Here is a 137,895-nt window from a genome sequence, read left to right on the forward strand (position 1 = left end):
CAAAATCTCCCTGGAAAGAAATTCTAGGCTGTATATACAGCTTATAAAAAAAAGAATTGTTAAAAATTATTTGATTTTATTTTTCTTTTGTAAAAGAAATGCAATAAAGCCCAAATGAAAAGCAGAAGGAGGGAGAATATAAAAAAGGAAGGCAGGACTGCAAGGGGTGCATCCACCCACAGAGACTGTGGAACTGATCTAGTGGGAGCTCACCAAGGCCATCTGGATTGGGTCTGAACGAGCATGTGATCAGACCGGACTCTCTGAATGTGGCTGACAATGAGAGCTGACTGAGAAGCCAATGATAATGACACTGGATTTTGATTCTACTGCATGGACTGGCTTTTTGGGATCCTATTCTGTTTGGATGCACACCTTCCTAGAATGGAAGGGGTGGTCTTGGACTTCCCACAAGGCAGGGCACCCTAACTTTTCTTAGGACTGGAGAGCAAGGGGAAGAGGGAATGGGAGGGAAATGGGTGAATGAGAGGAGGTGGAAGTTTTAAATTAATTAATTATAAAAAATGAAATGCAATAATTCTTGTGAGACCTGTTTCATATGGGTTTTACATGTTTAGTCTATTACAGGGTTTTGAGATTGGGTTTTCTTTTTCTGGGTAACTGGATTGAGGTATTGGTCATTAAAACTTAGCAACTAAAAGGAGATATTTACTGACCTTTTCCATCACCATCACCCGAATGTCTACCTTATCAAATATTCTCTCACTCTTAATTTCTCTTTCTGGCGTGTGTGTATTTGTGTCACTCTGTCTCTGTCTGTCTTTGTCTCTGTTTTCATCTCTCTCTGTGTGTATGAATGTGCCTTGATAGTATTTCTCTCAATTTATGTTTGAGTGTGGATGTGAATTCTCTCTCTCTCTCTCTCTCTCTCTCTCTCTCTCTCTCTCTCTCTCTGTGTGTGTGTGTGTGTGTGTGTGTGTGTGTGTGTGTCTCCCTCCCTCTCTCTCTGTTTCTCTTTCTGTCTCTTTCTCTCTTTCTATCTCTGTATGCTAGAAAGGAGCATAAAATTACATCAAGGGTGTTCAAAAGGCGCATATAAATCATACTATTAAATATCTAGATAAAAATATCTTTAATACATGTAAATAAGTATATGAATATGTTTAAATAAAGATTTCCTATCTAACTGATAAGGATTCTCTGAAAAGCCACAGGCAAAATAAGAAAAAACTCTAAGCCTGCCATGAGAAGCACTCTGTTGAGTTGTTGGTTAGGATTAGACAAAAGACTCCTGTCAGAGGCGGAATGCAAGTCCCTATATCTGAAAACACCATGCCCTTTGAAAATAGGGAGAGCCCAGAGACCTCTGTAGGAACTCCCTTGAAAACCTCCTCCTTCAGGGCTAGTTCTCAGTGTAAAGAAGTTGCTATGCAAGGTGCCAATAGAGAAATGGGATGAGAAATTCTGAGAGCAGGAAATGTAGTCTCCCTTAAGAAATAACATAACTATTTAAAGAAGGGACTGGAAATAGAACACATGGGAATGAGGTAGGTATAATGCGGCAAAATAATACTGAGGATATATGCGGGGGTGGAAGATGGGAAGGAGAAACAATAAAATCTAAGCATAAAAGAAAAAAGTCCAAGCAAACCAATTATACAATTATCTACTTTAAAAAAAATAATAAGTCAGACACAGACTGACTCGGGATCAAGATCTTGGTTTTGCATACTATTCTATGATCTATCTCAAGGCCCACTTTGTTCCAACTTACACATTTTTCATCAAAGTCTAATGAAAATAGAAGGATTTTTATGTCTATTCACATACTGATATATGAACTGTAATTTAAACGTGTATGGTAAAACACTGGATGATATGAGAAGTCCTTAGTGATAATATGAAACACCAAATATCACACAATAAATTAATAAATGAGAATAAAAATATGATGTCAGTCATACAGAAGAAATGTATGGCTCGATTGAATTACCCAGAAGAGACTATTTGCTGAAAAAGATTTCAACTAGCTTAACCCTCTATATGCAAAATATTTTGTTTTAGTAATGCTACATTACATGAGTGTTTATATATATATATACATACATATATATGTATATAATATTGAGCTCTACATTTTTCTATGCTCCCCTCCCTACCTCTTTCTTCCCCTTCAACCCTCTCCCAAGGTCCCCATCCTCCCAATTTACTCATGAGATCTTGTCTTTTACAACTTCCCATGTAGATTAGCTCTATGTAAGTCTCTCTTAGGGTCCTCATTGTTCTCTAGGTTCTCTGGGATTGTGATTTGTAGGCTGGTTTTCTTTGCTTTATGTTTAAAAACCACTTATGGGTGAGTACATGTGAATTGTCTTTCTGTATTTGGGTTACCTCACTCAAAAGCATGTTTTCTAGTTCCATCCATTTGGCTGCAAAATTCAAAATGTCATTATTTTTTTCTGTTGTGTAGTACTCCATGTGTAAATGTACTACATTTTCCTTATCTTTTCTTCGGTCAAGGGGTATTTATGTTGTTTCCAGGTTCTGGCTATGACAAACAATGCTGCTATGAACATAGTTGAGCACATGTCTTTATGGCATGATTGAGCATTCTTTTGATATATACCCAAAAGTGGTATTAATGGGTCGTGAGGAAGGTTGTTTCCTAATTTTCTGAGAAATCGCCACACTAACATCCAAAGGGCCTGTATCAGCTTGCATTTCCACCAGCAATGCAGGAGTTTTCCCTTCATCCCACAACCTCTCCAGCATAAGTTGTCATCAGTGTTTTTGATCTTGGCCATTCTTACAGGTGTAAGATGGAATCTCAGAGTTGTTTTGATTTGCATTTCTCTGATGACTAAGGATGTTGAACATATCCACACTGATCACCTCATGAAAGAACCCATTTTCAATTAGGACTCTCAGGTATCAGGGCTTAGAGGCTTAACAGAGTCATCTGGGAGACACAAGTCAAGACTCACTTTTAATCTTTCTCAAGGTAGAGAAACTGCAGGCCTCTTGTAACAGTCAGTAAATATCATTGTTGTTTTCAGAAATTACTTCTTCATACACAGCAGATGTATAATGGAAGAGTGTGACAATGCTTACATTAGAGGCTAGCTTCTATATTCTACTTTGCCACTTACAGTTTGGTCTGTAATAAGTAGAATGGAACCTGTGTGAAATTATGATTAAGATCTTAGAAAATTGTATGAATGTGAAATTTTTCAGACTTTTAATTTATAATTATGGCACTTTCTACTCTTCACATTAACTTCATTTAAAGTATTCTGAATGAATATTTCATACATGATGGGTGGAGTATATAAGCTCTTACTTTTTATTTATGGAAAATGGAAGGTGTGTTTTCAATACACTACATTCAAAGAAAAGCACAAATAGTGGCTGCATATTTTTCTTGATGTAGCAGATATCAGGATTTTACATTGAATGAATTCTTTAGCATCAAAAAATACTATAACAATGTACTTCAGAGATAGAAAAATAAAAAGAAAACTTAATCTCATCATTGATTGAGCCATTTGTTTGGAATTCATGAATTCAGGCTATCAGTTTTCCTAGATTGAGAGAGAAAGAAGACATTACAGAGTATAGGGAGACATGAAGAAATAGCGGTATTCAGACATGTAAGATTTGTTGAAAAAAGCATTTTAGATTCCTCCAGGACACTGACAAGTTAGATTGGCATAGGCAATTATCAGTTTTAAAGAGCAGGGTGTCCCACTGATGTTCACTGAGTCATGTCTGGTTGTGTTATTTTTCAGGATGTTTTTCCACTCATCTCCCTTGGCATCTTCCCTTGCAAAGTATTTGCATCATTCTGAGCTACTGGCCCATGTAGCTTTTGTGGTAGAGAGCTCTGGGCAAGTTTATTTACGAGGAGTCATCCCTGGGGTCTTGTGTCTGTCATCTTAGATGAAATCCTTGACGACTGTGGTTTAAGAAGGTCCCAAATGTATTTTGAAGATTGTTTTATTTATCATTAATGCAGAGCCTCAGATGGGAAGTCTCAGGAAAGAAAGCTGTCCAAAATTCTCCATGGAATGTAGCTGAAGGTTGTCCCAATATATGTGATTACACTGATGACTTTAGTCACAAGCAATATTACAAATTCTTGTGTTTACAAACAAATGAGCTCTATATGAAGCTGCTGAGTACATTGGAATTCATGACCTCCCATGCTTACAGTGTGGTAGACGTTTCTATTTTATGATGTTCTCTTGGAATTTTCTTTTCTGGCTACTGCAGACTCTTGTTCCTTTTTACTCCTTTGATTCTTTTCAGTGCAATTCAAAAGTACAAAGTCATTTATATCATGATGGAAATGTGGTGATTGCTGCACTTGTTCCACTTTTTAATTATGCTCACAAGAAATCATTTGATTTTACAGGTGACCAAGTTACTGTCATTCAGTAAGTGCTTTTAAAATTTATTTTTTAAATTATTATTTCATTGTCCTCAAGTAAGTTTTGATTCACATTAATTTAATTTTATTTCCTTCCTGGCATTCCCTCTTTTGTACTCACAGCCTGTTTTTCAGGTGTGTATTCCTGTTCCCCTTTTTCTTCTCTCAAAGTAAAAAGTTTGCTTTAATTCCTGTTATTTTATGCATTTGATAGTCTGAATCTATATGTTCCTCTACAGTGCCTTTAGCTGGCCAGGGATGGTACATTTTTGTGGTTTTCTCTACAGATGTAATATCCTACAATTCAACACATTGTTTTGGGCAGTTTTCATTGTGTAGTTCTCATTTGAGAAGAAATGATGTCAGTGATTGTAATGGCTAGAGAATCCTTATATGATGTTGGTTAAGTGACAGGAATTCTCTGTGCTACCTATTGCTGATTAGGAAGTTCAAATGTGACAATTTGGAGTTGCAACCTCTTCTTTTAAAGATGACTTCAAAATCATTTGCAATTTTTATCTATAATTTTGGTGAGTAATTTTTTAGATTCTTCCAATTTTGCACAATTGGTCCATTTTATTCCTGTGTTTACAACTGGTGCAGATGTGTTCATGGGGATACATAGATGTTGATGGTGACCTCTAAGAGTATGTCTTAGGTATTTTCATTCCTTTAAGATTAGAGGAGAGTGGCAGTCTAGTTAGTAGAAGTTCTTGGATGCCACTGAAGAGAAAGCCTACATAGTATTCATGTTAAGGCAGTAAGATACATTTTATTCCATGCAAACTTTTCCATAACTGTAAGATCCATGGGATCTGAAATGGAGGAAGATGTCTTATACTCAATTTTAAACAATGCACTGGAAAATGGAAATGCAGAAGCAAGGTTCAGGTAGAGAGTCAGCAAATAGACAATAAGAAGTGAAGATCAATTTAGGTTCTTGTGATATGATTGTGTTTTACTGAAACCTGGATAAAGTGCTAAGTCCTCAGCACAGGGAATGTAGAGTAGGAAAAATGATCAGAGAGGAAAATTTAATAGATATAAGTATGCTTTGACAACATAATCTGAAATAGACACAGCAAATATGGTGACGGAAATTCATTTACAAGAGAGTATCTATGTGAGTATATGTGGGAAGTGGGCTTATTTTGTGTTTTCCCACTTACATTTTCATCACATTTTGTTTGGATGCACATATGCAAGTTCTTTCTTATAATCATAAGAAAAATTACATGAAATATGTGGCCAGGAATAATTTTTTGTGCCTTAATCTCTTATTTTATTTTACTTTCATGAGGTCATAATTTAAATAATGATAAGTAAGCACTTTATATATACATACACATACACATATTGTTTTATGTATATACAGACACATATATCTAAATGTTTAATACATGTATGTAAATATTTATTTTACAGTATATACAGACATACACACATGCACACACACATACTTAAAGGAAAATATATCCTTTTCATATTAATGCTGATTTAAGCCTGAGCAGCATTGTATTTAGTTTCCTGGTCAGGTACATTTTAAAGTCATAAGTCATTTTGTAAAAGGACAATAATATCCTAAGGCATTACAAACAGACAGTCTCCTCATTTTTCACATTTACTTAAAGGTAGGGTTGACATGACAAGTCAATGTGTCATTTTAGCAATATAATTATGAGTATATCTATTTTATTCAGAACATGAAACATATGCAAGTTTCCCCACTGCCTCCTGATCCATCTTGTGACTAACTATTATAGGTCTGTGGATTGTAGCATGGTTATCATTTGTGGCTAATATTCATGTTTGTTGTTCTAGGTTCATGTTACCTCACTCAGGATTATCTTTTCTAGTTCCATCCATTTGCCAGGAAATTTCATGATGTTTTTGTTTTTAACAGCTGAGTTGCTCAGTTGTGTTAATGTAACTCATTTTTTTTTGTATCCATTCTTCAGTTGAAGGGTATCTAGGTTATTCCTAGCTCATGGTTACTAAAAACAATGCTTCTATGTACACACTTGAACAAGTCTCCTTGTGGTATGGTGGAGTGTCCTTTGGGTTTATTTCAAGGAGTAGTACAGCTTGGTCTTGGAGTAGATCTATTTCTAATTTTGTGAGAAACAACCATGATGATTTCTAAAATGGTTGTACAAGTTTGCACTTCACCATCAGTGGAAGAGTTTTCCGAACCTTGTTCTACATCTTTACCAGCATGAGCTGTTACTCAAGTCTTTTATCTTAGCCATTCTGAGAAGTGTCATTTGGAATACTAGTGTTGTTTTGATCTGTATTTCCCTGGTCACTCAGAATGTGAACAGTTTGTAAGTGATTCTCAGTCATTTGAGATTCTTCTGTTGAGAATTTTCTTTTTATGTCTGTACCCCATTTTTTAATTGGGTTATTTGAGTTTTTATATCTAGTTTTCTAGTTTTATATATTTGTATATAAGCCCTCTGTTGGATGTAGAATTGGTAATGATACATCCTCATTCTGTGGACTGCTGTTTTGTCCTTCTGACAGTGTCCTTTGCATTTCAGAAGGTTTTCAGTTTCATGGAGAATATATTTCTTGATAATTTGGATTTTATAATATTTCTAATTCGGTACTTTCTCTTGAGAAAGTTTCATGTTAAAGGATATTAACATGAATGTTAAAGGATATCATTTGCTTTGTGGTTATTCTAAAATTTTTTATAATGTTATATTCATTTCAAATATTTTTATATTTCCTTTTAGTGAAAATAAAAATATAAATTCCAAACTAGAATGTATACCCACAGTCTAATTATAGTTATAAGCGTGTAAATTCTTATACCCATTTTCCTTTATTAATAATATGAATTCAGTGTGATTTGATTTTCTCAAAAATATCAATGATTTAAATACCCATTAATTTTTCCAGTATTTCCTATTCTCATTTTAACCTAATTTTTAACATTTCTATCTTCTTTGGTTTTCAATTGAAATACTGTGAATCAGGAAACATTTAGAAATTCATAGAGTACATCCCTGTTCTTCATCTCTTCCTAGTGATTTAGCTTGTGTCTTGAAACACCATCACTCTACTCAAAATACTGGAAACAATCAATGCTTAATTTTTTAACATTTACATTTACCTGATTATCAATGATTTTGAAATCCTTTAAAAGTAGCTGCTGGATGTATGTGTTTTTCTTTTGTTCATGGTCTGTTAATGTCATTATCCCATTAGTTGGTTGGAGGCTTTATTTCCTTGATTTACAACTTCTTTCTTTTAAACATTATTCATTTATTAGGTTTAAAAAAAATAGCAACCGAAATTCCCACTCTCTTCTCTCTTCTCATTTCCTCCACATACCCTCCCACCCCAGCTCCCTCTAATCCTAAGAGAGGGTAGGGCACTTAGCTTGGTGGAAGGTCCAAGGCCCTCCCTACTACATCTAGGCTGAGCAAGGTATACATCCAAAGAGAATAGGATCCCAAAAGGCTAGTAAATGAAGTAGAGATAAATCCCAGTACCACTGCCAGTGGCCCCTCAGTCTGCCCCAGCCATACAACTGTCAACCACTTTTAGAGAAACTAGTTTGTTCCTATGCTTGTTCCTTTCTGGTCCAGCTGGAGTTGGTGAGCTCCCACTAGCTCAGGTAAACTGTTTCAGTGGATGAACCCTTCATGGTCTTGACCTCTTTGCTCATATTCTCATTCATTCTACTCTTCAACTGGACCTTAGGAGCTCAGTCCAGTGCTCCAGTGTTGGACTCTGTCTCTGTTTCCATCTGTTGTTGGACGAAGGTTCTTCAGTTAATCAATTCCTTTTGACATTGGTGCAACATCTAGGAAACAACTGGAAAGTGTTTTCTTCCATATATGGTGCTCTGATGATAGTTTCCTTTGCTTTATGGAATACATTTTCATTTTTCCTAGTTGCATATTCATTTTGTGTAATTTCATCTTTTTATACCTGAGGATAGTGTGTGTGGCATGGGCATTCTCTTCAGTATGTTCTTGCCTACACCAATGTCTTGACAATTATTATGTGTGCATTCTATCACTTTCAGTATTTCATTTTTAAATTAAGGTCTGTGATTCCTTTTGAATTGATTCCTATAAAATGTGGAAGATTATAGTTTAATTTCACTCCACCACATGTTGATACCCAGCCTAACAGCAGCAATTTTTATGTAAGGCTGTGTGTCCTCAACTGCTTATTTTGTTTCCTACATAACAAAAACAGTTGACTCTTCCTGTAGTGTTTAAAGAAAAACACAATTATATAGAAGTACCAGTTTATCACAGTATGATTATCATTAAGAAGTCTAACTTTCAAATCAAGTATTTGAAAGGCTGATAGTGAAGAGACATCCTTATTTTCTGCAGTTGGGCATGAAAATGTCTACAGATGTTAAGGAAAATATTTAGAGTTTCTTCAAACTTTTAAAATAGAAATAAAATGACTTATGAATCAGTTATTCCATTTCAGGCTCCTTTTCCAGAAGACTACATCTTGTTATGGAGATTTTCTACCACAGTGTATAAGGTTCTTACAATTATTTTGTTCTTATAATGTTTTGTAATTTTAAATAATTTTTAAATTTACTTTTTCATTATACATTTATATTTATTTCAATGTATTTAAATAATTAGATTATCTTTCTACAGAATATTAGTCATTTCTTCACGATGAGAACATTCTATTTTCTTTATTAGTTCTTCAAATGTGTGTATGTGTGTATGTATGTGTTTGATTTGTGTATAATATTGTGTAGCATGAATACATATAGTTCTTGAAAACAGCTTTCAAATTCTATGAATATTATTTTTTCTTTTTACATATGTTATTTATTTTTATTCTACACATGAAAATCTATTTTCTGTCTTTTGCCAGTGTAGTTATTATTTGTGCACTACTACTTAATCGATTCTTTTTCCTTTTACTTTACACATTTGCATGGATACTCCTGTGAGTATCGGTTGTAGAAGTTCAAGGTAAATCCATGGTTTAAATATTTCAAAGCCACATATTTTGAAATATATTCTGGAATCTAAAGAAGTAGGTTCTAATGCCAGTGAAGGAATGGGCTTGTTAGTGGGCAAAGAGCAAAAACTTTCTTCTCCCATGTCTTTCTATAGGCATCCATCAGAGTTAAATGCACATTAAACGTGTGTCTCTGTGCCTCAAGATCTAGATTAAGGAAGTGTCTACAATATCTAGATTAAAGAATGTTTCCCTACCTCTAAGATACAAGTGATATGTAATGAGGTAGATATCTAAAAATAGCCATTGCAAGGTCACCCCTTGCCAAACTAACACAAAATCATATCTCCTTTTGTTATCATTAATTTCCAAATGAAAACACCATGAAAAGGTTTAAAGAATAAATGTACTATCTATTGTGAGAATCTTCTTTCAATGGCGATCTTCAAGTAATGTCTATCCTTTCTCTTTAGTACTCAAGGACACAAAGTTTCATTCTCATAAGTTTTGATCATAGGGAAACCATGAATTCATGAGACTTATTTATAGAAAATAAATAAGGTCTTTCTGATGAGAGTGTGGTGATACAGAGCTAGTGAGTATGTATGAGGATGATTTGTCCCTACCTAAATAGATATCCCATCCCACCTTTTAAAATGTTGTCAAGTTATCTTCTCATTAATACTTAAGATGTCCTGCTGTTGTCATTTTGGTCTGCCAGAGTTGGAGGTAAAAGCTGGCTGCTGTTTAACTTTACAGATAGTTCAAAATCTCTGTGTTGGGTCTTCAAACACATACTACTTCATTTATTTTTAATGAGGCTTTCTTCTGAAAGTATCCTTATAATCATTAAAATATTTCTATATGTATATGCATTTATATATGTGTATATACATATATATCACATTTAAAGCACAGATATAACATATTTGTATATGAATGTATGATAATATTGCAATATGAGTAACATATCTTGGTTTAGGAACAATAATATCTTAAATGTAATTGGTAACCTTAATGGATACAAAACACAGTGTAGAATACAGTTAGGATAAGTACCATTTTGATCAGAATGTTGTGATTCCTTATATCTTCAACTTAAATGTGGACATTAAATTTGTATGTAAAACCTGAAGTTAATTTACCACAGAAGTATTCTGGAGCATAGTAATTTTTATTTTTTCACACACATTGATTAAATACATATTTGTTTTTAATATTAGTTTTAATTTGGGTATTGCTAAAATAAAATGAACTAGGGCCAAGTTTACAGAAGTATTTCCTTATATTTATTGTGCTTTTAAGTACATGATGCAAAAAACAAATCATAACTCTATATGGACAGTTTCTACCTAAATAACACAAAAGAAAAATTCTACTAAAACAATTAGGTCTTATTAAGATTAAATTTTTACAATTTTCATAGTAAAAGGAAAAGTTAATATAGGGTTCTTCAATAAATATATTATTAGTTTGTGCAGAAACAAAAGCAGACACTCAGAACAAATGAGTATGGGGGCAACGAATATTTTTCTCACTTAAGAGGAAAATTGGTTTGGACTTATCGGTCAGAACTAGCAGTGAGACCCAATAGAGCCTGGCACAGTAGGGCTTTCCTGGCTACAACTTGTTTAACACTTGTCAGGTCATCCTTTAAGACTCTGTTGGGATTTGTGAGTTTTAATTGGGGTCGGTTAGGAGGCCAGTAATTATGTCAGGCAAAATGTATTAATGTTAAAGCAAAAGAAAACAAAACAAAGCACTAAAATTTACAAAATAAAATTTTAGAGGTGTGAAAATTTTTTCCATGAACCAATATAAAATGGGTGTTGGGAAACTTTGGATTCAATGAAACCAAGAACTTCAATGGTGGTCACCATTTTTGATGTAGGAGAGTCTTCTATCTATCTGTTGCTTTCATTGGTTAATTAATAAAGAAAACTGCCTGGCCTGATAGGTCAGAACATAGGTAGGTGGGGAATACAGAACTGAATTCTGGGAGGAAGAAAGCAGAGGCAGAGAGCTGCCCGCCATGAAGCTGCCAGGTCAGACATGTTGAATATTTCCCGGTAAGCCACGACCTCGTGGTGAGATACAGATTATTAGAAATGGGTTGAATCAATATGTGAGAGTTAGCCAATAAGAGGCTGGAGGTAATGGGCCAGGCAATGTTTGAATTAATACAGTTTCCGTGTAATTATTTTGGGTAAAGCTAGCTGGGTGGGTGGCCGGATTCTACACATTTTGGCTTACTCCATGTGGTGACATTAACCAAGATGGTGCTGTATTCACATGACATGCTTTTTTATTAATGATACCATTAGCAAAGTTGGTAGCCAAGTCATATGGTTGCCTCCATCTTGATGAGGATCCTCAAGTTATGTGTGCAATGAATAAAGGTGATATTTTCTGTTCAAGGTGAACTCAGCTGCAGGGTAAAATAATCACATATACTATCAGGGCATTCAAGGTTCTTGTGTAATCCACTTCACTTTGGGATGTAAAAACATAGTGAAGGCAAAGAGAAAGAGGCAGGAAGATTAGAGAAAATATAAAATCTGAGCACACAAAAGCCCTAGAGGATTCAAGTCGTAACTGTAAACTGATAAACCATAGGAAGCTCACTCTGTCATTCTGCCACTCATCGTCTGGGTCTCAAAACAGAAAGTGAGATGGCAATCAGAGAGAGGCAGGGTTGTTCACAGAGATGTGGGTAGGTGGGGTAACCTCAAATACCTCCCATGTTGAGATCCAAATGTTGCTTTGGGGTTAATACACAGGCAGACATCCTCATAAGCATCATTGGTCCTTAATTAGAACAACTGAAAGGCTATAGTCTCTCCATCTATGTACAGACAGAGTGAACATGGTGTGGGGGCCTTTGGGTTTATATAGTACAGAACAAGGGGGCCCTTAAGGCTGCAAGATTCCATCTGTAGGTTATTTTACTAAAGTTTCAAAGAATTTGGGAGTTTTGCATGTGTTTCTACTTACCAGAAGAATCCACAGGTGATATCAGTTCAAGTCAACTTTCTTGTCCAGAAAATTTAGATCCATTTGGTTCTTTTTGGTAATTAAATAACCAGTAATTATGACAGGAAAAAAAATGTATTAATGTTAAAGCAAAAGAAAACAAAACAAAACAAAACACTAAAATTTACAAAATAAAATTGTAAAATATCACTATATACACCATCATTCAAATTATAAACATCATGAAGACAAAATTATTGTTTGTAGATATAAAGCATAGAATGTATAAGAACCATTGAATCATACTGTTAGATTGTATACTTTGAGTTTCTTTCATAAATATTGATAATCCCTCTATGCAGGTTCAAGGCAAGGAACTACCAGTTTTCTTTGGCCTTCATATTTGCCATTGAGGAGATCAACAGAAACACTCACATTCTACCCAACACATCTCTAGGATTTGATCTGTATAATGTCTTTAGCAAGCAATGGAATATTCTGAAGGAAACTTTTCATTGCCTCACAGGAATGGGAAAAAGCATTCCCAATTACACATGTAGAAGGCACAACAAGGCTGCTGCTTTACTTACAGGAACATCATGGGCAACATCTGCACATATTGGGAGACTGCTGAATCTCTACAAATATCCACAGGTGAGGGCATGTCTGTGTGAGAAGGAGAGACCTGTCTTAAGCTGCAGACATTTCAGGTGTTTTCAACTGTGAACCACTGAGGCTGTGCCATTCATCTGCCATAGAGAATAATGAGACATTTGGTTATATAGCCTCATATACTGTGCTTGAGACAAACAAGAAGAGGTTAGAGCCTATAGTGGAGGGTTAGGAAATGCTGTGTCTTGTTTTAAAAATTTTGCTTTAAGTGTCATCAGAAAAAAAGATGAGAGTTTTAAACACCACGAACAGAAGTTAATCTCTACCAATACAATGTGCCTACTTAGGTTTCAGTTCATGCTCCATATCAATGCTTTCACTTTTATTTCCTCTCAAATTTCCTTCAGCTTGCTTTTGGGCCATTTGACACTATCCTAACTGACAAAGGCGAATTCTCTTCTCTCTACCAGACAGCACCCAAGGACACATCCTTGTCACATGGCATTGTCATTTTGATGGTTCATTTCAGCTGGACCTGGGTGGGACTGGTTCTCATAGATGACCACAAGGGGGCTGAGATTCTCTCAGACTTGAGAGGAGAGAAGGACAGGAACAGAGTGTGTGTAGCATTTGTAGAAATGATTCCAGACAACTTGGTTTCCTTTGACCACAAAACTTATTTGCAGATACTAAAATCATCTGCAAATGTGGTTATTATTTATGGTGAAACTGAATCTTTACATGGTATAATCATAAATATAGCAAATCATTTATCAAACTGGAAAGTCTGGGTCATGACATCACAATGGGATTCAACAGCTGTTTCCAAATCTTTCATATTTGATCCATTCCATGGGAGTCTCATTTTTTCACACTACTGTGCTGAGATACCTGAGTTTAGGAAGTTTATCCAAACATACAACCCTTCCAAATACCCAGAAGACTATTTTCTTGCTGTGTTGTGGAACACACACTTCAATTGCTCTTTTTCTGGACCTGATTGTAAAATTTTGGGTAACTGTCTATCTAATGTTTCCTTGGAAATGTTGCCTAGAAATATTTGGGAAGTGGACATGACTGAAGAGAGTTACAATGTATATAATTCTGTATATGCTGTGGCACACAGTCTCCATGAGATATCTCTCAAACAAGTACAAAGTGACCCCCATGAAAATGGGGAGGAAAATACCTACCCTTGGGAGGTAATTTCTCTACTTGTATATTTTATTAATAACTCTGTGACATACTGATGTTTTATAAAATCACTCAGTACATGATTGTATACTGTGGCAGATTTTGCCAAAATATACCTGGGAAACTGTATGTAATTAGTTATCTTGAAGTCATTGTAGACACATCTGTTATTGTTCATGATGAATGGGGGGCAACAAAAGGTTTAATTGTATACATTTCATTATCTACCTTGTGTTACAATTGATCTCAGAATCTTCTCATAATAATATCTCATTTGAAACTCAATTATCTATAAGCATATTTCAGAACAGAAATAAGAGAACTAGATCCTAACTGGTCTAGTTGCTTCTAGATCCTTATAGTTCAAATTCTGAAGCTATGTTTATGTTACCTAAATGACCATTTCATCACATTTGTAAATATAAAAACACAATTTACAAACCAAAGATTTGAGATCTCTTAAGTATTTGGATATAGCTAGCACTTCACAATTGTGAACATTTTCTGGAATCAACATTCATTGATTAAATCTTTTGTTAGTGTTTTGGTATTGTATGTGTGTGTCAGTTCATTCTTTTGAAGATAGATGGCTGTACAGAAACATTATAATATGTTAATTTTTGTTCTTCATCCATTAAACTGTCACTAGCTTTGTATAGCTTGGAACTAATGTCAGGGATGTAGGACAATGAGACCCATTACTTCACTGGGTTCTGTTGAACTTCTGGGAATAAATTTGCCATCATATTTTGCATCTTTTTTAGCTTCACCCTTTTCTCAAGGATATCCATTTCAGAAATGGTGCTGGAAACCTTGTGGTTTTGAATTCACAAAGGAAATTAGATGCAGAATATGATATTCTCAACTTTTGGAATTTTCCAGAGAGTCTCAGGCAAAAGATGAAAGTTGGAACATTTTCTCCAAAAGCTCCACAGGGACAAGAGCTACTTTTGTCTGACCATATGATTCAGTGGGCTATAGGATTTACAGAGGTGGGTTAGATCTATCTCGTTGTTTTGATCTCTATGTCAATAAACATTTACTTACAGATGTAATGATTGTTGGTTGCTTACTCGGTGCCCATCTATATGCACAAAACTGCTGTCATATGAGGAATTTTGCTGCCTTATGCTGGGATTATTTGTTGCTCCATATTTTTATTCCTATGGGCACTTATTTCCAGGTATAAATACAGTGTCTATTTATTAAGATTTCATCCCTGTCCTGAAACTACCTGACAAAAGCATTAATTTGACTCCCAGATTATTAAATATTGGTGAATGGTCATTATGCTTTCAGGCACCTAGATATACACAGAAGCCTGGAGGGCATAGAAATATGGGTTAATTACATGTCTTGGGACTGAAAGAGAAAGCAATTTGTTAAATGCCCCCAAAACTAAAAGGCAGACCTAACTTAAGAACACAGAGTTTGCTAGTATCATACTTGGTGTGAGCAGTCCATAATGACTTAGGCAATCATGTTGGTAAGAGCCTGAGAAAGAGAGTCATGTTGTATCTTAGTCAGGAAGTAGATAGCAATGAACACTGTTGTTCTCATTTTTGTTTATTTACTTATTTTATTTTTTTCTTATTTTAAAACTCTACACTCCTGAGTATTCTCTCTTCCTTATTTAAATATCAGCTTCCTCAGTCTGTGTGCAGTGAGAGCTGTGTTCCAGGATTCAGAAAATCCCCCCAAGAGGGCAAGGCTACCTGTTGCTATGACTGCACTCGTTGTCCAGAAAACGAGATTTCCAATGAGACAGGTATGTGTCAGACTCCCTGGAGAATTTCCACCATTTTCTCAATGTTCTGTGATGTCTAAGCAGATGGAAAAGCTCTGTGAAGGAACAATAGAGATAAATCCTGTGATGCTTTCAGGTAGAAGTGAAAGTTCTTTTGTTCATTTTATCATCATTTTAAATGATGTTCTGGCTACTGAATCTCATACTGGATTCATGTTTTTAATCCCCTGCATTCTATAGACCATTCTATAGACATTGTTCCTTCCATAGAACCACTTAGCATCGCAGAGTAGTCTGTTTTATTTCTCCATGACATGTGCACTGCATACACACACACACACACACACACACACACACACACACACACACACTATAAATTACAGACTTTTCTTGTATCTCAAAGCATATTTACTTCAGAATTACCCTACATTTAAGGTTTGGATCTTTGTGGCCCTTAGTTGCATAATTTGAATCATCAGCAGTGATGAGAAAGATTATCATGAGAAAGATTAATCATGAACATATTTTAAAATGTTTTGTTTTAGATTTTTTTCATTTTTGTTTTCTTTGTGAGCATTTTGCCTGCCTGCATGTATGTGTATCCTTTACTTGCTTGGTGCACATCAAATTAGAAAAGGGCATCAGATCTCCTGGATGTGGTGTCACAGATAGCATTGACCACCATATGGATGCTTGCAACAGAACCCAAGTCTGCCTTAAGAGTAACAGGCATGCTGTTCATATATGATGAAAAGTGTTTGAAATGGCTTATCACCACTTCTACTAATGATAGTGTTGTGACTATGCCGTGCATAGGTGCATACCTTGTTCTTTTTTTAAGATTTATTTAATTATTATGTATACATGGTTCTGCCAGCATGTATGACTGCAGGTCCGAAGAGAGCAGTAGATGGTTGTGAGCCACTATGTGGTTGCTGGGAATTGAACTCAGGATTTCTGGAAGAGCAGTCAGTGCTCTTACCCACTGAGCCATCATCTCTCCAGCCTCATACACCATGTTTTTAAAACAACTCAGGACACCGAATTTGATGGATTCTCTTTTTCAGGCAAAGGTAGATATAGTAGAGATCCTTATGTCAAAATATATCTAAGGAGGAGGGGCTCTGATCCTGTGGAGGGGGGCTTAAATTCCTCCATCTCAGCCGGGGTGGGCACCGCGGGCCAGGGCAGGCGGTGAGTGCAAAGGGACGGGAGTCCCTTTGTTCTGATAGCCGGCCTGCAGCAAGATAAGACCGCAGGCAGGGAATCTTCTGACCAGCGAGGGGCTCTGATCCTGTGGAGGGGTAAGTGTGCTGATCACCATACTAGTCCGCTTAGGTACACACAATATTCCCGCCATCCTTATCTCCCTGGCTACTCCAAAGGGGCAGCTTCCCCCAGCTAATCCCTCTCTCCTGCTAAGCCATCCCAGCTTTAGGGCTCGAACCCCTCCCCTCCTCTCTCCCTTTTTCGGGGCTTAAATTCCTCCATCTCAGCCGGGGTGGGCACTGCGGTTCGGGACAGGTGGTGAGTGCAAAGGGAAGGAAGTCCCTTTGTTCTAATAGTCTGCCTGCAGCAAGCTAAGGCTGCAGGCAAAGTGATTCCTGGATAGCAAGGGGCACTAATCCAGTAGAAGAAGACCCAGCGGAGGGAAGAGCCATTGGAGAGCATCTGAAGGAAGAGATGGGCAGGCGCCAAAGTAAGAATTCCTCCAACAATCTGAAAAACAACATGAAAACACCAGATCCCAGCGATCTTACGACAGAAGGACTTGAACGCCCTATTCCGGAAGAAGTGGAAAACAGTGTCATTATGAAAGCAATAGAGTCTCTTAAACAGGTTATGGATAACTCTCTTAAAGAATTAGAAGAGAAATTTACCAAAAAGATGGAAGAAATGAGTAAAGAAATGGAAGACAAATATAACAAAAAGTTTGAAGAAATGAGTAAATTCGTAAATGATACCCTGGGAAACCAAGAAAAAGCAATCAAACAGGTAATGGAATCAGTTCAAGAATTGAAAACTGAAATGGAGGCAGTGAAGAAAACACAAACCGAGGGCCGGCTGGATATGGAAAATCTAGGTAAACGAACGGAGACTACAGAATCAAGCTTAACCAGTAGAATACAAGAGATAGAAGAACGAATCTCAGATTATGAAGACACCATAGAGAAAATAAACGCCCTGAACAAAGAAAACAGCAAATCCAACAAATTCTCATCACAAAACATTCAGGAAATATGGGACATAATAAAAAAAACCAAATCTAAGAATAATAGGAGTAGAAGAAGGAGAAGAATTGCAGATCAAAGGTCCAGAAGATATATTCAACAAAATTATAGAAGAAAACTTTCCCATGCTAAAGAGAGATATTCCTATGAAGGTGCAAGAAACATACAGAACACCGAATAGACTGGATCAGAAAAAAACATCCCCTCGCCATATAATAATCAAAACACAAAGCAGTCAGATTAAAGAAAGGATATTAAGAGCTGCAAAGGAAAAAGGTCAAGTAACCTATAAAGGTAAACCTATCAGACTTACACCAGACTTCTCTATAGAAACCATGAAAGCCAGAAGGTCCTGGATAGAGGTACTGCAGAAATTAAGGGACCATGGATGCAAGCCCAGACTACTTTACCCAGCCAAGCTTTTGTTCACTATCAACGGAGAAAACAAAATATTCCAGGATAAAAACAAATTTAAACAATACGTAACTACTAATCCAGCCTTACAGAGAATACTAGAAGGAAAATTACATCCCAAGGAATCCAACATTGCCAACACTGACTACAATAATTCAGACATCTAGCGACCCTTCACTAGCACAATTCAAAGAAGGAAAACACATACACTCTATTACCCCCCAAAAAAATGACTGGAGTCAACAACCAATGGTCATTAATATCTCTTAATATCAATGGACTCAATTCACCTATAAAGAGGCACAGACTTAGAGATTGGATACGAAAACAGGATCCAACATTCTGCTGTTTACAAGAAACACACCTCAACCACAAAGACAGACACCTACTCAGAGTAAAGCATTGGGAAAAGGTTTTCCAAGCAAATGGACCTAAGAAACAAGCAGGTGTGGCCATTCTAATATCTAACAAAATCGACTTCAAACTAAAATCAATCAGAAGAGATGGAGATGGACATTTCATACTCATAACAGGAACAACTCATCAGGAAGAAGTCTCAATCCTGAATATCTATGCCCCTAATGTAAAGGCACCCACATATATAAAAGAAACTCTTCTAGAACTCAAGGCAGTCATCAAACCTAATAGTCATCACACGCTAATAGTAGGAGACTTCAACACTCCTCTCTCACCAATGGACAGGTCAATCAGACAGAAACCAAACAGAGAGTTAAGAGATTTATTGGAGGTATTGAATCAAATGGACTTAACAGACATCTATAGAACACTCCACCCAAATAGGAAAGAATATACCTTCTTCTCTGCAGCTCATGGTACCTTCTCGAAAACTGACCACATACTGGGTAACAAAGCAAACTTCCACAGATACAAAAAAAATTAGTAACCACCTGTGTCTTGTCGGATCACCATGGAATAAAGTTAGAATTCAACAACAATTCTAACCCCAGAAAGCCTACAAACTCATGGAAGATGAACAGCCAACTACTGAATCACCCCTGGGTCAAGGAAGAAATAAAGAAAGAAATTAAAGTCTTCCTTGAATTTAATGAAAATAAAGACACAACATACTCAAACCTATGGGACACAATGAAAGTAGTGCTAAGAGGAAAGTTCATAGCACTAAGTGCCCAATTAAAGAAAACAGAGAAAGCACACATTGGTGACTTAACAGGACAGCTGAAGGCTCTGGAAAAAAAGAAGCAAAATCACCCAGGAGTAGAAGACTGGAAATAATCAACTGAAGGCTGAAATCAACAAAATAGAAACACAGAAAACAGTCCAAAGAATCAATGAAACAAAAAGCTGGTTCTTGGAGAAAATCAACAAGATTGACAAACCCCTATCCAAACTAATCAAACGGCAGAGAGAGAACACGCAAATTAATAAGATCATAAATGAAAAGGGGACATAACCACAGACACAGAGGAAATTCAGAGAATCATTAGATCTTACCACAAAAGCCTATATGCCATAAAGTTGAAAATGTACAAGAAAGGGACTTGTTTTTAGGTAAGTACCATTTACCAAAGTTAAATCAAGACCAGGTGAAAAATCTAAATAGACCTGTTAGTAGCAAAGAAAGAGAAGCTGTTATCAAAAACCTCCCTACCAAAAAAAGCCCAGGACCAGATGGTTTCAATGCAGAATTCTACCAGAACTTCCAAGAAGAGCTAATACCTATACTCCTTAGTGTATTTCACAATATAGAAACATAACAGTCATTGCCAAACTCTTTTTATGAAGCTACAGTCACCATGATACCAAACCACACAAAGACACAACCAAGAAAGAGAATTACAGGCTAGTCTCACTCATGAACATCGACGCAAAAATTCTCAACAAAATACTGGCAAATCGAATCCAAGAATACATTAGAAATATTATCCATTATGATCAAGTAGGCTTCATCCCAGAGATGCAGGGCTGGTTCAACATACTCAAATCTATCAATGTAATCCATCATATAAATAAACTGAAAGAAAAAAACCATATGATCATTTCATTAGATTCCTAAAAAGCATTTGACAAAATTCAACACCCCTTTATGATAAAGGTGTTGGAGAGATTGGGGATACAAGGATCATACCTAAATATAATAAAAGCTATTTACAGCAAGCCTACAGCTAACATCAAATTGAATGGAGGGAAACTCAAAGCCATTCCGCTAAACTCAGGAACACGACAAGGCTGTCCACTCTCTCCATACCTCTTCAATATAGTGCTTGAAGTTCTAGCAATAGCAATAAGACAACATAAGGAGATCAAGGGGATTCGAATTGGAAAGGATGAAATTATTTGCTGACGATATGATAGCGTACATAAGCGACCCCAAAAACTCTACCAAAGAACTCCTACAGCTGATAGACACCTTTAGTAATGTGGCAGGATACAAGATCAACTCCAAAAAATCGGTAGCCCTCCTATACACAAAGGATAAAGTAGCAGGGAGGAAAATCAGAGAAACTTCACCTTTCACGATAGCCACAAATAGCATAAAATATCTTGGGATAACTCTAACCAAGGAAGTGAAAGACCTATTTGACAAGAACTTTAAGTCTTTGAAGAAAGGAATTGAGGAGGATACCAGAAAATGGAAAGACCTCCCTTGCTCTTGGTTTGGGAGAATCAACATAGTAAAAATGGCAATTCTACCAAAAGCAATCTATAGATTCAAAGCAATCCCCATCAAAATCCCATCAAAATTCTTCACAGACCTTGAGAGGACAATAATCAACTTTATATGGAAAAACAAAAAACCCAGGATAGCCAAAACAATCTTATATAATAAAGGAACTTCTGGAGGCATTACCATCCCTGACTTCAAACTCTATTACAGAGCTACAGTATTGAAAACAGCTTGGTATTGGCATAAGAACAGAGAAGTCGACTTATGGAATCGAAGAGAAGACCCAGATATTAACCCACAAACCTATGAACACCTGATTTTCGACAAGGGAGCTAAAGGTATACAATGGAAGGATAGCATCTTTAACAAATGGTGCTGGCATAACTGGATGTCAACCTGGAGAAGAATGAAAGTAGATCCATATCTATCACCATGCACAAAAATCAAGTCCAAATGGATTAAAGACTTCAATATTAATCTGACCACTTTGAACCAGATAGAAGAGAAAGTGGGAAGTAGTTTACAAGACTTAGTCACAGGAGACCACTTTCTAGGTAGAATCCCTGTAGCACAGACAATAAGAGAATCGGTGAATAAATGGGACCTCCTGAAACTGAGAAGCTACTGTAAAGCAAAGGACACTGTCAGGAAGACAAAAAAGGCTACCTTCTGACTGGGAGATCTTCACCAACCCCTCATCAGACAAAGGTCTGATCTCCAAAATATACAAAGAACTCAAGAAACTAGACACTAAAACTCTAATTAACCCAATTAAAAAATGGGGTGCTGATCTGAACAGAGAATTCTCAACAGAAGAACTTCGAATGGCCAAAAGACACTTAAGGTCATGCTCAACCTCCTTAGCGATCAGGGAAATACAAATCAAAACCACTTTGAGATACCATCTTACACCTGTCAGAATAGCTAAACTCAAAGACACCAATGATAGCCTATGCTGGAAAGGATGTGGAATGAGGGGAACACTCATCCATTGTTGGTGGGAATGCAAACTTGTGCAGCCACTGTGGAAATCAGTGTGGCGGTTTCTCAGGAAACTGGGAGTCAACCTCCCTCAAGACCCAGCAATTCCACTCTTGGGAATATACCCAAGAGATGCCCTATCATACCACAAAAGCATTTGTTCAACTATGTTCATAGCAGCACTATTTGTAATAGCCAGAACCTGGAAACAACCTAGGTGCTGCTCAATAGAAAATGGTTAAAAAAGGTGTGGAACATATACACATTAGAGTTTTACTCAGCGGTAAAAAACAATGACATCTTGAATTTTGCATGCCAATGGATGGAAATAGAAAATGCTTTACTGAGTGAGGTAACCCAGACCCAAAAAGAGGAATATGGTATGTACTCACTCATAAGTGGATTCTAGCCATAATTAAAGGTCTTTGAGCCTATAAATCGTGATCCTAGAGAAGCTAAATAAGAAGGTGAACCTGAAGAAAATCATATAGTTATCCTCCTGGATATTGGAAGTAGACAAGATTGCCAGGCAAACTTGGGTGCACGGGGGGGGGGGGGGTGGAAGTAAGGGGAGATGGTTAGAGAGAAGGGAGTAGGGGAGGATGGGGGATAGGTTGGGGGAATGGGATGGGGGGGAGGAAGGATGGATATGCAATCAGGGAAGTATATATCTCAACTAAGGGAGTCATTTTAGGGTTTTCAAGAGACTTGATTCTAGAGGGGTTCACAGGTCCAAGGAGAGGTCCCCAGATTGTTCCCTGGGCAGCAAAGGAGAGGGTGCCTGAAGTGGCCTTCTCCCATACCATACTGATGAATATTTTGCATATCACCATAGAACCTTCATCTGGCAATGGATGGAGATAGAGACAGAGACCCACATTGGAACACTGGACTTAACTCCCTAGGTCCAAATGAGAAACAGAAGGAGGGAGAACGTGAGCAAGGAAGTCAGGATCAGAGGGAACCTTCATCCGACGATGGATGGAGATTGAGACAGAGACCCACATTGGAGCACTCTACTGAGCTCCCAAGGTCCAAATGAGGAGCAGAAGGAAGGAGAACATGAACAAGTAAGTCAGGACCGCGAGGGGTGTGTTCACCTTCTGATACAAGGGGACTGATCTAATGAGAGTTCACCAAGGCCAGCTGGACTGGGACTGAACGAGCATGTGATCAAACCGGATTCTCTGAATGTAGCTGACATGGGGTCTGTCTGAGAAGCCATTGATAATGGCACTGGAACTTATTTCGTCTGCATGGACTGGCTTTTTGGGATCCTGGTCTGTTTGGATGCTCACATTCCTAGACCTGGAGGGAGGGGGGAGGAACTTGAACTGACTGCTCTTAGGACTGGAGACGGAGGAGGAGAGGGCGTGGGGGGCAGTGGAAGGGTATTGGGAGGAGGGGAGGAAGTGGAAATTTTTATAAATAAATAAATAAAAGAAAAGAAAAGAAAAGAAAAAAGAAAATGTGGTACATTTACAAAATGGAAAGCAGAAAAAAATAACATCTTGAATTTTGCAGGCAAATGGATGGAGCTAGAAAACATCATTTTGAGTTAGGTAACTCAGACACAGAAAGACAATTATCACATGTACTCACTCATAGGTGGTTTTTAAACATAAAGCAAAGAAAATTAGTCTACCAACCACAATCCCAGAGAATTTAGACAACAATAAAGACACTAAGAGAGACATACGTAGATCTAATCTACATGAGAAGTAGATTGGCCATATCCAACAGCACATATTTGTCCATCTACATGCGAGTCTTGAGAAAGCATATCCATATTTTGAAATTTTTGCTTTTCTTCAGAACAGAGAGAATGGCATGTACTGAGAAGTTCTTGACTATTAGGCACTCCTAGGGCATAAGGAGGGAAAGCCTGTGTAGAAATGGACCTCAGCATAGTCCAGATTCTCTCCCTTTGGGTAACATTTCTCTTCCTGGCATCTAACAATAGATGCCAATGGAGACAAAGAAACGCACAAGTGGCATCCAATGACATCATTCACTTGATAGAGGACTTGAGTTCAATCCAATCAGGGCACACTGACAGGATGTAAGAAGAGACAATAACATGTGATGTGAGTGTTTGCCTTGATGTGACCATGCCACAAATATCTAGCAGGTGCTGTATTGTAGATCAGTGTACAATCATAATATAACTTTCCTCTATTTTGATAGATACCAGACATTAAAAAGTAGTAGTTTACATTGTACTATCACTTTTGGACTCAGAGTGCCTAAAACTTGTATATCTTGACTTTCACAGCAACAAGCTTATACCTATAAGTCTTTAGCAACAAGGGTTTATAAGTGGTTCTCTTATACAGTGGTTCTCAACCTTCCTAATGCTATGACCCTTTCATATAGCTCATCATGCTGAAGTGACCCCAACCATAAAATTATTTTCATTGCTACTTAATGACAGTAATTTTGCTATTGTTATGAACTGTAATGTAAATAACTGTATTTCTACTGATCTTAGATGATCCCTGTGAAATGGTTGTTTGACATCCCCCCCAAAGGGGTTGCAACCCACAGGTTGAGAACTGATGGCTTGTCATTTAGTGTTTCACAATTACTTGGACCCAGGACTCTGAGCTCCATCAACTTGACCTGATGTCAGCACTCAGGATTACAGATTGGAACTTTGGGAGACAGTACCCTTAACTCTTTGACAGTCTACATAGTTCCTTTTCATCTGGGATTACTAGGTCGTGGTGGATATCTAGATATCCTCCTACAGCTAAGGCTTTCCTCTGTACTACTATATCAGCACACACTTAACCTGTGCCTTTAAATTTTTTTGGATGTTTACAGCATATCTCCTACTCCACATCTTCTCAGTCTTAGCAGACTGCCATTTCTGCTTCTAGATACTTTCTGAAATGTTTGAACCATAGTCTAGCTACTGAATTTCCTACTCTTTGTGTGATCATCTCAAACATTTCCCCAAAGGATGTCAACCACAGGGGTTAATATAGCCGTCTGGATAAGGTTTCAGTGGGTGCTAATGATATGTATAATGTAAGTGTTCTAAGAGCTAGTTCCTGCACTGACAAGAAAATGAGAAGAACGTTGTTTATAGGCCTCGATGCCTCTGCCTCTGGCTATTATGGTTCAGAGAAGTAGTTCTTCTCTCACCACATTTAAACATAAGGAGCCTAAGAGCATCAATAGAGACGTTCTTGTACAGTGAAAGAAAGCAGGGTCATCTAGAGAATATTTTCAGCTGAAATGAAGAAACATTTCCCAGGTTGTCACAAAGTATAGAGAGAGGCCAAAGAATCATCTCCCAAGCAAAGTCACACTTCTTTTTTAAGGTATCTAAACACACACATACCTATTTACATTTATAGATATACCTGTGTGTATTGCGTATTGTTTTAGTTAAATATAAGATAATATTTCTTGATGCTTTATTAAACAACTTTGGTACTGTCCCTCCTCCCTCCTTCTGTGTTTACTGCCCTTCCCCAGTCTGTTAGAGACCCTTCCCCACTTTTGTATTTTCTCTTTCATGTCAATAGTATTCTGCTATTCATCTCTCGAGTTCTCCATGCTTCCTTTCCACTTTCCTAGTTTCTGTAGTTATTACGTACTTACACCTTAAGGTTTGGAGCTAGGAACAACAGATGAAAGAACAAGCAGTGCATTTCTTCCTGGCTCTGGGTTGCCTCGCTACCACTCCTAGGTCCTTCCATTTACCTACACATTTCATGATTTCATTTTTCTTTGCAACTGAATATCTTATTCCGACATCCGCAGATAAGTGCAGCTATCGCTATCAAAGAAGCTTCTCTCTGCAGCAAATGGAGACCAGCAGAGAAAACCACAACTGGATATACTGCAAAGATTAATGGATTGTGGAGACAAAGCCCAGCTTCAATGGATCCATCTGCAGCACGGTTCCAGCATCTATGGCTCAGTGAACACTGGGGTTAAGTGGGTGGGTATAGTGTAAGAATCAGAATACTCGGAAGTCTGTCATGAGACTGCCTCTCTTACGGATAGCTGCGTAAGTGATGCCCAGCACTTATAACTAACTGGTGTCCCACAATTCTGGGCAGGAGCCAGGTGTTTCTGGTTTGTTTCATTTTGGTTTTATTCTTTAGGAACCCTTCACCCAGCTACCAAATAAATACATAGAGACTTATGCTGATGTAGGAATGCCCTGCCCCATCTTGTCTTGTTTCTAGCCAGCTTTTCTAACTTACCCCTTTTCTCTTTAACTATGTTTTGCCTCTGGAATTTTTATCTTTCTTCATTCTATGTATCTTTCTTTCCTTCTTAATCTGAGGCTGGTTGTATGACTGTGTTGCCCACTCCTGGCATCCTCTCCTTTTCTTGTTCCTCTTTCTTGCCTTGTTCACCCTTTCTTATCTCAAGCCTAGATTTCGCCTCCTATTTATTCTCTCTGCCTGCTAGCTCCACCTATCCTTTCTCCAGGCTAGATATTGGCTGTTCAGTCTTTTTTTTTTTTTTGAAGGGGAAAAGAAATTGTTTGCTATTGAAGAAAAATTACAGGAGGCACATGTGGATAGGGTGAATTCAAATCTTAATTACATTTTAGTCATATTGCCTTCCAGAATGTCCCCTACAGGAATTTGTTTTTCCATTCAAAAATTTACACTTTCTCCCCTCCTCCCAATCCCCTTCTGCTCCCCTACTCACCCTCCTCTCTCCCCCTTCCTGCTTGAGAGAGGGCAGGGAATCCTGCCCTGTGGGAAGTCCAAGGCCCTACCCCTCTACATCCAGGCCTAGGAAGCTGTGCATCCATATAGACTAGGGTCCCCAAAAGCCAGAACATGCCATAAAAACAAATCCTAGTGCCTTTATCAATGGCTTCTCAGTCATTCCCCATTGTCAGCCACAATCAGAGAGTCTGGTTTGATCACATGCTCGTTCAGTCCCAGTCCAGCTGGATTTGGTGAGCTCCCATTAGAACAGGCACACAGCCTTAGTTGGTGGACCAACCCCTCGCTGTCCTGACTTTCTTGCTCGTCTTCTCCCTCCTTCTGCCCTTCAACTGGACCTTGGGAGCTCAGTTCGTTGCTCTGATAGGGTCTTTGTCTCTATCTCCATCGGTTGCTGGATGAAGAGTCTATGGTGATATTCGAGATAATCATCAGTGTGATAGTGGAGCAAGGACAGTTCAGGCACCCTCTCCTCTGCTGACCAAGGACCTAGCTGGGGACATCCCTATGGACACCTGGGACCCCCTCTAGAGCCAAGTCTCTTGCCAACACTAAAATGGCTCGCTTAATGTAGATATCGTCTTCCCTGCTCCAATATCCACCCTTCCTCCATCTCCACCCTCCTTCTCCCCAAAGCTCTCGCCAGTCTTTCCCTTCTTTCTCCCCCTTTCCCCTTCCCCCAACCTCAGCCCCACCTTTACCCCCACCCCCATGCTCCCAACTTTTGCCCGGCAATCTTATTTGCTTTCAATTTCCAGGCGAATCTATATATGTTTTTCTCTGGGTTCACCTTGTTATTTGGCTTCTCTAGGCTTGTGAACTATAGGCTTAATATCCTTGGTTTATGACTAGAGTCCACTAATGATGAGTACATACCATATTCATCTTTTTAGGTCTGGGTTATCTCACTCAAGATAGTGTTTTCTATTTACATCCATTTGCATGCAAAATTCAAGATGTCATTGTTTTTTAACACTGAGTAGTACTCTAATGTGTATACATTCCACACTTTCTTTATCCATTTTTCCATTGAGGGGCATCTAGGTTGTTTCCAGGTCTGGCTATTACAAATAGTGCAGCTATGAACATAGTTGAACAAATGTTTTTGTAGTACGATTGGGCATGTCTTGGGTATATTCTCAAGAGTGGTATTGCTGGATCCTGAGGTAGGCTGATTCCCAATTTCCCAAGAAACCGCCACACTGATTTCCAAAGTGGTTGCACAAGTTTGCATTCCTACCAGCAATGGATGAGTGTTCTCCTTACTCCACATCCTCTCCAGCATAGGCTATCATTGGTGGTTTTTTTTTATTTTAGCCATTCTGACAGGTGTAAGATGGTATCTCAAAGTTGTTTTGATTTGTATTTCCCTGATCGCTAAGGAAGTTGAACATGACCTTAAGTGTCTTTTGGCCATTTGAACTTCTTCTGTTGAGAATTCTCTGTTCAATTCAGTACCCCGATTTTGAATTGGGTTAATTAGAATTTTAAAGTCTAGTTCCTTGAGCTCTTTATATATTTTGGAGATCAGACCTTTGTCTGATGCGGGGTTGGTGAAGATCTTCTCCCATTCGGTAAGATGCCTTTTCTTTGCTAGACCAATCAGGTGTTTTAGGCAGGCAAAGTGAAATAAATGCAACACATCTTTTCAAGAGGTCAAGACCATGATGGGGACACCCACTGAAACAGCTTATCTGAGCTAATGGGAGCTGACCAACTCTGGCTAGACAGGGAAGGAACCAGAATAGGACCAAGCTAGACCATCTGAAAGTGAGTGATAGTTGTATGGCTGCAGCAGACTGCGGGGCCACTGGCAGTGGCACCAGGATTTGTTCCTGCTGCTGCTTGTACTGGCTTTTTCAAACCCATTCTCCTTGAATGGATACCTTGCTCAGCCTGGATATAGTGGGGAGGGTCTTGGTCTGTTCTCAGAGTAATGTGTCTTGCCCTCTTTAGGGAGTGGATGATGGGTGGGATGGGGAAAAGGTAGAGAGAATGGGAGGAGGGGAGGGAGTTGGAACTGGAACTGGAATGTAAAATGAAAAGAAATAGTTTGCTTTCTTTAAAAAAAATAAAGTGAGGAAAAAAATTAAAAAATGAAGCATAAACAAAAGTAACACACCTTTACACAGTTAAAAGTAATAATCCACAGCAGAAACAAATCTAACACATTCTTGCCTAACTAAAATAATATTCTAAAACAGTCATAAGTGCTCTTTCAGGAGGTTTTGTAGGATTAAGGATTTTGCAATTGACTACTCTTCATTCTGCTCATTATATTTAAAATGAGAGAGACAGAAAAGAGAGAGAGAAAGAGGGAGGGAGGGAGGGAGGGAGGGAGGGAGGGAGGAAGGAAGGAAGAACTACATAAATGTATAAATGTGCTGGTTTAGAAGAGAATGCCCCCATGTTTGAAAACGACTGGGTACTGTTTTGTGGAGGAAGTATATCACTGGAGGTGGGCTTTGGATCCCTCCAAAGTCATTAGCTTTTGGGAGCCATGCAGCCTAGTTTCGGGCCAGCATATGAGTGCTTCCCAATGGGTCTCCAGATGAGGTAAAAGCCCATGGGGACAGTCTCACTCAGCAAAGACTAGAGGACTTTGAGACAGCGAAGAATAGTGCTGGGACTGCATGGCCTGCATGCTCGCTCTCTCTCTCTCTCTCTCTCTCTCTCTCTCTCTCTCTCTCTCTCATGATAGTATTGATTCTGGTGATTTCAGTGTTTTCATTGTCATTTTGTCAATCATGCATGGAATAGAAGTGATCATTCCTAAAAGCCCCATGTTTTTTTCTCAAATATTTTCCCCTCAAATCCTTTGGAAGTTGATACTTCTCAAGTTTCTTCTCTGGAGATGCCAGCTGTCACTTCTGACCCCAGGAGCTGTTAATTCAGTGCTGACATAATCAGAAGCAGATCACCCCCATTTCTGTAAATATGTTTTGATTGATATTGTTATCATTGAAAATATATGCCTATGTTTAATAATCTTTTAGTTCTGTAAAGACAGGATATAACTGACTCTATATTTGGCCAAGATAGCAAAATGATGTGTTGCTTTTGGTTTAAGTATGGTTTGATGTGGGAAGGAGAGATGGCTCAGAGGTTGAGAGCACTGACCGCTCTTCCAGAGAACCTGAGTTCAATTCCCAGCAACCACATGGTGGCTCACAATCATCTGTAAAGAGATCTGATATCCTCTTCTGGTGTGCAGGCATACATACAGATAGAGCGATTGTATACCTTTAAAAAAAAAGATGCTTTGATGTAAAATTTGGGAAAAACATATTTGACACTTTTGTTTTTGCTGGTGGTTAACACTAGAAGATAAAAAGACCTTGTTACTATAGAAAACATACTTGTTTTGATTTATAAATAAAATAGCTGGAGCTATTTGAGGCTGGCCACTCGTGTGAAACTCATCTTTGGTCAGACACTTCATTTCTTCATGCTGAACCCCCTTCCCTGTCTCAGGACCTGAACCCTGTCAGTGGCAGGATTGCAGCAACTGGATTCAGTTTTTAAGTATGCATAATATTGGAATATTGTTTTATGCTGTTAAAAGACTGGCTCTAGAGTTGAATATGGCTTCTCCCCACTTCTTGATTCAAGCATGTTTGTTCAAAATTTTCTGTCCTATGTTAGAAAAGTCACCTAATTTTGTTACTCTCTGCCAGAAGAATACTTTCTGCCTAGCTGAAAGTCCTGTCTCCAGTTAAAATGTATGATTGAACTATACAACAAAGATTTCTGGGGTATGGGCAGAAACCAACCTCCAAGGACTGGCCCAAAACCAAGTTCCTATAATTGTTCAACTAACCAGTTTAGCTACCTTTGTCCAGATTAAATGATTCTTGTTTAATAAAATATTAAAGCTGAACTTCCATGTACTTATATACAAAAATGCACCTTGTGCTGGCAGTGAAACATGGTAATATGAGTCACGTAGACAGCACTGGTTTTAAAGACATAAAAGAGTCATGGAGAACCACTGAAGCCTGGCACTATATGAAAGGACTGAAGTTCCTAAAAGATCCCAGGAGAAGCTAATAAAAAAAATGCAGCCCTGTTGCAAGAAGGGACCCTATCAATTTTAGAGACGCCAAGGCCAAATTATTGTCAATAATAATAGCAGCCACAATGAGATGAAGCCAGCTGAAGCTGAGGGGACAGGCTATATATGCTGCCAAAGGAAGAGTCAAAGAAGTCACCTGGGCCCCTTAGAGGAACCCAAAGGATCATGAATAAATTCTAGATTTTGAATTGTTTATACTGTTAAAGTTTGGTCTTGCCTTGTCCAGATTATGATTGTTCCCTCTTTCTTCTCTCTTGAGAGATACAACAGGTCCCCCAGATCTCACCAAGCCTCCAAACCTTAGCACAACTGTCTCCATGATGGACATACCATTCAGGCTGCAAAGCTCAACACATAAGACACCACCATCAGACAAAACTAAAATAAGCTACACCACAGCTATGAGTATCAAACTCCCATCTGATAGTACAGCAAGACAGTGAACTACGAAGTATAACAAAGAACATATAAAACGTCTCTCCTTACCTAAAGTCTATTCAGACTAACAAAAACTGACTTAAAAATATATGTCTAACCTCTGTGTCTTTTCTAATTTTATTAAGCTTTAGCTAATTTGGTAAACTGAGTCATACAAGAAACTGTGATATTCTATAATGATAAACTTTGGAAAATAGTTTCCAGTCTCTATATGAACTGTATTTATAGTTTAAATTTTATTTGCATGCTAAAAGAACTTCAATTCAAAACTGTAATTTTTTGGCTAAACTTAAAAAGGGTAAAATGAAAATTCTTATCTTGTAATAGCCACTAATGTTATAAATTGTTAAAGATGATTAAAACATGCAAGTTAATTGTCACCTTATAACTGACCAAATTCTTTAATATGTTCAGAAGATATTAGTATAGTATGTAATATGTTCAGTAGACATAAGTACAATTTTACTTATTCACAGGAATAAATTTTAGCCTTTAATATATTTTCAAGGTTAAGCCTAAAACAAGTAACTAAAAACAAAGTTTATTTAAAATCAGATATACTTACTAGATAATGGTCCTCAAAAGTTTTCAGATATATGCTAAATATGGCATTTAAAATGTTTAATGGGAAAAGTTTCCCATGATATAAATGCTAGCTTCTGCCTCAGACCCTAAGGTCTCTGAAGAATATGATATGACACAGACAACTCCACTTGGATTGTGGCAACACTAACTACCAGGCAAAGAGCTGCCCCATTCCTTGCCTTCTGCTGCTAAGACCCTGCCAAGGGACACTGTTGGGTTGACTGTCCTACTTTGCCTTGTCAAGGTTAGTCAGTTTATCCAAGTTCCTCCTCCAAAGGAAAATCTCTTAAACCTTTTGGATCAGATAGCTGAATGCCTATGATGTCCTCCACAGCAACTTAAGATATAATGCTGTCCTATATCACAGTCAAAGATCTATGCCCTCTTTTCCCCAACTAAGCCATCAAGGCCAGAGGAACGCAGGGTAATCAGGCAGTTAATGGTCTCTGTCATTATAATTGATATAGAGGTCATTTGGTTTATACTTCTGTTATAATTTATCCTTTTTACATCTCTGATGGTGGTGATGGTTAACTGTAGCTTTATCTGTTAAGCGGCAGCTGCCTAGTCAATGTATTTCATATATGGGAATCAAACCTTGCTCTTCTAGAGATATTATGGTGTGGAAGAATTGTCTGTATTCTGTCAGTCATGTTTTAAATAAATGCTGATTGGCCAGGCAGAAAGTATAGGCAGGTCAACCAGACAGGAAGTAGAGGTGGGGCGATGAGAACAGGAGAATTCTGGGAAGGAGGAAGCCCATGCTCCCCAGTCCTGCCCAGATCACCGAAGAAGCAGGATGTGACCTGCCCCCACTGAAAAAGGTACCGAGCCATGTGGCTAACATAGATAAGAATAATGGGTTAATATAAGTTATAAGAGCTAATCTGAAGCCTGAGCTAATGGGTCAATCAGTTTATAACTTATGGAGACCTCTGTGTGATTTTCTTTAGGGGCTCACCAGCTGTGGAAATTGGGCAGGACATAAACCCCAACAACAAGCCCAGCTCTCATGTTATACTATTAAGTCTCCTGATGAGAGTGAAAAACTCACAAATTAACCTTGCTAACAGGTTTCATATTAAAGAATAAACAGGTTTCAAATTTAACTTTTTTCTATTCCTTTATTGTAAAGAACTTTTTTTGCAATGATGCTCTCAATAATCACTAACTCATATCTAATGCTAAATGACTGGCTAAAATTAAGGTGTGTGTGTGTGTGTGTGTGTGTGTATACCATATATAATATATAAATATATATACCATATATAATATATATTATATAAATTTTATGAATATAAAGCTAATTTAAGGAACATAAATGCAAGTTATAAACATAAAAATTTCAAAGTTTCAAAATTTTAACATTGATCAATAGGAGTTCTGATAAGCTGGCAAAACAATGACTACTATTATCAGTCATAAGCTCATGATTTTAAAATTCCTATGGTTATCATCTAAACTTAAAGGTGTTTCTTATCATGCTAAAAGCATCTCTGTCCAATCAATATATATCCAGCCCTCTGGACAGAGAAATGAACATTCAGGCTTTTTAATCCAAATCCATAGATTTTGCTGACTCAATGATATGAATTTACTCCAGCTGTTATACAGACGTGGGCTTCAGTACAGATTATACACAATAATGCTAATTTATCTAAAATGTTTGTCCTTTTTTGTAAACTTAAGGATTCATAAAAGCTTCAGAGTCACGTGAATCCACCTATCACATGTCAAATGGACCCCAGATAAATACTCCTGTCATGGCAATCAACAACCTAAGTATCCTTAACTATTGCCTATTCCTGGGGGGAATTTCCAAATAAAAGACTTTCCTTCAAGTTCCTTAACTTTAACTTCTGTTCCTAGTCTTTATCTGTACCAGCAGAGTTCCACCTGGCTGACAGATACCAACCAGAAATCAGCTTCAGACTATAAACTGTTCCAAAGTCAATCTACACCACACCAAACCAAAGAGCCCTGGGCTTGCTGGAAGCTGGTGTGAAACAGCCCAGTTGACATAATTGCTGTCTTTTCAGCAGGGTCAATGAACCAGCTGCATCTAATGAATATCCCATTGCCTGAATCCCCTCCTAGCCTCCCAGCCTTTAACTAACATTCCAGCCTTTCTGGGCCCTGATAACATCCTAATTTGGGCTGAAAAGGAATATGTTGCCCCTAGTCTTCAACAAAGGCTAGAAAGGAAACTCCCTGGCAATGGGGAAGAAATAGCTACATAAATACCTATTAGTATACCAAGCTCCCTGTCAAAAAAAAAAAAAAAAAAGTTAAAACTAAATAGATCAAGACCTATCAATAGGAAGATTTGTTAGCTATAGCAGTTTTACAATATGAAAGGATACTCGACCTGCTCTATAGAGAACAAAGAACAATCTTAAAGCTACAGGAGGAAACAATGGGTACCAGTCCCTGTTCACTTGGGCCCCCTGGGACTACTCTTGCTTCAGCTGCAGGCTCCTAACACTCCTCATAATGCTACTCACAATCAGGGCCTTCTATCTTCCAAAGTGTTACAAATTCTAACTCCTGACAAAAGTGCTAAGATACTTGTCCTCTGTTGGCACTATCAGCCCATACAATAGCTAGAAATGACTGTTCCCTAGCAGGGATTTGAAAGGGACATATAAGACAATGGGGGAATGATGTAGCAGCTTAACTTGGTGTTAAGATTAGAAGCCACCTTATCAAATGCTCAAAATAAGTTAATTCCTGTTTTCCATAAAACTTAAGTTAGACTGTGCCTTGACCACATTTCTGGAATTTGACATGTTCAACACCTTATACCCTGACCTTCACTCTGATAAGATGCTCTACCAAATAGTCTTAAGATGTTCTGCCATTCCTACTTAACTAAAAATCCCCTGGAAACCTCCTAACCTTGCAATTTGGGGACTATAAAAATTTTCTGTTTGGGCCTGTTCTCTTACCCCTACTTTGGGTGATAGCCCTGATAGAAAATAAATCTTGCTTAACTTGTGTAACAAATATTCTGTACTTAGGCTGAGTGCCCTCAATTCAGATTTCTAAAACAAAAATATATAATATAGAACATACTTATATTTAAGGTGTGTTCAAACCTGTTCACTAATTTGAGCATTAGCAATAAATTTTCATTTATATCAACCACAAGTGCTGCACGTTGGAGGTCAATTTATGCTTACTGGGAATAATCATCCTGCTTGTACACAAACTGAACATGATTTGATATAATATTTTTAGATACTTTATTATTTCCAATTAACACCCAAGTTATATGAGCAGAATTTTTTTACATTGAAGGATTTTAATACAATCTAATGAGGGCATGTTTCATTTCAACTCCTTCATTATCTTCTTCAGCTTCCTTGACTTCTGCTTGTCTGTGATGATCAAGGTATAGTTATCTACTGCTATGAACTCTGAACTTCACATTACCCTCATTTTTCTTGATCTTGACAGATTTAGCATCCTCATCACTGAGCTGTGAAATCAAATCTTTCATTTGCTCAAATTTTTTGTAACACGGTGATGGTCCATTTAGACTTACAGACACCAGCCAAAAGTTTTCAGTCTTAATTTTTTAAAACCTTAAAATTTTATGCTGGGCAGAGCAGCACATACATGTAATCGAAGCACTTATAAGAGAGGAAGAGAAGGACTTTAATATCAACCAGGGTGTTTGTAGCAAGATCTTCTGTCCAAATTGAAAAGTTTGGGAGATTTTCCAAAAATGATCAAACAAATGTCATTTGCTGAACTGGATGAACTACCTCCAGAACTGCTTTTATTTTACAAAACTTAATTAGTATAAAATACAGGCCTAGAGATAGCTCAGAGGGAGGATAAAGACACTTGCTGCCAAGTCTAACAACCTGAGTTTTATACTAAGGACCTACCAGGTAGGAAGAAACTGACTCTGGAGAGCTTGTCCTCTGCCCTTGACAGATGTGATATGGAACGCATACACAAGTACATATAACAAAGCCTTTAAGGTTATAACAAGCAATCTATATGAAACACAGCTAACATTTATAGTGGTCAAGCACTCTGACACTGAGCAACATCCACAGCCCTCATAACTGTTTAAATTCAAGTGGACTCACTTTTTTGAGTGAAGTGATGTCCAATACCATTATTTCCACAAAATTCCACGCGTTTCTACAAAACTCCTATAGCATATTTGATTCAAATGTAAGTAAGGTATGGCAACATTTCCCCTGTGTTCTTGTTCTTTGTCACATACAGGGTTTATGACACCATTATCTCAAACTCTTGTATTTTTAATCATCTGGTGGTTGTTTTTTTAAGGTCTCATGTAACAGAGGCTGGGTTTAAAATAGCTCTGTAGCCAAGGTTAGACTATAATTCCTGATCCTCCTTCCTCAATCTCCCAAGTATTGAGATTATAAGCATGCACCAACACACCCAGCAATGAATTCCAAATTCTATTCAGAGTTGGGGGCAATTCTTCACCATCATTGGTTTCACATCAAGTTCTGATAGTATGTTAGGAAAACCTTAAGTAGAAAACTTGGCCCTATTTTCTTTTAAGTCATGGTATCATACTCTGATGCCAGAGTACAAGTGACCCCCTACCATTAACATATCTTATGTTGGGTTAAAAGCAATCACTAATGTACCAGCTAAATTACTTGCCACAGTCAACTGTAAGTTCAATTAAAAAAAAAAAGCATAAATCAAGGTTTTTCCTTCACTGTTTATTCATAAGGTTTAATCTCTCATGTGGGTACTCCTCTATGTACAGTAAGATCTGTCATGTGCATAAATGTTTCCCAATGTTCTTTACATTCACAGGTCCCCTTACCTGTAAGAAGTGTTAGATGTTTAAGTAAAGTTTGTTTTATGGTGCAAAGCTTTCTTGCATTCTTCATATTCATAGTACATTGTCTGATGCTGCAAAGTGTTACTCAGCAAAGATTTGTTGCATTGTTTGCATTCACAGGCTTTCTCCATGGTATGAATCTTCTGATGCCTTCTAAGGTTTGACTTGTCATAGAAAGATTTCCTACATTCCTTACATTCATAGGGTTTCTCACCTGTATGAGTCCTCTGATGTACAGTGAGGTGTGAAGTGCAGTAAAAAGCTTTCTCACATAACTGACATTCATAGGGTTTGTCACCTGTGTGAGTTCTCTGGTGTCGAGTCAGGCCTGACTTCCGGTAGAATGTCTTCATACACTGTTTGCATTCATAAGGTTTCTCACCAGTATGAGTTCTCCAATGATGACTAAAACTCGACTTACAGATAAACGACTTCCTGCACACTGTACATTCATACGGTTTCTCACCTGTGTGAGTCCTCTGATGTACAGTTAAGTAGGACTTGGTGGAGAAGGCTTTCCCACATTCTGCACATTCATAGGGCTTCTCACCTGTATGAATTCTCTGATGTAGAGTGAGTTGGGGCTTTTGGCAGAAAGCTTTCCCACATTCCTTACATTCATACGGCTTCTCACCTGTATGAATTCTCTGATGGTCAGTGAGCTCTGACTTACGATAGAAAGCTTTCCTGCATTCTAGACAAATATATGGTCTCTCACCTGTATGAACTCTCTGATGCTGAGTGAGGTGTGACTTTTGGCAGAAAGCTTTCCTACATTCATTACATTCATAGGGCTTCTCACCAGTGTGAGTACTATGATGTCTGTTGAAGCTAGTTTTCCAATGAAAGCATTTTCCACATATTTTACATTCATAGGACTTTTTACCTCTGTGGATTTTCTGACGGAGATTCACTTCTGACTGTTGAGAAAACTCGTATTCCTCCTGGGCAAAGAGTTTTTCTCCTGCATGCTGTACCTTATGTTTTGGAAGGTATGATTCAGTAATGAAAGGGTTATCAAAGTCACTACTACATTTGTAATGTTTCTCTCCAGGGTGTCTTTGCTCATTTTCAACAAGGTCAGAGTTGTTATACTTTATTTCTGATAAATTACGTTCAAAAGATTTCCCCCTTATCTGAGCCATCTCTTTGCCAATAAATGATGTATCACCTAAAGATTTTGCATATTCACTGAATTTATGAGTCAGTAATACTGCTTTTGTGTTGAAGGATTTCCCTGGTATAAGACTTTGAAAGTAATTTTGTGAATTTTCAGACTTATATAGAGTAACATGCTCTGGATGTTTGATGGATTTTACAGTTCCATTCAGGTCATCTGGTTCAACTTCTAGCTCATCAGCATCACCATGAAGATAAACATTCTTCCACAGAATAAGCTTTCCAGGACTCATTCCTTGTGGGTTCTCACTCTTTCTATTCTGATTTGAAACATGGTTTGCACTCACATTGAAAACCTTCCCTACTCCAGTCAAATCCTTTGAAGTATCACTGTCGAGTGCAACTTGCCACACATGTCTTGTTTTGGCTTCTGGAAAGAACTTGCCTAGGGCATTCATTTCCTGGAAATCTGAAATGACATTAAAGTAAATTTATATGCAAAAACTGGACTATCTTCCTTCCCACTACAAAGATAAACATCCCCCAAATTCCTATTATGCTTTAGTCATCTATTTGCTTCCTATTCATTTTATCAAAAATAAAAAAAACTAGAAAATATTATATAGTATACCAAAATGATATCATTTTCCTTTGTCTAACTCAATGTCATATGTGACTTCTAAATTTAACATACATTAATTATACAAACTAAGGCATAGTATGTTATTTTTATATATGTATACAATTGAATACTATTCACATCCAAAGAGGTTTCCTTGTTTTGTTTCTATATATGTACACAATGTAATCTGATAATATTCATGTCTATCTTTCTCTGCCCAGACGTATAGGTTCTCTTCCTCCTTCCAGACACTCTTCATTCTTTTTTTTTTTTTTTAGTTTACTTCATTCTAGGAAAATTAACACCTACCTTTTTTACTAGCCATTGATCATCCAAAACTGCATTCAACCACATTATTTGTTTCACTTCCTTCTTTTCTCTGACTATTGGTAGTTTTGATTTTTAAAACATACAAGAAAATATTTCCAATGTTATCTGTTCATTAGAGCTCGGTTTATGACCTCAATTTGATTTATTTTAGAGAAAGCTCAGATGTAAATCTCACAGCCACTGGATAGTATATACTGGAGATGTCTCTTTAGCTACACTGATGCACTCTGTTAACTATGAAGTTTCTGTTAAATCCTGTTCCTGAGTTAGTTATTTATGATAGTAGACTATTTTAATCACTCAACTCCAGTATTTATTTCACTCATGAAAGTGGATGTTGTCTAGTTAAAATTTGCTATATTAATTAGTAGTATATTATGCACTCCTAGAATACTGAAGTCACTCGCTATTGATCTATCCAGAACTGCTGTCTTCCTTTGTGTCTAGAAATAATTTCTTATGGAACTCGGCATACCAATATTCAGTGCATAAACATTTGAAATAATTATATTTTAATGGATTGGTTGTTTTATGAATATTCAGTAAATTTCTTATGCCTTCTAAGCTAACTAATCATGAAGTTAGCTTACTCATGTGAGTAGAGCTACTGATGAGTTCCTTTACATTGTTTAAGAAACATTGTTCTTATTTTAAATCCATATGCACTTCTGCCAGTGACAGGAGATGCTGCAGAGAGCAAACAAGATCTTAGTTTTTATTTTGTTCTAGTCATCTGCTTTAAAGGTAAAAATAACTTATATTTAGGATTCTTATTGGAAAATATACATTAAATCTTTATCTTAAAAGGTTGTCTGGTTTGCTAAATTAATAACAGTGCTAGCATGTCTATACCCTCTACAATCTGTGATTACTTGATTTCATGTCTACAGCATAGCTCAGTCTCAAAACCTGAATGAGTGCCCTCTCAAGTGCCTCTCTCAAGTTGGAGTCTAGGTATAGCACTATAACTGAGTTCTTCTCCATTGCTAGTCTATTATGAAGTTACTTTAATACAAGGAATGCTCAACTGGATTTAAGCCTTTTGAAAACTATTGGTTTCTCCTGTGTCTAGCTGTCCCTAAGGCTGACTACATGCTCCAGGCTTCCCTTATGCTTATAGCTTTTGGTTTTCCTCTGCACAGGGAAATAGTGAGAGGCATTCTGCTCTTGGTGTAGTGTAGTACATTGTGGTGTGGTATCAGGTGTGGTGTGTGTATGTGTGCATGCTCACATATTACACTTTTGCTTTTCTGCTACCCAGGAGACTTGGAATATTCTCACCTTTTACCGTATCTCTCTTTATTCAGAGAATCCTAAAGCATTTTTAATCTACAGCTTTACTATGGAACATTCTGATTCTATTTATACAAATTCCATCTGTAACTGCCAAATAACTGATTAAACAGTAGCCTTAAACTACTCATTTATTAATTTGTAACTCTGTTATTAATACTCATGACTATTACCAAGTCTTTGTTAGACAGTCACCTATATATTATATAGTAAGCTTGGAAAATACTCATCTCATAGTTAAATTACCTAAATAAAAATAAATGCAAAGCTACTTCCTTACAGCTTAGTTTATTAGACTTTTCCTAAATTAGCACTATAAATGTTCTTTCTCCAAGATCCACACAGGATTTATAGTAAGTTTAAAAACAACATAGGATTTATAATCAGTCTAAAAAACATAGTTCAGTAACAACAACAAAAACAGTCTTCTTTGGAGAGTGTAATTTGCCATTTTTAGGGCTGGGGTGGGTAAATTTGGTGACCATATCTGACTAGCTCTCATCATCCTAATCTCTAAATATTTTGCACTGATGTACCTGGGATGCTCTGGTCTGAGGCTTCTCCTACAATCCATGATCCAAGTCTTTGCTCCAAATTGAAGATCAACTCAGGTTTGGTCTTGCAGTGCCCTATAAATGGGAAATGTTAAACTACTAAGTCAGGCAGAGAGAAAAAAGAAAATATCTTCATTTCAAGAGACATCAATGATGGGGCCAATTAGTTTTGATAAAGAGCCTACATTCCATTCTTCACTCACCCAAGAACAGCAAGTTGCTGTAGTTCTCCAGCATCACATCCCTGTAGAGGGTCCTCTGACCTTCACTCAGCTCCTGCCATTCCTGCCAGGTGAATTCCACAGCTATATCCTCAAATGACACCAACCCCTGTAATGACACACTTCTCTTCAGCCTACGAGCCCATCCTTCTACATGGGTATCTGTCTAACGTAACACAAACACTTGATTTGTACTCTTTATCATGACAGAAAGTAATATGTTACCTAAACATGAATTTAATATAATTCAAGAAAATGTAATTATCCAGTTTCCTTTATGGATGCTGACTAATCTTTTTTAGTAGGAAGAAAAGAATTAATAAAATTCTTAGGAAAGCACATGATATAGTTCAAAGACACAAGTACAAACACATTGTTGATGTGTATAAAAAGTTAATGTTCATGTACAACAGAATGATGAAGTAGAAAACATTTGTTACTTACATACAGCAGAACTCTTAAATGTTTATATGAATGTGTTCTCATGAACAAGAAGCAACAGAAGTCCAGTTATGATAGCACAAAGAACACAAGACAGGCTAACAGAACCACACAGAATACCATGTCTATGTGTTCTCATGTTGTGATAAGTAAAAATATCAATAAATGTTCAAATCATTTATTAACCAGTGATTTTGCACTTAAGTAATTCTAGCAGTTTAATTTCATGGAATTGTTGGTAGTCCATTACATACATAAATAACTGTTCAGAGGCTGGCGAAATGGCTAAGCAGTTAAGAGCACTGGCTGTTCTCCCAGTGGACCCAAATTTGATTCCCACATTCTGGTCACAGTCATCTTGAGTTCCAATTCAGAGGATCAAAAGATGTTCAAGGGCACAAGCACACTCCTGTCACATAGACATGCAGACAAAACATCCATACACCAATATACATAAAACTTTTAAAAATTAAACCTGCTATAAAAAATAATAATTGCAGTTATGATCATTCTTGTATTTTTTTTTACTAATTCAAAAGGAACTAGGGTACACATAAAAGTGACTATTTTACTCATTTCCTAAATCAAAAGGTGTTAAAAAAAAGCATGGGGTGCCATAAATTATGTAAATTACATGAACCAATTGACCATCTACAACACTAACTCTGACCTCTGATTTATAGGCAATTGATGGTTACAAGGAGAGACATTCACAAGGCACCAACCATTCTCAAAGATTTATAGATATCTAATAGAAAGACATTCCCTTCAATTGTGTAACTGCTTAATAATTACCCATGTGCCTATTAAGTAAGTAACTCTAAGCTCACTGGTTCACTAGGACTTGAGTGATAGTTTTTTTCACCTGTCATTGGTGTTTTTAAGGGTGAACAGAAATTTGATGTCTTCCCAAGAAATACACAACTAGAGGGTTATTAGCTTTTGTGCTCAATCACAAAAGTATTCAGCACTCTATAATGAGTACTGGAAAATCTAACAAAACAAAGAAAGAGCAGCATCTTTACAACATATACCTAAATCCCAAGAGAATTCCCAAGACATTATTCCAAACAGGAGGATTCAATAAACACCCTACACAAATGACATAAGGGTTGGGGATATGGGTCAGTGGCAGAGGGCTTTCCTAGCACACAGCTTCCTGGTTCCAATATCCAGCAATGCCTAAATAAATAGCACAGAAACCATTTTAATTGCTTTCTTTGCTTCAATAAAACACTGAACAAAAGCAGCTGTGGAAAAAAGAATTTACATCTTTCAAGTTAGATAGAGCCTGTCATCAAGGGATGCCAAGCCAAGAGCTCAAGCAGGAACCACAGAGGAAGGAAGTTTACTGACTCTCTCCCTCGAGCTTACTCAGCTGCCTTTCTTATACAGCACAGGCCCACCTGCCCATGAAGGCACCACTCATAGTGAGCTGGGACCCCTACATCAATCAGCAATCAAGAAAATTACCAACAGACATGACCACAGGTCAATTTAATGGAGGCAATTTTTCACTTAAAATTCCCTCTTCCTAGGTATGTCAAACTGACAAGCAAGATTAGTCATCACAGAAAATGTTCACACATAAGAATATGTTCAGACAATAACAAAATACTGAATTAAAGGTACCTACTTTAGTAACAAAAATATATCAACTTCTCAGATAATAAAACAAATTAAAGTTATAAAGGAAACTAAACACTACATTCATGGATGTAAAATTATCTATCACAAAAATACAATAACTGGATAATGTCTTTATCACAATATCATTAATTTTCCTTAGGTCAGTTGATTTCAATGTTGTTATAAAAAATGTATACACTGGCAAGACGGTAAGGATGCCCATTAAGAAATCTGATGACCTGGGTTCAATCCTTAGGCTCCATATGGAGATCCAACTCTCAAAAGTTATCCTCTGATCTCCAGGTATATGCCAAATAATAATAATAATAATAATAATAAAAACAATTCTTGAAAAAATCAACACAAAAATAGCAAGAGTAGTACAGATTAAATTCCTGTGCTTCCAAATCTAATTCTAACCCCTGCATTAGTTGCCATGGGTTACAATAAAAACATATAGAATGGGTGAAAGATAATTGTTTTCACAGTTGTGTCAGTTAATAGCAAAGGTTGCAGGTGGTTCTGTACCTGATAAGGTCACCTTTCCTGATAACCAGGTGACAGCCTAATCAGAGTGTCTTTCCATCCAAAAAACAAATAATTCTCCCTTCTTCTTTTTATTTCTTTGGGGAATCAACCGTGCCTTAGACAAATGCTCTTACACTGTGCTAGCACCCAGCCCTTCTTCCTCTTTTGGCTAGGGAAGTTCGGCTGTATGGTGTTAGCATCTCACATACATTTGCTCATTTAATGCTAATTACCTCCAATAAGCCCTATCTGCAGATACAGTTAGCATGTGGATTTGGATACAGGCTTCAATAGAGAAGTTCTGGGGAAAGGATAAACACTTCATCCGTAGCCCTGACTGCCATGCCTTTATCCAAGTGAGATACTGTAACATTCACATAAACCAACTTGGAGCCTTCCTCTGCTACCTGGGCTCCCTCTGCACTGTGAAAGCAAATGGTGTACAATCTTCTGAGAAGAAGCCGGAGGAGCCACATGGAAGGGACGCACAGTATTCTAAGCAGAAGTCAGAGGTGTCACCCACAAGTTCACACTTTCCCTTTGGCGTGAGGCTGAGAATGTACCACACAGAGATTAAAAAAATCTTTTTCCTCTTTACTCTAAGTCAGAGAAGTAAACACTTTTATGCTGTTGATGGATAGATTAGTATAAGTAGAAAAAAAAAACCTTCCTGGAAAATTAATCATCATTACAAACATCACCAGAAGTAACAAGCAGTGTAAGGATGCTGTTATAAACTGTCTTAAATGCTAACTAAAACTGAACAAACTCTAAATAAGAAATGACACTTAGCCCCTACCAGTGGTGTAACTTACGTTAATTTTACTTATATTATTTAGGATAACAATTAATGCAATACAAGTATTGCTTACCACAGGGAAATAAACATAAACAACAATAGTATATTTCAGGTACCGGCCATTGCGTTTGGAGACTGTAATACACAGTTACGAATGGAGATTACACACATGCCAGTTGGTAAGCATAGAAAGGAGCAAGGAACCAGCAGACATCTAAGAACATCCAGTACTAAAATCTAAACATGTTTCCATTTCATCTTTATGCTTTAAAAATAGTTTAAAAGTTGCCTCCTCAAGTTCAGGTAGAAAACAAATGGAAAAAAAATGCTCTGTGGGCTAGGAATGTAGCTCATTTCCACAGCAGTCAGCTAGCATTTGTGAAGTTCCAAGTTTAACACAGTTTTTAAATCCTATGATAATAAAAAAATAATAATAAAAAGTCAAGAAAGAAGAATAAAATGGATTGAAAACCGGGATTTTTGGGTCAGATGGAGGACTACAAACTGTCTACTTCAAGAATGTGACTCCAAGAACGAGACGACCAGAGTAACAAAAGACAGACTTTACCCTGAACAGAAGGGAAGAACACCGAGAAACACAAAAGAGAGAGTAGAAGCTGAAATGCAGGGAGAAAGACAAGGCAGTGAGAAGTAGAAGTGGCCAGTGGCCTCAGTTCAGGCAACCCAGAGAGGAAAAGCGAAGTAGTCTTGGGGAAAAGAGACTAGCAGTGGCTACCTACACAAGAAGTGGTCCATGGCAATCCACCACGGAGGGGCAGCACTCACAAGGTGCCATCATTCCTTAAGAAGTATGGACAGTTAATGAATGCTGAGTATTCCTTAGTGGCGTTGCCACTGATTCAACTGCCCTTGCAACCAATAATCCCCTACCTACACCCATGGCAGAAACCCTACTTAAATGCAGAGGGCCATTAAAAACCTAAATACAGAAAAGGAAGAGAAATGCTTATTGGGAAGAAATATTCAGGGGGATGGCGCTAAAAGGATAATGGGGCATTGATCAAAGTATAATATGAAATTCTGAAATAATTTTTAAAGCTCTGTCAATTATGTTAAAAGTCAAATTCATGATAGTTAAAATGTTTGTAATCATCTGAGAACAGAACACAATACCCCCTATGCCCACTGATGGTCCAGCCTGCTGCCCTGCAGTTCGTAGGGAACTAAAGGCACAGAGAGAGCGCCAATAGGAGCTGAAGTCACCTTGCAGGAATGAGACAGGCCACCTGGGTCCCAAGTACCAGCCCATCACCCACCCCACAGAAAGAGGGGACCTGGGGCTCAGACACCCAGTATAGGGTTCCCAGCCTATTGATTCCAGAGTCACAAACAATTCCCACCAATTACAGTCCCTGGTTCAAGACGCTGGCCCACACACTCACCATTTCTGGCTTCCAGGGCATCGAGTGTCCTCCCTATGGAACTCCCCGCACCAGCACGTCACAGGGCAACAGAGTCTACAGCACAGCCACCTAGACCTCCAGAGTAGAGGAGACTGAGCCTAGGGACGCACAAGTTCCTAGCAAGAGTGGGAAAGCCTGCCCCCTACTGTTCATCTGTCTGACTAGACATTCCTCAACCCAATGCCTTCAGTTGTACAGGAGGGGCTGCCTCTCTAGGTCCCTAAGTAACAGGAGAGTCACCAACCCATAAATGGAAAAAGCCAACATAACAGGTATGGTGAGTTGAACACCAATCAGTGTTTACACGTCTACACGTATTTTGGTGTGACTTAACAGTATCTTTCAGTAGGAGGAAATCGGTACCTATAAATCATCTACTGTTTTGCCAAAATAAGCAAGGTGGCATTAAATTTTGGAACCCTATCTATCATAAGGGGTGATAATTATCTGCAGTAGATAACAAGCCCCTTAAAACGTTTTTAAATATAGTATGATTGGGCTGGCCAGTAATTTAGGCTAGGATCAGGTGGGCTCTTTTTGGTAAGTGCACCTACCTGATGGTTGAAGAGGCGGCTGAGCTTCAGAGAGTGACCTGACTGTCATTTGGAGCATCTTGATTCTCCTCCTTGATTCTCCTCCACCAGTGCCCTACTGTGGCCTTCCTCTCAGAGAGACAGGAGGGATCTGAAAGAAAGGATGAAAGTATTCCAAGGCCTTTGCAGTGCAGGGACCAAACACAGCTTTACAAGTGATGTGCCAAAAAGGGAACCCTGAATCCAAGGTTCAGGAAACAGCTCCCTTTCAACGGGACTGTCCTGGTTATCGATCTGGAGAACTAACGGCAACCTGCTGACATTCTGACACTCAGTATCATTCGGCAGCTCCTTGCTGATGAAGTTTCTGCACCTGTTCCATGTCAAGGAACTTCTCCCCAAAGTACTAAGCAGCTGACCTAACTAACTGGACTCTTGAATTACAGTAAAAAAAGAGAACGGGAAAGTGGAAGGAGGGCCTACTGGGGGTGCCTGAGAGGAACAGGGGCAATATGATTACGACACATTGTACACATGTATGAAACTGTTGAATTAAAAAAAAAAAAAACAGGTGTATGTTTTAGTTGTGAGTGTACCCTTCAATGGAGCCATATCTCCAGTCCTTAAAATACTCTTAAAAAAAAAAAAAAGCCAGGACACAAGATAATTCGGTCTGACTACAAATGTTGCCATGTGTCACCACCAGGCAACATGACTCACATAACTGACCTTGTCCTTTTCAGTCCTAGATAATGAACACTTGGTCTAATAGCAGAACTCAAGAAATAAAGGAGCAACTGTACACTTCTGATTTCTCATCACAGGAGGAATTTGAAAACATGCCTAAAACGTCCAAAGGTGTGCCAATCACTTCCACTATTCTGAGTACTTGCAAGTAATTTTTGACTTCCTGTACAGATAAAAACAAATCACTGTGCCTGGAACATCCTATTGTGAAGGTGACCTGAAGACATAATTAGAGAAAGCATTTCCTCCTGTTGGAATTTGGAGAAAGATACAGCTAAATATCCTGAATTTGGTCTTTGATTTTTTTCCCCAACTGGGCAAAGCTGTGTTCAAACACTTGAAACGGATACGGCAATGAAGCAAATACACACGACACATTGAGAAAGTTCCTAGAACCCTGAACTCCCTCCCATTCCTAACCCCCAGAAAGACTTAAAAGCCTCAAAATTAAAGTTGCAATGGGCCAATGCATTGGAATGGCTGTACGGGCCCACCTACAAGTCAGTGCTCTTTCATGCTTTCCAGTAGTATGCGATGTGAAGGGAGGGCCAAACCTATTGCTTTTTAAACTAATCTGTAAGTTGGTCTTGAGGTAATATAGAAATCTTGGCGCTAGAGACATGGCTCAGCACTTTAGAATACTTGCTGGTCTTCCAGAGGACCCAAGTTCAGTTCCCAGCATCGATGTCAGGCAGCTCACAACAACTTGTGACCCCAGCTCCAGGATATCCAATGCCTCTTCTGGCCTCTGAGGCACCTGCATGCTAATGGCATACACTCCCACAGATACACACACATAAATATAAACAAAATAAATGTACTGCTAAGTTGTGTTTCTGTCTTAGCTATTCACGTAGGTTACCTAATCAGTATCATTTGCTCAACTCTGCAAATACTTTGTCCCTGACTGAACCCAACCCCAGATGTGTTCTAGCATGCATAAGGTCGTTTTCCCCTAGCTTCAGGGAGCACGCCGATAGACAAGCACTACATGAGGGAAAGTGTCATCCACAAACTAAAGCTATGACACTCACTAAATTCAAACAAACATTGCAGTGCTTAGGGTTCGCCCAAGGGTGAGGACCTCAAAATACTACAATTGATCTCATGAGGACATGGCTATGAGGATCATAGCCAGCACTAAAACAAAGCTCGATTCTATTGTTATTCTCAGATATTTAGGCACGCAAAACGTTAACAGCTGTTATTTTTTGTTGCTGTAACCTGCATGCTAAAACATTCACAAAGTATTTGTGTGAAACTCAGTAACTTTCTGCACCAAGTTCAGGAGTCAACTGACTTGTTTTCCTCTCTTTCCGTGTTATGTTCACAGGAAAGTTTTTAAAGTCTTTGAGAGATTATTTTTCTCTAGTCCTCTGGAAGGTTTTTAAAAAAATAAACCATACAATATTGTATATTTGAACTGTACAATGAGAAACAGTTAACATAATGGAAACTGGAAGTTGGTGTTTGAGAAGAGAGGCAGAGAGGTGAATCTGGGGCAAGTGCTCACACGGAACGAGGGGCGGGGCTGCGATTCTGGATTTGGGACTCCAAGGACCAAACCTTCCAGAAAATTAGAGAAAACAGGCGGGGTCACAGGAAGGGAGGGGTGGGGGGGGAAATAAGCATCCGGTGGACGACAGTTCGCCTACAGGAAAAACCTCACAGAATAGGAAGAACAAAATCTAAGACAACCTGCAGGAGCCAGGCAGTCAACGCAGGGCTGCGCTCCTTGTGAGCCTGCAGCAGTCGCCACAGCGGGAGGGACAGGACGCCAGGGCTCTGACAGCCCCACAAACCAGGGGACCCTGCACGGCCGCCCGCTCCGCCTGGCCGCAGATCCCGATCCGCCGCAGCAATTCCCGCTCGCGCACCGCCACCTCCGGGCGCCACACTCACACTCACCGGGTTCGCTTCTCGGGGCCGCGGGCGACCTCCTACCATCGCCCTGCACCCACGGCGTCACCGCGCCACCAAAGCTGCGCAGGAGCTTCCTGGGCAGCAGACACACAGCCCAAGATGGCGACACCCAGACAAAGACCTGGCGGCCGCCAAAGCCCGCCCCCGCCCTCTGCCTGTGTGTCTGATTGGGCACGTCTCAACCCAGGGCCTCCGATTGGACAGGGCTTCACGTCCTGCCCGCTGAGTGACAGTGGTTGGCGCCAACGCAGGGCTAAAGGAGTCCAGGATGACAGGTTCTTGACTGTAACCAATTTTAAGGCAGGGAGAGCTTCTTGTGAAGCACAGCATATTCCTGTAATTGGGCATTTGCGATTTACCCTCAGAGCCTCATGTTAATATCATATAAGCTTATGAATTATGTGTGTGTGTGTGTGTGTGTATGTATATACACAAATACTAGTCACAAATAGAAATAAGATGCCAGTTTTCAAAAGTCTGTAATATTAGGTTATGGAACCTATAGCTGATGCTTTAACAGAACAAGATTTCACACACACACACACACACACACACACACACACACACGTATATAAGGAAAGCTCGCATTGTCACTGTGCCTGCCTCCACGACCTTTGGCAAGTAGATTAAATGGTTTGATCCAAAGAACTGTGTCTGGGTTATGCTCAAAGGTTGAATGTAAATGATCTCGGTCAGACCTCATTGCTTTTCCCTGGCATAAACAAGGACTACCTAGGAAGATTCAACTTTGTTTACAGTAAAGATGTCCTGTCTTCTTGAATTCTTATGAGCTAGATTTTTACTTAACTGCAACCCTATGAAGGCTACCTCAGAAATTACCTGGTGGTTAGTTTTTGGGGTGAATGTGTTTGTGCTTATGGGTGTCAACATGCCTTGGTGTGCATATATAGAGGTCAGAGAACAACTTGAGGGAGTTGATTCTCTTCTTCTACCCTGTGGGTCCTGGGGATTGGACTCAGCTTGTCAGGCCTAGAGGCCTGTGCCTTTACCAACTAAGCCAGCTCACTAGCCCCAGCACACCCACCCACCCACCCACAGACACACACACACACTCGCACACACGCATACATACACACACACACACACACACACACACACACACGTTTTTAAGAAGTTACCCTTCTTTTTTACATACACTATGTATTCTTATCATATTCACTTGGGACTCTGCCCCCTCCTTGATCCATCATCACCCAGCTATGACAGGGATGCTGGCAGGTAGTTTCTGGGTGGTTTTCTGAGCTCATTTTCTTGAACAGACAAAGAATTGAATATCTGGGAAGATAGAAAACCAAGCCACAACGAAAGTAAAAGTAACTGCTTTTTTCTTTAAGGGTGGGAGGAGCCACAAGCCTGGGTGTTTGCCCATTGCTCAGTGGACATTGGCTTTGGTATTTCATAGGGGCACCTGAGTCCTCCCCTTCCCCCTACTGGTTCTGTTTAGATACCTATCTTTGCTGCCATTTCCCCTGATAATGTCTTCTAGAAACAAGAAGCCACCATCTCAAGGAGGCTGCCTTCTATTTCCCCGTCTGCCTGTGTTCCTTTAACCCCATTTCTCCTAACTCCTTCCAATTTTGAGCTAGCCCTCTCCTATTCAAATTGTGTGGCCTGTATTCTCATGGATGTGGAACCATCCACAGGAGGTGGTTGGCCTAACATGGTCCATACTCCTACTCTTAAAGAAAACTGATTCTCCCTCCCCCAGAAGCACTCAACTATAAATAGCTCCTCATCTAATGTTGGGAGAGGGTGCCTCCCATTCTGAAATGTTGACTGGCTTTATCTCTTACAGGCTTCTCCAGCTTCAGTGAGGTCATGAGTGCATCCATATTGTCATGTCCACAGTATAATGTTCAGTATCATTTTTTTTCAACAGGGTCTCACTATGTTTCTATGGCTGGAACTAGTTATGTAGACCCTGCTGGCCTCAAAATCAGTGAACTCCGCCAGCCTCAGTCTTCTGAGAGCTAAGATTAAAGGTATGTGCGACTGCACTGGGCAGTTTTAATTTTGTATGAGATTGTTTTTTCCCAGCAAAGCCCTCAGCCGACACTTACCGATTAACACAAATCAGTGCATACCGTGGGTGCTTGGGAAACCGAGCTCAATCAGAAACAACATGAACAGTTGAATACAGCAAAGGATTTAAATTAAGTAGTTCACTTAAGACTAAAAAGCCACAAAGCAACAACAAATATTTTCATACCAATTTAAAAAATCTGCAGGAGCTAGAGAGATGGCTCAGCAGTTAAGAGCACTTGCTGCTCTTGTAGAAGACCAGGGTTGAGTTTCCATACCCACATCAGACAGCTCACAACCACCACAAACTCTAGTTGCTGTTGAAAGACTCCCGCAGGGCGTCTTCCCTCGGGAGAGGCCCCGTGCCCCAAAGATCAGTCGAAAACACGCAGCCGGATGCAAACAGCAGGAGGTTTATTGGTGGATACACAGGCACCTGGGCGACAAGTCTCTCGGATCACTTGCGCCCCTGCAGGTTGGGGATGAGGGGTTCTTATAGGGGAGCAAAAGCGCGGGTACAGAAGCAAAAAAGCTTTCATTTCATTGGTCAATTTAAATAAGGCTAAGCTGAGTGGCACACTCCTGACCTTTTACCTAAATACCAAGGAGGGGGTTGTCCAGACCCACCTGGATACCAAAGAGGGGGTTGTCCTACCTGTTTTTCTTATCTCTTCCTGCCTTCCTAGCTTGGCTGGCGACTCGATGTCTGATTTGCACAGCCCCTGACTCGTGAGAGGCCCGCTCTGTACGTGACTCAGGCCTCGCAATCCTCTCTTCCTCCCTTGAAGTCTTTGTTCCTACTCATGTCAGTTCATAAATCTCCTGTCCTGCTGCCAGATAAGGCTGTCCTTGCTCTAATCTCAGGTGTCTTTGTTTTAGCATTCTGGAGGTCCTGAATTAAGCCTGTTATTTGTTCAGCACTCTGGAGGTCCTGACTCCGGAGGCCTTAATGAAGCTTGCTATCTGAAAACCTTTGCAGAGCGTTATAACTGTGGTTAAAGTTAAAACCACAGTTTTAACTGTGACCCCAATGAAGTTGGGGTCCTTCACTGTAGATCTAATGCCTTCTTCTGATACAGGCCCAGTGGTGCACACTTTTTGATTCCAGCACTCGGGAGGCAGAGGCAAGCCTATTTCTGTGAATTCAAGTTCAGCCTGACCTATGTAGAGAGATCCAGGACAGAGAGAGACCCTGACTTAAGTAAAACCCAAAAAACAAAGAATATCCTATTCTTCTGACCTGGGGTGCAAGTACAAACACATACACGGCATATACTCACATAAACATAGACTAATTAAAATAAATAAAATAAATAAAACAAATAAATGTTTTATAAGTAAATATAATGAGAATATGGAATAATATCAACTGAGGAAGCTATCGAAGTTCTAAAAGAAACAAAACATGAGTCTTATGTTTGAGTGAAGGTGTTTGCATTTGGAGCCCCTGAGTCCAGTTGTTAAACAGTTGGGGCTTTTGGACTATTAGGGATATAATATAATATAATATAATATAATATAATTTGTATATATATATATATATACACACACATACATACATATTGTGTAGGTACTCTTGCCTGTGAGTACATGGGAAAGCTAGAGGCTGATTACAAGTGTCTTCCTCTATCATTCTCCACCTTTTTCTTTCTTGGCATTGTGGTAGTTTGAATAGGAACGTGCCCCCCCCAAAAAAAAAGGTTCACATATTTGAATGCCTGGCCATTAGAGAGTGGTGCTACTTGAGAGATTAGGACTAGGAGGTAAGGCCTTGTCGGTGTATGTCTGGCTTAGATGGAGGAAGTATATCACTGGAAGTGGGCTTTGGGGTTTCAAAAACCCAAGTGAGGCCTAGTGGCTCTCTCTTCCTGCTGACTGTGGATTGGATGTAAAACTCTCAACTGTCTTTCTAGCACCGTGTCTGCCAGCATGCCAGCACTCTTCCCGCCATGCTAGTAATGGACTCACCCTCTGAAACTGTAAACCAGCCCCAATATAATGCTTCTGTTTATGAATCACCATAGCCATGGTGTCTCTTCACAAAAAAAAAGAACACTGACCAGGTCAAACAGGGTCTCTCACTGAACTTGGAATTCTCCTGTCCCCATCTCCACAGAGATGGGATGACATATGGTTTTTCGCATGCGAGCTATGAATGCAAACGCCAGAGTTACTGCAAAAGTGGCAAACACATTACCCACTGAGCTGGTTATTAACTGACCTGTCAGCAATGTGCTTTAGCTAATTCTCCTGACATAGGCAGAAAGGGTTTTCAGGAGTAATTCTCCTTTGACTTCCAGAATCCTGCCATCTCCATGAGAACAAGGGCCCAGCAATCAGCTAGAAAATGAAATATTGTTTGGAGGAAAATCAGCCAGTATCCCTGTTAGCAACCAGCTCATCTCCTGCAGCTGAACCACCTCATCTGGCAGTGAATAACTATATATGGCAGAAGGAGCCCAGTGGATTTTTTGCTTAGGTTACTAGCCAGCCCCAATTTGCACTAACAACTTTTGAAGGGGCTTGTATCCAGCTTTGTTTATAAAATTGGTCATGGCCTTAATAGATAGATGGGAATGTAACATAAATGACATCAGCAAATTACCATGTGCTACCTTCAGCGTATTGAAAGCAGATTTGAGGGGGAAGGAGGTCCTCCCTTCTCTCCTCCAAAACTCCTTATTCTGAGTCAGGCTGGTTCCAGAGCTCTGTAACAAGGAGAGCAAAAGCATAGCAAGCACACTAGATTATTAAACATAGTGCATCATTCAGAACCGCTAAAAACTAAACTACTTTCAACAAACTTCACTATGGTTCATTCCATGGTTATAAAATGCTTGCAGTAGGAAAGAGAGGCTGGGGCTCATTTGAGGAGACAAAGATCTAAATCACGAACCCCAGATGACTGCCTCAATTCCCCTCACCAATTTCTGTTGCCTGTTTGTAAGCACAATTTTTAGTGTTGTTACTTTGGGCCTCCCTCCTCCTCGCTGTGTTTATTTATTTATTTTATGTGTATACATTTATGTGTCTGCGTGAGTGTATGCATACATATACATGCAGGTGCCCTGAAGGCTAGAAGAGAGCATAGGACCCCTTAGAATTGAAGTTACAGGTGTTTTTGAGCCACCTGTGTGGGTTCTGAATTGGAACTGTGGTCCTCAGGATGGCACGCCAAGGGCTCCTAAGCCATTTCTCCCGTTTTTCTTTTCTTTTTTTTTCCTTTTTTTTTTTTTTTTTTTTTTTTTTTTTTTTTTTTGAGACAGGGTTTCTCTGTGGCTTTGGAGCCTGTCCTGGAACTAGCTCTTGTAGACCAGGTTGGCCTCGAACTCACAGAGATCCGCCTGTCTCTGCCTCCCAAGTGCTGGGATTAAAGGCGTGCGCCACCACTGCCCGCCCTAAGTCATTTCTCTAACCTGTTTGCCTTCTTACTCAGGCTGGCTCCTTCAGTTGTCCCTGCTGGATATTATAAACTCCTGCTTTAAAGATGTTTGGCTATCTATCTGATGCTTTTCTTGGTCAGCTCCATGCAATTTATCTTTTATTATTTTTTTCTGCTTCCTATATATTCAATAATCACACTTATATACAACCAGAAGTATGGCTTTCACAGATCATTCCTTGGACTATAGAGAAAAGCAGGTTGCCAGGACTGAATAACATATTGCTTACAAGTTACCTGGCTAACAATGGGTGTCATGCAAACATTTATTTCCCTTTCCTTTCGTTAGATGTTGTTGCGTTCACAAAAATATGTTATGTATAGAAATACACTGTTCCAGAAATCACACAATATCCCACATCACAGAAGGAAGCAACACCTACAGCTTGATCATTAGAACACATAGCAGAGTTGGAAGGTTATCCTTTGTTAAACTCTACAGACCAAGGCTGTAGATGCATACAAAGACATAACATTTTCTCCTCTCACGACCCCACAGTCCCTGCCTGCCTCTGTCCAATTTCTGAAAGAATAGGCCTGTCTTCAACAGCTGTTGGGAAGCAGTGGTTTGCCTGTGGGCAGTTCTGTTTGAAGTTCTCTGTTCTCTTTCAGGCTGCTGTGGCTCTCCTCTCTGGGCTTCAGGATAGATACCAATGGGGACTTCTATTCCCTCCCCTTTGGCATAACAGTCCCTTCTACTTCCTGAGATCAGGAGAGTCGTAGCTCTCAGAAGGATGATGCAGCTGTTCTAAACTGAGATGAGCTACAACATTAAAACATTTGCTGAGTTTGGAAGATTTTTGTCCCAATAGAACATAAAAGTCACCAATTTTACACTGATAAGATTATAAAGATATGTTTAAGTGCATTGGGCCATTACCATCCGTTTCATGTGAAAGGCTGAAAGACCCCCCACTGGGCGTCTTCCCTCGGGGGAGACCCCAAACCCAAAGATCAGCCAAAGGCACGCAGCCGGATGCAAGCAGCAAGAGGTTTATTGGAGATACACAGGCACCTGTGGGCGGCAAAGTCTCTCGGAGGACTTGCGCACCTGCAGGTTGGGGGGGGGGATGAGGGGTTTTTATAGGGGAGCAAAAGCGCGGGTACAGAAGCAGAAAAGCTTTCATTTCATTGGTCAATTTAAATAAGGCTAAGCTGAGTGGCACATTCCTGACCTTTTACCTAAATACCAAGGAGGGGGTTGTCCAGACCCACCTGGAGGGGGGTTGTGCTACCTGTTTTTCTTATCTCTTCCTGCCTTCCTAGCTTGGCTGGCGACTAGATGTCTGATTTGCACAGCCCCTGACTGTGACGAGCCTCGCTTTCTACGTGACTCAGGCCTCGCAATCTTCTCTTTCTTTGTTCCTATGACCAATCCACAAATCTCCTGTCTCGCAGCCAGATATGGCTGTCTTTGCTCAGGTGTCTTTGCTCAGCATTCAGAGGCACTGGATTCCAGAGACCCTTAATTAAGCCTGTTATTTGCTCAGCATCCCGGCCTTTAATGAAGCTGGCTATCTGAAAACCTTTGCAGAGCGTTATAACTGTGGTTAAAGTTAAAACCACAGTTTTAACTGTGACCCCAATGAAGTTGGGGTCCTTCACATGGGTTATAGTTCTTTGTTTTGAGACAGGATCTACATATGCATTCCAGGATGGCATAAAACTCATCTTGTAGCCAAACTGGATTTGAGATTGCAATTTCCCTGCCTTTACCTTGCAAGTTTTAAAAGTACATACAGGCATGTGCCACCAAAATTGATTTCGCTTGTTTCTTTCCAATTTTTAGTCTGAATACAAAAAAAAAAATGCATTAGATAGCTCTTTCTATTTTGAAGGTTAAGTTAATGAGAATAGAGTTCAGAAAATTTGGAATTTTGAAAACTGATGTCTTCTTCCCGTTTGTGACTAATATACACATACATGTATTTACCTGACGGGGCCAGAGTCCCCAGCAGCTGCACCTGAGAACCTGTCATCCTAGGCTCCTCTAACCGTGCGTTGGCGACAACTACTGTCACTCAGTAGGCAGGACGCGAAGACTGCCCAATCGAAAGCAGTGGACTGAGGCATGTCCAATCAGACACACAGACGGTGGACGGGGGCGGGCTCTGCTTGTTGCCAGGCCTTTGTCTGGGACCCTCCATCTTGGGCTGTGTGTCTGCTGCCCAGGAAGCTCCTGCGCAGCTTTGGTGGCGCCGTGACGCTGTGGGTGCAGGGCGATGGTAGGAGGGCGCCGGCGGCACCGAGAGGCGGACATGGTGAGTGTGCGTGTGGCGCCCGGAGGTGGCGGTGCGCGAGCGGGAAGCGCTGTGGAGGATCGGGGTCCGCTGCCAGGCGGAGCGGGCGGCCGTGCAGAGTCCCCTGGGCTGTGGGTCTGTCCGAGCCATGGCGTCCTGTCCCTCCCGCTGTGACGACTGCAGCCGGCTCTGGAGTCCTCACAGCGAGGGCTGCTCTGCGCTGGCTGCCTGTTTGCTCCGGATCACGTGTGGCGAGGACTTGGTGGCTCATCAGGGGAGAGTCTCTCAATGTGACGTTCATTCACAAAAGGAGCTAGGTATGTTCCCTAGATGCCCAGCCCCTTCGTCCTCTCCATGTTCCACCTAGTCCCTGGACTTTACAGATGTATGGGAAGCAGGATCTCAAATCCAGAACCTAGGCCAGCTCTTCTGAAGTCTGGTTACCTGGTTCTTCAAATTCCACATCCCCGCCCACACTCCCAAACACTGTAACTTCCCTTTCCACCATTTGTGCGCGCCCCTGGCTTCCCACAGGTGCTCCCCAGAAAGGCTGCACCGAACGCCTCCCAATCGCTTCTCATGGTATATCTCAAACACAATTTCTTTTTCAAAAAAAAAAAAAGTTTTGTTTTCTTCTAGGTACCAGAGAAATGGATTTTAACAAATTTTTAAGCGCGTGCGTGCATGTGTGTGTGTGTGTGTGTGTGTGTGTGTATTTGTGCCTGAGTGTATGTATGCATGTGCACCAGTGAGAACAGTGCCAGAGAGGGGGTGTGATCCCCTGAACTGGAGTTGTAGCAGGTTGTGAGCTACCTAATATGGATGCTGGGAACAAAGTTTCAGGTCCTCTGGAAGAACAGCAACTGCTCTTAACTGCAGAGCTGTCTCTCTAGTCCCAAGGATTTCTCTGGCAAATTGATTGTTAGTTGAATACATAACCAATATTATAATGTTTGGGTTATATAGTAGTTCCACTTAGTTTTTTGAAATGGAACACAAACTGTATTGCATAACTTATATTCTCATTAGCAATGTACCAGGATTCCTCATTTGCCCTATCCAGGTCTTTTCAAACACTTGTCCGGCACGGCTTTATTCTGTACTGAAGCTACGGGAGGTCTGCTCTGTGCAGTAACCACTCCCTGGTGGGGTTCAAGTCACCACCGGAAGAGTGTTACGGGAGGTCTGCTCTGTGCAGTAACCACTCCCTGGTGGGGTTCAAGTCACCACCGGAAGAGTGTTCAAACCTCTTCTGGGGTAGCAGTGGCTTGTGGCTTTTAACTTCATTAATGGTGGGAGTTGAGGTCCAATGAAGTGCCTGTGCGTCCACCTTAAAAAGTTCGTTTTGACTGTGATTCATTGCCATTTGCACAGGCCCAGTCTCCTGTCTTCTAGAGTTCTCAGGTTTAGGATTACTTCTTTGAAGTGGGATACATTGAGACCAAGACACTTCGTGGGTATTAAACTCCTTCCAGGAGGTGGACCTTGTAGACAGGATGAGAAGGGGTGAGAGTGGGGAACTTAGGAAAGGCTGCCCACCCATTCTGGATGCCACAGCTTTCAGTCTTTGGTTATTTTTTCTCTAATAATGTTTTTTTTAAAAAAAAAATATGGTTGGGTTGATACATGTGTTTCTGTTACTCTTAATACAAACCTCACATCCATATAAATCCATCAATGGATCTTACTTATATTGGGATTCCTTGGAGTTTGTTACTATAGTATTAGAGTTGCATACCATGTTAGTATCACGTAATAATAGCCCATATTATTGCTCTTACTTCTAGGTTAATATTATATATACTATGGATATACACATGTACACAAATATATTATCTATTTATGCACGCATATATTAAACCTTCAAGAAAAATTTCAGGGTTTTTGTGGTTCTTTTCCTTCTATTAAAAATTAAGCATGTTGAAATTCTGATGGGATAATATTATTTAACTGAGGAGGAAAAGGTTATGTTTACAGTTTTTTCAACACAGATGGTATATATAACTTGGTTACTTATATGTGCCTCTCTGAATTTTTATTTTCTAATAAGTTCTGCCTATTTCCTTTGCAAATTTTATGTCCAGGTGAAATATCACAAGCATATGATATCTATGCAAAACTTAGCCTGTGCTTCAGTGTTAACTACTCATAAAAGACCTTGAAGGTGACTGTCACCTAGGCCACATAATTATGTGTCCCTTCCTGAATGTATCTCCTTTTGTCTCTGTTCCCAGGATTTCAGCTTCTTATGTGATTATTTCTGTGTCTTCTGTGTTATCATGGCATAAATTTATACCTGTGACAGATAATATTTTGCCTCTTTCATAGCCATTTTCTCCAAAGAAATGACAGCTTACATTTCATCTTGAGTTTGTGTTCAGGTGTTCCATGTGTTCATCAATACTGTTTCTCTGTCTTGTAATTTCATTTTATATATTTTTCTCATTTCTAAATGTGTTCTGAATTTTTATGGTTATTGAACATGTACATACTTACTATATAAAACAGATTTTTCAAAAAAATAAAAAATAAAAAAACACAGATTTTTCAAATCCCTTGGCTATTTTCCTTCCTTATTTAAACTTATCAGATGTATGTGAGACAGTTGGTTTCTTCCACTGGGCCACTTCATTTTTTACTCTTTGTTTTATTTGATGAATACAATTATTTTAGTGTACTTTAAATTATGATTTTTTTTAAAAAAATATGGCTTTGTGTATATTTGAAGAGATTGCCCATAACACTTTTGTGTTCCCACTACACCTCCAATAACACCTTTTGGATGTCTTAGTGTGATTTTAGATTTCTAATTTATGAATAACTTCCTACATGGTATGAGGAAAGGGTATCCAAACATTTGTAGCCATACTGTTACTCCACTGTTTCAGTAGTTAACATTGGAAAGGGATTATTTTCCTATGATGCAGTCCAATCTGTCACCTATGAATCTAAAAGACAAGGATGTTTTTAAGGGCTCTATCTTTATATCCACAGTTCTGTTTATTCTATTTATTCATCTAATTGCCAACTTAATAACATATAGACATGTGACACATCAAGATGTTATGCTCTCAGTAGATTCATATATGATAGTGGCTATAACATGTAACTGAGGTTTGTATAAGTTTACTTAGTAATGTTTGCAGAATGTCAGAATCACTGAGGAAACATTTCATAGGATGTCTCCACTATGATGTGAGGTATGAGTTTAAATATATAATACAAATCAACATGCCATTTTCCTTATTGAAGTTGCCTGGAATTGCTGATATTCTCTGTGATATGTTCCTTTTCAATACCTCTACATTATTTCCTGTATTTGGGATTTTTATATTCTCCTCCAAACTTTTTTGAAAATTGCATTTGCTTACCTATTTTGTGTGTACGAGTTTTCATGGATACTTGGTATTCTTAGTAGACAGAAGTCTGTCAACTCGTTTTTGCCATGGAGAGACTCTTGAAACATATGGAACTGTCCATTCAGATTGTTCGTGAATGGAGTAAGGATGTATGGCATTATACCTGCTGGGCACACACAGTACCATAGTTCTGTGCCACAGTCCCAATGTCTGCCTTTTCATTGGGTTGTTCCTTTTCAGGTTTAATTTAATTTTTATTAAGTTAAATTTTACATTTATATAAACTGTTTCTGTCTCTCTGCCTCTCTGTGTGCGTGTGTGTGTGTGTGTGTATATGTGTGTGTGTGTGTGTGTGTGTGTGAGAGAGAGAGAGAGAGAGAGAGAGAGAGAAATGTGTGTGTGTGGGTAGAACATGTACCTAAATGTTCAAGTATGCATACACATGTGGAAGCCAGAGATAGACATTGGGTGTCTTTCTCTATCATTCTCCATTTTGTTTTTCTCAGAGACCATGCTCACTGAACTAAAAGCCCACTATTTCACTTAGGAGTGAGCTCTCAGGATCCACCAGTCTCTACCAGCTCCCCTCCCCCAGTGTGACAATTGCAATTATACATCCATGCCCAAGGGGTTTTTTTTTATAGTTTATGATCTTTTTTTTTCAATGCTAGATGGTGTTTATTATGCTATTTCATCATAAAGAACATGAATATATTTTTAAACTATACCAAGCTTCACAGTTTTACAGATTACAAAATTTGGAGCTGGGCAGATGGCTCAGTGTGTGAAAGGTCATCAAGCCTAAAATCTGAATGCCATCTTTAGAGTCCTTATAGTGGAAATAGAGAACTGACATTTACACTTGGTTGTCCTCTGAACTACAAGTACACACAGTATGCCCAGCTTTTTATGTCGGCTCTAGTGATTCAAGCTCAAGTCCACACAGTTGCGTAAAAGATGTTTTTTGCCCACTGCTCCATCTCCCCAACCCTGTTACTCTTTTTTTAAAAGTCTTTATTTTATGTATATGAGTGTCTTAGGGTCTCTATTGCTGTGACAAAAGACCATGAGCAAAGAAGTTTGGGGAGGAAAAGGTTTATTTGGCTTAAACTTCCACATCTATCACTGAGGGAAGTCAGAACAGGAGCTCAAGCAGAACTGGAACTTCAAGGCAGGAGCTGATGCAGAGGCCATGAAGAATGCTGCTTACTGGCTTTCTCCTCATGGCTTGCTCAGCCTGCTTTCTTACAGACCCAGAACCACCAGCCCAGGAATGGCACCACCTATTCACAATGGACTGGGCCTCCCCCATCAATTGCTAATTAAGAAAATGCCTTATAAGCCTGCCTACAACCCATTTTTTTCTTGCTTGCTTTTAGAGCATAATTTGAGATAGGGTTTCTCTGTGTAGTGCTGACTGTCCTAGAACTGTCCTTGCTCACTCTGTAGACCAGGCTAGCCTCTAACTCAACTCACAGACATAAAACTATCCAGCACAATGAGTGCTTTACCTACATATATTTATGTGCCCCATGTGCATGCCTGGTGCCCACAGAAGTCTGAAGAGGGTAATAGGTCCCCCAGAACTGGAGTTATCGATGGTTATGAGCTGCCATGTAGGTACTGTGAATTGAATCTGGGTCCTCTGAATGACCACCCAGTGCTCTCAACAGCTGTGCCATCCATCTTGCACCACCATTATTTTAATTTTATTTTAAAAGTAACAAAAACTTCTCATCCATATGTGTTCATCTATGGATTTTGTTTGTATTGTGATTCCTAGGAAACTCTCCAAGTTTTTTTTTTAAAAGTTTATTAAATTATAAAAGTTTCCATTTCCGCCCCTCCTCCCAACACCCTCCCACTTCCCCCACTCCCTCTCCTCCTCCCTCTCCATCCCTAAGAGTAGTCAGGGTTTCCTGCCCTGTGGGAAGTTCAAGTTCCTCCCCCCTCCCTCCAGGTCCAGGAAGGTGAGTATCCAAACAGACTGGATCCCAAAAATCCAGTATATGCAGAGGAAACAAGTCCCAGTGTCATTGTCAATGGCTTTTCAGAAAGACTCCGGGCCAGCCACATCCAGAGAATCCGGCCACATTCAGAGAATCTGGTTAGATCACGTACTCATTCAGTTCCAGTCCAGCTGGCCTTGGTGAACTCTCATTAGATCAGTCCCCTTGTATCAGTGGGTGATGACGCCCATCGCAGCCCTGATTTCTTTTTTCATTTTCTTCATCCTTCTGCTCCTCATTTGGACCGTGAAGGGTTCCGTCCGGTGCTCCAATATGAGTCTCCGTCTGTATCGCCATCCAACGTCAGATGAAGGTTTCCTCTGCTCTTGCCCTCTTTGTTCACGTTCTCCTTCCTTCTGCCTCTCCTTTGGACCTAGGGAGCTAGGTCCAGTGTTTCGACATGGGTCTCCGCCTCCATCTCCCTCCATCGCCAGATGAGGGTTCTATGGTGATATGCAAAATGTTCATCAGTATGGTTGTGGGCCAAGGCCGGTTTAGGCACCCTCTCCTCTGTTCAGAGAACAATCTGGGGATCTCTCCTTGGACCTGGGATCCCCTTTATACTCAAGTCTCTTGTAAAACCTAAAATGACTCCCTTAGTTGAGGTATATACTTCCCTGATCCCATATCTATCCATTCTCCCTCCCCCCCATCCCAGTCCCCCGATCTTTCCCCATTCCTCCCCTACTCCTTTCACTCTAACCCTCTCCCCTTCCAACGGCCCCCTCACCCCCCCATGCACCCGAGGTTACCTGGCACTCTTGTCTCTTTCCAATCTCCAGGAGGATAGCTACATGATTTTCGTCAGGTTCACCTTCTTATTTAGCTTCTCTAGGATCACGAATAATAGGCTCAAAGACCTTTAATTACGGTTAGAATCCACTTATGAGTGAATACATACCATATTCCTCTTTTTGGGTCTGGCTTACCTCACTCAGTAAAGCGTTTTCTATTTCCATCCATTTGCATGCAAAATTCAAGATGCCATTGTTTTTTTTACCACTGAGTAAAACTCTAATGTATATATGTTCCACACTTTTTTTAACCATTCTTCTGTTGAGGGGCACCTAGGTTGTTTCCAGGTTCTGGCTATTACAAATAGTGCTGCTATGAACATAGTTGAACAAATGCTTTTGTAGTATGTTAGGGCATCTCTTGGGTATATTCCCAAGAGTGGAATTGCTGGGTCCTGAGGGAGGTTGACTCCCAGTTTCCTGAGAAACCGCCACACTGATTTCCACAGTGGCTGCACAAGTTTGCATTCCCACCAACAATGGATGAGTGTTCCCCTCATTCCACATCCTCTCCAGCACAGGCTATCATTGGTGTTTTTGAGTTTGGCTATTCTGACAGGTGTAAGATGATACCTCAAAGTTGTTTTGATTTGCATTTCCCTGATCGCTAAGGAGGTTGAGCATGACCTTAAGTGCTTTTTAGCCATTCGAAGTTCATCTGTTGTGAATTCTCTGTTCAGTTCAGTACCCCATTTTTTAATTGGGTTAATTAGAGTTTTAGTGTCTAGTTTCTTGAGTTGTTTGTATATTTTGGAGATCAGACCTTTGTCTGTTGAGGGGTTTGTGAAGATCTTCTCCCAGTCAGAAGGTAGCCTTTTTGTCTTACTGACAGTGTCCTTTGCTTTACAGAAGCTTCTCAGTTTCAGTAGGTCCCATTTATTTATTGTTTCTCTTATTGTCTGCGCTCCTGGGGTTCTGCTTAGGAAGTGGTCTCCTGTGCCTATGTCTTGTAGACTACTTCCTACTTTCTCTTCTATCAGGTTCAAAGTGGTCGGATTAATGTTGATGTCTTTAATCCATTTGGACCTGAGTTTTGTGCATGGTGATAGATATGGATATATTTTCATTCTTCTGCAGGTTGACATCCAGTTATGCCAGCACCATTTGTTAAAGATGCTATCCTTCTTCCATTGTATAGCTTTAGCTCCCTTGTCAAAAATCAGGTGTTCATACGTTTGTGGGTTAATACCCGGGTCTTCTATTCGATTCCATAGGTCGACTTCTCTGTTGTTATGCCAATACCAAGCTGTTTTCAATACTGTTGCTCTGTAATAGAGTTTAAAGTCAGGGATGGTAATGCCTCCAGAAGTTCCTTTATTGTATAAGATTGTTTTGGCTATCCTGGGTTTTTTGTTTTTCCATATAAATTTGATTATTGTTCTCTCCAGGTCTGTGAAGAAGTTTGATGGGATTTTGATGGGAATTGCATTGAATCTATAGATTGCTTTTGGTAGAATTGCCATTTTTACTATGTTGATTCTCCCAATCCAAGAGCAGGGGAGGTCTTTCCATTTTCTGGTATCCTCCTCAATTTCTTTCTTCAAAGACTTAAAGTTCTTATCAAATAGGTCATTCAATTCCTTGGTTAGAGTTACCCCAAGATACTTTATGCTATTTGTGGCTATCATGAAAGGTGATGTTTCTCTGATTTCCCTCTCTGCTTCTTTATCCTTTGTGTATAGGAGGGCTACCGATTTTTTGGAGTTGATCTTGTATCCTGCCACATTACTAAAGGTGTTTATCAACTGTAGGAGTTCTTTGGTAGAGTTTTTGAGATCGCTTATGTACACTATCATATCGTCTGCAAATAACGAAAGTTTAACTTCATCCTTTCCAATTCGTATCCCCTTGATCCCCTTATGTTGTCTTATTGCTATTGCTAGAACTTCAAGCACTATATTGAAGAGGTATGGAGAGAGTGGACAGCCTTGTCGTGTTCCTGATTTTAGAGGAAAGGCTTTGAGTTTCTCTCCATTCAGTTTGATGTTAGCTGACGGCTTGCTGTATATTGCTTTTATTATATTTAGGTATGATCCTTGTATCCCCAGTCTCTCCAACACCTTTATCATAAATGGGTGTTGAATTTTGTCAAATGCTTTTTCAGCATCCAATGAAATGATCATATGGTTTTTTTCTTTCAGTTTATTTATATGATGGATTACATTGATAGATTTGCGTATGTTGAACCAGCCCTGCATCTCTGGGATGAAGCCACTTGATCATAATGGATAATTTTTCTAATGTGTTCTTGGATTCGGTTTGCCAGTATTTTATTGAGTATTTTTGCGTTAATGTTCATGAGTGAGATTGGCCTGTAATTCTCTTTCTTGGTCGTGTCTTTGTGTGGTTTTGGTATCAGGGTAAGTGTAGCCTCATAAAAAGAATTTGGCAATGATTCTTCTGTTTCTATATTGTGAAATACATTAAGGAGTATAGGTATTAGCTCTTCCTGGAAGTTCCAGTAGAATTCTGCATTGAAACCATCTGGTCCTGGGCTTTTTTTGGTAGGGAGATTTTTAATAACAGCTTCTAATTCTTCACGACTGACAGGTCTGTTTAGATTGTTCACCTGGTCTTGGTTCAACTTTGGTATATGGTACTTATCTAAAAAAATGTCCATTTCTTGTACATTTTCCAACTTTGTGGCATATAAATTTTCGTAGTAAGATCTAATGATTCTCTGAATTTCCTCTGCGTCTGTGGTTATGTCCCCCTTTTCATTTCTAATCTTATTAATTTGCATGTTCTCTCTCTGCCGTTTGATTAATTTGGATAGGGGCTTGTCGATCTTGTTGATTTTCTCCAATAACCAGCTTTTTGATTCATTGATTCTTTGGATTGTTTTCTCTGTTTCTGTTTTGTTGATTTCAGCCCTCAGTTTGATTATTTCCAGTCTTCTACTCCTCCTGGGTGAATCAGCTATTTTTTTTTCTAGATCTTTCAAGTGTGCTGTTAAGTCTCCAATGTGTGCTTTCTCCGTTTTCTTTAATTGGGCACTTAGTGCTATGAACTTTCCTCTTAGCACTGCTTTCATAGTGTCCCATAGGTTTGAGTATGTTGTGTCTTTATTTTCATTAAATTCAAGGAAGACTTTAATTTCTTTCTTTATTTCTTCCTTGACCCAGGGGTGATTCAGTAGTTGACTGTTTAACTTCCATGAATTTGTTGGCTTCCTGGGGGTAGCACTGTTGTTGAATTCTAACTTTAATCCATGGTGATCTGACAAGACACAGGTGGTTAGTAATATTTTTTTGTATCTGTGGAAGTTTGCTTTGTTACCCAGTATGTGGTCAATTTTCGAGAAGGTTCCATGAGCTTCAGAGAAGAAGGTATATTCTTTCCTATTTGGGTGGAACGTTCTATAGATGTCTGTTAAGTCCATTTGATTCAATACCTCCAATAAATCTCTTATTTCTCTGTTAGGTTTCTGTCTGATTGACCTGTCCATTGGTGAGAGAGGAGTGTTGAAGTCTCCTACTATTAGTGTGTGTGGTTTGTTGACTGCCTTGAGTTCTAGAAGTGTTTCTTTTACATAAGTAGGAGGCTTTATATTAGGGGCGTAGATATTCAGGATTGAGACTTCCTCCTGATGAATTGTTCCTGTTATGAGTATAAAATGTCCATCTCCATCTCTTCTGATTGATTTTAGTTTGAAGTCAATTTTGTTGGAAATTAAAATGGCCACACCTGCTTGTTTCTTAGGTCCGTTTGCTTGGAAAACCTTTTCCCAGCCCTTTACTCTGAGTAGATGTTTATCTTTGTGTTTGAGGTGTGTTTCTTGTAAACAGCAGAATGTTGGATCCTGTTTTCGTATCCAATCTCTTAGTCTGTGCCTTTTTATAGGTGAATTCAGTCCATTAATATTAAGTGATATTAATGACCAGTGGTTGTTGACTCCGGTTATTATTATTTTTTGTTTATTTTTTTAATAGAGTTTGTATGTGTCCCTTTTTTGAGTTAAGCTCGTGAAGGGTCGCTAGATGTCTGAGTTATTGTAGGTAATGTTGGCAATGTTGGATTCCTTGGGTTGCGATTTTCCTTCTATTACTTTCAGTAGGGCTGGGTTTGTCGCTACGAATTGTTTAAATTTGTTCTTATCTTGGAATATTTTGTTTTCTCCATTGATAGTGAACGATAGCTTGGCTGGGTATAGTAGTCTGGGTTTGCATCCATGGTCTCTTAGTTTCTGCAGTACCTCTGGCTTTCATGTTTTCCATAGAGAAGTCCGGTCTGATAGGTTTACCTTTATAAGTTACTTGCCCTTTTTCCTTTGCAGCTCTTAATATTCTTTCTTTAATCTGTATGTTTTGTGTTTTGATTATTATATGGCAAGGGGATTTTTTTTTTGATCAAGTCTATTCGGTGTTCTGTATGATTCTTGAACCTTCATAGAAATATCATTCTTTATGTTGGGAAAGTTTTCTTCTATAATTTTGTTGAATATATTTTCTGGGCCTTTGATCTGCAGTTCTTCTCCTTCTTCGATCCCTATTATTCTGAGATTTGGTTTTTTTATTGTGTCCCAGATTTCTTGAATGTTTTGTGATGAGAATTTATTGGATTTGCTGTTTTCTTTGATCAGAGCATTTATTTTCTCTATGGTATCTTCAGACTCTGAGATTCGTTCTTCCATCTCTTGTATCCTATTGGTTATGCTTGATTCTGTAGTCTCTGTTCGTTTACCTAGACTTTCCATATCCAGCCGGCCCTTGTTTTGTGTTTTCTTCATTGACTCCATTTCAGTTTTCAATTCTTGAACTGTTTCCATTACCTGTTTGATTGTTTTTTCTTGGTTTCCCAGTGTATCATTCATGGATTTACTCATTTCTTCGAACTTTTTGTTATATTTCGCATCCATTTCTTTACTCATTTCTTCAATCTTTTTGTTGTACTTCTCATCCAGTTCTTTAAGGGAGTTATTCATATCCTGTTTAAGGGACTCTATTGCTTTCATAATGGCATTTTTTTTCCGCTTCTTCTGAATTAAGAGGTTCAAGACCTTCTATTGTAGGGTCTTTGGTATCTGGTGTTTTCATGTTGTTTTTTAGATTGTTGGAGGAGTTCTTGCCTTGGCGTTTGCCCATCTCTTCCTTCAAATGCTCTCTATTGGATCTTCTGTTACCGGGTCAGGTTCCCTTGTTGGGCAGGGACTTCACTGACAGAAGGTCTACCTTTCAGCAGGTAGTCTATTGAAACACAGGCACTCCCTCCTGCCGGGTTCCACTCAGAGCCCCGGCCCAGTGCACAAGGGAGCTGCTCTGGGGAGATCTTGTGGCCCCAGAGGGAAGGGGGGAAGAGAAGAAGGTGTTCCTGGATAAAGACTGGGACAGGATTTGGGAGAGCTCTGCAGGGAGGAGCCTCCTCTGCCTGGTGACCAGAAAGTCGAATGGGGCGGGGAAAGTCTGAATTCCTTCTAGCCAAAGCCTTCGGGCCAGTAGCAAACTCAACCCCTCCTCCAATTTATGACTGCTAGAAGATCACTGTCTCTTGCTGGCCAGGAGTGTGGCTGAGCTGAGACAGAGCTTACCTGTCCTCAGGCAGGCTCTCAAAGCAAAGGAAATGCCCCTGCCGGCCTGAGCCCACAGCCCAGGCCCAGCGTGCAAGGGAGGAGCTCTGGGGAGATCTTGTGGCCCCAGAGGGTAGGGAGGAAGAGAGGAAGGTGTACCTGGATAAAGGCTGGGACAGGATTTGGGAGAGCTCCGCAGGGAGGACCCGCCTCTGCCTGGTGACCAGAAAGTCGAGGGGGGCAGGGAAAGTCTGAATTCCTCCTAGCCAAAGCCCTCAGGACAGGAGAAAACTCACCCCTCCTCCAATAGATGTCTGCTAGAAGATCACTGTCTCTTGCTGGCCAGGAGTGTGGCTGAGCTGAGACAGAGCTTACCTGTCCTCAGGCAGGCTCTCAAAGCAAAGGAACTGCCCCTGCCGGCCTGAGCCCACTTCCCAGGCCCAGCGTGCAAGGGAGCAGCTCTGGGGAGATCTTGTGGCCCCAGAGGGTAGGGGGGAAGAGAGGAAGGTGTACCTGGATATAGGCTGGGACAGGATTCGGGAGAGCTCCACAGGGAGGACCCGCCTCTGCCTGGTCAACTCTGCAATTTTTTTAATTCATGAATTAACTAGAGATAGTGTATTTGTATTCAATTTTCTTTGTCATATAAAACAATATAAATCAAGCTGTACTTTCTATGAAATACTAGCAAGACAATAGTATGCGGTATATGTGTGTGTATGTGTGAGAGAGACATAGAGAGAGATACAAATACATGCATGAACTCTGATTTTATGTTCTCAAGGCTAAGGACTTGGGTTGATGAGAAGTGTGTCATTGCAGTCGTTGGTGTCATTTGAGGATGTAGCTGTGGACTTCACATGGCAGGAGTGGCAGGAGCTGGATGCTGCTCAGAGGACCCTCTACAGGGATGTGATGCTGGAGAACTACAAGAGCCTGGTGTGGTTGGGTGAGTCTGACTCTGCAAGTTTGGTAATATCTGTTCATACTAATGGATATTATACATTTTCAACTGACATGTAGTACTTAGACTATACAGCCATTTAAAATTATTCCTCCATTTCACTGTATCCCAGGATGCACTAACCACCCCCTCCCCTACAACTTTCCCATATGTTGTGACCACTATTTCTTTCATTACTTCTTTGTAATGAAAACTTAAGTGTTCAACTATAAGAACTTGCAGCATTGTCCATTTGGTTTTTGTTTCTTTCATTATTTCTTTCTTAGTTTTTATTTTTGTCTTTTTTTTATCCAATATATTTCACTTATGTATTGCGACTTTCCTGGAGAGACATAGAAGGAACTCTTCCCACCCCAAATAATAAGGAGCTGACAGAAGTATCTATCAATTCTCCTTTGCTGGAGCTCCAAAGCTAGCTTATTAAGAGCATGTGCAATTAGGCAGGAGGGAGCCATTACTGAAATTTCATGTGAAGTATAAATGACCGTCTTAAAAGGGAATGTTAATTTCCCATTACTATTATAGACCAGTGATTTTCAACCTTTCTAATGCTGTGACTCTTTAAAACAATACAATTCCTCACGTTGTGTTGACCCCCCAATCATAAAACTATTTTCATTTCTACTTCATAATTGTAATTTTCCTACTGTTATGAATCATAGTGTAAATATCTGCTGTGCAGGATGGTCTGAGGCAACCCCTATGAAAGAGTCATTTGACCACAAAGGGTCACAATGCACAGATTGAGAACCTCTGTCCTAGACCTAGATGTTTGCTGTATGGTTCAGTTCTGTTGTCTTGACTGTGCCAGTGTCTCCTGTAGGCTACAGTTGCTCTACTTCAAGATAGTGGTGACTGATCACAGAGGAACTATCTCTACTAAAACTGTAACACCCTCCCTGCCGTGTCACTAGGACAGAATTTTCATTTATTTTGATAAAAAATGTTCCATTTTTATATGTACTAGTTTTTACTCTTTCTGTGTTGATGGACACCTACATTGATCACACATTTTTTTTTTCTTTGTGGACAGCACTGTAATGAGCACAAGACCAAAGGTTTTAAAACCAGGTGTGAACTACCATTCATTCCACTCCTGTAAGCCTAGCATTTGGAAGGTGGAGGCAGAAGGATCAGCAGTTCAAAATTATTTTTATCTATATAATGTGTTCAAACTAGGCTTCATGAGACTATTTCAGAATGAAAAACCGGCCAGAGAAATGGATCAGTGGTTAAGAGCACTTGCTGCTCTTGCAAAGGACCTGAGTTTGGTTCCCAGCAGGTACATCTGGTGACTCACATCCAACTGTAGCTCCAACTTCAGGGAATCCAGCACCCCTTTCTGTCCTCCGTAGGTACTTATACTCACATGTACAGATCCTCACACAGACACACACAAGTCCATACAATTTTTAAAATAAAAACAAATCATTTTAAAAGGTAAAATATGAAATCAATAACAAAAATGCATGGTTTTGGTACTTCAGTAGCATGTCCATTGGACATATGTGCAAACAGTCCATGTACCAGTCTGGTTCTAAACTCTGAGGCCTTTGTACTGGTTAGTTGGAAATGTTACCAAATTTCTTTTAAACCATGAATATGAGGTATTTTTCGTGTGTGTGTGTGTGTGTGTGTGTGTGTGTGTGTGTGTCTTCTTAAACCTTTTTCTCTATTTTGGCATTTCAATGTGTATCCTGGTTAATAAATTACAAAATTATTTTAACTTTTAAAAATAATTTATAATGGCTGGAGAGATGACTCTGTGGTTAAGAGCACCTATTATTCTTCCAAGGTCAATTCTCAGCACCCACATCAGGTGGTTCACAACTGCCTGTAACTCCCTATGAGAGCAGGTATCCAACTCCTTCCTCTGGCCTACACCATCACCCACACACACAGCATACAGAAACATAAGAAACATAAATACTAAAAATATTTTATAGCTATTATGAATTGGATTGCATTCTGAATTTATTTCTCAGAAATTCCTTTACCAATAAGCATGCAATTTCATTTGGAATTTCAGTTTTTACTTTGTGTTTTGTTCCCAAAGGGAAGTGATTCAACTTTTCCAGCTGTTATTTTTACTTCTGTTTGTTTGTTTTGTTTTTTGTTTATTTATCTTCTATATAAAAATCTTTAACCTACAAAAAAGACATTTTTTACATTGTCCTTTGTTTTAACTCCTTTTATTTCTTTCCCTTACTCTACTGTTATGTCTATAATTGCTTTATTTACATTGAAGAAGAAGGTTTAAAGAGTACATCCTTGTCTTGTTTGAGAGCTTAGAAGAAATAATTTCTGTTTTTTCTCATTCATTAACCTGTAGACTGTGGGTCTGTTCTATATAAACCCTATGGTATAGAGGTATCAATCTTCTATCTCTATTTGACTCTAATTATTGAGTTTCATGAAGATAGTATGTTGAATTTTCTCACATCTTTTTTAGGCAGGGATGATGGTGTTCATGTGACTTTATATTCTTCATTCTGTTGGTAGGGTGGTTTACATTTGTGACTTTCCATAACATGAAAGTTGTGTCCCTGGAACAAGTTACAGAGAATCTCAATTTAGGGGTTGGACAAATGGCTAAATGGTTAAAAAGCACTTGTTGCTCTTGCAGAGGACCCAGGCTCAATTTCCAGCACATACATAGTGGCTCACAACCATCCATACCTCCAGTTCCAAGGGATCCAGTATCCTCTTCTGATCTTCATGGGTACCAGACATTCACATAATACATGGACATACATGCAGGCAAACCACTCATAAAATAAGATAAATAAAAAATAGAATCATTGTTTAGTATATTTTTATATTCCATTCTGACTTGCCAAGAACTTCGGTCTTTTGGTCTGTAGTTTGTTTGCTGGGTCCATGTCAACTTTTGAAATCACTGTAGTGATGCTCTGTAAGGTTACAGCTACAGTGGTTGAGACCCATCTTAGTTACTTTTCTATTGCTGGGAGGAATCTTTATGGTCAAGGAACTTAAAAACCAAATCTTTAATTTGGGACTTGCTTATTTATAGTTTCCAGGGGTGAGTCTGTGACCGTAAAGGCAGGGAGCACAGCAGCACATAGGCAGGTTTGATAGAGCAGTGGCTGAGAGATTGCTTCTTAGCCACAAGTTGAAAAAAAAAGAAAGAAAAAGAAAGACTGAGACTTGTGTGGGCTTTAGAAACCTCAAAGTCCACCCCTAGTGACACACCTCCTCCAACAAGGCTATGCCTCCTAATCCTTCTCAAACAGTTCCACCAGCTGGGAACCAAGTATTCAAATATGTGAGTCTATGGGGACGATTCTCATTCAAACTGACAAATTTCTCTAATGGCTTTTGTTTTCAAAGTAACTATGGGTTTTTCTCGAGTATATTTTAGAATTTTCTTTGTCATGGAGTTTTGTCAGTTTGACTCTAATATGACTCAAAATTATTATTAGTCCAGTCTGGTAGGAGTTCTTTAGCATTCTCCTATATCTGAACATAAACATCCTCTTGACATTAAATCCTTAAATTCAATCTGTGTGTTGATGTCCCCTCTCCTTTTTTTTTTTTTTGAACACTGTGATGAAATGCTTGCTTTCTCCAGAGCACTTCATGTCCATCAATAGCTTTGCTGGTTTTTTTTTCAGTTTAGTAAGCCTGCCTGGGTTATTTCTAAGTTCCCTAAAATGTGTTCTCCTAACTAATGAGCTCTGTGATTTCATCTGTCAGCTTTTATGATTTCATGAACTGAGGCCTTTACTTCCAAAACTTTTGGCTGGTTCTTTTTTGTGATCAATCTCTACTTTCTCCATTTCTCTTAAAGATCATGAGTCATTGTACCAGGTGGTTTTGTATGTCAACTTGACACAAGCTGTAGAGTCATCAGAGGAAGGAGCTGAGAAAATGCCTCCTTGAAATCCACCTGTAAGGCATTTTCTGATTTAGTGATCAATGGGGGAGGGTCTAGCCCATGGTGGGTGGTGCCATCCTTGAGCTTCTGGTCCTGGGTTCTATAAGGTAGTCTGAACCAGCCATGGAAAGCAAGCCAATAAGCAACTCTTCTCCATGGCCTCGGCATCAGTTCCTGCTGCCAGGTTCCTGCCATTTGAGTTCCTGTCCTGACTTCCTTCAGTGGTGAACAGCAATGCTGAAGTGTGAGCCAAATAAACCCTTTCCTCCCCAACTTGCTTATTGGTCATGATGTTTCATTGCAGGAATAGAAACCCTAAGACAGGTATTCCATTCCAGTGTCTGTTTTTTTGTTTTGTTTTTCTTCACCTTTTCTGTTTCTTTCAAGTTTTCCTACATCATTATGTTGGGTTTTATATATCATACAGTGTAATTCCCCATAAGGTGATATTCCAGGGAGTGAAGACTGCAGCGCAAACCTACTCTAACACAAGTTCTAATTCAGTCGTGTGGCAAAGATCCTCAAATGGGACTGTTGTCTTTTGTTCATAAACCTGAGTTGGCCTTAATCTTTTATTATTTCTCATTTACAGGGCACTGTTTAACCAAACCTGAGTTGATCTCTAAGTTGGAACAAGGATTGGCCCTGTGGAGTGGTGCCGAAGTCACAGAGCAGTGCCTACCAGGTGAGTCAATGCTGTGGCACAAGAGTCAGCAAGCAATGCGCTCTTCAGCTGTTGGTCATACTGAGATGTTTCATCAGCTTTTATCAAAGCCAGACCGAAACAGAGTGGGCTCTTGAATCAGACACTTATTTTTATACAATTTCCAAATCAGGGACTACATGTTAAACCATTCCCCTGTATTGATCGTGTTTGGTTTGGTTGTTGTTGAAGTATCCTTGTATCTGCTCAAACTCACTACTGCTGTGTGAGATTTCTCACACAATTTTTTTGTTAGAGACTTTTTCTATTTGTCTATTTATTTTTTGCAGTGCCAAGTATCAAACTCAGAGCTTTATGCATTCTAGGAAAACACTCTAGCAATTGGGCTCTAGCCCTTCCTCCATCCCTCACTTACCCTTTCCTCCTTTCCAGAAACTAATTTCTACTAGACATTTGTTGACATGTTGGTTTTTTATTTCAGTTCTTGCTCTTTGATTTGTTTAAGGATTGTTGTCTTTGTAATTGTTTGGATAGCAATATAGCATGAGAAGGAAAAGTAAAAGATAGAAGAGTCACAAAAGATTTAAAAAAAAAAGAGGAGAGGAAAAAGCATGAGATTCCATTTTAGGAAAGGCATCAAGTGAACTAATCTCCAGTGAATTACTTACTTACAAACTAATCACTGGATCGTGACTGGGCTGGTTAGTGTTTTTGTCATCAACATAGGCCAGGATCATCTGAGAAGAGAGAACTTCAAATGAGAAAATGCTTCCATCAGTTTGGCCAGTAGGCAAGCCTGTGGATCATTTTCTTGAATGATTTGATTGATGTAAGAGAGCCCCGCCTACTGTGTGGGTGCCACTCCTGGGCAGCTGGTTCTGGGTGCTATGATAAAGCAGGTTGAGCAAGCCATGGGGAGCAAGCCAGTAATCAGTGCTCCTCCGTGGTCTCTGCTGCAGTTCCTGCCTCCAGGTCCCTGCCTTGATTTCCTGCCCTGACTTCCTTCAGTGGTGGAATATGAGCAAGATGTTTAAAACAAATAAACCCTTTCCTCCCCAAGTTGTTTTTGTTCATGATGCTTTATCACAGCAACTCAAACCAGTAATCTTAGTTTGTGTAGATATACAAATGTAAAAAACAGTGGCCTACAGGAAGTTTTAATGTTGCAGTTATTGTTGTAGTTGCCAGTGGAAATTTTAAGGAAACAAGAAGAATTAATCAGAGGTTCAGGAGTAAAGTGGCAGTTAGGTTTTGTTGACTTAGGAATAGGAAGACCAGCATGTAACAAAGGAGAGAACAGATTCTGAGGACAGAGTATGAACCATATGATTAAGAAGATATTGTGAGTATAGCTGAAAGACAGGAAACAGAAAGGCAATGCAGAGAAGAATAGGAGCCACTTAAGTCCAACCTCATCTCTTCAGAGAGAGGGGAACCAAAAGCCACACCTAGCCTGGAGAGTGCAAGGAGCCCCAAATCCAGCAGACCCACATTCCTCCACTCTGGAGTTCTGTAAACATCCCATCCAGTGCTTGCAGTGGGTTTTGTCGAACTTTCTGCTCTGAAGATTATTATGCAGAAATCTTTGCATTTCTGTACATTTCTGGGGGTGCCATAAAAAGCTGCTGTTCTTGGGGCCTGAAAGTTGGAAATGATTACAAAATAAAGGAAGCGCTGGGCACACTTGCCAAGTCTCTATGCAGAAAATGACCACTTTTGTGTTGATGAGCAGGGTCAGGTGCAGAATCACTGAGAAGCGTAAACCAGAGTAAATTCACAGGGTAGAGGGTGTCTGCTGGTCTCACTCTCTAGGTAATGTATGAGCCTGTACTGGCTGGTTTTATGTCAACTCAAGAAGGAGCCTCAGTTGAGGAAATGGCTCCATGAGATTCATCTGTAAGGCATTTTCTCAATTAGAAGTCAGTGAGGGAGGCCCAAAGCACTGTGGGTGGTGCCATCCCTGGACTGTTTGTTGGTCCTGGGTTTTGAAAGAAGGCAGGCGGGCTGAGCAAGCTATGAGGAGCAAAGTAGTAAGCAGCTCCCTTCCATGGCCTCTAAATCAGCTCCTGCCTCCAGGATCCTGCCCTGCTTGAGTTCTTCCTTCAATGATGAACAATGTTGTGGAAATGTCAGCCAAATAAATCCTTTCTTCCCTTATTGGCTTTTTTGGTCATGGTGTTTCATTGCAGGGCTGACAGTTGTCCGTATTTATCATGTCTGTATCCAGTTTGTTTGGGTGGTGCTGTTCAGTTTGTGTGTGATCTCCCTAATGTGCTCTTGAATTGTATTTACAAGAATCTTACTGTGGATGCTTACAACTGCAATAATCAGGAAAATTGTCCTATGATTTTCTTGTATCCTTCCCAGATTTGGGTATCAGGACAGTGGTTAATGTCTTTAGTTGAGTGTGGTGTTCCTCTCCTTTATGGAACAGTGTGAGGACAGCATTGTCAGCTCTTCTTTATAGGTTTTGTAGAACTCAGCAGGGAATCTGTCTGATTCCAAACTTTCCTTGATTGGACTTTCACTACTGTTTTGGTCTTTTAAAAAAAGACATACTAACATTTATGGGCTTTTGACCAGGTTTATTATACCAGGCTTAAAATACTTCTGTAATGTAAGCCTCATATACAGGCAAAAAAGTTGTTGGCAATCCCCTTACCTATCATTGCTGGTGCTATTCCTGTGGCACATCTCCCCAATCAGGTCAGTATTGTAACTTGCAGGGTCTAGCAATGAGCAAAACCTCTGATGCCTTTCCTCCCCAAGCAGAATAGCACATTCTGGCACTGTATAGCTGTAGCAGGAAGCTGTTTACTCTGTTTTTAGTATTTTAACTATGGTATGTTGTGGAGAGTTTCCTTTTTTTTAATTTTTGTATTGCTTTACAAATAATACCGTTCAAAATTTCCACTTTCTCCCCTCCTCCCATTTCCCTCCCACTCCCCCTCTTCTTCTCCCCCCTCCCCCTCCAGTCCTAAGAGAGAGCAGGGTACCCTGCCCTGTGGGAAGTCGAAGTTCTTCCCCCCTCAATCCAGGCCTAGGAAGGTGTGCATCCAAACAGACTAGGATCCCAAAAAGCCAGTACATGCAGTAGAGACAAATCCCAGTGCCATTATCATTGGCTTCTCAGTCTGCCCCAATTGTCAGCCACAATCAGAGGGTCTGGTTTGATCAAATGCTCATTCAGTCCCAGTCCAGCTGGCTTTTCTCTCCCTGTTTACTTGCTGTTCTGTAGAGTACCTGTACCTTGTACCTGGAGAGGTGTATCTTTTTCTTGATTTGGGGACATTTCTTTTATGATTTTATATTTATACTTTTGGTGTGCCCAATAATTCAGAAGTTGGGCATTGTTATGGTGTTGCAAAGCACTCCCATGTTCTGTTCATTTTTTTAAAAATTTATCATTGATTTTTATTGGGTAATCCAATTCCTCTCCCTGGTTGTCTAGCCCTCAAATTGTTTTCCACATAATCCATTCTACTGATGAGGCTTTCCACCAAAGTTTTTATTTTACTTAATGAGTTTTTTTGTAATTTCTAGCATTTGATGCAGTTTGGATTTTCTTCAGAAATTCTGTCTCTCTGTTGAATTCTATTTTCATGTCTTATATTGACTTCCTCATTTCACCCAGCTCTATTTTTATTTTCTTGTAATATATTCATACTTCTTTAACTTGTTTGAACATAGTTAATATCATTCCTTTGAATTATTGTCTTGGAATTTTTCCAGGTCATTCCACTGGAGTGGTGACTATGGGGTTAGTAATTGGGAGAGTGCAAGTAGTCATGATTTTCAAATTATGTTGATTTCTGTGCAGGGATTTGCATCTGAAGTAATGTGTTTGCTGAGTCTTTAGGCTCAAATCCCTTTATTTTTCACTTGGAGGTATGTGAACTGTTCAAGAGAGGACCAATTTGTAAGAGGTTTGGGGCCTTATTTGCCCTGTGGCTTAGTATTGAGGACTGCAGGGTCTGTCCTTAGCAGTCTTTTAAGAGTCTCCTACTGTCTATGCTAACCGTCATCCAGCGATCAGCATACCTCCTGCTGATCCTCTCTAACACAGCCTTCTGGCATCTCTCCATACCTAAATGCTAAGCTCTGATCAGCTGGTGGATTGGGAGTACAAGATCCTAGGAAAGTTAGTTATAGAGTCAGAAGGCCTATGGGGTAAGGAGAGTGGTTCTACCTAGTAACAATAAGAAATGAGATCCTAGAGGAGCCTGGAATCTTGTGGAAATAGAGGACCTACTGAGGGCTTGGGGTGCAGTATCCTAGAGAGGAAGGGTAGTGTAGCAGCCATCAAAGGGGAGTGGGATCTGAAAGAACAAGACATAAAGTCAGTTGCTTGGCAGCATAAGAAGTGAGCTCTCACATGAGGCAGGTTTCCTATGGGGTGAAAAGGCAAAGCCTACCTGGAGAAACAAAGAAGCAAGATTTCAGAGGTGCCTGATGACCTATGGAGTATGAAAGTATGAAGTTAACTCTCAGGTTTTTGTTTTAACATATGGCAAATTTCACTCTTTTAGTTTAGAATATAGTCACATAACCATTACTACCATAATCAAGATATATAAAAAAGTTTATGCATCCCCAGATACAATTTTAGTAAAAGTGACATTGTGTAATTTCTCAGATCAATAGTCAAATTTATGTAAATAGCTGTGAATGTCGAATGCAACATTTTAATATTATTCTTAAGAGCATATATTGCTTATGAAATGATCATTTTATTACCATTTTAGATGCCCATAAATGGACTGTCCTGACTGAAACAAGACAGCAATCTCAAGATAAGTATTTGGGTCAACTTGAAATCACCAAGAGAAATACACCAAATGAAGATGTGGTTGAAGTAGAAAAAATATTCAATGTGGACTCAAACTGCATTTCAAATGTAAACATGAGACATAAAGTCTATTATAGAATGTTCCATCAGGAGCTTGTTAATCCATGGAAAGATGTACCTTTGCCTAGTAAGCCTGATGAGACGCAAGTAACAGAAGTAACTTATGATTTGAATGGAACATGGGACGTTCTCTCGTATCCTGACCATTCCATTCACCACAGCAAGGAGAAGTGTTCAGAGTGTCATTTTCAGTATTTTGGGCCAGATGATGCCTTCCACACAAAAGCAATATTAACACCTAAGAAGTTTCACGTTCAGGCAATCTCTAGGACGTTCAGTGACTGTGGTAAATCCTTGGATGAGGTAGCACATCCTGCCCAATATCTGACTCAGTTAAGAAAGCAAGTTTTGGAATGGAACACAGATCATAAAATACACCCAAGTAAGACTGAACTCTGCAACCATGGCAACATGCACATGGAAGAGAAAGGTTATAAATGTGATTATAAGAAACCCATGCTTAAATCAGACCTTAAGAAACATCAGGAAGCATATGCAGAGAAAGAACCCCAGGGACACAAGGAAAACACCAAATTCTTCTGTCTGGATGCTGAACTACACACAGTTGATCAGAAAACGCACACAGAGAAACAAATTTATGAATGTAAAGTGTCTGAGAAAACCTTTTACCATGAGTCACATCACATCAACCATCAGAGATCACACACTCGTGAGGAACGCTATGAGTGTGAAGAATATAGGAAAACAATCTGTGATAAGTCAGCCCTCACCCAACATCAGAGACTTTCTACAGATGATAAATCCTGTGAGTGCAGAGAATGCAGTCAGGCTTTTTACCCCAATTCTCTACTGTCTCAATATCAGAGAGCTCATACAGATGTACAGCAAAATGAATGCAAAGAATTAATGAAAATTTACTTCTATATATCAAGTCTCACTCAATACCACACTCCCACTCTTAAGAAACCTTATGGATGCAACGATTGTATGAAAACTTTCTCCCATAAGTCTCAACTTACTCGCCATCAGAGAACTCATACAGGGGAGAAGCCCCATGAATGTAAAGAATGCAGGAAAGCTTTCTGCCACAAGTCACACCTTATCCGGCATCAGGGAATCCATGCACCTGAAAAACCCTACAAATGTAAAGAATGTAAGAAAGCTTTCTACCTGAAGGCGCAACTCACTCAACATCAGAGAACTCATACAGGGGAGAAGCCCCATGAATGTAAAGAATGCAGGAAAGCTTTCTGCCACAAGTCACACCTTATCCGGCATCAGGGAATCCATGCACCTGAAAAACCCTACGAATGTAAAGAATGTAAGAAAGCTTTCTACCTGAAGGCGCAACTCACTCAACATCAGAGAACTCATACAGGGGAGAAGCCTTATGAGTGTAAAGAATGCCAGAAAGCTTTCTTCTGTAATTCACACCTCACTCAACATCAGAAAATCCATACAGGTGAGAAGCCACACAAATGTAAAGAATGTGGGAATGCTTTTGCCCGTAAATCACACCTCACTCGACATCAGAAAACTCACACGGGTGAGAGGCCCTACGAATGTAAAGAATGTGGGAAAACCTTTTCTCGTAAGTCACAAGTGATGCAACATGAGACAACTCATACCGGTGAGAAACCCTATGAATGTAAAGAATGCAGGAAAACTTTCTATCTTAAAGCATATCTTACTCGACATCAGGCAATCCATAAACCTGAGAAGCCATTTGAATGTAAGAAATGTGGGAAAACTTTCTCACGTAAGTCATACCTCACACGCCATCAGAAGACACACATAGCTGAGAAACCCAATCTAGGTGAGAAATATAGGGATGCAAATTATGAAGAACTTTCTTAACTACTCGGAATTAACAGAGGACTTACATAGGTGAGAAGCACCATGCATGTAGGAAAATGTGTTGCTATTACACCTTAGCCAACATCAGAAAACTCATGCCAGTAACAGACCGTATAAATGTAAAAGTATGAGGAAGAATTATACAGTAGCTATCCCTCACTCTCTGTCAGAGAGTGCATACAGGTGAGAAGCCATAGGAAATGTAGGGATGCTGGGTATAAGTTATACCTCACTATAAGTCAGTGAATTCATGTAAGTGAGAAACCTGTGCATATGAATATAAAGATGTAGTAAAGCTCTAACTCAAAAAAGAGATGGCATTCAAGCATAAATCCCATCAATGTAAACAATGCAGAAGAGCTTCCCATCATAAAAAAAATCTCACTGTCTGAAAACTCATAGCTGGGATGCCATTTAAATTCAAACATTATGAGAAATTTTTTGACAAGTCAGACCTCAGTGTCTGCCAGAAATCTCAACACAGGTGAAGAAAATGTACTAATCTAGGGAAGCTTAGAGAGCCCTGGCAAGTAAGGAGTCCTGTGACTGTAAATAATCCAGAGGTGTTTGAAGGAGCACTTTTAATGTCAGCTTCTCTGGGTGTCGATGCTTACATTTCACTTGTACTGAGACAAGGCTAGCCTGGACAACAGAGTAATACACCATCTCCTTTTTAAAAAACTAGGTCTCTATGTAAACCAGGCTGACTTCAGACCCGTGGAGATCCACCTGCCTCTGCCTCCCAAGTGTTGGGATTAAAGGTTTGTCTCACTAGGCCTGGCTTATAATAAAAATATTTTTTATGAAAAAGTCCAATCAAATTGTATTGAACCCTCTCCTTATAGAAAATGGGAAACACTATAGAAATTTGGAACCAACTGAAAGTATTCTTAAAAACGTTTTAGTGGGATTTGAAGTTCAGCTAACATCAGAATACCATGAAGACAGACACACAGGATGAGTATAGGGACTTTGCTGCTGTACCTCACTCACCTCTGCATCAGTGGTCCATGATAGAAGCCTTCATATGTCATGGTTGTGAAGTTCCACAAAGTCACATATCTACAGGCATTGCAAAGTCCATCTGAATGGCAAGGGTTGCAAAAGACTGGCATGTGGCCCACTGCCAGAGTGTTTGTCATCTATTACCCATTCTTTCAAATTCATTCACGTACCCTGCATTGTCAAATATGCTCAAATTAATTACAGTCAATGGATAATTCTTTCTTTGGTCACATTCGGTAAAATAAATCTTAATTTTTATTTTTAATTTGTTTATCTTTGTGTATGTGCAGTGTGTGTATTTCTTGTGTGTGAATGTGGGCATGTATGTGCCACAGCATATGTCTGGAAGTCAGAAGACAACCTTGGATGTTAGACTTTGCCTTCCACTTTGATATGGGATTTGCAGAATAGCTGGCCTGCAAGTTTCTGGTGACCCTCCTGTCTCCACCTCCAATCTCACCACGGGAGTATTGGGATTATAGATGTGTGCTACTGAATCCACCTTTACATGGGTTCTGGAATTCAAATTCAGGTTCTCATGGCAAGCACTTTACTTAAAGAATCATTTCCTCTAACCAAGTTTTTATTTGTATGTTTTGTTTTGTTTGTTTCATATTTTAGCTGAGGGTTTGTATATAGCCAAGGCTGGTATGGGGAGTCAGGAATGAACAAGCGGTCTCCGACAACACTAGGCTGTCTTCAAACTCCTACTATAACCCTGGATAATCTGAAAGTCCTTATCCTCCTGCCTAGCCTCATATGTGTTTGGATTACAAGTATCTAACACTTTGCTCGGAAAAAAATTGACTTAATGCATAAAGAGTTAAAGCATATTTTGAAAGATGTATCAGAAAGCTGTGGAAGAAAGTATCACTTCACACAACTTGATGTTGGTGTTCAAATAGACTTGTTAATCAGGGATTATGAGTCACAGTTTAAATTACAGAAAAGTGTGCTAATTAAAAACCATGAATGATGCTCTGTTATTACACACATACTAGGCTATGTCTTGTCATCCTTGAAGGCTGGTAATTGACAGTAGAATCCTAGTAGACAGAGTCAAGCATGCTACTCAACAATGGACATTATATATACTATCCAATATATGTCTTGAGGGAACTCAGCATTTAATACATATACATCAAGTGTGCCAAGAGTTATGAGGACCTCCCTCAGTGATAGGGTACATGCTTTTGTATGTATGTATCCTTAAGCAAAATCTTCAGTATATATAAATTAGATAGATAGATAGACAGACAGACAGACAGATATGACAAAACATAGCTCACTCTCTAGAGCATCATTCATGATGGTGAGACCTAACCTAAAATTGATCAGAACTATCCCAAGGATAGGGAATCCTGAACTGTATAAGAAAAGAAGCTGAGCATGAACCCATCCATTACTCTGCTTTCTGGTGTGGATGCAGTGTGACAAGATGTTTTGAGCTTCATCATGATGGACTGTACCTTGAACCATGAACTTAACAAACCCCTTCTCCATTAAGTTGGTTTTGTCAGAGTAGTGTATCACAACAATAGGAAAAGAGCATTACTATAACAGTATTGTTATAGGATAAATTATGTCTCAAGGTGTATGTTCAAGTCGTTGTCTCTGACTAAGAGAACATGACCTTATTTGATGGCTAGAGATAACATAGAGGATGACTAATCATCCTTGTAAACAGAATCCATATATGGAGAGGAAAACACCATGCAATAGGAAACAATGGGGATGACAAAGCCCATTGCACCTGCAGCTTCCACAGAAAGACAAGTTTTTATCCTGTCTTACAGAGTGCATGGCACAGTGAAAACTTAATTTTAAATTCCTGTATTTCCAATCTGTGAGAGAATGTGACAACTCCCAAGGGAAAGGACATAGTATATATTTCCAGATAGCATAGGAGACAACAGAAAACAAGTGCCAAACATAGGAAATTGATTCTTTCTCTAGAAGGAAAAGTGGTTTATGAAAGCTGTGGTTGTTATGTGCAGATATCACAGGTGTTCTGGAGTTGTCAGAACTGGCAAAGCCATTGGAACAGTTGAGACCAGTAATATGTTACACAAATCAAATTCTTTCCTTAAAAATTTTTTATGGGGTTTTGTACTTTAAGATAGAAGGGGGCCATACTCTGGGAATCCTGAGTATGGACCTGGCCAGTATCCAAGAACCTAGCCATTACCAAGTGGTGGGGGGTGCACACCATTAATCTCAGCCCTTGGGAGGCAGAGGCAGAGAGATGTCTCAATTTGAGGCCAGCCTGATCTACAGAATGAGTTCCAGGACAGCCTGAACTCCATAGAGAAACCCTGTGTCAAAAAGGAAGGAAGGAAGGAAGGAAGAAAGAAAGAGAGGCAAACTTTTAAGAGTTCCCTGATACCAGACTTAACTGTTGCTTAATAACTGGTATTTAAGAAGAATGTGACTTCAAATTCATGATAAAAATCTTCAGCGTGCGCCTTTAATCCCAGCACTCGGGAGGCAGAGGCAGGTGGATTTCTGTGAGTTCGAGGCCAGCCTGGTCTACAAGAGCTAGTTCCAGGACAGGCACCAAAGCTACATAGAAACCTTGTCTCGAAAAAAAAAAACAAGCAAAAACAAAACAAAACAAAACTTCTATATAACTGGTTTTTCCTGTTATTTCCCCATTACACTTTATAATTGGTCCAAATACTGGCAGTGCTTGTACACTCTCACTGTAGGGTTCCCTGTGATCTTCATGAGGTATTTAAGACTGCTTAGCATGAAACCTGGTGTGGTAGTACATGTCCTTAATATCAGCATTTGGGAGGTAGAAGTAGGAAGATCAGAAGTTCAAGGTCATCCTCAGCTACATAGAAACCTCAAGACCAGCATTGTCTACACAAGTTCCTTATGTGATAGTCTTAATGTCAGCTTGATACAATCTAGAATCACTGTGGGAGAGAGAACTGAGGATGACTGTGAGAGATTGTCTTAGCTAGCTACATCAATTGATGTTGGAAGACTTGCCCACTGTGGGTTACACCAATCCCTGTGCTTGAGAATTTTGTTGTTGGAATATTTTATCCCAGTGACAGAAAAGAGACTAAGACAGCCTGTCTCAACACAAAATCTCTAAAGACCAATACCAGCTTTCACTGATGCCCTCTTAATCCCTTACTCCTCCTATAGTGGTCATTTCTCTGCCTTGACCATTCATACAAATCATTCATTTCTGTGCTTGAAAACTCATCCTGGAGTTACATCTCTGGTGTTCCTACCGCTTGTTTGTACCCCTTAATGAAACAAAGGGCATTTTAAGTCCAGCATTGTAAATATTTAGTTATTTTCCTTGCTAGCTACAGATGGAAGTTCATGATCTGTGTCCATAGGGCTCTCTTGATCTGTACTGCCGTTCTGCTCAGCTAAATCCTTTCCTGTAAATATTACATTGTTAGGTTGTTTTTATAGTGCTAGTATATAGTCAAATCCAGTGACTCGGACTTGATAGGTAAATGTTGTACCACAGAGTAACATCTACAATTCAGGTGTATTATCCTATAAGACACAAATTAAAAGCATACCTGGCTTCTGAAAGCAGTAAATTATCCCGATGAAGCATTCTTGGATGGAGCTCAGTGACAGAGCCTCTGTCTATATATGTAGGAGATTCTTGGTTTGATCTAGAACCACAAAAATACACCTTAAGACTGACAAAATACAGATCAATGATAAAATGTGCACACAAGACTCTGGGTTCAACACCTAACATCACAGAAAATGCAAAACAGTAAATCTGGCAGGACACTGAGAGGCTCTGTAGGCCTGCTCTTTAGTCAAGTGGTAAAAAGTAAAATAATTCAAAGTCATGTACTTTTCTGGAAATGTTCCTTTTCCCGTGTGTGTGTGTGTGTGTGTGTGTGTGTGTGTGTGTTGAACCAAAACTATTTTCTTCTCCTTCCTAGATCAGGGAAGTAGGAACCACGTTTAATGGTTATAGACAAGAACATGCAGCTTACTCTGGACTCCCACTGGGAGATACCTTTTTAGGACTGTGATTTAGCTTGGCTCCTTCCCTGGTGATCTGTTACAGTGTATCTTGGTCCTGTATGTGTGTGTGGTGGAAAAAGGGGTTCCCTTCTTGCTATAATCTATGCTTGGGTAACAGTGATTCAACCATGGGTTCATTGTGGAAATGTCCAGGCTTTGAGTTCCCTTACTATTGCTTGAGTGAAGATTTTCCACTGCAAGGAGAAGTTAGCTTTAAGGACTTTAGACTTCAGTCCCACCCCAGTTAAATGCTGAGCTTCTTAGTGGAGTATCAATCAGAAAGTGATTATTGTTGACCCTGCTTCATTCCTCAAACACAGGCACCAAGAATTTTAACTGGTCAGAAAATAGCTACCCCTTCATTGTCTCAAAGACCCTCAAAGTGTCTTCCCACTTCAAATAATTTAGTTTAAAAATACAGATGTGTACCCAGCTGCTTGGGTTTTTAATTAATTCCAGATGTAGTCAAGTTTACAATCAAGAATAGTCATCACACGGGGTCTCATATATCCTATGATTCTGGGATGATAGTTATGTGCCACCATATCCCTATTGTTTACTTCCATTAAAGCCTGAGCTGCTAACGTGACATATCACACAGCTCATTTATCTATACACTCATCTAATTGTTGGTCATAGGTCACAAAAGACAAATGAGGTCAACAGTACAGTTCAAGGAGTTCTAGGGGCTGGGTCATTGAACAAAGCATTCCAGGCTACAGTCAGGGAGGACCTAAAGACAGACACAGACACACACACACACACACACACACACACACGTGACATTGCTCTTGGTTACCACAACTAGATGGTAAGGCCCTACTATTGAAGGTACAGTGCATTTTGGTTGCTATAAAGAAATACTGTTGGAAGTAAAGTGAAATCTTCTCATAGTGAGACTTCATGGTGTTTCAAAGTGATATTCAGACCTCTCTTGATACATTATTTCTTTTGGTTAACCCAAAGATTCCCTTTTCCTTGGCCATGCACCATAGAGGCGAGGATCAGAGAGGAAGTAGCCACAAGTACATCTGTCATTCTACATGCTACAATAAGAGCACAGACACTGAGTCCTGGTCAGAGGAAAAGGAGGAACTGCTCCCCTCTGAGATGCAGCCTCATCCTTCAGACAATTCAGGAGAAATAGGCATGTACTTTAGTAAGAAGCAAAAGACACAGAGAATCCTCAGCCAATCATGTGTCAAATACAAACATAAAAACTCTTTTCCATTACCATAAAGCAGGAAGGAGCCATCCATCTCTTTTCACGGTCTATAGTCTCTCTTTCTTCAGCCTGCCTGTCTAAATAGCCCTGGTTAGCCTCACAATCTTTCTGCCCCAGTCTTTCAAACAAGTGCCAAATTGACAAGTCCAAGACACTAAGCTAGGGCACATGTATTTTCAAGCCATTTTTGAAAATGAGAATGATAACTAGATCATTCACATCCCTGAAGGCAGAGCACAGTGAAGAAGATGCCAATTCACAAAATAAATTCAAGTCTTAATGTGTCATGGTATAAGCTCAACTCACACCTTCATATAAAGTAACAATGATAATAAATAAATAAGTAAATAACTAAGTAAATAAATAAAACAAGATAATTGTGAGGTGTGTTGGCTCATTTCTTTCATGGCAGCATTCAGGAGGCAGAGGACCACTGAAATTCTAGCAAGATAAAAACAATCTCTCATAAACTGAGTGTGGTGTCACAGGGCTGTCACCCAGCTATTCTGGTGACCACTGACTCGGACTGAGTGACCTTAAGGCCAGATTTACGCGGAGATGGTCTGGGAGGACTCAGTTAAAAATTAATGGCAGACCATTTACCTAGCACAGAGGCGGCCCTGTATGCCTGGCTGGAGGCCAGAAAGGGATGTCGAATTCACTGCAGCTGGAATTCTAGACAGTTAAGTGCTGCCATGTGAGTGCTGGGAAGCAGACCTGGGTCCTCTAGAAGAGCAGCCCACACCCTTAATCTCTGAGCCATTCTTCTAGCCCATAAGGAAACAATCTAAACATTATTTTTATCACACAAGGAAGGCCCCTGATCTAGATCCCGTGTTTGGTGAGAGCCAGTTTTCCAACTGTTTCCACATTTTGGGTTTAGTTGGTCACCTAATAGTGTTTTCACTTTCTCCTGGGGCTGGCAAGATGGTTCAGAGGGTAAAGACACTACCACCATGCTTCAATCCCTGGGACCCAGGTGGTAGACGGAGAAAACTGACTCCCACAAGGTGACTTCTGGTCTCCACATGTGGGCCATGGAATGTCTCTCCTATCCCATTTGCACATATAAAACTGACTAATTTTTATCAAAAATATTTATTCTTTGTCTTTCACATCATGCATCCCGATCCCACCTAGCCCCATTCCCTCACATCTGCCCTCCGTCCCTGCAACTCTCCCTCCAAAACATGAATAAATAAAACAAAATAAATTTAAAATAAAGAATGGGAAAAAAGGAAGAAAGGGAAAATCTTATCATGGAAGCTGCAGTGTGACACTGAGTCACACAGGAAATCCCTCTATCCAGACAGCTTTACATGCAGGTGTTCATCACAAAGAATCGTTGGTTTGGTTCCAGCTCCCTGTTAACAGCTACACTGTTAAAGCTGGGCCCTCACTGGGACTCTTCTTGGACAGCCCGTTGCTGCCCTGTGTCATGGAGATCCTGTAGCCCCAGGTCTTTAGGACTGCCCCACAATCCCACCGGTGCTGCAGCAGATCACAGATGGGGTGGTGGACCAACACTTAACCTTGGTTCTGGGCCTGGGTAGTGGCAGGGTTGGAAAGCCCACAAACTCTTCCCCCATCTTCACCACCAGGGAGAGTTCTCCACTATTGCCCTGGCTAATTCAAATCACCTAGCTGCCTTCCTGCCCACAGCTCTGCTCTGCATGTACAGTGTTTGGGCGACCTCTTCTGGCAAATAAGTCTCTTTGTGCTATGGACCGGCTGAAGGGAGCCAATCAGACCTTAAGGGAATCAGGGCGAAGGCACAGGAGAAATCAGGATACGACAAGGAAAAGTGACATATAGACATTCTCAATGTTTTTGAGACATGCTGTTGCGATTTACTTACTTCAGTGCAGAATTATATATTATTACAAAACAAAGGACTTGGCAAAGGCATATATCATCAGATCATAAAATAGAAAAGAACGGCATAAAACAGTTTTACAAAGAGAATCTTTAAAGATGCTTTGGCATGAGTACAAGGACTTTTGCTTCCTTACATTTGTAAAGTTATCCCTTCTTTTTTCTTGTTATTAGAGAGACCATTGTTCTTGAGTTAGCCCATCTTTATCAACTTGTACCAGGTGGCTGGCTGGGCTCAGCTAAGTGACCTTGTGTGTCTGGGTGAGAAAGAAGAAGAAGGCTACTATCTTCCTGGAAAACTTTCTGAGACTCATTTTGTACCATTAATCTCAACTCCTTTCCCTTCCCGACTCTCAGGGTCAGATGCTATAATTAGCCTAGGTTTTCTGGCCATAAGGAAGGTTGCATAGGCCTCCTGTTAAGTTGTACATAAATGCCTAATGCTGTTTCCCTGTAGAAGGCTTCTAAGGTTTTTTTCTGCTAAAATTAACTCTTTTTATTCCACATCATCAAGGAATTGTCCTAATGATGATTCTGGCAATTCCCAGAATTGGCTACTTTTTTAAGGCTTTAATTAATAGTGGAGCAGAATTAAAAAATGTCCTCAGCAGTTTTGTTTATACCCATAACTGCCTGGAATAGTCTGATCTGTTAGCAATATGTAAGGATCACAAAGAACACACAGACAAGGGAAAAGACACACATATGGCTCCAAGGACAGCCAGGTCGAGTCAATACTAATGGCGACTCAGGTAGCATTACACCACAACTGGTTGCCAAGGGACCGCCTGGAACACACAGCTCCTAGAAGCACAAATCCCACTCCTACCGGCAACATTTGCCCATCCAGTCAGCATTTCTGCTACACTGGCGAGACAGCCGTGGATGTAGCATCTTTGCAGTTGTCCTGAGAAAATGAGGCACAAAGCAGGCCTGGCAGCGCACCAGGAGTGGGTCCTTTTCTTGTCAATTATCATTGAATGCTATAAAAAAATGGAAGAGAGCCCTATGCTGATTCCTAGGTGTCCACTAACCTGAGAAGATTTCCAACATAATTCTGTCTTTCATTCCACAGCCAAAGTCCCCAAAGGAGAACCGTGGGGGCTGAAGAGATGGCTCAGTAGTTAAGAGCCCTTAACTGCACTTGCACAGGGCCCAAGTTCCCATCACCCACATCAGCCCACTCACAGTCATTTGAGATTTCAGCTCCAGGAGGATCTGGTGCCTGTATTCACATGCACACACACACAAAAAACTAATGTACATATATGTGCATGTATATAGAACTAATTTTTGTATAATATATAAATAATTTTATATGTGCACTTTTAAATATGTATATACAGAATTTATACACACACACACACACACAACTGTGGTCAGGGCAAAGCAGTGTCACTGGCTTGTGGACATACTTTGATGCCCCAGGAGAAAAGTATTGCCTCTATTTGCCCCCATCACCCCATGAGAGTCAAAAAGAAGATGAAAATGTTCAGCCCTCTGGTTTTATAGATTTTTGCCTTGACTTGTGTAGCATGCTGGAGGGGATGTGGCTGTAATTGGATGTTGATGATGAGCAAGGAAGAACTGAAGCTACAGAAAGCAAAAGCAAGAAACCACATCTCCCACCCACGCCTCCACTCCCCCCTCCACTGTCAATAGTAACTCACATATACAAGATTTGTGTTTTGTGAAGAACAGCATCGACACACCTGGTATGTTTGTGTGTACACACATGTGCAGATGTATGTGCGTGTAGGCACATGTGCACACACATGTACATTTATAAGGAAACTACAGGTTGACCATTATCTTTCTCAACTGATTAACACCTTATTTTTTAAAGATTTTTTTAATACTTCTTTAAATTATGTGTCGATGTGCCTGTAGGAACGTCCATGAGTTCAGGTGCCCAGAGGCACCAAAGGTTTCTATTCTGGTTTTATACACAGGCACTCAGATCACTACAAGTGCAATATGTGCTATCTTCAGGTTCATTCTAAATCACATAGTGAGACATATTTAATAGTATTGCATATATGCACATAGATATGTATCTTATGTATGCATGATATGTAATATCTAATTATGTGATACAGAGGGCAATGATGTTTCTGTGCAAAGGTTATGCCTCTGCACAGATACGTTATGGCCTGCACACAGGTGCACTTTGAACACTACCAGGACCGCTATGAGGTCCACAAAGGGCGCTGTGAGTTCCATACAAGGCTCTATCAGTTCTGTTCTAGATCACTCTGAGATCTATTCAGTCATGTACATGTGCACTCTGAAATGAACACAGGGTTCTGTGGTTTCCATGTTGGCTACTGTGAGCTGTGTGCATGACATTATGCTCTCCTCACAGGGACAGTGTGACCTCAGAGTAGGTGTACTCTGTTCTACACAGGAGACTCAGTCTCTCACTGATGCATTATGGGTGCAATACAGAGGGATATGAGCTCAGCACACCATTTATAAAGAAGATTGTAAAGTCTATTTTGGCACTATGAATTTTATATAGACGATGGCCTCTAAGAAATCCACCGTGAGGTACAATACAAGACATTAGGCATGCTACACAGCACATAGCCATGCACAGGTAGACAATGTATGTACACAAGACATGAAAATGTCTATTGAAAAGTGGGTTAAGTTCAGACCTTCAGTTCAGAACTGAGACTAAGATAAATGTACTGGGTTTGTGGGCCAACTTCGACTACAGGAACTGTCTGATAAAAGAGGGCAGTCATTACCCTAACAGGATGATTTTAAGTGAAGCTTGAGGTCAGCCCCAGACACTTATAAGATGGCTTCCCAAATATTTTTAAACTCATTAGAAATTATCTTTAGTGACTAGAGATGGCTCAGTGGTTAAGATCACCGAATGCTCTTCCAGAGGACCTGAGTTCAGTTTCCAGCCCCATGTAGCCAGAACCTGGAAACAACCCAGATGCCCCTCAACTGAAGGCTGGAGAGCGGTTGCCAGATCAGATGAGGTAAGAGGAAACATCTGAGGGTCACTTTGCCCCTTTCCCAGGGCCTGAGTCAAAACATCAGTAATTGAGTCAACACCTAAGGGTTATCTTGCCCCTATTCAGGGAGATGGAAAGTTCCCAACATCTCAGTATGTGCCTATGTAGCTGTTAGTTCCTTGGTTCCCAGGGGAGGGGGGAGCACTACTGCTGAGAGGCCTCAAAATTGGCCTCAGAGTTGTCAGAAATGGCTTTAGAGTTACTTTAGAGTTCTACAGTTTCATCAGCTGTAAATGGCAAAACAAGCCATCATGGCATTGAAGCTGCCACAAGGAGGCTTTTAAAAAAATCCCTGGATTTAAGAATTAGGCATGAAACAATCAGATCTTGTCAGTTTGACTGTCACAGCCCAGAAGAAGGGCACATGGCTAGGTCCCTACCACCAATCACACAGCCCAGAAGAAGGGCACATGGCTACGTCCCTACCACCAATCACACACACCCATCCTCAGACTCACGTGGGCATGCACAGACAAGGATACAGACACACATATAGGCACACACGCATACACGCTTGTACCTCTCTGGGACTCCATCAGTATTGCTTATCACTTTGCTTCTCTACAAGGTAGAAAGAGGGAAACTAAGGACAAATATTAAGGTTGCTATTTATCCCAATGTGTCAAAAGGATAAACTCACTGTATTTATATCCGTGAGAGTTGCCACATACTGAAGGTATTTCTTCATCAGAGTGGTTTGATGACAACTGTGGCCACCTGGGTTGCAAAAATCGCCATCTTCTGTGTTTGTTTCTTTCTCAAAACTAAAGCACCAAGTCCCTTAGTTCACCTAGCCTGAAAAAAGAAACATCCCTTTTCAGCTTTCAAGGACACAGGCTTATAACCTGGGAAAGATTTTACCCAAGTACCTTCAAAATGTACATTCATCTATTCAGTCTCTGGGGGAGACACCTGTGCCTCGACAGATGTGTGGGGGTTGGAGGAACTGAATAAAAGTCCAGGGAACTGAACTCAAGTACATAGTGTTTCAATATAAGGTTTACCCAAATCTATTGTTTAAACATTGTCTTTTAACATGAAAGGCTTTCCTTTCCATTACATATCCTTCTTTCTCTAGGCCAGGAGTCAGCAAACATTTTGGATAAAGAGCTGTAGAGAATAGAGAGAGGGCAAGGGCTGGAGGGTTTGCCTAATATGTTTATGAAGCCAAAGTTTTGACCCCCAGCAATGTATAAAGCAGAGTTTGTAATACCAATACTTGAGAGGTACAGAGAGGAGCCTGGATACATGAGATGTTATCCCCAAATGTGCTTGTGTGTGACGGGAGAGAGACTGACAGTAAATATTTTAGTCTTTGTAGCTATGCAATGTTTACCATAGTGACTCAGTTCTATAATCAGGAAAGAGTCACGGATGTATAAATGAATGATAGCAGCTGTGTCCAATAAGCAGTGAGTGGCACACGCCTTTAATCCCAGCACTCAGGAGGCAGGGACAGACGAATCTCTGTGAGTTTGAGGCCAGCCTGGTCTACAGAGCGAGTTCCAGGACAGGCTCCAAAGCTACAGAGAAACCCTGTCTCAAAACAACGACAACAACAACAACAACAAAATAAACCCTATTCAAATGCTGAAATGGGAATTCTATGAGATTTGGGCTCATCATGAAACACTATTCTTCAACACACCCCAACCACATATTAAAAATATGAAAAACAGCTGGGCATGGTCCAAATGCTTTTAATTCCATCACTCAGTAGATGGGTCAACTTGGTCTACATAGTGAATTCCAAGCCCGTCAGGACTATATAAAACTCTGTCTGTGGTAGAGCCCTTGCCCTCGGTTTTACCACCAACAATGCATAAATGATTAAATAAATAAGTAAACCATTTTCCTCTGGATCATCTCCTGCACTACCTCCAAGACCGTGAAGTACTCAGGATTGTGGTGAAGTACTGTGTCTTTTATCTGCAGTCAAGACACAGAACACACTCAAAGAATGCTTCTTCTTATCACTACCGTTACTTACTGGGGTCAAGGGAGGTGTGTGCAACACTGTACATGCAGAGGTCAGGGGACAACTTGGGGAACCCTCTTCCTTCTGTCCACTATGTGGGTCTCAGGAATTGAGCTCAGGCCATCCGACTTGGCAGCAAGCACTTATACCCCAAGCACCATCTCCCTGCCCAAAATAATGCTTTAAGAGCACCTCGGTGAGCTGGAAACAGGCTGTTGACCCCTAGCTCTTAATGGAAAGATACTTGCTGCCAAGCCTGGAGAACTGGCGTCATACCTGTGACCCACAGGGTGGAAGGAAGGACTGACTCTCACAGCTGTCCTCTAACTTCCACACGCACGCCCAGGACACATACACAAACAAGTAAGTGAATGTCAGAAACAAACAAACAAACAACAAACAAATAGGAATAGCTGAGTGTGGTGGTGCGTATCTTTAATCCTAACACTTAAGAGAGTTCCAGAACAGCCAGGTCTACATAACATCAGAGACCCTGTTTGTACGGAGAAAATGAATGCCCAAAGCTGAGGATGCTAACAGCCTTGATGTAACTCTTGTCTTTTTGTATCACGGCCCGTCCTCCAAACACTGGAGGTCTTCACACCCAGGACCTGCTAACTAGACTCAGAGTCACCGCCTTCTGAAGAATAGAGATGCCCTAGTCCTGCCCAACTTTTAATCTAATTTTTCTGCTGTGGAGGATGCATACTGAAGCTCTGGTAGGAGGAGCTAACTGAGGTTGGGATGGCCTTGATTCTTGATCCTCCAGAACTCCTACCCCTGATAAACCTGTGTACCACCACCTCAGGTTTAGGGGACTTTGGAGAATGGAACCCAGGCTCCTTGATATGCTAGGCAAGCTCTCTATTCTCTGAGCTATAGACCAATCATCTGCATAAAATTTTGCAACACTTAATCCCATTTTTATATGCCACTCATTAAATGTGCCATTTCCAAGCCCCCACCCTAGCCTCCCATCAGCTTGGCCTAGATTTCCCCTGACATCAGGGGAAGACCATATTTCGCCTGTAGATTCCTGAAGGCTGTTCTAATGGACTCGGGTCTGGATGCCCACGAAGTCCGCACCCAACTAAGGTAAAGGCAAATAGCACCACAGTGCCCTGTCCCTCATTGGATCCGCCCTACCCACGATGACCGATGGGCTTGTCATCGCGCCGCCAAGCTGCCAGGGGAGGCAGCAGCCACTGTTACCTTCACTCCTAACATCTGGCCCAGAGCCAGGTGCCTGCACTGAGACCCGCAGATGCCAGGATGGCTTTGGTAGGGCACAGCAGCCCCCGCGACTCTTCACTCAAACCTTTCTTGTCGCAAACGGCCTTTGGGTTCCCTCCTTTTGTCAGCAGTCCTTCCCAGGACTCTCAACGACCACGCTCCATAGAGGCCGCTGAGCTATGGCCAGCGCTGAGGGCCAATCCCTGCAGCCACTAGAGCTATGTCCAGCCGTTTGCTCAGGCACCACGGAGGACTAAACACTGCAGTGGGGCTGGTGCAGCCAAAGAGGACTCCTGTGCGGCCTGAAGGACCTTGGCCGTGCAGGGACAGCCCTCTCTGTTCCTCCATAGAGCCATTGTGCGGCACCGACCTCTGCCCTATGCCTGGGATGCTCAGAGGCACATTTCATGTCCTGGGGTCACAGCAGGGGTCAGGCGGAAGGTTGATGGGCACCTGAAATACCTACCCAGTTAGCCCACAGTTAGACTGAGTTTGTGTCTGGCCTTCAGAGTTGGACTTCCCTTCCCTGAGATGACTGTTTTTCCTCTTCCTAAAATGCTGGATGTTGAACTTAGGGCCTCACATACACTATGCTGAAGCTCTACTGCTGATCTTTATTCTCAACCGTCTGAGTCTTCATAGTTTGTGCAAGCAGGGAGAGATAAGGAAGGCTTTTAGGAAGGTTGCAGATAAACTGACACCCTGTTAGCTTGTTATGCAGATAGGTCACTCAGAGTCAATCACTTTTGTCCTTGTAGTTGATGCCCTCCATCCAAGGCAAAATTAGAAGTAGACAGGCCTCAAATCAGGCCAAAGGAATGAAGAGACATATTGGAGGGAAAGGGAAAACAAATCCCATGATATCCAGATGAGGAAGCACAGGCTGATTAATAGGCCTTTCTTTGCAAGGGATGAGAACTATCAATTCTCCATTAAAGTGGGTTCTGTGATAACAATTGGCAGTTACCTAGAAGGTCTAATCTCCTCTACTTGGAGCCTCCTTGTATTTACAACCCTCAGCTTCCTGTACCTACTCTGAAGCCTCAAACCCGCAGGGTCTTTGTATTCTGATCCTAAATTGATACATTTTCTCACGTCATGATAAACAATGAGAATATCTGCACCTGCAGAGTACAATTTTCATTTGAGGAACTCTACAAACCTGGCCACTACTCCTGGTTTGTTGATGACTTCATCGATAGAAGGATTAGGTTCTGTTTCCCTATAAAATAAAAAAAAAGATTTCAATATAATGACTTTATAGATCAAAGTTAGTCACAATACTCCTCTCATCATTCATTAGCCAACTTTCATATTAGGAATCTATCCCCCCCCAAAAAAAAAGTTAATATTGAATTTGGTCACTTTAAAAGTAGTGTAGCTTGAAAGGTATCACAAAAATATAAGCTTAAATATTAAAAATGAAAGAAGGGCAGAATTCTTTGTTTTTGCAGTACAAGGGAAATCTCTCATGTGTGCTCCCTCAGTGCTGGGCCTTGTATGTCAAGCAAACAGTTCTTATCACTGAGCTACATTATCAGGTCCCAAGATTTCTTAAAATTAATGTATTTGCTACAGTGGGTCTCAGCCTTCCTAATGCTGCAACTCTTTAATGAAGTTCATCATGCTGTGGTGACCCCCACCATAAAATTATTTCATTGCTATTTTATAACTATGGTTTGTTACTGTTGTGAATCATAATGTAAATAAGATATGGAAGATATCTGATATGTGACCCCCTTGAAAAGGTCATTCAATTCCCCCAAAAGAGTCATGATCCACTATTTTAAGAAACTCAAGGAAGCAGGGAAATCCAAAGCCAACTACTGCTAACATTCTGATATACTCTCCTCTGGCCCTTTTTCTGTCCAAACGGCTTCAACCTGTGTTTTTATTATGCCTGCCTAAAGAACCTGAATGACAGAATTCTCAGTGTGCTTATAGGATTTCACATCAGCACTAACAAGAAAGTGTCAGCAAGAATTCATTAACACTTACTTGCCAAATTAATCTCACTTTGATTTACGAAGATGAGTATAAATTGGCATTTAGCAAACAATTACTGGATGAGCAGACAGAAAATATCAGATAATCAAACCAATAATTCCAGGAGAGACTTTTCCTTGTGTGTGCAATAATGCCAGAAAAATACATTAGAACAGTACTGCCTAGGGAGATCCTTGGCAAAGTCAATAGCTGCACTGTGAAAGGTAAACCAAGCATGGTGATCCGCACCAATGATCCCAGCACTCCAGATCAGAGGCAGATCCGGAGTTCAGGTTAGCCTCATGGCAAGGTACAGGACAGCCTGTGTGCTACATTAAGGCCCTGTTTTTGTTTTGACTAAAGATTTAATTAGTTTAATGTTGATTTAGAAGGAAGGCATTCTAGTAACATGTCCTTTGCCTGGTTCAACAGTCTTTATCAATCACTAAAATGTAACAAACTTGGTAACAATAAAGATAAACTAGTTAATATTTGGAATTACAGAAACATTGTATAAAAAGAGTAATTCACCAAAAATGACAACAAATCAGGAGAATAAAACAAAAGCAATCTCGTGGTTGTTTTGTTTGTCAGCATAGGGGATGAACCCCAGGCTTTGTGTGTCACTGCCTAGCAGTCTACCATAAGTCATGTTTCTAAGTCACAACAGTTGATTGTTTTTGTTTATATTTAAGATGTGATCTCACTATGTTGCCCAGGCTAGTCTTAAATTCTGAGATCTCTACCTCTATCTCCTGGTGATAGACAACCAAGCACCCAGCTTAACAATTACAGATTTTTAAATTTACTTATTTATTTGTTTGTCTCTCTGTATGTGAACCCATGGGGCATGACACATGTGTGGAGGTCGAAGAAAACCTACAAGAGTTGGTTCATACCACATGCATTCCAGAGATCAAACTCAGGTCATCAGGTCATCAGCCTTGGAGCCTAGTGCCTTTATCATCTGAGTCATCTTGATGACCTAGGCACTGTATTTGTGAAAAGGCTTTTTTTTTAATCCGCATGAGTTCACTGTCCTCATTAGGTTCTCTCAACTTGACATAATTATCTGGTGGCAATAAGCTAAGAAGATTATAAAGAGAAGCCCTATTTGCTCTATCTATAATCAAACACCACTACCTGCAGGGACTAACCCAAAGTGGGTACTCAAAGGAATGAAATCTGGCAGATGGATGTGTTCCACTTTGCAGAATTTGGAAAATTAAAATTTGTACACCATACCATTGACTCTTATTCAGGTTTTCAGTGGGCAACTGTTAAAGCTCAGAAAAGGCTGATTCAGTAATCACACATTTATTAGAAGTTATGGCCATCATGGGTATACCTGCACAAATAAAGACAGATAATAGTCCAGCATATGTCTCTAAGAAAAGTAAAACAGTTTCTTGCATATTATAATAGTAAGCATATTACAGGTATACCACACAATCCTACAGGTCAGGCAGTTATAGAAAGATCAAATCAAACTATAAAGGATATGTTAAACAAACAGAAAGGGGTGGAAAATACTCCCAGAAATAGATTCTGTAATGTTTTATGAACTTTGAATTTTCCTAGTGCTAATGAGAAAGGGACAACAGCAGCAGAGAGACATTGGATAATATAAAAGTCTTCTGAATTAAATCAACTAGTTTATTTCAAGGATGTATTGACCTCACAACAGAAGCCAGGAGATGTGCTATGTTAGGGAAATGGTTTTGCTCTTGTTTCCACAAAAGAAGAAAAAAATTTGGATACCATCAAAATCAGTAAAGATTCGGTTTGAAAAGGAGAAACCTCTTGAAAAAGAGAAATGACAGTTCATCCATAATGGTGACAACCATACAGATGCTAAGGAAACCTCATAAGGGTTACACAATCCTACAGGTCAGGCAGTTACTTGACATCAAAAATCGTGATTCTTTTTCTCAGTGATCCTTAGTGGACAGCTATTTTTTCCATCTGTCAGTATTCAAACATCCAGGGTCTCTTAAATTTTTGAAAATGACAGGTGTAAGATGGTATCTCAAAGTTGTTTTGATTTGCATTTCTCTGATCGTTAAGGAGGTTGAGCATGACCTTAAGTGTCTTTTGGCCATTTGAACTTCTTCTGTTGAGAATTTTCTGTTCGGTTCAGTGCCCCGTTTTTTAAATGGGTTAATTATCATTTTAAAGTCTAGTTTCTTGAGTTCTTTATATATTTTGGAGATCAGACCTTTGTCTGATGTGGGGCTGGTGAAGATCTTCTCCCAGTCAGTAGGTTGCCTTTTTATCTTAATGACAGTGTTCTTTGCTTTACCGAAGCTTCTCAGTTTCAGGAGGTCCCAGGTAGCTAGTTATCTCTGTCATTTGTTGCACATTTTGGAAGTTGCTTGATTGCACTTCCTGCTTACTCAAGTAATACTGTTTCCTTTCTCAGATCTTTGATGGGGTTGAAGACTAGATAGTTGTAGTTACTTTCCTCTCATGACTTGGCCAAGTTATTTATTAAACAAGACTTAAACTAGTTAGGATAGGATAGTTATTGAATATATTTTTCCTTATTGTATATAATTTTGTCTTAGGCTTAGAACTCTCTTATTTAAACAAAGGGGGGAGGTGCTATAGGAAGTCCTACAGCCAGTAATTTCCAGCCCAATGGGGCATGGCTTCTTATACTATTTATGCTGATGTAGAACATGTGTTCGGCCTCTCTTTCCCAGCTGCAGGATTCGGTTTCTGATCTCCATTCCAGCAAAGGTTTCTGGTTTGTGAGTCTACTCCTAAATAAATAACCATCTATTTCTCAATTCTGAGCTAGTGTGGGATTTCTTTTAAGCATCCTTCCACGTAACTGAGACATTTTCCACATACATTTTTAGTTTTTTACTCCGTTTATGTGTTAAAAGATTCATTCTAAGATAATATCTTCCCTCTAAAATTCCTGTAGGGGAATATTAGCAGGGTATTATGACCAAAATGCAGTTAAGATGCAGATCTACATGATCCACACATGCCTTCTGTAATTTCTCTTCAATCAAAGCCAATTCTCTATTTCAACTGATAATTCCCTAGGTCTGTTTAAGTCCTTGTCACCAGCTAAGGTTTTGTTTAAGTTAATCAGATCATCAGGTTTTAGCCCACGGAAGATTTTGTCATGGAAGGGAAATGTCTCCTAGCAATCTTTGGAAGTCATTAAGAGTCTGCCATCAATCTCTCCTAATTTTCACCTTTGGGGGGGTCTAATTTTTTGTAAACCTATTTTATAACCTAAATAATTAATATAATCTTCTCTTTGTATTTTTCACAAGCAATTTGTAATCCCCAACAAGGCAAAATTTGGCATAGTAGCCTGCAAGAGGCCCCTCACAGAGTTTCTCCCAACAGCAAAGGACTACCTTAAATATCCCTTGATGACCTACATTCATTAGTCCAGTGCCTGCTTTTGCCACACCTTCTGCATAATCCAGAATGGAGGGACATTCTGAATAGATTAGGCTTAGAAAGAACATTATTTCTAGGAATTACCTATTTACAATCCCTTTTAAGGTAACCTTTCTTGCCATAATTACTTTTTTCTCAAACTTCTGGAAATCACCTCTCCTATCCAAGTATCGCCATGGTCATGAGATTTAGTATTAATTTTATTTCAGATCTATTCCTTCAAAGGTGCTTACTGTGCCTTTAACAATCTGATTATGCTTTTGCATTGAGTATTAATATTTTCAAAAGCCAGAGATTTATTATTGTTTGTCTAGCTTCTGATTTTGGAATTATTCTATTTACTGCTGATGTCAGTAAGACATCCATGAAGGTTTCTTTTGGGCCCTGGATGACTTTAGATTCAATCTTCTTTCCTACTTCTTCAAATCTGTCCCAAGCATTTAAAACTGCTGCATGGCATAAAGCCAGGATATGACCACAATATAGAGATTGCCTTTTTACACGAGCATAAATTCCTTCTCCAAGAATTTGACCTTGGGAGATTTCCATACCTCTAGCTTTACTCCGTTTTCAATAGTCTTAGCCTATTCTCTGAACCAGCTGCTCCATTGTAATCGTGGACCAGGCTCTAAAACAGCTTTAACCAACTCTGTCCAGTCATTAGGGATAATTCTATTACAAACTGACCCCAAGTTTAACATTTGCTTCATAAGAGGTGAATACATGCCGTATGAGACTATTGCTTCTTGAATCTCCTTAAATCTAACATTAGCACAGGAGTCCATGCAGCTCTTACGCTATCATTTGGCAATTCCCATATGGTGGATATATTAAGGCTGATTCTTTAAAAACCTTATGCTGTTCTCTTGATTCTTGCAATGGTACACTGAAATTGGGTCTCCATTAAATTCCTCTGCCTGTGATGTGTTTAAGTTTTTCTAAGGCCTGTATCTTAGCACTCAGACTAACCAACTTTTTAGTTATAGAACAAAACTGATAAAGCTGATAATGTTTACAATTACATCAATCTCATCTAAATTCAATAGCCTCTCATGTAATCATTCCATTTTCATACTGTGCAATGTATTATCATACAGAGACACAAATCTCTCCAGTGTAATGATGCTTCCCATTTTTTTTTAATGTGGGAAAAACTCTTTTAACTAATTTCTCCCTGTAAGAATTCCCAGTTAGCCAGGCAGCAGTGTCACATGCCTTTAATCCCATCACTCTGGAGGCAGAGGCAGGCAGATCTCTGTGAGTTTGAGGCCAGATTGGTCTACAAAAACTCCAGGACATACTCCAAAACTACAGAGAAACCCATTGATACAGGCACTGGGACTCATTTCTACTGCATGTACCGGCTTTTTGGGACCCTAGTCTATTTATATGCACAGCTTCCTAGGCCTGGATGGAGGGGGGAGGGCCTTGGACTTCTCCCCAGGCAGGGTACCCTGCCCTCTCTTAAGGCTGGAGGGGGAGGAAGGAGGGAGAGTGGGAGAGCAGAAGGGGAATGGGAGGAGGAGGGGAAGAAGAAATTTTTTAATGGAAAAATTTAAAAAAAAATAAAAGATTTCCCATTGTTTTACGAAATCCTCCCATGATATCGATGAAGATGTGAGGCTTATTACTACTGCATAGAACAGTAAAAGTCTCACTGGATTTTAATGCAACTACCTACTTTGGCAGCAGCATGAGCAGGGGTTTCAGGGAGAACCTGCCAGGAGAGAAAAAAAGAAAAACCTAGCCTGTAGAGCAGTGACCCCAGGTGTGTGTTGCTCTGGTCTTTGTCAGTGACTGTAAAGCCACAGGCAAATGGCTTTTTCATGACTTTGCACCCCAAACATTGGGTGCCAAATGGAGCACACATAATAAAAACCAGAGAGATATTGAGGTTCAACCTGAAGATCAGAAAAGCAAAGCAGCCAGCCACAGACTCTTACCTCTACCACGGACTGAAAATAGGTGATCCTGCCTCCACGAATCCTCAGATTGTGATTGAGACTAAGACCTGTCTCTTCCCATCTTACATTCTTCTCTAGTGCTAGGATAAAGGCATGAACCACCACTGCCTGGACTCTATGGCTATCTAATGTGCCTACTGGGATTAAAGGTGTGTGCTACCACTGCCTGGCCTGTATGACTGACTAGAGTGGATGCTTTGCACTTATCTTTAGGCAAGCTTTATTTGATGTGGGGTTCCCCTCTCTCTGTGCTATTAATGTTTTATTACCATTGGTTAATAAAGAAGCTGATTTGGCCTATGGCAGGGCAGAATATAGCCAGGCTAGAAGAGATATAGAGAGATGGTAGGCAGAGTCCTTGAGATGCCATGTAGCTGCCGATATTGAAAGATATTGGACCCTTACCAGTCTGGGCATGGATCTACATTAGACCTAAAAAAAAAACACCTTAAAAAGAAAGAAGGCTTCTAGACCCACAAGAACAAGAGTCAATTGGAGCTTCTTGGTAGTCACATTTTTTTTTTTCAAATAGGCTCTGCTTTCTGGCAATGAACAGAGGCATGGCTCCTTTTAAGAGAAGGCTTCCTGACTCAGCATTAGCCGCAAAAACTGCAGGGCTCCTTTAAGAGTCAAATTCCTGGTTTGTGCTGGCAGCAAGAACTCTGGTCCTTTTAGGAAGTCTTGTACTTAAATGCAGTTTGTGAGCAGAGTGCTACAGATTGATTAATGACAACATAGGCCCACTGTGTTCCTGGAGCTAAGGTGATGAGCATGGTTTGCAGAGGCGGTGAATTTACTTCCGCCATTTTGGATTGGATGAAGCAAACAGGCAGGCCCTCAGAGTTGATCTTAACCATGAGTAATTAGCATAAAAAATCACTCCTGGTCACAAAATGATTACAGATATACAATAGGACAAATTCAGATGTAAAAGATAACTAAACAAGATACAATGTGTTTAAAAACATTAAGTTTTAAAATTGTTTTTGTTTCCACAGAAGAACCTATGAGTTCCTTCCAGGCTAATGCGGTTTGCTGGAACAAGATCCCCATATAGGTCTCAGTCAATCCCAAAAATTCTTTGGTACAAGCAGCAGAAAGCAGTTTGAGGAAACAGCACCCAAATCCCAAAACAATTGTTTATAAATGTTTATTTTCATTTTAAAGGGTTGGTTATAAAAGGTTGGTTATTTTCATTTCTAAAAATGAAATAAGAGGGAGATGATATAGAGATGAATACTTTGCATTGGTATGGATCTTGGTCTATTTATACAAATTTAAGGTTAATTTTGTTATACTGTATATATATATATTTCTGCTCTTATTTAAGGTATTATGTTTATACAGCTCTTCATAAATGTAATAGATATAATCAAATTTGCAGATTAATAGTCATAATAGTCAAACTTGTGGTCATATTAGTTAAGTTTTCTAGATATACAGAGATATCTGTATCTTTGAAATGTTGACAACACTTCAAAGACCTATAGAATATGGCATTTTAAATTTTGTAAGAATTCAGACTTTTCTTGACAATGAGACATGTCTGCTTCTGACAGCACCAATTACTTCAGAGAGGTTGATGGGCATTAAAGAAACTCATTGTGGAGTTTGCCTTCTATGTGACAAGGCTAGCCATTTAAGCAAGAAACTTCTCTTGCCTGGACTGCTTGATGGTATGCTGTATGAACTGGACATGCAGGACCCAAAGAGAAGTGACTACTGATCTTTCTAAAATATGGAATGGTCCTTCAGCATTCCTGCTTCATATCATTACAAGGCAGAACAGATCTTCAAATTTTCTGCTTCATGGAAAGTCTGCTGGATACTATGGGCATGTAGGCTGAAGATGGATGTCCCAACATCACAGAAGAACTTTGGATGACTGTCCAGGCAGCAATATGTCTGTCAATTCTAGAGTTTTGGAAGTTGCTTACAATGTGCTTCCTGTTTACTTAGGTAATATTATGTCCTTCTGTTGTCTTTGATAGAATTAAAGGCTAAATAGTTATAGCTTTCCTTAGTTATGATAAAAGATAAATTATGTGAGACTTTAGACTCACAAAAATATTATAACTGCAATTCTTGCTTGATACCTGTTTTGTTATATGTAATTTTACTCTGTTAAAGATAAACAGAGTAAAATTTTTATTTGGACAGAAAAGGGGAGATGATGTGGGATTCCCCTCTCTATGTTGTGAATATGTTTTATTAATACCAATTAATAAAGAAGCTACTTTGGCCTATGTCAGGGCAGAATATAGAAAAGCTATAGAGAGATAGTAGGTGGAATCAAGGAGATGCCATGTAGCTGCCAAAGGAGACAGATTTCAGACTTTACCAGTAAGCCACAGCCTCATGGTGATACACAGATTAATAGAAATGGGTTAATTTAAGATGTAAGAGTTAGGTAATAAGAAGCCTGAGCTAATAGGCCAAGGAGTATTGTAATTAATATAGTTTCTATGTGATTATTTGGGTCTGGAATGAAGGAACAGTCTCCGTTTACATTTATTTATTAAAACACAGATAATATACCACTATAGTTAGTAGTTCTACAGAATCCCCTTAGGAACTATTATTAAACCTCTGAAGATACCCAAATTCACAGGTGCTCAGGTTCCTTTTACCAAATGGTTAATTCTTCCATATAATCTCTGCATATCTTTGTGCATACTCTTAAGCACCTCTAGTTACTTACACTCTCTATACAATGTAAAGACTGAGTAAATTGTTCTTTGATTATACTTTTTAGGAAATAATGACAAGAAAAATTTGTATATATTTGAATTCAGCATAGATGCAATATTTCTAATACTTTGATTCAGTTGAATATGAGTGTAGATCTCACAGATATAGAAGGATGGGTGTAATTCTGATGAACACCCCAGTTTTTTTCTCAAAGATACATAATGTATACAGTTCTGCTGCATGCCAGAAGAGGGCACCAGACCTTGCTATAGCCGGTTGTGAGCCACCATGTGGCTGCTGGAAATTGAGCTCAGGACCTCTGGAAGAGCAGCCAGCACTCTTAACCCCTGAGCCATCTCTCCAGTCCCCTGGTTTGTTATATTTTAAATGTTTCTTTGGACAGATTCTAGTGCACTTCGTTAGGATTTGTGACTAAAAGTGTACCATATGTGCAGATGCCTGTGGAGGCCAGGAGAGGGCGCTGGAATTGCAGGCGATTTTGAATTGTCCAACATGGGAATTAAAGTGGGGTCCTCTGGAAGAGCAGTGAGGGCTCTTAACTGCTGAACTAGCTCTCCATCCCGTTTTGTTATTGAGACGAGGTCTTATTATAGAGCTGAAGCTTGCCTAGAGGGTTCGTGTAGTCCAGGCTGCCCCCAAACTCACATCTTCCTACACCAGTCTCACAAAGGCCAGGCTTACAGGCGTGACTCCACACCTGACTGGCTGCTTCTTTTGTGAGTTTCTCTTGGTAATTCTTTATTGCTGCTATGGTGTTCAGGTTGCGAGCATTCTCGCCTGTCTCAGCGCCTGTGGTTTCCCCTGCTAATGTATCATCTGCTTCTGGACCTCAAGTATATGCTGCTGTCCTTTATTGTCTTCCCGCTCTTGTGTTCGGTGCTTTTTAAAAAGCTCCTGGTACGATAGCATTAACGTTTGTGAGTGGTGAAAGGTGTGTGTTGAAGGGTGTTGTCTTCCCCAGGTGTCCTGACATCATTTCTGGATCAAGCTCCTAGTGGGTATTGGGTAAGAGATTTAAAATAAAATGCGGTTTTGCTAAAGGCAAGTCCATTGTAATATTCATTAACCTTGTGTGAGACTCATTGTTTTCTTATTTAATTCTCGTGCTTGTAAGAGGAAAAGTGCTGTAATGATCTTCATTTAATAGGTGAGGGAAATAAAGACTTAGATAAACTCTCATCCAAAAAACAGGGTATCCAATTCTAGAGCCAAAGTGTCCTTTACCATACTCTGTGCACCTTCTTTATAATAGTGGACATCGGCTCTGCTTGAGTTAAGGCTGGAGTCCAGCTGGGATGTGGCTTAGTGGTGGAGCACTTGCCTGTGTGCCTGAGTTCTGCCCGAGAATTGAGAAACAAAGACAAGATAAACAAGTAAACAACAGAAGCATCAACAAAGAAAATGGCTGGTGTTCGTGTATAAAGACAGGAGCTCATGGCGGGCACATGTGTAAGCAGGAAGCCACTCTTCACATTCCCCGGTCACAATAATCTGTAGGTCCTTTAAGTCTGTCTCAGGTCAAAGTCAGAGCTTCTGACCTTAGAGGTGGGGCTATGGGGTGGAAGTGGAAGGGATGGTTAGGCCCTGTAGCCTTGATGGCAGTTCCTTGCTGTCTGTGGACTGTGGGAAGGTGCTCACAGTCTGTGGTGCCTGTGTGGTAAGAGTGACTGGTCAGTAAGGAATGGGAAGTCACCCTTTGCTCCCTCTGGTTAAAGCAGAATGAACTGAAGACCCTGCAGCAGCAGTACTTACTGAGGAATCAGGAGGTCACTGAGCTACGACCACTGAAGGCTCAGCTCCAGGAGTATCAAGAGCAGACAAGATCCGTGCAGATGATGGAGGAGGAACTTAGGCAGGAAAGCCTGGCCTGGCAACATGAGCTATATCAGCTCAGGTAGGACTATTCCTGCATCTGCATTTTGACCCTTTACTATTATTATCTTTTTACATTTTATTTTGAAATAGTTGCTGCTTTATAGAAAACTGTGGAAACAGTGAGAGAGCATGTATGTACACTTCACTTAGTTTTCTCCAGTGAAAGCATCCTATCTGACATGTTCCATGTCACACCCAGCATCCTAAGTGACATGTACCTGTCATACCCAGCATCCTATGTGACATGTTACATGTCACACCCAGCTGCTTTTATGAATAACAAAGAAACAGCTGGTGTTCATTAGAAGCTCCACCCTTTACCAAATTCAGGAAAATAAGCAAATAAAATAACAACTAATACTTATTATTTGGTATTTAACATGTGCCAGGCTTTGTGTTTGATGAGTGATGTGTGGTGTCTCATTTAATCTTACAATAGTCCTAAGGAATAACTAGCTTATTGAAGGAACATGGCAAGATTGGCATTTGCTCGGGTCTCGTGCCTAGTATTTGCAAGAACCAGAGTTTTAAGTCCTTCAGAGTCAACCCTGGTGTTGATTCTGCATCGTGGGCATGATTCTGATGAAGGGCTGTGGTGGTTTCCAGTGCCACCACCACAACCTAGTCTCGCCATGCACATTCCGTATGTGTTGTTGTACACACTGACTACATGGTCTCGCCATCCACATTCCGTATGTGTTGTTGTACACACTGACTACATGGTCTCGCCATGCACATTCCGTACATACTGTTGTACACACTGACTACATGGTCTCGCCATCCACATTCCGTATGTGTTGTTGTACACACTGACTACATGGTCTCGCCATGCACATTCCGTATGTGTTGTTGTACACACTGACTACATGGTCTCGCCATGCACATTCCGTACATACTGTTGCACACACCGACTCCTGCAGTTCTGGGCATCACTCTGCATTCATTCTGGTGAGTTTTCCTGTCAATTTTGAATTGTGTTTCCCATTTGGAAACCTAGCTCTTTGCTCAGGTTCCAAATCCAATGGAAGCTTTTCTGTGAAGGTCCTCCAGTCCTGCCAATAGGAGTTCCTCCTTACAGTCCAGTCACAGCCTGCTCTCACCACCTTACTGGGTGCTTCCACTTGTAGAATAAATTTTACTCTGATATGTATTAATTTTGCTACATGGCTAGCATTGCATGAGAATGTTTTGAATATGGAATTTTTCTTCCTTGCACCATGAGTATATTTGAGCTGTTTTTTTTCATGGTGTAGAATGGAAAAGAATGCCTGGGAACTTGATGAGAGGCAGATGAAGGAGCAGTACATTATGGCCATCGCAGATAAGATCAGCAGCTCAGGCATCTGCAGAGTCTCCTGAGGTCTTCCTCCCAAACCCAGATTCTCTCTGCACAATACCAGAGACAGGTGAGGATATCCTTATAGTTTGCTACTCAGGGTGCCATGATCCAAAAAAGCAAGCATCATCCTCCTATTACTAACTGCCCATCTGCAACTATAAGGCAAGCCTCCTCCTGACTTCTTCTATGGTGGGCATGATTTCTTCTAGGGGGAGGAGTTAAGTATGAACAGTCTTAGGAGACAATGTCAGGAATGTTTGTTTCCTTGGCAGGCATCCCCAGAAACATCAGTCTCCATCGATGGGTCACAAAACCTAGTTTATGAAACAGAACTTCTCAGGGCTCAGCTCAGTGACAGTTTAAAGGAAATTCACCAGAAGGAATTAAGAATTCAGCAGCTGAACAGCAAGGTACGTGATTTGTGCTAGACTGAAATTCAGTTTCTTTTTTTTCTCCTCCTGGAGGTAAGATTCAGCACAGGCACCAACTCCAGCAGAACTTAGGAACAGAAGTTATAGGAGCAAGTGTTTATTCCAGAGCAGAGGGCACGGGCCACATTCCCCTCACCCTTAGCCGGTCTTTGAGAGTGAGTTGGGGAAACCCATGCAGAAACTTCGCCCCATATTAACACGTGTTAGTAACATGTCAGCATCTCTTCATGCATCTCCACGAGTCACTGTCTTCCTGCCGCTCTCTGACTGGTCCAAGGGTTCTCAAATGGCTCCTCCCAGTCCTGCCCTATTCAGAGAAACCTAGGTAGGTAGAGTCTGCCAAAATTAGACGTCATTCATGAGATTAGTGGTTAGTGAGTCCAGGGGTCTATGAGAAGAGTTGTGAATGCCCACAAATGTCTGCACAGTGTGGGGAGAGTGCGTGCTTCTTCTCACAGGAAGTCATGGAACGTGGCTGCTGGGGGGAGGGGGGAGAGTGCTAATGGTATAATGTTAGTCTAGCTTTAGTGGGTTGAATTCAGTCAGCCTGTGAGGAAAGTAGAGGCAGAAACTGAGGAGCCTAAGTAGTTTGTGCGCTGCACATCTCTGTAGTTGCAGCTCCAAAGCAGCAGCTCATAATGAGCAGTGGTTGCTCCAGTGAAGCTCCATGTACTGAGAGGGCCGTGCCCCTGGATCCTATGCCTGCTCCTAACCTCAGACACCTAGACAGAATGCAGACATCTAAGATGGGTTACGGGAGGCTGATTAGTGATCGACTATTTGTCTTTGAAGTTTATAAGCCTTTGCTTCCAACAAGTTTATGGTTCTGCCCTCTGTTTCTAGATTTACTAGAGACAAAGTGAGAAGACAATTTTAAATACTGGGAAGATTTGTTTTGTTTGTGTTTACTTGTGTTTGGTGTGCCCTGGGCTTTTCATTCCAGCTAGGAATGCTTTTCCTGTCGTAGGAGAGCATGGTGTTAGTCCTCACCCTGGAGTTCCGATTGTACTCAGCCCGCCACCCTCAAATAAGTTTAGCTTCCCAAAAATTCACACCCTTTTCTTCAGTAACAGCCTTTCTCCCCACACCTATGCCTTCCTAGTGGCCCTTATTGTATTTTAGATTGGGCCGCATCATAAAGCAGGTGGGACTCAAGACTTGAGGCCCATACCTGTGAGCCTTGCTCTGGGAGCTGCTGCTGCCATGGCCTTGAGTAGTGTAAACTTCTTTCTTTTTTCCATTTGTAAAAAAGGAGGGAGGTCCTTTTTCTGCTTCTTTCAACAAAGATGGTATTTGTCCAAATGTTTTGTAAACTGACTTGATCTTCATAGTGACAACCACACACAGAGTCATCTGGAGCCACGTTCATTACAGAGCACGTGGTGATCACGTGTGCTATCTGGTGATCACGTGTGCTATCTGTGTGCATCCAGTGCGTTTTCCCAGATGTCTCTAGAAAACTGTTTTCTCTGACAACTTTTTTACACAAACACTTAGAAAAGAACCCTCAAGAGAATACAAGACTCCCAGCCAGATCCATCCTTTCTCTGTGACCCAAGCCTTCCCGTGTCTCCGTGGGTACTCAGGAGGACACCTCCATGGTTACCAATGTATCGGGGTGTTAATCGTGACTGAAGTTTAAACTCCACAAGTGAGGAGTCCCAATTATGGTTTCAGATGAGTCCAGTCCCAGTCAGCTGGTAGAAGCCACAGCAACTAAATGTTTTCACTCATCATAAAAAGATTTCCTGGTTTAGAAACCAGTGGCTTATCTTAGATGGCTTTGCCAGGTAGTTGGCACCGTGACGCTGAACTTGTGCAGGGACAGATCCGACCATGGCCTGTCCCTCAGAACCTAGAGGAAAGGTTGGTGTTGAGACTTTACTGCTTCCTCATGGCGAGCATCTGGGCTCCCACTTCCACTTCTCAAGTACACATAGACACATATGACTTCTGTCTGCTCTCTTGGGAAGACGTCCACCCAGTAATACCATTACTCACATTTTTAGGTGAGAGCTGGCTCTCTGTCTGTACTGAGTTCTAGGGCTTGTTATTTATTAGTAATTTAAGCATGGACCCAACCTTCTGCCCTCTGCTTACATTCCTGGAATAGCCTGTTCTACTGGAATTTTTGTTAGGGGGTTCTGTTTAATTGTTGTTCAGTTCATAGACCTTGGAACCATTAAAGAATAAACCAGTTTCTGGCTATTCTTCCAGAACTAGTTTCCTTTCGTGGCTGAAACACTTAGGTATTTTTCCCTTTGAAGAAGCATACTGAGGTAGGATTCTAAGGTGGGTTCTGCATTGCAAATCAGGTCCTGCAAGTTTAGGCCAGGTGCCTAAGCACTGCTTCCAGTGATGTGGTCCTAGGGTGGCACTTCTCCTCTCCCCTGATGTAGCTGTGGTCCTAGGGTGGCACTTCTCCTCTCCCCTGATGTAGCTGTGGTCCTAGGGTGGCACTTCTCCTCTCCCCTGATGTAGCTGTGGTCCTAGGGTGGCACTTCTCCTCTCCCCTGATATAGCTCTCTCAGCTGCTGGAGGAGGAGAATACCCTCTCCGTCCAGCTCAGCGATGCCAGCCAGAGTCTCCGCGAGAGCCAGCACCACTCCAGCGACCTCTCCAAGCACTGCGCTGTCCTGGAGAAGCAGGTGCAGGAGCTGCGGGCAGTAAGGCAGCGGCAGGAAGTGCTCAGAGTGATAGCTAGGGGCTGACGCTTCCCTATGCTGTGGAAGGCTCTCAGTTTGCACAGGCATGGTGTCTGAAGAGCTTCCATCACAACTGTTCTGCTGTTGTTTTTTTCTAGGGGCCACCAAATGCAGATGATCCAGGAGTGCCCCAGGAGATGAATGGAAAGAGAAGGAGTGATCCAGAGGCCACAGGGGAGCTACAGCCAAGGTAGAGGAGCAGGATTCGCCCTCCATCATACACTGTGTGCAAAGAAATTGGGTGATGGGTGGATATGATGAAAAGATAATATCTACGTGTATGGAAACATCATAGTGAAACCTATTGTCGTGTATGGCCAGTGCATGCTATTTTAACAAAATTGGGTTGTAATCTTGGTGGAGTAGAGTTCGCCATATGCTCTTAATGAGCCCTAGTATCTGACTAGCGTCACAGAGTGATGTAAAGATTGAATGCAACCATACCTAACAGATGCTGTGTAAGGAGTGAGCAGTGTTTATAATACAAGTGCACACATGCAGCTCTACAAACGCTAGGATTACAGCTTTTCCGACGGGCTCACATCTCCCCATAGGCATTTTCCACCTTAATTGTTCTGTAGCTGTACTTCTATGTTAGTTTAGCTTTCCCATTTGGAGAAATGCTTCCAGCCTTGTGACAATGTATTCGATATTGTGTCCTACATCCAGTGATGCCCTTTGCCTGCCTTTCACCCTCCAGCTTGTCTGAAGTCCAGTAGCACTACAGCACTAACCAAGAAGTGAGTGAGTTAAAGAAGCTGCCGGAAGAAGAGCGAGACCATAGACTGGCCATTGAGAACGCACGCTCCTTGGCTGAGGAGCAGATCCCAGGGTAAGGTGTGGGAGGCACTTTCTGCTCACTTCCCACCCTCCCTGACCTCGCTCCTGCACATTTCTGGGACCAGGCTCAGGGTGAGTTAAGATCTTAATCTCCCCTTGACGTGGTCCTAGAGCGACTTGAGAGTCATCACCAAAAAACAGAGTACTTGTGGGGTTTCGAAAGTCTGTGCTTTCCAGGGCAGTAGCTCGTAGGGGTTAGTAATATATTTCCCATCCATACTACACAAGGAAGCTTATAGAAGGTGTCTTAATCATCCCAGCAGTAACTATGTGAGGTACATGTTGGGTTCCTATGTGTGTGCATGTTGGGGGCAGGGGGACAAGGTCAGAGGACAATGTTAGGTGTCTTGGTGTATCCCTTTCTGACATATTTCCCTGAGACGGAGTCTCTCATTGAACCTGGCACTTGCAATTTTTCAGTGACCAGTGGGTCATTAGTCATTCTGCCTCTGTCTTCTCCCTAGCCCTGGGGATCGCAGGTGTTCACAATCAGGCCAGCCTTCACATGGGTGCCGGGGGTGGGACTGCAGATCCTCATGCTTGCAAAGCAAGTGCTCTTACCCACTGAGCCATCTCCAAGACCCCAGTGTCAGAGTCTTTCGAGGGCCAGATAAACACATTCTCATTACCTGTCTGATTCCCAGACCTTTGTTTGATTCTGAGACAAGGTCTTTCTACGTAGATCTGGCTGACCTGAAACTTGATTGGTAGACCAGGCTGGCCTTGAAGTCACAGAAATCCACCTGCCTCTGCCTCCCACATGCTGTGATTAAAAGTGTATGCCACCGCACCTAGCTAGCCAATTGAAATTTTAAAGATTGTAACCTAAGGGGAAATAGAAGACCACTTAAGAAAGAATGTGGCTTGATTTATTGGCAAATGCACTACCTAACCCTGAACTTCCCTTTGCCAGTCACCAGCTTTTGCCCAGCTAGGAGGGCATGGATGTGTGTGATATTGTGGGCACTCTACCCCAAGTGTGATTGGAAGGACACAGCTGTGTCCTGCTCGTTACTTATTCCACATTAGGGAAACCGGAGGTCACTGAGTGCTGGAAGGTAGTGTGGATACAAGCATTCTGTTACTGGAATCCCCTTTACGTGGAAAGAAACACAGCAGGCACCTCCGTTATGTGTGTAAGGGCAAGCCACTGTGTCTGCCGTCTCTTCCCTCAGAATAAATGGCACGGGGATGTTTCTGCCTTCTTGCAATGCCCTCCCCAGAGAGCAGGTCTTAGCTGAGATTTCCTTCTTTCCCATCCAGCATATATACAACTTTTTGTTTTCCACACCATCTAGGTAGCCTTGAGCATAGGCTCTTCGGGAACACAGTGCAGCATGTGTAGTGGCCTTGCAGAGACTTTCAGACCTATTTGTTCATGGCCATTTCTCTGCCACTTATGAGAAACTGGTCCATGGAGATGCTCGGGACCACTTGAGTCAATTTAGTCAGGATGACTCTGGAGTCAGTATCTGGAGCACAGTAACCTAAAGTTAGCCTCTCCCCACTTTCCTTCTGACTGAGAGCAGAATGGAGGCCAGGTGTTGGTGATGCACACCTTTAATCCCAGCACTTGGGAAGCAGAGGCAGGTGGATCTCTGTGAGTTCAAGGCCAGCCTGGGCCACCAAACAAGTTCCAGGATAGACTCCCTAGCTACATAGAGAAACCCTGTCTCAAAAAAAAAAAAATAACCCAGGATGGAAAGCAGGGTGACTAAGTATGGCCCACCACGACCAGGTTCAGATTAAGGCATTTCCTCTCTGCTGAAGAAGAGAGCGGCCCACAGAGAAGTGACCAGTTGAGGGAGATTCCCTGTGTGGGGAAGAAACATGAAAAGGGAAGGGACTTTGCCTGCTCCCTACTCCAATTAAAACGTCTGCCCTGTAGGCAAATGAGTGGCAAGACATGCCTTGCCCTGTTGTCCTCAGAGGCCACTGAGTAACAGCAACTTCTCCTTAAATGGAGAATTTCCAGAACGAAGTAATAAGTGCATCAGCAGAGATCAGAGCAGAAGCTGCAGCGGCTGCAGTGGCTGTAGCTCAGCCTCATGCTAAGAGTCCGACAGAATGTCTTGAGTTCTTTTGCCTATTATAAATTGAAACAAAAATGTCGAGTGTGATAGTGCATGCCTGTAATCCCAGCCCTGGGAAGTAGAGCCAGGAGAACCATAAATTCAAAGCCAGTCCGGGCTGGATAGTAAGCCCCTTTCTCAAAAACAAACCAGGGTGGGGTGGAGAAGAAAGGGGAGAGAGAAATGAGTGAGTTTCTGAATGAAATGTGGTATAGAGGGGGGAGAACATGAGGCATAAAGACAAACGGGCATTGGGCTCTAGTTCCGTTCATTGTTAGTCGTGCTTCCATGGGTAAGACACTAACCAGCTTCCCAACCGGAAGCACCCAAACCAGCATCCTAAATAGGCAGTTCCTTTACTACTGTGTGGCCTGGCCTATGGGAGAAATCTTTGCTGCCAGTCCCCTAGGCCACCTTCCTAGGCTGACTGGGAAGATTCTCATGCAGGGGATGTGTGTTGTATCTTTGTCTCAACACAGGCTAGGGCAGAGTGAGTGGGATTCGGCCCGGAATCCTATCATTGGTGCCTGTGGCTTTCAGGAGACGTCAGTGTCAATAAACATCCCAGGCAGCAGCTGCCGAAGGGTAAGAGGGAGGGAAGGATGCAGGGAGAGCTCTGCTGTGGGAATGGGCTGAGGTATGGAGGTGGGCAACATTATTAGTGTCCAGCCACTGAGGATACTTTCTCCCGGGATGCCCCTCTGCTGTGAGGATGGGATCAGTTGGCTGAGATGCAGAATTACTGGTGAAGAGAAAGAGCCTTCAGGTGGAGCTGACTTCCTCATTTTGTTGTTGCTGTTTTGTTTGTTTCAGACCCGGAGTGGCGCTGGATGGAAGCGGGTTCTGCGTTCACTCTGCCATTCCCGGACCCAAGTGCCAATGTTTGCAACCATCTCTTCCTGATGGTTCACGTCCTCCTCATCCTGTGTTCCACAGGTCATCTATAAACCCATCACTCTATCGCAACTCTCAGAACTTGTAATTCCTTCATCTCTAATGTCAGAATTGTAGTTTTTAGAACAGCCTTCCCACTTCCAACCCATCCGTATCTCCTTGGAAAGTTCCCATAACAACAGAGGTGGCTATGGGAGCATCCTGTTTTCTGGATGTCCCTTCATAGGGGTCCTGAAGTCACTTGGGAGCCGAAGCATCACAACTTCTAGCCTCCAGAACCCCTGAGCTACAGCACGTGGGTGTGAGTTATTCTGTCTTCAACGCCATTGTCACCCGCCTCTGCGAACAGGGCTGAGGCAATGGGAAAAGAAAACGAAACACCTGACCCAGATCTGAAAGCAGTGGTCATGAGTGATACCACTGTGCCTGTCCTCCCCTTGCTAACCACCAGCTTTCTCATTACGGACATGATGTCTTCCCTTCTATGCTCATCACCTGAAGAAGAGAAGATGGATAGGCTCACCAATCAGCTCTATGTTCTATGGTGATTGCATTTTAGTAACAGCATCCCATGGACTTTCCTGAACTTTTGTAAAATAGTAAAGTGTTATTTTCAGAATGAAGACTTGTGTGAGGCCATCTGTCACCACCGTTGTTATGTACCTGTATTTGCACTCTGGATAGTGGAGGGTGGAGGATGCTTCCCAGAGTACTAAGGTCCTGAAAATCCTCCCTTCTCACTGACCAGCCTCAGAGGGCTATGAGCATTCTTCTAGCCTCAGCTGCTGGGCCAAAGGAGACAAGGTGGGGGAAGAAATCCATCCCGAGACTAAGTTAAAGGAGCAGTGTGCCAGGGTGAAATCCTGAAGCCTTATGTATTGTTCTGAGAGAGTACTAGAAAATGTTAGGCACTTGCCTGTAACTCCAGTACTCAGAAGGCTGAGACAAGAGATCATAAGTTCAGGGTCAGTCTTGTCTGTATAGTAAGTTCAAGATAGCCTGTGCTACATAGCAAGACTTTGTCTCAGGAGAAAACAGCACAAAAGCAAAGTCCGTCTCCTAGGACACACAGTGCAGGAGTTTCGTAGCTCATGCGGATTGGGTGGGTATAATTACGTGTTTGTATGAAGTTGCTGCTTGGGAAAAGCTGGCCGGTTAGCTCAATGTACAAGTGGATTACGAACCCAATCTCTTTGGTTTCAAAGCTATTCCTGCATGTTTCACTCCACTCCTCAAGGGACGAATGTGAGGTATCTATAAAGGGGAAATGAGTTTTCTCGGTCTCATCTCTAAAGTCCTATGGTTTCTCCAGAGAACTGCATTGCCATATGATGTGTTAGAATGCCTGCTCTGATACTTCTAATTCTGACATTGGATTAGAATTCCAAGTTTGCTAAAAGATTTCCCCTTTCTACATTTTTCTCTACTTTAAAACAGCTTTAACAGAACAAATAAAATGTCCCAAGTCTAGTGTCCATTCGGAAGTGACCTTAGAAGCTTTCTGTTCTTCTGCAGAAATGCTGCTCTACTGCTGAAATGCTCTCTTCAGTCCAAGACTGGAGAAACCAGTCTGGGACCCTTTCTGGTATCATTATCTCTAAGACAATCAGGCCACAATTCCACAGCCCACCAAGATCAGAAGAGCCTGGGTCAGATTCAATAACAAATTCTTAGGATTATCTTGGGATTCTTTGCATTGTCTTAGTCACTGAGGGCCCCAGGCTGCCAGAGGAGTCCCCCCTGGGGAATTATTTGTAGAGCAGCCAGTAAAGGCCTCCAAACTCTCAGTAGTCTTTGCCTCAGAAAGGGTCTGTTTCATTGGCCCAAACAAGTCACCTGAGCAAGTTTGACTTGAGGATAGAAGGGAAGGGCCACAGATCTTTTTTTTTTCAAACGAAAGTTATCATGCATTTATTAAGATATTGCTGCTAATTTTAAGCATGGATTCCACAAGTCATTATCCATAGAGCATCGCACACACTGGAAAATTTCTGGGAAGATGTACTGAGGTAGGTTTGACTAGATTTCAAAAGAACATCTTTAGAAATCTGAGAAATGGTGCAACCTATACAACAAGGCCTTGCCTCGTTCATTCCCCAAGTCAAAGTATCCACCTCTGGGACAAATACTGCCCTTTTTTAACACCGAAAGTTAGAGAATGCTGTACAGGAAGGAGGATGAACCAATCTCATAGCTTCTCCCATTTTTCCTGAAGTCACTGGCAAGATTTCTGTAGTGAGATTAAAGGTCAAGTGACACCAGTGACCAGGTATATTATTGCTTTTATTGGCTTTGGATTGGTTTGTTGGAGGCAAGAATCTTGACTGTCCGTGTTTTCCACTCCACTCTTAGAGTCACAAGCCACATGCTGCCCACTCTGATGCAGCAATGATAATCCATACAAACTGCCTTCGTCAAGGAATCTGTTAACGCACTTCCTCGAATTCACATCCCACATATAAACTCTCCATTCCCAGAGGAAATACATATCCTCTTATTATCAGAAGAGAATGTGGATGCTGTCGTTCTTCCATTAATCTTCACGCTACCAATCAATTCTTTCGTCTTCATTGACAGCAAATGAAAAAAACCAGCAATGCCTCTTCTGAGCAGGAAGGATCCACCTGGAGAGACTTCAGATCCCTTCACTATTCTCTCTTTCAAACCTCTCACTTGACGTACAGGAACTAACTTTCCAGCTAGCATATCATCGACATAAAGCACCTTGCTGTGCACACATGTGGCTAAAAGCTCCTCTCCATTAGCAGTGTAACAAGCCTTAAAGATTGGAAACTTTCCCAAATGGGTGCTCTGGATTTTCGGGTTTGTTTTGCCATCTCCCTGAAATAGTGAGATAGCATTAGCTAGCCCAGAGAGCATCACCACCTGTGCACCAGGATGGACCTGCACTGATGAGATTCGAGCAATGGTAAGCCGTTCAGCACTGGCAGGACGGCAGTCCTTCATCTTCAGAATTCCACTCAGAAGAGAAGTGGATGTAGATATGAAAGTCTCAGTCCGTTACAGTAAATCATCTTCACCCTCTTCACTTTCATCTTCTGAAGATTTTCTCCGCTTGTGCCCAGGCTCTGCCCAATCAGGTCCTCCTCCCATGGCATGCTGAAATTCCTCTTTAAGTCTCTATTGAAGCTTATCTTTTGAGAGTTTACTTTCGCTGGCATTTTCCATTATATTTTCCGAAACCGATTGTTCATCATGTCAACTATTTCCTCATCTTCATCATCTTCATCCACCCAAACTGGCTTCTTCTGGGGAGGAAGATTATCTTTCGCTTCGTCTTCCACTTCAGAGTCATCCGAGCTTCCTTGTCGTTGACCCCGCGGGCTCTGCAGCCGCTGCAGCAGCGTGTCCTTCTGGTCCTTGATGTCGCCAAAGTCCAGCTGCTCCAGCGGCCAGTTTATCCTGCCCAAGCACTAGGCCGTTCCGCTGCAGAAACCGGCTCTCCTCCTCCTCCTCTGCCTCCACCGCCTCGGTAGTGACCGTGCTAGGGGCCGCCCTCTCCCTGGCCTGCGGTGCCTGTTGGGATGAACGGGCTGCCTTTTGGGGCGTGTGCCACCGCTCCCGGGTCTGGCTTGCCTTCCTGGCATCGTGCCCGCTCTCCGCTCTGGTTTCGTCGGCTCCAGGTCTGAGGAAAAACGCAAATGGTGACAAGGAGCACCACTGCGCATGTCAGGGCCACATTGCTTAGCAGCGTGGAGTGTGTCAGAGTTCAGTCTCCTGCTTCTTGGAGAAATTCATCTGGAGTCATTCTTCTATCAGTGAGCTCAGGCTCCACACGGTTTCCCAACAAGCTAGGGAACTTTCTCTCTCCTTTCTCGGGAGTTATCCTTTTGACTTCAGTTCTGTGTGAGCCTCATTGTAAGTGCTACAAGTAATGAAGAGGTGTTTTTAAGGCTTGCCCTTCAAGATTCACATACTGATCAATCTCCCAGAAAGCCTCTCTTGATTGCTCCAGCCCACATCAAATGTTGTTTTTGTTTTCCTCCCTCAGACCAGACCTCTACAACAGTGTTGTAGCCCAGGCTACACCTGAGTGCTGGGATCGCGGATGTTTGCTACCACAACCCCCTGGCTTCTTATGAATTCTTTTACTACCTTAGATGCAACTGTCCTACATAGGACACAGAGTGGTCCTACAGCATTCTTGAACGTGTCTTAACTGTTAGGGATGTGGCTCGGCCGTCATTGGTCATTTTTATAACTCTCCCATGACCTGAAAAAACTTTTCAAAATACTAGACAGAGAAACACTTCACCCTTTTAAGAACCTAAAGCCAGAGGAACTGACTCAAACTTCAGGAAGCAGCTGTGAGGACAGTGTGGCAGGAAATCACAGAAAACCTGAGATCAGAACTGAAGCCGCTGCTCAGTTTCTTGCCCTGAAGTGACAGCAGCAGGTGGGGGCATCGGGTGTGGATTTGAAGAGCCGGAGCTGGGAGCTCCAAAAAACGTTAGTGAAGGTGGCTACTCAGAGCTCTGGGAGACTTGGGGAGCACAGGGACGTGTGGAAGAGAAATCTAAGTAGCACTTAGTTTGCTAATTGGTGCTGAACTTGTGATGGCCATCAGGTCTGTGTGCGGTGGTTGACAATGAGCATGGGAAGACAGGAGCAAGGAAACGGCCTACACTCAGGGACATGATTGACCAGCCATCTAGGACCATGGGCCCAGTCAAGGATGCCCTGGCTTCTATTGAAGATCTACACATCCCACTCTAAGGGCTGACTGGCCCTGGGAACTAAGCTAAAGGAGTCCCATAGAAGATGAAGACTTTGTATGGTCTATCAGGGACACAAAATGCACATGGGAAATGTAAGGGAACATTGGAGAGAGTAGACAGCCTTGTCTGCTTCCTGATTTCAGTGGGATCGCTTTGAGTTTCTCTCCATTTAATTTGATGTTCTGGGATATTGCCTTTATTATGCATAGGTTTGTTCTTTGTATCCCTGATCTCTCCAAGACCTTTATCATGAATGGGTGTTGGATTTTGTCAAAGGCTTTTTCTGCATCTAATGAGATGATCATGTGGCTTTTTTCTTTCAGTTTGTTTATAAGGTGAATTACACTATTGGATCTTCATATATTGTACCTTCCCTGTATTTCTCAGATGAAGCCTACCTGATCATGGCTGATGATTTTTTTTAATATTTATTTATTATGTGTACAATATTCTGTCTGTGCGTATGTCTGCAGGCCAGAAGAGGGCACCAGACCTCATCACATTTGTGATGGCTGATGATTTTTCTTATGTGTTCTTGGATTAGGTTTGCCAGTATTTTGTTGAATATTTTTGCATCAATGTTCATGAGGGAGTTTGGCCTGTATTCTTTCTTTGTTGTATCTTTTTTTCTTTTTTATTGATTTTTATTGAGCTCTACATTTTTCTCTGCTCCCCTTCCTGCCTCTACCCTCCCCTTCAACTCGCTTCCAAGGTCCCAATGCTCCCAATTTACTAAGGAGATCTTGTATTTTTCTCCTTCCCATGTAGATTATAACCATGTATGTCTCTCTTAGAGTCCTCATTGTTGTCTAGGTTCTCAGGGATTGTGATTTGTGGGCTTGTTTTCTTTGCTTTATGTTTATGATAATTGTCTTTCTGGGTCTTGGTTACCTCACTCAAAATGATGTTTTCTAGCTCCATCCATTTGCCTACAAATTTCAAGATGTCATTATTTTTTTCTGCTGTGTAGTACTCCATTGTGCAAATGTATCACATATTCTTTATCCATTCTTTAGTCAAGGGGAAGTTAGGTTGTTTTCAGGTTCTGGCTATGACAAACAGTGCTGCTATGAACATAGTTGAGCACATGTCCTTGTGTCACGGTGGAGCATCCTTTGGATATATACCAAAAAGTGGTATTATAGGGTCTTGAAAAAGGTTGTTTCCTAATTTTCTGAGAAATCACCACACTGATATCCAAAGGGGCTGTACCAGCTTGCACTTCCACCAGCAATGCAGGAGTATTTCCTTTACCCCAAATCCTCTTCAGCATAAGTTATCATCAGTGTTTTTGATCTTGGCCATTCTTACAGGTGTAATATTTAATCTCAGAGTTGTTTTGATTTGCATTTCTCTGATGACTAAGGATGTTGAACATTTCCTTTAGTGTCTTTCTGCCATTTTAGATTCCTCTGTTGAGAGTTCTCTGTTTAGGTCTGTACTCCATTTTTTATTGGATTATTTGTTCTTTTGATGACCAATTTCTTGAGTTCTTAGTATATTTTGGAGATCAGACCTTTGTCTGATGTGGGCTTGGTGAAGATCTTTTCCCATTCTGTAGGCTGTTGTTTTGTCTTGTTGACTGTGTCCTTTTCTTTACAGAAGCTTTTCAGTTTCAGCAGGTCCCATTTATTAATTTTCTTTCTCTCAGTGTCTGTGCTACTGGGGTTATATTTAGGAAGTGGTCTCCAGTACCAATGTGTTCAAGTGTATTTCCCACCTTCTCTTCTATAAGGTTCAGTGTGGCTGGCTTTATGTTGAGGTCTTTGATCCATTTGGACTTGAGTTTTGTGCATGATGATAGATATGGGTCTATTTTCCTTCTTCTACATGTTGATATCCAGTTATGCCAGTACCATTGTTAAATATGCTTTCTTTTTCCATTTTATATTTTTTCTTCTTTGTCAAAAATCAGGTGTTCAAAAGTGTGTGGGTTAATATCTGGGTCTTTGATTCAGTTCCATTGGTCCTCCTATTGGTTTTTATGCAAATACCAAGCTGTTTTCAGTACTGTAGCTCTGTTGTAGAATTTGAAGTCAGGGATTATGATGCCTCCAGATATTCTTTTATTGTACAGGATTGTTTTGGCTAACCTGGGTTTTTTGCTTTTCCATATGAAGTTGAGTATTGCTCTTTCGAGGTATGTGAAGAATTTTGCTGGGATTTTGCTGGGCATTGCATTGAATCTGTAGATTGTTTTTGGTAGGATTGCCATTTTTACTACTTAATTCTACCTACCCAAGAACATGGGAGATTTTTCAACTTTCTGGTGTCTTCATCAATTTCTTTCTTCAAAGATTTAAAGTTCTCAGAGGTCCTAGACTCTGGTGCACCCAGACCCTCAGAGGACCTGGCTCAGGCATACTCTCTCAGAGGTACCAGACTCACGTCCAAATCCTCAGAGGTTTCTGGTGTCTGTGTACTTTCTCAGAGGTCCCAGACTCACACCCAGACCCCCAGAGGTCTTGGCTCAGGTCTATTCCCTCGAAGATTCTAGTTTCAAACCCGGACCCACAGTGGTCTCTGGCTCTGGCCCACTCACTTAGCATTTCTCCCCTGTACCTGCTCCTGTGGAATTTTCTGTCTCGGTTCTGCTCTGGCCCAGGTCGCTCGCTCAGTCCTGCCTCCACAAATGTCCCTGGTCTGTATCCGCTCCCACTCCCATGGAGTTTGTCGCCTCAGGCCTGCTTGGGCCTAGGTCACTGGCTCAGTACTGCTCAGTCCAGCTCTTGTGGAGCCCACCTCCTCAGGCCTGTTCCAGCTAGGTCACTGGCCTAATCCTGCTTCTGCAAATGTCCCTGGTCTAGATTAGCTCCTGCTCCTGTGGAGTTTACTTTCCCAGGCCCACGCCAGCCCAGGTCACTGGCTCAGTCCGCTTTGTTGAATCTTTATGTGCTGTGTTCCCTTACAAGAAGATACATTTGCAGAACAGACAGTATATGAGAAAGTCAGACAATGGGATGATCTTTAAAAGGACTGGAATCCCAACATAGTATTAAAAGATGAGGTGACTTACATGAATGATCTCAAGCTAAAGCTTTACATGGAAGTGTAACATATAAAAGATGTGTTTTTCCATGAAAAGGATGGCTTAGAGTTTAAAATTAATGAACTGTTGCTGGCTAAAGAAGAATAGGGCTGTGTAGTAAAAAAAGGTCAAATATGAGCAAGAAGATTTAAACAGACAATTTTGCTGCGCTGTGGAACAACACACCATAGAAATACAGCATCTTCACGAACTCCATCAGAAAGAAATCTCTGAAGTCAGTGAGACATTTATGTCAGTCAGACATTTATGAGCTTCAGCAGAAGCTGAGAAGGATTTTTGATAAAAAGATGCTCTTCTTGAAATTGTGAATCAACTCCAATGAGAAAATGAAAAGTTATTAACTCAACCATAATTTGTGCATGAACTTGAAAATACCGTAAAGAGCCTTAATGCAGTAGTGCATTACTTAGCCAGTCTTGATAAAAAAAAAAGATTATGTGTTTCAGGAATTAGAAGCAAAGATACATTCTCTTGCTGAAGAAAAAGATGATTTTATAAGTAAAATGAAAACTTGCCATGAAGAGATAATTTCTATCAGAAATGGGAAAGGGAACAAAAAAGGCTGTAGAACTCAAGGAAGTAGCAGAGCTAATTGCCCAGCACAACAATGATCTGAGACCAAGGGAAACTAGGAGAAATGGTGAAATATTAAGAGAAAACAATCAAAATGGCCAAAGCATTATGGTTCAAATAAAAACTATGACTGAAGACCAAGAAGCATTGCCATCTAAATTAAGACTCTTTATGAGGGAAATAATAGACCATATTCTGAAAAGATCTAGTTGAGTCGAGGTTTAGAAACTCTTCAAAAAGATTTATCCTTAAAGGGGATGTTACTGAATTAGGAGAGAAACTCAAGTTAATAGCTGAAGAGTGAGATAACTTAAATAAACTTTGAAAATGAGTAAGTTCGGAAGTCATGTGAGAAAACTCAGTTATATGTCTATCAATGGGGCAAACATTTTAGAATAAAATGAAGAGGAAGATGTTGTAGAAGTCCTACAAACTGCAGGTGAGTCCTTAGGAAAACTGAAGGAAGAAAAACATGACTTGGTCTATGAATATGATGAACGAGTGTTAGAATTAGAAGAAAAGATTAACTAGAGAGTGTAGGTAAATACGAAGAACTTAGGGCTTTACTTAGAGACTCTGAACAGGAGAAAATTCTTTTAAGGAAAGAATTAGAAGCCACCTACAAGAGAAGCTCTGCAAGTTGATCCTCTAGAAAATGAAGCATGCTAATGAAAAAACAAGCCCTGAAAATCAGACTCTTTCAGCTCCAGTTGGAGAATTATCGCAGACGTTACACAGCAAAAATGAAGTCCATAACGAAAAGCTTCTTGTAATAGAACCTAAGGACCTAAAGCTGTTGCTACAAAGATGTAGCAACAAGATGTGAGAGGAGAGTCGGCTCTGCTAAAGGTACCACTACTCTGAGTTTTATTTGATTTGGTTTGATAGATCTGGCTACAGGTTGTAGAAGATGTATGTATTAACATTTCTACCATCTGAAATCAGAATAAAGATTTAGCATTTGGGCTCAGGTGAAAGATTTCTGGCAAAAGAATTAAGCACTCTGATGTGGTGTATCTCCATCAGTGTGACTAGTCATCAGAAGACTGATTAATGAAATGTCAGAATTGCCCTCAGGACACAGACAGTGCTTTTATTTCTCAAGAACACTGTTGATCAAGAAAGCGAGCTATAAATGTATTCCGTTTTAGTTAAATATTTAATGTTCTCTTAGAAATTGTGTTGTGAAGTTATGATACGCGTTGGCCATGCAGTCATTTCTCTATTACGTATGTATTTGGCGTGTGTCACATTATGCATCTTGGCTTTGGGATTATTTTGGTAAAGGCCATATACATAATAAAGTTAGTATTGCTTGCTCTATCAAAAGAAAACAAAAATAATCAAATCACTATATGGTTTCTCGGTAAAGATTTTCTTCTGATTAAAATGATGGCAATTTTATTGTGGGGAATTAAATGAATTCTGGTCTAGGTTTTTTGGTTGTTATTGTTTTCCCTATAAAATCTAGGATTCCTTAGAGAAATTGCCTTCTTTAAAAATTGATCACTCTCATTGGTAAAAGAGCTGGAAGAAAAAGTAGGTAACTGTGGTTTTATATATGTTGTCACCATGAATTAAACTAGTATCTCATTAGTGTTTAGATAGATTGAGAACTATAGTTTCAATTAATAAGTTATCAAATACTCAGTAATTAGCTTTCTTTTCCTCATTCTCCAGTTGTCCTCTGCCATCTTTTTGCCTCTTTTCTATCATTCAATCCAAAGAAAAATGCTGCTGTAAAAATTCATGATTGATTGTGTGAATTACTTTTGGATTTTCTTTCAACTACTTAGACATTTTGAGTTCTCAACTGTTCCATATAATGGCAGTAGCAAGGAAAGCGAGGTCCAGACGGTATACTCAATGAACTCATTAGCAAGAAGAGGTTAAGCTGGGTAGTTAGGTATGGAGACGAGACAGTGCTGATGTCATAGAAAGCTGCCTGCTTTAAGAAAAGCATCAGTTCCAATGGGGGACAATGATGCAATAAGAAAAACATTGTAGCAAGAAGAAAAGCAGGCACTTGTCTGTTGATATTTTTATAGCATCAAGGACACCAGAAAGTTCCCGAGGAGGTGGATGGTCATAAACTCACCAGTGCAATGCACAGAGGAGCTATGCCTTCCTGTGTATCCATTTGCTCCTTTTAGTAACTTCGTGCACTAGTTCTATTGCTGCCGTTGAAAGCTGAAGAAATAAAGACTTAAGTATATGATGTGTCCATGATTCCTTGGTGTAGTGCCCAATTAGACTGGGGAAAGGAGGATGGAAAAGAGTTCAGAATGACTCCTCATTTTCTGTCAGTGTTGGTTGAAGTGAAGTAGGATGCTCAGTTTTATACTAAATTTAAATACCAATTTAAGTGAGTTACCACATAAATCTGGACTTGAGATAATTAGCCTAAAGGTAGAAAAATGCTTAGTCAAATTACGGACATAAAGGGCAAAGGTTGAGATCCCCAAGGAAAAATAGAAGGAAGACAAGGACCAGAGATACTTCCCATCCTTAAATTTCAGAAACAACCAAGGGGGTTGAGAAGGGATAGCTAGCAGGTAGGGAATCGTTTAACAAATGTGCAAGTTAAGTGACAGACAAGGCAAAACCTTCAGCCAGGCAGATGCTGCTGATGTCCTACGTGCTGACAGGTGTCCATTGAGTCAAGCACATAGAGGACAGTTGTCCCTTGCTGTGACAAGGCTTGGTTGGAGTGGCTTCTAGAAAATTATGGGGAAGAGAAATTAGAGATTATATGCAGGCAACTCTTTGAAGGGTTTTACTGTGTAAGAAGAACACTATGCTTTTGTTGTTTTGTTTTAATGGGAAAACAAGAATATTTGCAGTATTTAACCTCCCATTATGGTCTCTCCCCTGCCCTCTTTAGATTATATTATTTATTCCTGATATACCGATGATATGTTTCCTTTTTTTTCTCAAGATAGAGTTTCTCTGTAGCTTTGGAGCCTGTCCTGGAACTAGCTCTTTGCAGACCTAGCTGGTCTTGAACTCACAGGGATCCACCTGCCTCTCATCCCAAGTGCTGGGATTAAAGGCATGTTGCCACCACTACCCAGCTTCGTTTTATTATTATTGTATGTGTATGATGTATGTGACTGAGCCTGCCACACCATGTGTGGAGGTCAGAGGTCAGCTTTTAGGAGTCAGCTCTTTCCTTCCACTGTGAGTACCAGTGATAAAACCAAGGACCTCAGGTTTGCGCGACAAGCAGTTTTACCTGCTAACCCATTTCTTCATCTTAATGATATATTCTTGTTTCATTTATAAACTGGTGAGAAAAACAAATTTATTGGAAAGGAGGAGTTGCTGTTCTGATTAACAGGAGCAGAGACATGTGACATATATGAAACATGAAAGAGTGACAGTGACCTTTGCTACACAGTCCCTGATACACGGGTGCCCCCAGACTAATAGGCATGAGCAGAACTCTTAACTGTAGTTAAGAAAAGGTAACAAAAGTAAAGTCTGAAGTTGAGTTTGACTAGCAGCGGTAGTTCATTAGGGTGAAGAGTGGGAAGTTTACAGGTTTGATCAAGAGGAGGGCTGTGCATGGTTACTTCTGTGTGCCTTACATCTTCCCTACTTCTCCTGAATCTCAACCCATCTAAAACTTTCTCATTTTCAGCATTAAGAGTCTTAAGAACTCTAGTTCCTAGGTACTTGAGAAATGGCTTTGTAAAACTGAACTATGAAGAGAGAATTAAAGTTTGGAATAATTTTACTCTTTGCCAATAAATAGTTAAGATTTCTCTTTACAAAATTAAAGTTCTAGCCGGGCAGTAGTGGTGCACGCCTTTAATCCCAGCACTCAGGAGGCAGAGGCAGGCGGATCTCTGTGAGTTTGAGACCAGCCTGGTCTACGAGAGCTAGTTCCAGGACAGGCTCCAAAGCTACAGAGAAACCCTGTCTCAAAAAAAAAGTAAAGTTCTAAGCTTCTCAATATTAAGTTCAAGCTGCAAGTTTTGTGTTCAAAATAAGTAATTTCACTATTTTTTCTTTTTGACTTCTTAGAGAGTCCTCTCATTTTCTACTTTAGATTGTCTGGAAAAAGAATCCAATGACAAGGATGAGAAAATAAATAAGATAAAAACTAGCTGCTGTTTGGTATTGGCATAAGAACAGAGAAATCGACCTTTGGAATCGAATAAAAGACCCGGGTATTAACCCACAAACCTATGAACACCTAATTTTTGACAAGGGAGCTGAAGTTATACAACGGAAGAAGGAACGCATCTTTAACAAATGGTGCTGGCATAACTGGATGTCAACCTGTAGAAGGATGAAAGTAGATCCATATCTATTACCATGCACAAAACTCAGGTCCAAATGGATTAAAGACATCAACATTAATCCGTCCACTTTGAACCAGATAGAAGAGAAAGTGGGAAGTAGTTTACAAGATATAGGCACAGGAGACCACTTCCTAGGTAGAACCCCAGTAGCACAGACAATAAGAGAAACAATGAATAAATGGGACCTACTGAAACTGAGAAGCTTCTGTAAAGCAAAGGACACTGTCAGTAAGAAAAAAAGGCTGCCTTCTGACTGGGAGAAGATCTTCACCAACCCCTCATCAGACAAAGGTCTGATCTCCAAAATATACAAAGAACTCAAGAAACTAGACACTAAAACTCTAATTAACCCAATTAAAAAATGGAGTACTGAACTGAACAGAGAATTCACAACAGATGAACTTCGAATGGCCAGAAGACACTTAAGGTCATGCTCAACCTCCTTAGCAATCAGGGAAATGCAAATCAAATGTACTCTTAAGGCATCAAGATGTCTTGATTTTATGTTCTGACCTAGTAAATGCTTCATAACTTAATTCTTGACATTTAATGAAGAATCAATGAGGATATTTGTTCATAGCAGCATTATTTATAACCAGAACCTGGAAACAACCTAGATGCCCCTCAACCAAAGAATGGATAAAGGAAGTGTGGTGCATTTACACTATGGAGTACTCATCAGTGAAAACAATGACATCTTCAAGTTTGCATGCAAATGGATGGAACTAGAAAAAATCATCCTGAGTGAGGTAACCAAGACCCAGAAAGATGAGCATGGAATGTACTCACTCATAAGTAGATATTAGATGTAAAGCAAAGGATGATGAGCCCATAGTCCATGAACCCAGATAAGCTAGGCAAAAAGGAGAACCCTAAGAGAAACATATATAGATCCCCCTGGGAAAGGGAAATACACAAAATCTCCTGAGAAAATTGGGAATGTGGGTAGGGGGAGAAGAGAGGATGAAAGGGGAGGAGGAGGAGAGAAAAGGAGGGGGAAAATAACTTGAAGGAACAAGATGGTTGAGATGGGGGAAGGACAGAGATGGAGAGCAATGAAAGAGACATCTTGATTGAGGGAGCCAATGTGGGATTAGTAAGAAACCTGACTCCAGAGAAATTCCCAGGATTCCACAAGGAAAACCCCAGTTAAGACCCTAAGCAATGGTGGAGAGGTACCTGAACTGGTCTTGCCCTGTAATGATATTGATGAATATCTTAAATATCATCATAGAACCTTCATTCAGCAACTGATGGAAGCAGATGCAGAGATTCACGGTGGAGCACTGGGCTGAGCTCCCAAATACCAGTTGAAGAGCAAAGAGGTCAGGATCATAATGGGGACACCCACTGCCTGAGCTAATGAGAGCTCACTGACTCCAGCCTGACAGCAGTTGAATCAGCATAGGATCAAACTAGGCCCTCTGAATGTGGTATGTCTGGGGCAGACTGTGGGGCCACTGGCAGTGGCACCAGAATTTATCCCTACTGCTTATACTGGCTTTTTGGGAACCTATTTTCTTTAGATGGATACCTTGCTCAGCCTAGATGTAGTAGGGAGGGCCTTGGACTTTCCACAAAGCAAAGTGCCTTATCCTCTTTTAGGATTAGAGGTGGTGGGGTGGGAAGATGTGTGGAGGGAGAGGAAGGAGACAAGGGGAGTGGGAATTTGGATTGGTGTTTTTTTTTTTTTAAAAAATGGGGGGGATCTTAGCCCACTGGCTCAGATAGATTTTCTCACATGGTAAATAACACTAAGTAAACATTTTAGAGTAAGAATAAACCTTAAATGTACAATTTTCTTGATAGATACCACTTACCAAAGTTAAATCAAGATCAGATAAATGACTTAAATAGCCCTATAACCCCTAGTGAAATATCAGATAAATGATTTAAATAGCTCTATAACCCCTAGTGAAATAGAAGCAGTCATTAGAAGTCTCCTAACTCCCCCCACAAAAGCCCAGAGTCAGATGGTATTAGCACAGTAATTCTACCAGACTTTGAGAAAAAAGTTAATGCCAATACTCCTCAAATTATTCCAAAAAGTAGAAACAGAAGGAATACTGCCCAATTCATTTTATGAGGTCACAGTTTCTCTGATATCCAAACCACATAAAAACTCAACAAAAAAAAGAGAAAGGGAGAATTACAGACCAATTTTCCTCATGGACATAAATGCAAAAATACTCAATAAAATACTTGCAAATTGAATCCAAGAACACATCAAAAGGATCATCCACCACGATCAAGTAGGCTTCATACCAGAAATGCATAGATGGTTCAATGTACAAAAATTAGTAAATGTAATTCACCATATAAACAAACTGAAAAAAACACATAATTACCTCACAAGATGCAGTAAAGGCCTTTCACAAAACCAAACATCCATTTATGTTAAAAGTGTTGAAGAGAGTAGTGATACAAGGGATATGCCTAAACATAATAAAGGCAACTTACAGCAAGCCTATAGCCAACATCAAATTAAATGGAGAGCAATCAAAGCAATTCCACTGAAATCAGGAACAAGGCAAGGCTGTTCACTCTCTCTATATGCATTCAAAATAGTACTTCAAGTTCTAGCTAGAGCAACAAGACAATTGACAAAGGTCAAGGGTACACAAATTAGGAAGGAAGAATCAACCTATCCTTATTTGAAGATGATATGATAGTATACATAAGTTACCCTAATAATGTTACCAGGGAACGTCTACAGTTGATAAACACTTTCTGCAGTGTATCTGGAATCAAGATTAACTTAAAAAAATAGTTCTTCCATGTACAAATGACAAACTTTTCAAGAAATCAGGGAAACTATACCCTTTGCAATAAACTAAAATAATAAAAAATGTCTTGAGATAGCTCAAACCAAGCAAGTGAAAGACTTGTATGACAAAAACTTCAAGTCTTTGAAGAAAGATTAAAGAAGATAATCAGATGGAAAAATCTATGTTCATGGATTGGTAGGGTTAATTTAGTAAAAATGACCATCAACCCAGAAATACTCTATAGAATTAATAAGATCCCCATCAAAATGCCAACACAAATGCCAGGCAGTGTTGGAACACGTCTTTAATCCCAGTAGTCAGGTGGCAAAGGCACGCAGATTTCTGTGAGTTTGAGGTCAACCTGGTCTACAGAGTTAGTTCTAGAACAGCTGGGGTTGTTATACAGAAAAACCCTGTCTGGAAAAGTATCCAACACAACACAATTCTTTACAGACCTTGAAAATCAATACAGACCTTGAAAGAACAATACTCAACTTCATAAGAAAAAATAAAAAACCAGGATAGCTAAAACAATCCTAAACAATCGAAGAACTGATGGAGGTCTCACCATTTGTGACTATCCTACAGAGCTATAGACATGGTATTGCCATAGAGACAGACACACTGATCAATGGAACTGAATGGAAGATCCAGACATAAATTCACATGCCTATGGACACCTGATATTTGATAAAGAAGCCAGAAATACACACTGGAAAAAAAAAGCGTCTTCAACAAATGGTGCTGGTCAAACTAGGTATCTGCATGTAGAAGAATGCAAACAGATCCATATCTACCACCCTAACAAAGAACTCAAGCCCAAGTGGATCAAAGACCTCAACCTAAAACAAGATACATGGAACCTGATGAAAGAGAGTGTGGGGAATAGACTTAAATTCACTGACACAAGAGACAACTTCCTGGGCAGAACACTGATAGTACAGGTGATAACATCAACAATTAATAAATGGGACCTTATGAAACCAAAAAGAACCTGAAAGGCAAAGGACATGTCAATAGGATAAAACAGCAGCCTACAAAATGGTAAGAGATCTTCACCAACTCCACATCCAATAGAGGACTAATATCCAAAAGATATAAAGAACTCAAGGAACTAAATATCAAGAAAACAAAGAATCCAATTAAAAACAGAGAATTAAAAAAAAACAGAATTCTTAACAGAGGAATCTAAATGACTGTGAAACACTTAAAGAAATATTCAATATTCTTAACCATCAGGGAAATGCAAATCAAAAACTCTGAGATTCCCTTTTACACTTGTCACAATGGTTTACACCTGTCAGAATAGCTGATCAATAACACAGGTGACAGCTCATGCTGGCAAGGATGTGGAACAAGGGAAACATTCTTCCATTACTGGTGGCAGCACAAACTTGTACAGCCACCTGGAAACCAATATGACAGTTCTCCAGAAATTTGGGAACTGATCTACCTCAAGACCCAGCTATAACACTTTTGGAAATATAACCAAAGGATGCTAAATCCTACCATATTCATTCATTACAACTTTATTCGTAATAGCCAGAAATTGGAAACACCCTAGGTGTCCCTCAACCAAAGAATGGATAAAGAAAAATGTGGTGCATTTGCACAGGCAGTTTAAAAAATGGCATCATAAAATTTGCAGGTCAATGGATGGAACTAGAAAAAAAATCATCCTAAAATAATCCAGACTCAGAAAGATAAATACAGTAAATAATCATTTCTAAGTGGATATTAGCCATGGAAGTAAATGATAAACAAGCTACAATCCATAGACAAAGAGAGGTTTGGTAAAGAGAAAGGTCCAAGAGAGATGCATGGATCTCCCTGGGAATGGGGAAATAGATTTTACAAGCAGACTGAGGGCATGTGGGGACAGGAACAGACAGGAGCCCCTATTGGAGTTGGGGGGCTAGGTTGGCAGGGGGAGTTGGGGTGGAAAGAGTGTAGGGAGAGACGGCTGCAACTCAGGGGCATTTGGGGGATGGTGTGGAAACCTAGTGCAGAAGTAACTTCCTGGAACTTAGGAAGGTGATCCTCCTGACGACTTCTAGTAGCAGGGAATATGGAAGCTCAACTGGCCACCTCTAGTAGCCAGGGAAGGCTTCTAGGGTGGGACTGAATTGTATTCAACTGAGTCGTTGGCCAAGGGGTCCCATGGAAATCCCCAAACAACTTAGGCTGTTGCCAAGACAAAGGGTTACTCTCCACAAACTGACACTAAGGCCCCATTCCCAATGACAACACCCACACAATTCATTGAACATGGGAAAATTAAGCTGGGGCCTACATGGAGCCTTCCTGAGCCACCACCATGTTCTAGTCCCTTTGCTGCAGAAAGGTCCTTTGTAAACTACGGAAAAAGAAACCTGACACCAACCCAGCCACAAACCTTTGACCTACAATCTGTCACCCCTAAAAATATGCTAGGGAAATGGTGGCACCGAAATGTGGAAGTAACCAACCAATGTCTTATTTGATTTAAGGTCCACTCCGTAAGAAGAAAACCATCCCTGGCACTTCTTGGGTAACTAAGAACCAGAGACAAGATACCTAGGGTAAAACCAAACACTACTCATTTTTTAAAAAATCAATAAAATGATTCTGGATGATATTCTGCTATCCTCCATAGATCACTGCCTTATCCAGTCATTATCAAAGAGGCTTCCAGAAGCAGCAGATGGGAACAGATACAGAGACCCACAGCCACACCTTATGTAGGAAAAGTCTAAATGCATCTAAGGCTCTCCCCTCAGAGCTCAGGGGATCCTGTGGGGGAGGCAGAAAGATTCTAAGAGCCAGAGGGGATGGAGGACACCAAGAGAACACAGCCCTCTGGGTCAGCTAAGCTAGGTGCATGTGAGCTCACAGAGCTTGAAGCAGCAAGAACAGGCCTGCATGGGCCTGACCCAGCCCTTTGTGTTCATATGATAGCGACTAGCTTAGTATTGTTGTGGGACTCCTGACTCTGAGAACAAGGGGGTCTCTGACTCTTGCGACTCCTTTTCTCCTGCTGAGTTGCTGTGTCCAACTTTGGTAGGGTGATTTTCCTTTCTCATTTTCCCGCTTTTTATTAAGAATTTCTTAATATGATCTTTTTTCATTTTACATAGCTATCCCCATTCCCATACCCTCCCTTCCTCTCACCCCACCTTTTCCCCAACCCACTCCCCACCCACTTCTCAAAATTTGTAAGGCTTCCTATAAGGAGTTGACAAAGTCTGACATTTCAATTGAAGGCAAGACCAAAGCCCTCCACCCTATTTCTAGGCTGAGAACCTTGTCCCTCCAAAGAGAATGTGCTCCCAGACACCAGTTCAAACACTAGGATAAATCCTGGTCCCACTGCCAGTGGCCCCATAGACTACCCAAGCCTCACAACTGTCACTCACATTCAGGGGCCTAGTTTGGTCCTATGCAGATTCCCCTGCTATGAGTCCAGAGTCAGTGAGCTCTCACTACCTCAGGTCAGCTGTTTCTGTGGGTGTCCCCATCATGGTCTTGACACCTTTGCTCATGTTATCACTCCTCCCTCTCTTGAATTGGTCTCCGGTAGCTCGGCCCACTGTTTCATTGTAGATCTCTGTATCTGCTTCCATCAGTTGCTGGATGAAGGTTCTACAATTACAATTAAGGTAGTCATTAATTTGATTACAGGGCAAGGCCAATTTAGGCACCCTCTTCACTGTTGCATAGGGTCTTAGTTGGGGTCATCCTTGTGGATTCCTGGGAATTTCCCCAGAGCCATGTTTCTCGCTAACCCTTTAATTGCTCCCTCAATCAAGACATCTCTTTCCTTTCTCTCCCACTCTGGCCTACTGTGTTTTATTTCATTCTGTTCACTTGTTAACTTTTAGAAGCCTGTTCTTTTCTAATGAAAGAGAGAAGCAGAGTTAATCTGGAGGGGAGTAGGAACTGGAAGGAGTAGAAGGAGAAGAAACTACTGTATAAGAAAAGAATCTATTTTCATTAAAGAAGAAAAATTCAAAACAACAACAACAAAAACTGAAACAAGCCTTGGTCCTCTACAATTGTGAAGAATGAATCTATGGTTTATGAACAACAGCAAAATAATGTTTGCACCACAGTATAATTATCTCCCTACCTGTTCCAAACTATGTTACAGTGGAAATAAAAGATTCAAAAAGGTGAAACATAAAGAACAAGGGAAAATGTTAAGGACATAAGACTTTTCAACATACTTTTGGAAAGAAAAGTGACGGGAGATAAACTAAGGGAGACAACACTCTAAAAGGGTTGATACAGGGAGGCGTACATTAGAAACTGGCCAACAGTCTTGAGAAAAGAGATCACAGGAACTGCCCATACCAGGGCCTGGGGGCACAGCTCAGTAGTAGAGTTCTCTTGCCTAGAGTGAGTGGTTTCATTTCCAGCATTGTGAAAACAAACAAACAAGCCAAACATCCAACTACTTAGAAATAACAGGTGTGACCGAGGGAAGTATAATGTGTGGGTCTTAAATGATTGGGGATTGGAGGCTATGCAGGCTCAGGGAGTAGAGCACACATAGACGACCTGGGTTCGACTCCCCAGCTCTCTTGTGGAGAGGCTCACAACATCCATAACTCAAGTTCCAGAGGATTTAACACACTCATTTGGCCTCACTTGGCACTTGCATTCACACACACACACACACACACACATACACACGCACACACACACACAGATATACATCTACATAGAATTTTTTAAAAACCTTTAAAAACATTGAGGATTAGACTGCACATAAAGATTCATGTTATAGACCAGTGGTCCTCAACCTCTCTAATGCTGTGACTCCTTGATACAGTTCCTCATGCTGTGGTAACGCCCCAAACCATAAAATTTTTTCATTGTTGCATCATAACTGTAATTTTGCTACTCTTATGAGTTGCAGTATAAATATCTGATGTGCAGGATAACTGATGTGAATCCCTGATGGGGTTAGAGAGCCACAAGTTGAGAACTGCTGGTCTAGTATTTCCAAATAGGTAAATGTTGTGGAAAGCAACAATAGTAATGTGTGTAGATTGAATGATTGTACTCGCCCCTGCACTTATGGAGCTTATGGCTAAAGTTATATGTTTCTTTTATACACTCTTAGAGTATTCAGTGAATGTGAACATGTGGCTCTGTTAATTCAGGTGTGTGTGTGTGTGTGTGTGTGTGAATGCATGACTATTCACATTTGTTCCTGTGCCTGTGGAGGCTAGAGGGGACCTTTGGGTGGCATTGAGACCCAATTTAAAATTTATTTTAACAGTATGTATATGTATGTGTGTATTTGCATACAAGCACACACATGTGGATGTTCTTGGTGTTCTTGGTGGGTGATCTGCAGGAGCTGAGGCACCTAAATGCACCTTTGAGTACCTAAGAACAGGCTCTGTGTTCATCTGCAATTTATCCAGCTGATCTCCAAGAAAAGTAGACACTAACTCAGTCTTTGTTGAGTTCAGCCACCTTCCTGTCCTTCTGTTCTCTTTACTTTTCCCTGCACAAGTTTATCTTTCTCCATCTCCCCAAGCTGAGAAAACTGCAATGAGTGAGAGCCTGTCCTGGACCACTCACCTTTTCTTCCACCAGAGGAAGATCAGCATCACATAGACGGGGGTAATGAGCACAGCCGTGGCCACCACCACCCCGACCGTGGCTCCCAGGTTCACAAGTGAAGGATTCCTCTGGCCCTCTGTGTCCTCCAGGCCAGTCGTGGTGACTGCAGAGGTGACGATGGAGGGGCTCTGCATGGTGGTGCTGACTGCTGGGGAGAGATGAGGAGTGAGCAGACCCTCCCTGGATGAGGAGGGATGGAGGGTGTGTCACGTCTTGTCTCCTCTGTGGGAGGTGAGATGTGGGGGTAACTGTTAGAAGTTCACACAGAGAGGGAAACACATGCCAAAGGCTGAGACTCTAAGAGAGGAAGCTCAATGCACAGTCTCCACCTGTCCTGGATAAGTGTCCTCAGATTTTCATTTGACCACAGATAATTAAGTCATAGAAATATAGTTGTTTTTGTTGTAAATGTATTTAATGCAGAGATGTCTCAGTCCATAGAATGCTTGTAGCTCAGATCATAGAAACAAGTTGATTCCTAGTATCCATACATTAGCCGGGTGAACTGGGTGTGGCCTTTAATCTTAGCCTTACAGGCAGAAGATGGTGGACCTATGTGAGTTCACAGGCAGCCTGTTGTATCTATTGAGTTCCACAACAAACAGAGCTGAGTGAGTTATTAATCCCAGTACTGAGGAGGTAGAGACAGGCAGAATCCTGGGGCTCACTGGTCATACACCTAGACTTCTTGCCAAATGTGAAGCCATTGAGAGACCCTGAGAAGCAGCAGAAGTCTGACTGGGATTCGATCCCTGAGACTGAATCTGCAGGGAGCAGCAGCTGCACTCACAGGGAATCCAGGAAGCCAGGTTCCAGGGAGACAAAAGGGAGGCCTGGTGAGCGCAGAGCAGGAAAGCAGGCAAGGGACATGAGTTCAAGGTAGGGGAAGGAAGCAAAGGTAGAAGGACATGGACAAGAGGCAGTGGACAGGAGAGCTGTCTTCTGATTGGCTATGCTGTGCTAAAGGACACCTGAAGACTGACCTCAGGTCCTGGGCATTTTCAGACCTGTCCCTGAATGGCTGCTACAGAACTGACTTTTGCTCTGGGCCCCTAATGTCTGAACACAGAGAACAGCTGAGCGGCAGACAGAGGATCATCACGGCTGCCACACTGACACTCTTTCTTCTCCTACAAGACAGCAGACTAAGGCCAAAACCCCAGTCAGGTGAGTACCTGTCATCCCAAGGAGCAGGTGAGGGGCTGCTTCGACAAGTTTGTTCTGAGAGGCATGCAAGGGAGCTCGAGGAATGATTCAGTCAGAAAAGCCTTGCACACATGTCCTCACCTGAGTTTGATCCAGAGAACCCACATTATAGGCCAGATAGGAGACAGAAATTTGTAATCCCAGCCCTGGGACAAGCAAGAGCCTTGTCTGACTGTCCATCACATCTAGCCTAATTGCTAAGTTCCAGAACAATGAGAGACTACCTCATAAAAAATAATGTGGATTCTTCAAGGACATAAGTCATGGTCATGGCATTTTCTAAATTTATTTTAAATGAAGTATTTCAAAATTTAATATTAATGAAAAAAAGTGGGAAGCAGAGAGTTCTGTGGGAAAAGGTGCCTACAGCCAAGCTCAATGACCTGAGATTGATTCTGGAGACCCAATGGTACAAGGAAAAAACTTA

At 40.7% G+C, this 137,895-nt stretch overlaps 2 protein-coding genes, 1 non-coding gene and 2 pseudogenes across 6 annotated transcripts; 2 read left to right on the forward strand and 3 right to left on the reverse strand.

Moving 5' to 3' along the window:
* Positions 1-36,643: 36,643 nt before the first annotated feature.
* LOC125398809 (zinc finger protein OBI1-like) lies at positions 36,644-49,096 on the reverse strand. 3 transcript variants are annotated; one of them, XM_048431787.3, is made up of 6 exons: positions 48,938-49,096; positions 46,304-46,433; positions 45,729-45,818; positions 40,911-41,037; positions 40,690-40,782; positions 36,644-38,377 (listed from the first exon to the last, which is right to left on the reverse strand). In XM_048431787.3, exons 3-6 carry the CDS (start codon positions 45,747-45,749, stop codon positions 36,792-36,794), a joined length of 1,827 nt encoding a protein of 608 aa, XP_048287744.2. In that variant the 5' UTR covers positions 45,750-45,818; positions 46,304-46,433; positions 48,938-49,096; the 3' UTR covers positions 36,644-36,791. The 3 variants fall into 3 exon arrangements, with proteins under 3 accessions (XP_048287744.2, XP_048287743.2, XP_048287745.2); XM_048431786.3 differs by having other exon boundaries at positions 45,729-45,824; XM_048431788.3 differs by lacking the exon at positions 45,729-45,818.
* Positions 49,097-56,562: 7,466 nt separating this feature from the next.
* LOC125398807 (uncharacterized) lies at positions 56,563-81,868 on the forward strand. 2 transcript variants are annotated; one of them, XM_085682852.2, is made up of 4 exons: positions 56,563-56,698; positions 69,168-69,294; positions 73,800-73,892; positions 78,617-81,868. In XM_085682852.2, exons 1-4 carry the CDS (start codon positions 56,660-56,662, stop codon positions 80,596-80,598), a joined length of 2,241 nt encoding a protein of 746 aa, XP_085538978.2. In that variant the 5' UTR covers positions 56,563-56,659; the 3' UTR covers positions 80,599-81,868. The 2 variants fall into 2 exon arrangements, with proteins under 2 accessions (XP_085538978.2, XP_085538985.2); XM_085682859.2 differs by having other exon boundaries at positions 56,566-56,698; positions 69,130-69,294.
* A 9,000-nt stretch (positions 81,869-90,868) lies between these two features.
* On the forward strand, positions 90,869-115,801 carry LOC148123125 (golgin subfamily B member 1-like; annotated as a pseudogene).
* LOC146895479 (small nucleolar RNA ZL1) lies at positions 92,066-92,315 on the reverse strand. The gene has a single exon (XR_015000700.1). It is a non-coding gene; the product is annotated as a small nucleolar RNA ZL1 (small nucleolar RNA).
* A 1,446-nt stretch (positions 115,802-117,247) lies between the features above and the next one.
* On the reverse strand, positions 117,248-118,896 carry LOC125398815 (U3 small nucleolar RNA-associated protein 18 homolog pseudogene; annotated as a pseudogene).
* Positions 118,897-137,895: the final 18,999 nt, after the last annotated feature.

This window comes from Myodes glareolus, chromosome 2 (genome assembly GCF_982192425.1).
Source record: "Myodes glareolus chromosome 2, mMyoGla1.1, whole genome shotgun sequence".
Taxonomy (NCBI): Eukaryota; Metazoa; Chordata; class Mammalia; order Rodentia; family Cricetidae; genus Myodes; species Myodes glareolus.

Bases quoted from the DNA above. Each gene is read 5' to 3' on its own strand.
- LOC125398809 (XM_048431787.3), bottom strand. From the start codon at position 45,749: ATGCCCTGGAAGCCAGAAATG. The intron at 41,038-45,728 runs GTGAGTGTGTGG...GTGTCATTACAG, and splicing joins TGCCCTGGAAGCCAGAAATG to GGGTTGGTGTCATTTGAGGA. The intron at 40,783-40,910 runs GTGAGTGAAGAA...TCCCATTTATAG, and splicing joins CAGCAACTTGCTGTTCTTGG to GGCACTGCAAGACCAAACCT.
- LOC125398807 (XM_085682852.2), top strand. From the start codon at position 56,660: ATGGTAGGAGGGCGCCGGCGGCACCGAGAGGCGGACATG. The intron at 56,699-69,167 runs GTGAGTGTGCGT...GTGTCATTGCAG, and splicing joins GGCACCGAGAGGCGGACATG to TCGTTGGTGTCATTTGAGGA. The intron at 73,893-78,616 runs GTGAGTCAATGC...TTACCATTTTAG, and splicing joins CACAGAGCAGTGCCTACCAG to ATGCCCATAAATGGACTGTC.